Here is a 144179-nt window from a genome sequence, read left to right as displayed (position 1 = left end):
GCGGGAGAAGATGGCTTTTCGCAGGACACATGCTTTATACATGTGAGCCGTCCTAAGACGCAGTGATCAAAACAGAGTGTCTGTATTGTAGTGAATGCCTCCGAACGTTGGGACTAAGAGAATTCGAAAGAAAGATCCTCCGCAAGACAATGTGTCCAAAAATCGTGGATGGCCAGAGAAGCGGAGAATTATACCAGGAAAGCGAAACATTGATTGAGTCAATGAAGAAATGAAGATATAAATTTTGTGACATCTGTTGAAAATGGACGAGAAGAGGCTGACAAACAGATTTTTAAAGCACTTGCCAGTAGATTTAAAGTTTTCTTCGGATGGTTCAGGGAGGTAAGTAAATTCACAGATGCTTACACACTGAACACAGAAAGTCATGACAGTCTATAATGAAGATTTATGTATGTAATATCGTTAATTGATGCAAACATTGTCTTACAGATTAATCCTGAAATAGTATATAAAATGGTATATATTGACAGCAACTTCGGATAGATTCGTGAAAGCCCGACTTTCACTCACGGAATCGATTGAAACCATATGAGACACAAGAAGTGAATTCAGTGCTATCCATCGAAATGTAGGCGAATAAGTCGTGAAAAACAATCGAAAAAATACTCCAAATATTATGCCAGCTAACTAGATCCTCAGCGGAGAAACGAAGGTCCTCCAGAAAGCGTTTGCAGTGTTGAAGTATGCACCTGTGATGTTAAATCACCTCCCAATCATCGTCCGGACTTACCTTCTGAAAATACGGAAATACTTCCTTTCTTTCCTCAACTTCTTTTTCTGGAATTGCTGGACTGACGCAGCCTCGTTTTTGTTTTTACCGGCTGCCCTTCCTGACACCACGAAATATTTGAGGTGAAAATCTCAATCCAGAAAACACTGGGATTCGAACTTCAGACTTTCAGTTCGAGCTACTGAGCTAATCACGTCCCCTTAAGAAAAACCAATGAAACATATGTACTAGTAAAGTGTATTTCATGTCTTGATTAACTTGATAATCTCACAAAACATTGACAACTCTAGTTGAAGCTGGATTTCAACGAGGTCTCCGATCAGCTGCAGTTTTTGTGGACCTTACAGCAGCTTATGACACTGTGTGGAGGGATGGCTTGATGTCGAAGTTTATTAAAATCATCCCATGTCAAAAGCTGGCGTTTCTAGTGAACAACATGCTCTCTGACAAACGCTTTAAGGTGTTTCTGAACGGACAGTCTAGCAGATGGAGGACTCTAAACAATGGCCTACCTCAGGGATCAGTTCTGGCCCCCATTCTGTTTAACTTCTATATTCATGATATGCCAGACACTGACTCATTGAAAATCCAGTATGCAGATGACCTAGCGTTAGTCTTCCAGAGTAAAGGTCTTATGCACTGTGAGAATGTACTGACAAGTGATCTGACGAAATTGAATGACTACTTCCATAAATGGAGACTTCAACCTAACCCAAATAAAACTGAGGTTACTGCATTCCATCTAAATAATAAGGAAGCCCATAGGAAGCTACATGTGACTTTCGACGGAACCGAAGTACCGCATAACTACAATCCCAAATATCTAGGAATCACTCTGGATCGGTCCTTGACATTCAAACAACAGTGCGTCACATTATCTAAGAAACTTGGCTCCAGAGTGAATCTACTCCGCAAGATTGCCGGAAGTAGCTGGGGTATGAAATAAGTCTTCATAAGCAATTTTTGAAAAATTGAAACAATTTTTAACTCCATTTATATTTTTGAAATTATGCCTTCGTATTTTCAGGATTATGTTATATATTTACGTGCATATTTTTAGGATAATATTATATATAACATTCTGGACTATACTTTTTACTTAGTAAAATAAAATTGATTCATTGATTTTCTGTTGTTGGTGATCAGTAGATCCCAAAAGCGATTAACAAGAAAACTCTATCCTGGATAACGGTTATGACATGAGGTCTGCATAAATATAAGGGGTTACGGTCTATTAGAAACCCTAGAATTATTTATGTCACTTTCGGGACATTATACGTCTTGCCTGGAAGTCGTCAGACTGGTCCGAACCAACCCAGCAGTTTTTTTCCTTTTTCCTTGACATTCTTTGCCGGGTTGTATCTCATATAATTTAGAGAACTAATTAAGCATATCAAATTTGTTTAATCTCCATGTTAGTAAACCGGTCAGAACTTTCCAGATAATCCGGTCTTCGTATCCCAGTGCGGTCAAAGTTATCATTAGCTATCATTCATCTTGGTTATTGACGACGAACATTTATATTAGTAACGCTTGAATCCTCTGCTACAAAACTTCATTGACGTCATTCCGGATCTGCACGCTTTCATTCAACTTACTTCATAGAAATAAAAATAATTGTACACTGGTAAGAAGGATTTATTGAATGTTCATTTCGTGATATGTTATACTTCTTATGCGACCTGATTCTGCAAAAAATTATTGGCATCGTTAGTGTATTGTTTGACTCTTTCTCGCACATTCTTCTTCTTTTCTTTCTTGCGAACCGGCCAAACTTAGGACCACGCCAATACCACTTCACTTCCTTCTAATCATCCCTTCTTCCTTCCTCTTTCTCCACAGTGCCTTCATTCTTTCAGAATGTTGCGCTCTTCTCTCTTCAGTCCATCTTCCCCCTCTGCGCTCTTTCTTTTCTTCAACCAGAACTTTTATGTTGGAAATTATTTTCCTGAATTGGTCTCTATCACGACATTCTTCATCTGCACATTCATTAAATAATAATAATAATAATAATAATAATAATAATAATAATAATAATAATAATAATAATAATAATAATAAAAATAATAATAGATATCTACTCGAGTGTGTTGTGTGTTTGAGTCATCAGTCCATAGACTGGTTTGATGCAGCCCTCCATGCCACCCTATCCTGTGCTAACCTTTTCATTTCTACGTAACTATTGCATCCTACATCTGCTCTAATCTGTTTGTCATATTCATACCTTGGTCTACCCCTACCGTTCTTACCACCTACACTTCCTTCAAAAACCAACTGAACAAGTCCTGGGTGTCTTAATATATGTCCTATCATTCTATCTCTTCTTCTCGTCAAATTTAGCCAAATCGATCTCCTCTCACCAATTCGATTCAGTATCTCTTCATTCGTGATTCGATCTATCCATCTCACCTTCAGCATTCTTCTGTAACACCACATTTCAAAAGCTTCTATTCTCTTTCTTTCTGAGCTAGTTATCGTCCATGTTTCACTTCCATACAATGTCACGCTCCACACAAAAGTCTTCAAAAACATCTTTCTAATTCCGATATCAATGTTTGAAGTGAGCAAATTTCTTTTCTTAAGAAAGCTTTTCCTTGCTTGTGCTAGTCTGCATTTTATGTCCTCCTTACTTCTGCCATCGTTAGTTAGTTTACTACCCAAGTAACAATATTCATCTACTTCCTTTAAGACTTCGTTTCCTAATCTAATATTTCCTACATCACCTGCCTTCGTTCGACTGCACTCCATTACTTTTGTTTTGGACTTATTTATTTTCATCTTGTACTACTCGAGTAACGCTTGAAATTCTATCGACATGTGGGTGGAATACATTACTAGAAGAATAATCTATCGTGGAGTTTTCAAAAGTAGTAAGGATCACATGAAGATGGAGTTGTAATTCTAGAGGAAAAATTAGCGGAAATATTCGTTTGTAAGAACGGTAATCAGGGACTGGAATGATTTACCAAAGGTAATATTTTAACTCATTCAAAATAATTTATAAACAAGATAAACAACTGATAGGGAATCTACTACTTGGGCGACAACCATGAATTCAGATCAGTGGCGATTGATTGACTGATTGATTGCTTGGTTGATTGATTGATTGATTGATTGATTAGTTGATTGATTGATTGATTGATTGATTGATTGATTGATTGATTGATTGATTGATTGATTGATTGATTGATTGATTGATTGATTGATTGATTGATTGATTTATAAGATGGATATAACCTACTCACCAAAACATTATTGAATGTAATAAGCTCACATAAAAGTAGGATAATTTGGTTTCAAGAAACAAAGGAAGACGTACATGAAATGGAAACCACGGAAGACATCATAAGAAACTGCGGCGTGTTTGAAACATTTGTAAGTACTAGTCCCTGGAATTTTAGGTAGTAATAATAGGTTGGAATGCAAGCTGATTTTCTTATTAGGAAGTGTCATCGAGCCCGTTCCTCAGTAATGTAGCAAGAGTAAAATAAATTCTCGGGGTTCTGCTGAGCCGTATCCCTAATTTTATGCAAACCTCTTTGCATTACCATTGTGCGGACTAATGTATACTTGTTATTAACTTCAGTAAGCTTGCATTCTACCCTACTGAGTTAATGCCTAAAAATCCAGACTCCAGTAATTGGCCACCAATTTTCGTTGAATCATAAAATGAAATCTGTTAAGAAATAACTGGGAGAATGCAAATAATAACATATCGAATTTATAAAGAAATATGGGGAGGATAAGAAGCTGAAAGCCATCAAGCCATTTAACAAATTTTAATGCTTCCTCTGGTTAGGAAATAACGCATAAATAATAATAAATTATAATACATATGCGCAGAAAAAATGCTTTGATGCGAAAATACATGAAGCTCTTTGGACATCAACAGCTGTCCATTTATATTGACATCCCTGATCTCAATAGCAATCAGCCGTAGTCTAAATATCCGTCAGTCCGTTATGGTCAGATTTTAACAGTCATTTTGAGGCAGGTACCCAGTAAACGTAAGAATGAAGTTTGGACTCCAGTCGTTACCTTTGGTCCTATTTAACTAAATACAGCCCTTTAACTTGTTTTATATGTGTTTAAATGGCGACTTCAAATCCATTTCATTAATAGTTTCAACGTGACTCCGAATATGGGATCGAATTTAAAGACGATCCATCGTTGAAAAATCTGAACGATGAAAGGCATTGTATTCTGTGATGATCCTATATGTATACTTGATACATCTAAATTTGGACATCTTATTTACTGTAATTTATTGTAAATCTCACTTTGGGTACTTTATTTCTTTGATAGCGTCTGATCTGTAATGTCAGTTCAGATTGAATTCCAAAAACGTTAGGTAGCAAGTAAAAGTGTGGTTTACTGAAGAGGCTCCTGTGATGGATGAAGAATGACAAGGTATCTTACTGATAGCCATGACGGAACTCTGCAGTAAGATGAGAAATGTTAGAAGTCTTTGCTGAAGTAACACTGTAAAGAAGGGAAGGTGTGTTGTATTTCCGAAGTTCTTAATCACGATAACTGATAGTAGAAAGGGTAAGACCATAACCTTCTTCCTTTTCGAGGACCTTCCACAGTTACCTGGGGTTGGCACTTTTACAGTCGGATGCTCTTTCGAACCCCAGCCCTATATGAAAGATTGTTTTTACTATTGTGTGTTTCTCATGTAATGACCTGTATCTATTTGAAGACGTGTATTAAGTCGATCACAAACGCTCAGTCCGTGAGACATGGCTGGGAATCAAACTCGGGGCCCTCTGAATCGAAGGCAGTAACGATGAACATGCAGCCGAAACGGAGGACAGGAATAAATTCAACGCAGGAATTATGAGTTTGCTTTTTTGTTGTTACTTTGCTGATATTATTGTGAAGTCAAGCATTAGGGATATTACACTCTGAAGTAATACTTTCTGGTGTTTCCTGATTGAAGGTCCCCTCATCCTTAGAAGAAAAAAGACTCTTTAACATATTTTAGTGAGATTTTATGACCAGTTATTCACTAAGAAAAAAATCCTAAGGTTTTAGGGTCACTGGTTTTATTAATACTTCGTGTATTGGTAACATTAATTACGTGTAAGGGGAATGGTGATGCATAAATGCATAACTCTCTACCATTCACAATAAAATTTCAGTTAAAACTGGCGAAGTAAGTGGTATGAGGCAATTATATTCTTACTACTGGAGCCCGGAGGTTAGGAAAAATTTTATCTTTTTTACTAAAGAGGCTCCTGTGATGTATGTAGAATGACAAGGTATCGTACTGATAGCCTTGACGGGACCCTGCAGTAAGATGAGAGGTGTTAGAAGTCTTTGCTGAGGTAACACTGTAAAGAAGGGAAGGTGTGTTATATATCGAAGCGTCAAATAGCAATAAACTTGTTTTCGTACATTTGAGAATTGTAGGACCAATTACTTCGCATATTTTGTGAATTATTTGAGTCGTTACGGATTTTTCTGCTATTATTCAATGTAGTGACCACACTATGTTGGCCATCTTGATTTCAGATTTTTCACTTTCTGTAAATCCATGCCCTATATGTGTTTGTATCTATCGTGTTTACACTCACTTTATGGTTAGTTTGCGTTGATATTTTAGTATTATTTTGCAGTATATATGAAAATAGTTACTTACGCAACAGCTTCGCAAAGTTATTTTTAAAATTAGAAATGAAATGTTTACGAAATCTCGGAACGAGTAACGTAACGAATCACTTTAGTGGCTCTTGTGTCCAATATTTTAATGTCATACTAGGGTGAATTTAATTTTTTTATTTAATTGAATGTAATTATAAATAATTTTGAATCGTCACCACGCAAAATCGTCCATGTTTGATCCATGCGTTGACGTTTTCTTATTTTGTGTGTTCGCGACTTACTGTGAAAGGTATAAGGTACGGACATGGGGTTATGTTGTAATAAAACATAAATGTTACTTGAAGAAGCAAACTGTCCACTAAGCTACCAGAGTCGTAAACATGTTCCTTTTGTCCTGGATCTAATATGAAATTTATGTTATATGCGATATTTATATGTTGAAAATAGATTAAACTATACATAAGACAATATTGTGATGGTGATAGATTACCGGTACTTGAGGTGGGAATGTAGAGACGCCATTTTTGGTGTAGACGAGTACGGAGCTACGGTGCTGATATCTGGTGGAGAAAGATTTCAACAAGCTTACGTTTGGTGTTCCCTGGTTCATAATCTCTCTGACTATCCGTGTTTACGTTGCTGTGAAGCGGAGTTCAACCAATCACAGACGATCTGTAATAAAACCATGCGGTAAGCAGTGACGGTAAAATGTCATTTTCCATACTCTTTTGAGTATGGAAAGAAGACAATTACTTCATGCCATGAAATAAAATGCCTGGTGTGGAACAGAGAAGTTCCTATGAAATGTAAAGATGTAATGTACAAGAAGTACTATACCCATCAGGGACTTGAACTTTTACAACAATAAATGAGAGTAAAATCCAGGCGTAAACTTGAGGAGAATGGTAGGGAATACAAGGAGAGAGTGAGAAATCATGAGGTCAAAAAAGTTATAGGTGTAGAAAAACTGAGTAATTGAATGGAGAATAATAAATTGAGGTGGCTTGGACGTGTTATGAGGATGGAGAAGGGAAGGATACTAAAACAAGTGTTGGAGGCTAAGATAGAAGGAAAGAGGAGAAGAGGGAGACGCAGACTGACATGGATGGACTCTGTCAAGTACAGTATATGTAAAATAAGACTAGAATTGAAAACATTTTCTGAAGAGGAGAGTAGGAAGGAGACGTAACGGAAGACGAGTACCATCAACACCCCGATCTGGCAGGTAGATGAAAATGATGGAAATATATAAAAATATTGAAGTTTCTTTGATGTTTCGAATCATTTAAGATTATGATAACACTCAGTGCTGTGGAATCCCTGTTTTTTCTATACTTTACTACAGTTATGCTAGTTTCCCATTGTTAATGTTATATCGCATTTCTCTTTCATGTTTGTACTTTCAGTATACATTTTTTGCTTGAATGGATTCCATGTAAACCACCTAAAATTTGAGTTTGGTCTTTGCTGGTGGTGCAGAGTAAATAAATAAATAAATAAACAAATAAATAAATAAATAAATAAATATTTCCATCTTGTAGCCTGGTATGGACGTGAGACGAAGGAAAAATACACACACAAATAATTATTTTTAATAATTTATTTTACATAACATTGTCAACAATATATAAATAAGCTTTTATACGAGGGGTACAGTGAATGATTCGGAGAATGAAGATAATTTGGAGCGTGAAAGTAAGCTCTTAATTTCCAATGCATCAGGCCCTGTATTTTTAGGCACTGACGGGCTCTAATGCAAACTAATTCTCTTATTAGGAAGTGTCACCTAGCCCGTTCGTCTGTAATGTAACGAGAGTAACATACTTTTTAGGGGATACTGATGGGCAGTGCCCCTTATGTTTATGCAACACTCATAACGTAAGCCGTTGTACAGCGGAGTACTTGTTTCTCCCTTCAGTAAGTTTGCATTCTAACCCTAAAAGTCAGTGCTCTGGTGATGAGAAACCATAAGAAATCTCAAGTTTCAAGTAATTGTTGTTCAATAAAACAATTAATTTCTTTCCCCGGATCTACCGTAGATCTCCCAAAACCTTACCCATTTTTCAGTGTTATATGCGATTATTCTCTCAAAAATGGAGGCAAGAAGGGTGAGAAAAATAGTAGGAAATCCCAGAACTTTTCGCCTTTCGCCTTCTTCATTTGAGAGATAACACTGCTCCAACACCTCCCGAAATACTTTTCCAAAACCTCACTCAAAATAATATTGACCTAATTCAAGCTTCCTTCTCATGGTAGTGTGAAGGAGTTCGAACGTTGATAGTTAAACAGTATCGATGCATTGAAAATTAAGACATGAACTGCGATGAGGAGAGATGGGGAATGATTTGATGTATCCTATGTTCGGAATCAGTCGAAGACTTCATCGGCAGGAACGACGTCTAAGACACCGGACAGGATTTCGGAGATAATCTGAGCAATGGCTTCTCCCACTGGAGGTCCCAGTTCCTGGATCACATCCATCCAGTTCTCATTCAGGAACTTGTTGGTATTGTCACCTGCAATAAAAGCGGAAACCTGCTGTTAGAATCATTAAACCAAATATTACCACCATCCTCATTAACCCTTTCGTTCACGATTTATTTCTAATGGGCGGGAAAGTCTAGAATTTTCAGAACTAGTAGGGACTGGGGCAGGATGAGTCTGTTCAACATTTTAAATACGTACTCGTATTTCCCATTGGTCAGGAAATACAGCATGTACTTAACGTCTGCAGTTCAACATTTCCATTAGTTAGATCTTTCTCTCCCTACGTTTGAACTGCCTCTGCATACCCGACTGTGGTGCTATACTCTAGGAAATCTTTGAACTGTATTATGTCCATAAATATCTTCGTAATTGGATGAAATGTTCCTACTGCTGACTTTCTAGTACTGCCTTGTGTTATGTACTGTAACTAACTTATCGAAAATGTTTATGTTTCAAGGTTTGGTAACCTGATCACTCTTCTGTTGTTTATTTGTTATTTTGAAGTTGTCAGCACTGTTCTATGGTTCATTAGCTAATTAGAATCTGCCTTAACACATTTGATTTCACCAATTACAAAACACATTATATCATTGTTCTAGAACTGTTAGCCAGCCTCACTGTAAATACTTTGCATTTTTGAACTAAATTGTCAATCTTCATCCGGACCGTAAAGAGGTCTCACTTGGGAGGTGTTGAGGCTGGGGCTGGAGCAAACGGGTGGCATAAGGTAAAGGAAAAACTGTAATCTAACCATGTGTAATAGAGGGAAGATTCCAGCGTTCCCTTTTAGCATGTAACGGTTAGGTCGACCTGCGTTTACTTCGACTTTATTTTACGTAGGGTTCTCTTGGATTTAAAATGTAGGTCTTTTAGGCGGTATGCGGACTTAAAGTAATCACCCCAATGAGGGATCTTAAAATGTCAGCACGCACGAATGTATACCCTCGTTTCCGTTGTTAACTTCGTTTTTTCTGGTGGCTGAGTTAACAATTTTTAAAATTAAAATCCCTTCTTTTGGCCTAAATTCCGTGTTGGTCACGAAGTAATATGGCTTAACCACTATGTCATCGGGTCTTATAACCTGTTAGGCGTTAACTTTGTCTTGACTTTGGATTTTTTTAGTGTTTTCAGCCTCCATTATTCATATTTTGTTTTCTGGCTTTCTAGTTTACCTTTGACTTTTTCTCAACTTTTTATGGCCGTGTTTTATGGGCTTCGGTCCCTGTAAGATTTTCTGGATCTTTCTATCCTTCCTTCGAATGTGGCTCCCATTTTTTATGTAGTGGTGGTGGCTGTTATAGCTGCGTAAGCTTTAAAAGTGAAAGGTATATGCTGTTTCATATACTAGAGGATTGTAACTAAACATTAATGTAGTTTTCCGGCCCATAAAGGGCATTTGTAAAGAGTTAATTGTAAGTCGTGGTTTAGGGTTCGAGAATCTTTCGTGGTAACCTGATTCTGGAAGCTTCGGCTTTATTTGAATTGCATAAACTTATATTTTTCCTCTGCTAAGTCTAGGATAGCCTTTTTTCGTAAATCTGCAAAATTAGTAAGACTTATTGGTTTGTGTTTCTTTGTATGACTTATACGAAATGGGAGTCCTTTCTCCCCTGATTGCACATTTATTAATCTTATAAGCTTCTCAGTAATTATTGTCAAGGTTTACCTTTTGTCAAATCTTTGTTGTTATTGGTTGGACATGGTACGGAAGGAAATAAAATACATTTTAGTGTATTTTGTTATCAAAACTTTGGTTCATGCCTTGCCCAGATATTCTCCCCTTGCTCTTCTTTCTCTCTCTGGACCACGGAAATAACCGGAAGAGTAATGTTGAACGAGAAAACGTTATTCTTAAAATAAACACTTAATATTAATTAATGTTCTTAAGAAAGACAAGTCCATGTACATGCCATTCGTAGATCTAGAAAAGGCGTTCGATAATGCTGATTGAACCAAGCTATTTGAGAGTCTGAAGGTGATCGGAATCTGATACCGAGAAAGAAGAATTGTCTACAATCTGTACAAAAATATCAGTCTGCTGTGATAAGAATCGAGGGCTTTGAAGGAGTAGCAGGAATCCAAACGGGAGTGAGGAAAGGCTGCAGTTTATCCCCTCTTCTTTTCCGTGATTACATACAACAGACGATAAAGAGGAATTTGGAAAGCGAATCACAATCCAAGGAGAGGAAATCAGAACCTTGAGAGTTGCCGATGATATCGTTATATTATCTGACTCTGAAAAAGATCTGGAGGAATTACTGAATGGTATAGACAGAGTCTTGGCGAAGAAGTACAAGATGAAAATAAATAAGTCCAAAACAGAAATAATGGAGTACAATCGAGCAAAGTCAGGTGATGCAGAGAATATTAGATTAGAAAATGAAGTCTTAAAGGAAGTAGTGAATATTTTTACCTGCGTTACAAAATAACTAACGATGGCAGAAGTAAGGAGGACATAAAATGCAGCTAGCACAAGCAAGAAAAGCCTTTCTTAAGAAAAGAAATTTTGCTCGCCTCCAGCACTGATATACGAATTAGAAAGATGTCTTTGAAGACTTTAGTCTGGAGCGCCGCATTGTATGGGAGTGAAACAGGGACGATAACTAGCTCATAAAGAGAGAGAATAGAACCGTTTGAAATGTGGTGTTACATAATAATGCTGAAGATGAGATTGGTAGATCGAATCACTAATTGAGCGATACTGAATCGAACTAGCCGAACGATTAGGCGAAATGTGACTAGAAGAAAAGATAGAATGATAGGACATAGCCTACCTTAAGATTCGCTTGGTTTTTGAGAGAATTGTAGGCGGTGAGAACGGTAGTGGTAGACCAAGGTATGAATATGACTAGTAGATTATAGCAGATGTGGGGTGTAGTAATTATGTAGAAATGAAAAGATTAGCATAGGATAGGGTGGCATGGAGGTAGGCATCAAACCAGCCTGTGGACTGACGACTCAAACAACAATATTCCTTTTAATTTTTATGGACTTATATTTGGACCAATTTGTCCTCATGAATTGCAACTTTTTATCTTTACAATTTGCTACATTCATCAACACCACTCAGCTTATTCGTCTACTAGTGTTACTCCACGCCATGTCTCAACTGACAGCTTGAAACAGTCCGCTGCGTCAAGTAGCTCGTCTCCTTAATGCCAAGTCTTCTCAGCCCAAAGTTTGCAACGTTTGCGAAACGCTACTCATTTTTTTTTTTGCGAAAATCACACAGAACCTACACATTTTTAGCGGAGATATTTCTCGTAAGAAGAAAATGTATGGTAGAAATTTCTTCGTCATTTCCATGGCATTGAAGTGCCTTCGAGTCAATACGTAATCATGTTAATCAGGGATTGTATAGAAACAGGGTCTCTTCTAAACAAAAAATACAGTACCACAGGAGAGAGTTTTAACAAGGGGGAGAGACAGAAGTAAGCTTTGAAGAGGAAGAAGAAGAAGAATTACTATAGCTTAACTCACTTACCAAGAGCCTTGTCTCCGTTGAACAAGTTGTCGAGATTGATGTAAGACCGAGACGTCTTGAAATCCACCTTGCCATCTTCTGGAGAAAGGTATTCCTTGCCGTCAGCTTTCGTCTTCTTGGGGAGTTTCACCTTATATACAACATCAAGATCAGCTGAAAGAGAGTAATTAATTGGACTTATTTATTACATACTCAGTCTGTTTCCAAGTCATCCTCCTAAAGTGACACCAATTTGTTTTATCTGTTTTATTTGTAAATTAGTCAGAATTTAAACAGAATGACAACTCTGTATCGGTCGTGTCCACGGTAACAAAGAAATCCACTTTTCAATTTTGCGTCATTTCCGACCGTCTGTCTGTCTGTCTGTCTGTCTGTCTGTCTGTCTGTCTGTCTGTCTGTCTGTCTGTCTGTCTGTCTGTGTGTCTGTCTGTATGTCTGTCTGTATGTATGTACGGGCTTCACGAGAAAATGGCTGATAAGAATTTAATGAAGATCGGTAAGTAAAGTCGGGGAACGATTTACTATAATCTAGGCTATACATAATTCACGCCGAGTGAAATGGTAGTTTACGGGAAGGGCTAAACATTATTTCTCTGTTGTGAACGTCAGCGGCGGAACTTAAGAATGTCGTAGTTAGAGCAACGCGCAAATTTCAAGTTCTGACAAAAATTAGGTAAATCCGCTAGTAAAACGTTTGAGATGATAAGTCAAAATCGCCCGGATCACTACGACGGGGAAGATTTTTGAAAAGACTGGTCTAAAGACTATGTGATCCTTGAACTGTTAGCGCCAGTCTACGAACAGACTGAATGTAGTACATCGGTGTACAACCTGTTGCCTACACTGTAGGTGCTACTCCAAGAAAGCATTGACTGTGGTAGGTAGGTGTGCAATGTGTTGCATACACTGTGGGCGCCACTCCAAGAAGTTACTGACTGTAGTACGTAGGTGTGCAATGTGTTGCATACACTGTAGGCGCCACTCCAACAAGTTATTGACTGTAGTACGTAGGTGTGCAATGTGTTGCATACACTGTAGGCGCCAATCCAACAAGTTATTGACTGTAGTACGTAAGTATGCAATGTGTTGCCTACACTGTAGATGAAAGTCCAAGAAGTTTGAGTGTACACCGTTTTTCCTACATTGTAAGCACAAGTCCAAGAAGTTTTTCACTGTAGAAGTATATAGTTTCGGGTTGGGCATTGGTCGCTTGGTAGGCCATGACTCTTCAGGGCTGTAGTGCCATGGGGTTAGTGTTTTAGTAGTATATAGTAATATATTTATATGAGCCTAATTCCTCCGTGTGTGTTAAGAAGATGAATCATCATCATCTTCTCTCCAGAAGTTTACCAAATGTGCTCCAAGTAGGCAAAAATATTTTGAATAATTTTAAATTATTTTGATTAGTTTGACAATGGTAAACAAACTGGCGACTTTATTTTTTGGTAGAAGTGTTTCCTAGTGATGTATGAACTTTAAAGTTTTAGTCAGTAATAGGATAGAATGCAAAGCAAACTGATTTGGCTAGAAGATGTGCCGGCCAGCCCGCTCTTCCATAATGTAGCAAAGGTAACATACATTCTAGAGGTCCTGATAGGCCGTACTTCCTAGTTTTATGCAAATAACATAGCATAATCTTTGTGCAGGTTGGAGTGTATTTGCTTCTCCCTTCACTAAGTTCACATTGTAACCTATTACTGCCCAAACTTTCTGGTCTCTAGTGTGCATTACTGGAAGACTTCGAAATTCAGACTTACTCTGTGTGAGGTTGATGTTTCCATCTCCCTTGATTGGCAGCACCAGGATCTTTCCGTTTATGTCGTACTTTCCGATGATACCAAAGCTGGGAAAGAAAACGTGGAGTTCCGTGTCCAGAGTTTTGCTGTCCATCCTGCAAAGAAAGGTCTAGATGTTACACAGTGTTTGAGAGGTATTCCCTGGCACGTGAGGTTGACATTTTGTATGTCTACTTGTGTGCAGAAAATATGGTCCATATATGAATGGAAAGTTTCATTTATTATGAAGGATATAACAACCCCTGTTCAGCGTTAACATCCTTCCCAATCTTGCATGTTTCTAGTAACACGGTTAAGAAGCTATTTACCTCCCACCCTGCAGAAGATGAGCGTTAGGTAACACTGTAGTGGGTCTCCACTAGCTGAGTTGGCCCCTACTGATAATATATATACCGGGTGTCACACTTAGCGGAAAACGTCATTTACATTCTCACTACAAACCAAAGTGTAATATTATGTGCCCAATTGATAGAGCAGCTTCAAATTAGTCTCTTGCGATGTTCCGTTAAGGGATAATTTAGGTGCTTAGTATCAAAAGCCGCCAAATTCGTTTACCTGCATTATCGGCAAAGTACAAAAAATCTGTCCAGTACAAGATCATTATATAGAGTAACATAGATTTAATGTGAACATCTTAAATTAGCAACTTAGCGCAGGGTTTTAAAATACAGTGGATTCCTTCTAATTCGAACTCCAAGGGGAATCAGAAAAAATCGAATTATCCAATATTCGAATTAACCTACAGTGAAATGAGTATTTTAACGAAAATATTGTACAGTACTGCATAAATGCATAACATGTAATAAATTCATTGTAAGGAATGATTTTTACAGTATTATGCTGGCAAGCTCTCGTGTACTGTAGATGAAAATATATACATGGAAATTTTCTTTATGGGCACTAGTAAAACAATAGCATTAGCACACAATTTAGCACATGTAACAAGTCACTAATTCCTTTGCTCACTTAAAATAGTTAGTGATTTTTATTTGTTTGGGTTTGTATAAGATAGGCAAAATCCTCAGTTTCATTTAAACATTTGACTGAGATTCAACGAAACATCTTACAAAATCACGGGAATAGAACCAGCTTTTAAATAGCTAGTCAGTGTGCGTTTGCAGATTTTCCCTCAGACGTGCCATTTGGGCTCATCACGCCCCTGCAAGACTCTGCTTAGCATTGGCAGACCAACTGCGTGGTTCGGCCGTCTTAGCAAACAGGGATTGCTATTCTGCTAGTGAAGAAGCGAATTCTCAGTTTTCAAAAATATGTACTCCCTATGCAGACGTGAAAGCCATTTTTGGAATCTCTTATACTTCCTAGAATTTTGAAAGCTCCAGGCTCTCCTCTTCATCACTGGATGGATTGGAATTTTGTAGCACTCTCTGCAGAATCCCATGAAGAATTTTTACTGAGAGGTGTTTGTTGACTTTGCTCTTATGTTTGAGGGCTATTATGTCAATTCTTCTTGTGCTACCGTGCGTTAACATGCCGTAAACCTCTTCGTAAATCCTGTATCTCCTTCACTGAAAGGTCTTATTTTATGGTGATGGGAGTTTCCCAGTGTAAAACCATAAGGGTAGTAACCCACTATTTCATTCTCGTTGCCATATCTGCTACAGATTCCTCTGTGATCGAGGAAACATTGATTGTCATTTTCTTTGCCTCGCGCCTTTCCCTACAAGTCAGACCTTGATCGTACTCTACCCAGTTGTTGGTGGAGGTAAATTTTTTGTACATATCAATTCCCAGTCGTTTTTGGAGTAATTTACACCAATTAAAATATTATCTCTCACGGATTTCACTATTTATTTTACTTGTATCAGAATTAAATGTCGATACCCCGTGGCATTTATTTTCTAAACTACAGTACATTCTCCTGAAGAGACACAACATGTAATTGTTTATTCTGAAATCCCTTCACCATGTTGTAAACAGGCTTGCGGCTAGTAATTATATTTAGCCTATAATATATTCCATATGGTCAAGGAATTATTGAAATTCATAAAGTAGCTCTTGTGATTACCCTGCTTGTACAAATTCATAAACTCTTAATAATATTAGATTAGCTGATAAACAAACTTACTTGACTTCCTTAATTTCGACGTCTGGGATGCCGATAATGTCAATATCTTTTAGTGTCAGGGTGAGATCGTTGCCCTGGGCAACTTTGATTTCTGTCACCTTAAGTGGATTGAGATTGGGAATGTTGTACTTCCTGTCACCTGTTGATAAACAATAATGGAAATATTATATTACAGACCAGAAGAAAACGAAGAAGAGGAAGAAGAAGAAGAAGAAGAAGAAGAAGAAGAAGAAGAAAAGGACCGGAAATTTTAGACATAAATAGGTTAGAATGAAAACTTACTTAAGCCAATAGCAAGTATACACTAGCCTGCACAACGGTTATGCTGTGAGATTTGCAGGGACGTTAATGCCACGGGCTATATAACACCTAGAATTTATGTTGCTCTCGCTACACTACGGAAGAACGGGTTGCATGACACTTCCTATAAACCAAATTAGTTTGCATTCTTACCCATTTCTGCCTAAAAATCCTAAGTCTAGTTATTACGAAGTGTCATGCAACCCGATCTTCCACAACGTACCGAGAGTAACATACATTCTAGGCGTTCTGATAGGCCGTACCCCTTATGTTTATTTGAAATTCATACCATGACCTTTGTACAAGCTAGACTGTACTTTTTACTAGCTTCAGATCGTTTACATTCTAATGAGTTTTACTGCTAACAATCCGGACTATAATAATATTAGTAATAATAATATTTACATATAAAATTTAGCATTTTCAAGACTAAATTAATATCAACAGAGACGAAGCGTAAGAGGACTGAATATCATGTCGGAGATACAGAAATGGTGTAGGCAGATCATTTCACGTTCTTGGAGGGACGTTCGTTTACAGCCTGCCTGGGTAAAGAGAAAGGAGTAAGGGCTATGGTTGCCATGGAAACGAAGGGAGACCGACTGTGGTTGCCATGGAGATAAGCCTGGTGGCCGGCTAGTGTTGCTTGTTGCAAGAGCTTTCTTTAGTTAATTATATTTTTCTACATTGTAAATTTTTTAATTGTTTCTCCCGATAATTTACTTTTTGTGATTGTCTTCCTCATGTCAACACCTCAATTGTGACCTAAGAGAAAATTAATTCTTTATAACTAAATATTACTGTTACTTTCTACTCACCTTTCAAGATGTTGGGAACAGTTTCTCTTGCGACCCTCAGGGCGCATTCATTGAAGCTGGGGTCGTTAAGTTTGCATTTCTTGACATAGGATGCTAGGAAAGAAGAAGTGTACATTACTAAAGGTACATTTTCAAATCAATCAATCAATCTATCTATCTATCTATCAATCAATCAATCAATCAATCAATCAATCAATCAATCTATCTATCTATCTATCTATCTATCTATCTATCTATCTATCTATCTATCTATCTATCTATCTATCTATCTATCTATCTATCTATCTATCTATCTATCTATCTATCTATCTATCTATCTATCTATCTATCTATCTATCTATCTATCTATCTATCTATCTATCTATCAAACAATCAATCAGCCCAACACAACCCCACCCCCAACCCAACCAATCAATCACCCCTAATCTGCATTTAGGACAGATTCCGTGTATGTTATTTACCTAGTCGTTTCTTCAATAATTGCAAGGAAATTTGAAATGTATTGAACATCCCCCTTGGTAAATTATTCCAGTCTCTAACTCCCCTTCCTATTAACGAACATTTGCCTCAATTTGACCTCTTGAATTCTAACTTTGTCTTCATGTTGTGATCTTTCCTACTTTTAGATACACCACTCAAACTAATTCTTTTCATTTTAAGCCATCTCTCCACTGACAGCGCGGAACATACCACTTAGTCGAGCACCTCGTCTGCTTTCCCCAAGTCTTCGCAGCGCTGCACCTACAAGTGTCGCAAAAATAATAAAAAATATTGAGCTCTTAATTTTGGACGTAGACGTATTGATACAACCTAAATGAAATCAAAAATAGTCATGAACTTCGTGATGTAATTTTGATGTCAACGCTATTCTTGATTAGGATAATCTATTACTAGAAAATCGATTTGCCGATTTCAAAAACTAGGAAAATGATTTTGGCCTTTTGCAAATCTCTGCACGTCCGCCTTGGAAATGCGAGAGTAGATTTGCAGCCCCAGGTAATATGAGTGCAAAATAATACAGTTAAAAATTTCTTTATCGCAATAAAGTTGATGTAGAATTATAAATGTATTAAAATACTTTTCAGTTGCTCAGTTATTTACAATTATTTGAAAGTAAAATTTTTGGCTGTGTCTGCTCTCACTTTTAGAAATGTTTGTACAAAATTAACTCTTGCTGGGGATGAAAATAAGGCCAACGCAGACTTAAGCGAAATAATTGTGTATGCAAAATAAATATAACTAAAATAAATAATTTATTGTTTGTTTACTGTAGTCTAAAGTACGTGGCAACCATAATCAATATTTCTCTAAAAATAAACATACCGGGCGAGTTGGCCGTGCGCGTAGAGGCGCGCGGCTGTGAGCTTGCATCCGGGAGATAGTAGGTTCGAATCCCACTATCGGCGGCCCTGAAGATGGTTTTCCGTGGTTTCCCATTTTCACACCAGGCAAATGCTGGGGCTGTACCTTAATTAAGGCCACGGCCGCTTCCTTCCAACTCCTAGGCCTTTCCTATCCCATCGTCGCCATAAGACCTATCTGTGTCGGTGCGACGTAAAGCCCCTAGCAAAAAAATAAAAAATAAAAATAAACATCCGTCACAGCATTCATTGTCCGTTTGCAACTCCATCTACTGATACATATTGAACTCAACCGTACGAACTGTTATCCACTGGAGCGGTTCTGTTACTTTGATTTTTGTTTGTAGTCTTCTTCTGAGGCATCTCTCGTCACATTACACCAATAGTCTTGGAGCATAGATGAGTTCAATGGCTCTGGTATCTTCTTTCAGCAGCTGAAATGTCTTGATCGAAACGCTCTACATCCTCGACACTCGAAATGCCGCAATTGCTTTGGAAAGAAGTCAAGATAAGAGCGAAGATGATGCGTCAAATATTACAATCCAACTCTTGGGATGTCCTCAAGCAACCACGGAAATGTTATAGCTAGTGTCTGGTTCCCAGGGTTTATCCTTATTGATTTTACAGTCGAAGTAATGGCAATACGCTGTCATTATTAATAGATTTAATAAGTTACAAGTTTCTGAGATGAAAATCATTTCACCACCTGCATGACGCATTTCATTCACCCTATTTACACACCTACGGACAATTGAAATCTAAAACGTCTGGATTCAGAAACAAATTACAAATTAAAAATTAGCTTCAGGGGACAGAATATAATTCAAATCTGATTTTTTTGCTGAAATTGCTAGCTTATTATCTAAGTAATCTAGCCCCAAAAGGATTTAGTTACCTCCTGTGGGTGGAGGACGCAGGTGAAGAATACACCCACAGTATCCCCTGCCTGTCGTAAGAGACCACTAAAAGGAGGCTTTCAACTTGGGAGCGTGGGTTGGCGACCACGGGGGCCTTAGCTGAGTCGGCATTGCTTCTGCTTGCTTGTGCCAGACTCCTCACTTTCAACAATAGGGAACATGCATGATCCGGGGTTTTAATTAAAAATATGCTAATCTGATTCAAAATTGCATGCAGAATTCAAAAATGTGATCAGAATGTACAAATAATAACTCCAAACATGATAAAAATCTACGAAAATGTCACGTCACGCAAGTACGCGATCTCATTGGCCTGACGTCATCGTACAGGGAAAATATAAGATGGGTAGTAGGACTGTTGACAGGACGCTGCCATCTGAAAAAACACCTACATAGAATTGGAGTAATAAGAGACAACATACAGTATGTAGGAAATGCAATGAAGCAGAGAAATCAGCTGAACACATACTTTTCGAATGTGAGGCGCCGGGTAGAATCAGACTCTCCACTCTAGGACTACCAGGTGAAGAGAGAGAAAAAATCCAAGAAGACCCAATAAGAACAACCTGCAGCTTTGTGAAGGGAGAAGGTATATATAGGTGGGAGTGAAGGAGAAACATGGTAGCAAAAGATCTTAGAGGTCGACGCTAATTAGGAACTAATATTTAGAGGCTCCATCAAGAAGAGAAGAAGAAGTAACAACACAATTTTTATGGAAATAAGTACGATTTTAGAACTTACACCGACAAATATTTTGTTCCCTAAATAAAGGCTGTGGCTTCAACCAATCTGGAGATACGCCGCTGTATGTTTGGTAGATAAAAAATTAATTCTCCTTTATCCTGACAGATTTTTTCTCACGAAAATACCAACGTCATTCTCCAATTTTCACACCAAAATACATGGTAATACACTTCAAAAGTACTTTTCTAAAAATATTCTCAAAACTTGTAAATGTCGCCGAAATAAAACTGGGTGGGATTCTTGAGTTCTGAATTTGGTTGCTCATAACTTCCGAACAGCTCATCTGACTTCAACGTTCATAGTGTCTTCTCGTTATTCGTTCCGACGATATAGAACACTTCGAAATCGGTTAAATTGTATTAAGAAAAGAGCCGAAACCGAGTGAAAGGAAACACAATTTCCTACAGATTTGACCCTTTCTTTTGGACACTTAAATTTTATAGCTGATTTTTAAATATACATATTCTTTGCTTCCTTCGGTCCCCCAAAAATGATCGCTTTGCGTCGTAACGATGCAGAGGAGCAGGGCTAATTCACTGGCCAAATATTGCGACGTAATACCTTTCTTACCAATCTGCTGAAGGGGAAAATCACGGAGAAGAAAGACCGAGGACGATCGAGGAAAAAAAACCCTTCAAGTCTTAACACGGAATTTTCATCATGGTTCCTTCGATGAAACGAAACGAGGATCTGCACACAGAGAAAAGGCATTGCCTTTAACTGATGATGATGATGATGATGATGATGACGTTTTTCTTTTTATAATTTCATCATCTGCCCCCTTTTTTTAGTCTTAGCCAATACATAACAAGAATTGATTCCGTGGTATGGGCCCTGTAGTTGAAAGTTTGCATTCGCAGTAGATAGGTTTTCGATCCCCTCATTTACACTCCAGAAAATTTATGGGGATGTACCTCAATAAAGGCCACGGTCCCTTCCTCCCCAGGCCTAGACCTGTATTGTCCCTTCGTCGCCAAAATCCTGAGCTGCTGCTTCCTTAAACCAGTAGCAAGAGAAATTATAACATTTCCTGAAGATAACTAGAGATAGGATTTTTGGGCAGTAATAGGTTAGGATGCAAATTTTCTGAAGCGAGTAACAAGGGGGTTAGTATACTCTAGCCTGTACAACAGATGTGCTATAATATTTGCATAAACGTTAGGGGTACGGTTTGTCAAAACCCCTAGAATTTATGTTACTCTTCCTACATGATAGAAGAGCGGGCTAGATTTCACAACGGTTATGCTATGAGATTTGCATATACATTAGGGGTACTGCCTATCAGAACCCGTAGAATTTATGTTACTCTTCCAACGTTATGGAAGATTGGGCTGTACAAGACTTCCTACTAACTAAATTAATTTGTATTCTAACATATTATTGTCTAAAAATCCGAGGTCTGATGATATTCTCTATAAAAATGGTGGGAACGTTGGCGTTTCTGCAAAATTTAAACTAACGAGATAAAGCGGATTTGCTAAAAGATTTGCAGAAACTTCACGGGTATTGCCGATCATAACCCCTTCAATTTACGCTACTTTAGCAGCGTTATGGAACAGCGGGTTGGGGAACGCTTTATACTAAACAAATGAATGTTCATTCTAACCTATTTTTGCTTAAATATCTGAGGACTAATGATGACCTCTATAGAAGTGGAAGAAACGTTGACATTTCTTCCAAAATGTTAAACTAACGAGATCCTGTAAAACGGATATGCCATGAGATTTGCATAAATATCAGGGGTTGGCGTATCAAAACCCCTTGAATTTATGCTACTCTAGCAACGTTATGGAAAAGCGGGATGGACGACGCTTCATACTAACGAAATTAATTTGCATTCTAACTTATTAGTACCTAAATATCCGAGATCTGATGATGTCCGCTGTAAAAATGGGAGAAACGTTGACATATCTTGCAAACGCTAAGCTAACGAGATATAAGAGGCTGACATATTACTTACGGAGAGGAAGAGATGTCGCAACTGACAAAACAGCTACTATCACCAAGACACGGAACATTGTTGGCTGTGTCTTCTGTGGAACTTGGACCTTCTCAAACTAAACATTACGACATTCTGGTGTCTTTATATAGATCCCATTGGGTGAGTCTGCGATTACCTCGCTCTCAGGTATAGTGTTGTGGAGGGGAGGGCAACAGGTAGCGATCTGGTTTTAAGGCAAGGTAAGAAAAAATTCATGTTGGTACAAGAAATTCAAGGTTGGACGATATTTCTTTCTGGACGTGCGTTTACCCCTGACCTTGAGAAAGTGTTGTTATTATCACGTGCATGCAATGAAACCTGTTTGGATTGGCAATTCATGTTTGTGTCTGCATAAGTAGTTCATTTAATTTCAAGTAATTTTATTTTTCTGGAACATTCATATGGGTGCCAGATATTCCTGCTTATACTCTTCTCCTTGAATATTATACTTTGCGAAATCCATCACTACCTACCTCCAGACAGACGCAAATCTATGGTTGAGAAAAAATTCCATGACGTCAAGGAAACTAATAGTCAAGATCCAGAAAGTTCAGTACACCCGGTGCATAATAATAATAATAATAATAATAATAATAATAATAATAATAATAATAATAATAATAATAATAATAATAATAATAATAATAATAATATATTGATTGAAGTTTTTCAGACAAGGTGATCACTGTGATTTTGTAAGGGAGGGTGCGATCTGTGGTTGAGAGCAATTTGAATGAGAACCAGTGTGGTTTCAGACCACAGAGGGTCTGTCAGGATCAGATTTTCAGTATGCGCCAGGTCATCGGAAAAATACTACGAGAAGAATAGACAGTTATGTTCATATTTTGTAGATCTAGGGAAGGTATTTGACACATTACTGAGGGAAACGATGTTCGCCGTACTGGAGATTGTGAAATTAAGGGTGGATTATTAAAATCAGTCAAGGGCATTTATATTGACAATTGGGCTGAATTCGGAATTGATGGTAGAATGAGTTCATGGTTCTATGTACTTACAAGATTTAGACAAGGCTGTAATCTGTAACCATTTTTGTTCGTATTGTACATGGATAATCTACTGAAAGGTATTAATTGGCAGGGAGTGATTCACTTAGGTTGGAAATGTAGTGAGCAGTTTGACCTATGCTACGACTTGCTCTTTATAGCAGACTGTGTTTAATATCTTGGAACTTGAAAATATGTGCAGAGAGTACAGTATGAAAATTACCCTTTCCAAAACTAAATTAATGACATTAGGTAAGAAATCCAAGAGAATTGAATGCCAGCTCGTTAATACAAAGCTGGAACACGTGGACAACTTCAGATATTTAGTATGTTAAACTAGTAGTATTCCTTGTGATATTTTCTTTTCATGGAACTGCTTGTTGTACTCTTGTTGTAGTTGTTGGGTAAATATGTTTTAACTTTACTTTATTATCACATTACTGTCAGTGATCATTTCCATTGGGATATTTCCCAAATTCGATGGATTAGTTTATTATAATAATAGTAATAATGTGTTCTCCACCGGGCGAGTTGGCCGTTCGCGTAGAGGCGCGGGGCTGTGAGCTTGCATCCGGGAGATAGTAGGTTCGAATCCCACTATCGGCAGCCCTGAAGATGGTTTTCCGTGGTTTCCCATTTTCACACCAGGCAAATGCTGGGGCTGTACCTTAATTAAGGCCACGGCCGCTTCCTTCCAACTCCTAGGCCTTTCCTATCCCATCGTCGCCATAAGACCTATCTGTGTCGGTGCGACGTAAAGCCCCTAGCAAAAAAATAATGTGTTCTCCCAGGATGGTAGTATAGTAAGTGAGATTCAATCAAGGTGTAGTAAAGCTAATACAGTGAGCTTTCAGTAGCGATCAACAATACTGTATTCTGTAAGAAGGAAGTCAGCTGCTGACCGAACTATCTGTACACGGCCTGTTTTCAGACCAAGTTTGCTTTACGGGAGTGGAAGCTGGGTGGACTCAGGATATCTTATTCATAACTTGGATTTAGCAGACATGAAAGTAGCGATAATTATTGCTGGTGCAAACAGGGGGGTACTCGGTATGAGGAGATAAAAATTAAGTTAGGAATGAACCCGACTGGTGCTATACGCATAAAAATGAGGAAGATAGGTGTAAACTGCGGGTGCGTTATTTTATTGCTTCTGACGGAGCTTGGAGAATTTACGGGCGCAATTTTTCACTCTTGCTAAAAATAGTAGCCGCATTTTCAGCGAGCTGTGACTGCGTCACATCAGCGCTTAATCTTTCTATAAGCATAGAATGTAGTAGTTACGGGCAGAAGTCCTGAGCTCTTCTCTCAAACCAGTGATAACACAGCCACGTTGCTACTTAAACTGAGGCTGCTGTGAAATGAGCGGTAAAGTGCGGGCATGCGGAGGGAAAGAGAGTGTGTTCGAGACGCAGGCTTGTTTGTGTAATTCATGTAAGTATTTAGCATCTCTAATTCATGTGTACGAAATTTACACAATGAATTCATACTGGACGTCATTGCGGAAGACTCGGGTTCTGTAATTAAGAAAACGGATAACAAATACATACCAAATGAACATGATGATTCTGATGCTTCGGACAAATGAGATGCCTAATATCAAACACGGACATGCGCCACCCCTATCAAAATTGAGTTATGAATATAAAATTATAGTATTTTTAATGCTCTCTATGAATTAGTAGCCCATGACTTTCATAAACGAATATTTGTACTTTATTTTTAACAAAGAAATATGCAATTTCTTTCATAATCGAACACCTCCAAACAGAGTTTCTATCAAAAACGGACATGACCGTTTCAGCCTATCAGATTGCTAAGAAGTGACATCAAACTGGCACGGCGACCATTTGTTAACATTTTCTTGTCGGTGCGTGCTTGGAAGTTTTGTGCTCATGCTTTTTCAGTGTTTTACTTATAACAACATAAGTATTTGGGAAAATATTTTCGTTTAATATGGAAGGCAATGTTTCGAAGTGTCCACCTTAAGTGGAATTTCAAGTAAAGGGAGCTTACTTTAGGCATATTTTTTAATACCGGGTTAAATTTCGGGTTTTCCTCTCCATGCACGGATGAGTGCACTACATGCTTGGAACTAGAGCAATGTATTAAGTTTGAAAATAATGAAGAGGAAAGAACAACCTTAATTTTGAAGAGAACTATCCACAAAAAACAAGCAGAGAATTTTTATCGACAACTGAAGAAAAATAAGAGGACTGTCTTTTAATGTTCTATGTTTGCCAAAAGAACCTTGCTTTGCCAAAATTAAGTGATCAGTCGGCTTATTATTCCAGACAACTTTTCTGTTACAAACTGTCTGTTGTAACAGGCACATCTCAAAGCAAGCTGCGCCCTGACAATGTGTCTGTTTATAAGTGGCTGGAGAATGAGATAAAGAAATGAGAACTGATATTTCCAGTTATTGGAAACTCATATTTGCCGTGAGATAGGACTTTTGAACTCATTGAGAAAGATCTGAAGAAGTTGACGACCACAATAAGTTCAGATGAATATCATGTTAGTTGTTAACAAAGTATAAGATTAAACTTATTTCTTTCATATATTCATTACATTTCTTTTAAAGCAGAAGTTTACTATCGTGCCATCCCGCAACTTTGTTTCAAAAGTGGACAATTACATGGATATTTGTATCAAAATCGGACAAAAGTCAATCTTAGTTTAAAAAATGGACATTGTCATATTTGAACATGTTTTACATTGCCTTAGAATGAAATTCTTAAGTGTCGACAATGGTCTTCTTGTTCATAGGGATGGCAATATGGCACACATAAAGTTTCACACTCGTATCAGGAGGTTAACATAGAGAAACAAAAATGTGGCTCTACTGAAAAATTAACAAAATGGCTTTTGTCCATGTTTGATACTAGGCACCTCAAATTAACCTGTTTCCAGTCATCTGACCGGATCGTCAATAATAAAGGAAGCCACCATCTAGCGGCGAGGATAGGAACTGTGCCGGCTGCCGATGTCTGTCGCACTCTTCTGGGGCAATGATTAATGACTGACAAATAAAATAAAATTATATTGGAGAGTGTTGCTGGAATGAAAGATGACAGGAAAAAAAGGGGATTACCCGAAGAAAACCCTGCCCCGCCTCCACTTTGTCCAGCACAGCGGTGAGAAGTGAATCCTCAAAACAAAAAAGTGCATTTTCAACATTATTTTCTATATTGTGTTAGTTTATCTTGTATTTTATTTCGACAATTCCCTTTTTTGACAAGTGTTTAGTTATATTTATCCCTTTAACTTTCGGAACAGTTGAGGAAATTGCTTAGTTTAACATTTTTAGTAGCATGGTCGTCTTTATATTGTCCGCTAAATTTTTTCAATATTAATATTCCAGAATGCATTACCATACTTGCTTTCTGTAGCACGGAAAATACTTCAAAATTCACTAAGAATGCTGCTTTTTCTGGAGGATGGCACATTAACATATGGCCGTCTTCAATGTGCCAGGAAACTCATGGTACACTGTGATAAAGAAAATAAGCGATTACATTTCCACATCAGTTTATTATTCCTGTGTTAACAGAACAGTGTCTGGGTTTATTTTGTTAACAGTATCCTCATGTTTTGGGCTGCTAATCTGTCGTCATGGCATCGTAAGGGATATGCCCCAGTACAGTTGTCAAAATGCTGTTGATTACTTGTTGACACGCCTCAAATACTTGAGGACCCATGGTCTTGATTATTTCATCCATGTTGTCGTTGATCAGCTTGTTACCTGCTTCACCTGAAACAGAAACGAAATTGTCGAGTAGAAATGGAATCAGAGATACTCCTTTTTGCGGATCATGTTAATCTTTAGACTAATAAATAATTTACAAGATTGTGAGCAACTGCAAAAATACCTCAACAATGTTGTGCAATGTACAGTAGGCAATGGCATGATGATAAACGGGGTTACAAGTCAAGTTGTGAGTTTTACGAATAGGAAATGACCTCTTTCTTTTAGTTACTGGGTTGATGGGGTGAACATTTCTTATAGATGCCACTGTAAGAATCGAGGTGTTAATACAAGGAAACTTCCCCATTGGGGTAATCACATAAACGAGATATTACAGCTCTCTGCACATGTTTATGAGGTATTAAGGATGTAAAAAGATGGTATATAAGTCTCTGGTAAGAACCCAACTAGAATATGGTTCCATTGTATGGCACCCTCACCAGGATTCGAGAACTGAAAAAATCAAAACGAAAGCAGCTCGATTTGTTGTGGGTGTTTTCAGACGATGGAGTAGCGTTACGAAAAGGTTTGCAAAGTTCAGGCACGGCAACTTTGGAGTAAGGAGACGAGCTGCTCGACTAAGTGGTATGTTCTGAGCTGTCAGTGGAGAGTTGGAGTGGAATGACATTAGTAGACGAATAAGTTTGAACGGGGTTTTTAAAAATAGGAATGATCACAATATGAAGATAAAATTGGAACTCATCAGAACAAATTGGAGCAAATATTATTTTATAGGCAAGGGAGTGAGGAATTGGAATAAATTACCAAGGGAGATGTTCAATAAATTTCTAAATGATTTTCAATATTTTAAGAAAAGTTTAGGAAGAGAACAGACAGGGAATCTTCCCCCTAATAGACTGCCGTAAATGGAGATCTATGTTGAATGGTTGAGCTTGGAAATACCAATGGGGTACGATGACCCATAAAGGAAGACTTATTCATTTCTAGGCTAAAACAATGCCATTAAATTAATAAACACGTTTTTCCACTATTACCTAAGTCAGTACCCTTCCGTAGAGGTCAATGGACTGACAAGCCAGCTGGAATCGCGCCAACGACAGAGTGACGCTATCGCAACGGCTTGAATTCTATGCTACAGTGGAGAGCGTCCAATGTTGATTTTGGTTTGTTATGTATTTGGGGATTGTTGACAACAATGCAACGGTTATTTTCAATCTTTTGTTTTCAGTATATTTTAGATTTCAAATCAGTTTCAATCCATTCTGTTAAGATGTCGCAATGAAAAGGGAAGTTTATAATATTAAAGAAAAGTCACACATAATATTATGTTGGTTAGAAAATGAGGAAAACCACTTTGAGGATGGGTCAGGAGGGAATCGAAACCTCCTCTGCTCAGTTGACGTCGAGAGGATCAGTGGGCCCCGTTCCAGCCCTCAAACCACTTTTCACATTTCGTGGCAGAGCCGGGAATTGAAAGGGGGTGGGGGGGGGTATGGGCAGCTAATCACAATAATCATTACACCACAGTTCGACGGTATTGTAAGTACATATGTTCATGCAATGATTTTTGTTGTTTCAGCCATCAGTCCATAGACTCGTTTGTTGCAGCTGTCCATGCCACCTTGTCCTCTACTAACCTGTTCATTTCTACGTAACTCCTGTATCCTACATCTGCTCTAATCTGTTTGTCATATTCATACATAGGTCTACCCCTACCGTTCTTACTCCCCACACTTCCCTCGAAAACCAACTGAACAAGACCTGGGTGTCTTAAGACGTCTCCTATCATTGTATATCTCCTTCTCGTCAAATTTTGCCAAATCTATCTCCTCTCACCAATTCGAATCCGCATCCCTTCATTCGTTATTTTCGATCTATCCATCTCACTTTCAGCATTGTTCCACATTTCAAAACCTTCTATTCTTCTTTCTGAACTACGAAGTAAGTATCGTTCTTTTCAATGCCATGCCAGGCTCCAGATGAAGGTCTTCAAAAACAATTTTCTAATTCCTATATAGATGTTCTAAGTGAGCAAATTATTATCAAAGTGATATTGAAGTGGGATAAATCGGCCGTTCTGCCGTATACTCACCTAGAGGCAGGTTATCCAAGTGAGCTTCTACGTGGGGCGTGTTGTGTTTTATATCTGAAGAGTCGATCAAGATGTACTCCAGGCCATCGTCGTGTTTTACAGTATGGAACTTCAAGGTGTACGTCAGATTTACATCGGCTGTAACAAACACAAATAAAATTCATGGCAGCAGGACCTTCTATATTGAAATCAGATGAGATTTACCACTTGAAAGGCGAAAAGTTTAGTATAAGGGGCGATCAAAAGATTTTCGTTCGACAGTACTCTCCACATCGCTGTCCACAGAGTGTGTAGTATTCTGGCGAAATACCCTTTGGTGAAATGTCATTGAGGAAGTTCCCACTAATGATGAATTCAGTTTTGTGAAGTTCTAAGAACTCTAGAATTTGAAATTTGGAAGACAGCACCCGTGTTGAAGTCCTTGCAGATGTATCTGAATCTAACAACTGTATTTCTAACAAAGGTAGATTTTGCACATCTGAATGGATGCAGGCACTGCACCGAGAACGAATAATTTGGATATGTCTTAGGATTCTGTGATAGAGGAACATTACTACGGAATTCACGCCTTCACATGGTGAGGTCTAAAATCGCTAATGCTTTGCAAGAGAATGGGTGGCAAGTGCACGAAAAAATCCCGTGCGTTTCCTTAGATGGGTATGCTAGAATAGATGATATTATCGCATATTGTAACACCTCTAGGCATGGCGTAATAATTGACCTTTCTTCCCCATTCGAGGTTGGTCTTCAGAAAGCTGAGAAAGTGGACAAAAATGTATATATGGACCCACTGTTAATTATTTCAAAGGCAAATGTGAGCATGCATTGATGTAATAGGTCTACTGATAGGAGCACTAGGTGATATACCTAGATTTTTGTTAAGGAATTTTGAAAAAATATTACATTCTAACTTCAGTACGATAGTCCTCAAGAAGAGCTGTCAGATTTTGTATCACCATCACAATCCACACCTATAGATGTTGTTTGAAATGTTGTATCATATTATAATATTTTTAATATTATATTTGAAATGCTTATTAAAAATGATTTGTGTGTAAACTTAATCGTTTGGGGCTACCTCCGTTGGGAGGCTGTTTTGTGAGGTAAAAGAAGTTAGGCTCGTTACATTCACTTGAATGATAGGCGGGTACAGGCAGGAGTTTTAAATAACCGCCTGCATTCTATATATGTAATGTATCGTTGAATATGCAAGCAACACTTTCGTAATTTGGAATTTCTGTATGACTATAAATTAATGAGTTATTAAACTTTATTAAATTGCACCCTGTTACGTAGCGTGTTTAGTCAAATTACTGTTTGTTTCACATCCTAAATACAGCGCATTATAGCACTCCTTTGCAAACCAGTGGTTAGGCAATCCATTCATCATCAGTGCATGCGGGACATCTTAAACGTAGAAAGTACGGAGCTGGCGGGCCAGCTGGCATTAATAGACGAGGGGAGTATAAAACCAATTAAGCTACAGATAAAGTTCGTCACTTACTCAGATTAATGTTGCAGTTTCCTTCCCCAGTTAGAGGAATTTTTGCAATCTCACCATCCATTGAATAATGGCCCACTATACGGCCAAAAGGTATTGTGATCATCACCTCAAGAATGTGTCCATCGAAGTCCAGCCTGTAACAAGAAAGATGTAAAATAAATGCACTTTGTAAATAATCCGATAATTTTTTTATTTAGATGAAGTATATTCTGTTCAGCGTCGACTTACATAAGAAGAGTTGAGACTGAAATGTTATTTTTTTACCCAAAGTAAATATCGAATTTTCAATTTTCACCTAAAAATATCCCCAATTCCTCCTCTTTAAAATCTCGTTATCTTTTTTTTCTATTTGCTTTACGTCACACCGGCACAGATATGTCTTATGGCGACGATGGGATAGGAAAGGCCTAGGAAGTGGAAGGAAGCAGCCGTGGACTTAATTAAGGTACAGCCCCGGCATTTGCCTGGTGTGAAAATGGGAAACCACGGAAAACCATCTTCAGGGCTGCCGACAGTGGGGCTCGAACCCACTATCTCCCGATTACTGGATACTGGCCGCACTTAAGCGACTGCAGCTATCGAGCTGTTCCCTAACGCTGTTTCTGAAGCCGTCATTGCCAGATTTAAAGGGTAGTGTTTCGACGTATATAGAGCTATATCACGCCCCTTCCTCTCAGGCTGTCAGACAAAATTAGCTTAAAAGTTATTTCCGACTACCATTTCAATAATACCACTGGAATATATTTACCTTGTAGTTGTCCAACGCTGTGCGTAAAGACATCTGAGTACGGCAGTTTTAAAGCAAGTATACTTCTTAAAACTTCAATTGCTTCTATCTACTTTAAAATACGTTCAGCTCTTTGCAATGCATAACATGCACCTTACGGCAGAGTTCTTACCGGATTCACCTGAACTTTTCAGAGAATCTTTGAATATGTACATAAATTAAAAATAGTTCTGCATTTGATTATCAGTCTGGATTCTTAGGCAGTAATTGTTTAGAAAGAAAACTTACTGAAGTGAAGTATATGCTACGCTGCACAACGGTTATGCTATGAGCTTTGCATAAAAATTAGGCGTACGGTAGGTGAGAACCCCTAGAATTTATGTTACTCTTGATACATTATTGAAGAGCGTGCTACACGGAAATTCCTGCTAACAAAATTAGTTTACATTCTAACGCAGGGCCTCTCATATTTTTATTCCTGAGATAGCGCGAAACTAGATGTTTGCCTATTGATTGGACAATGAAAAAGTGAAGAAAGTTATATCTCCAATAGTCTTGAACTGACTTCAAAACTAGAAGTTTTCTTTAATACATGGGTATTTTTTACAAGTCTGCAAGGTTATATCCAAGCAAAAAACTGTGTGGCAAGGAGCATTTTCCAGTAAACTTATAAAAAAATATGTTGTAATATCTTTACAACCAATTAACTAATCAGCTCCAAATTTTGTGCGGGGCTATATCAAATTAATGCGTGCTTGTGTTTTAAATTTGGTTTTTGTAAGTGGTAAATTGTAGAAGTCAAAATTTGAGAGATGGCTCCCCTTAAGTTTTAAGGTTCCTAGTCTATCGAATACAAAATACAAAATTATGAAAATACTATAACTAGAGTCTGGGTTTTAGGCAGTAATTGGTTAGAACGCAAACTTACTGAGTTGAAGTATATGCTACGCTGCACAATGGTTATACTATGAGTTTTGCATAAAATTAAGCGTACGATAGGTGAAAACCCCTAAAATTTATCTTACTCTTGATACATTATGGAAGAGCGGGCTGCATGGAAATTCCAGCTGTCAAAATTAGTTTGCTTTCTAACCAAGGGCCTCTGAAAGGCCCAAAATCTCACGCGTGCAAACCTAGGCGCAGAGGTTCTGTGCACCGTGCATCGATCCCACTCGGCTCAAATCCTTATGGATGATGGAGCCCAGCGGAGCAAGTGAGGAAGGGGGAGACAGGTGGAGCGAGCGAGGCAGGCGTAGGAAAAGAGAGGTAGGGCGCTATTGGTGAACATCAAGGAGTGGGGGATTTGCACTCTGGATAACCTAGCGAAGTCGTCTTTTGCACCTTGCGCCGTGCAATGCACCGGTGCATGCACCCTGAGTGTTCCTGTTCTAACCTGTTACTCCCTAAACATCCGATGTCTAACTATAACATATGTGGCAAAACAGTATACTTGAAATGTTATTTAACTGTGGTGGTAAAGTTTGTGTACCATTGCGTGGCACCCTTATTCATGACGTTTCTTAATATAATTGAGCATGCTGATGAACAAAGGTTTTTACAAAAAAATCCTAAATTAGTTTCGACAGACTGAAAAACTAGGAGTTATAGATTACCTGGGTAGAAACTGAAAAAGAAAAAGACTTCCACTCTAAGGGAACCGTGAAAAATGAAACGACAGAAAAATGTAACTTCCAATGTGTTGTTTCATATCTCAGAAACTAAATGAGAAATTTCCTTGAACGTTCTTTTAATATATTTATAATACATTTATTATTATTTGGGTAGAATATGAAGATTCTATGCATAATATTTAGAGTGAGAAAGAACATTATATAAATAATACTTTAAAAAATATTATTAAAGTTTCCCTCAACTGATGTACCTTTTTCTGACAAAATACTCAAAGCAGACCCAAGAACCTTTGCAAGAATAATATTAAAACCTTTTCCGAGCCATTAAAGTAATATGATTGTTCTGTTATTTACAAGAGTTGAGAAATTATTTTTTCAATCCTAGTTGAAAATTGAAATTTTCTTGTAAAATTTTCAGTACTCTTCAAGCTGGCCTACATGAACTAATGAAGATATCTGATTAAACTGATTTCCGCAATCAGATCTATACAGTGTCTAAGAGGCTACTAAGTTTCAAATACATTGATGTGATAGTTCCTGAGTAAAAGGCACACCAAATATTTAAATATATATGACCTACGGAAAGTCCAAAAAGTACGTTTAACTTGTAGCTGGCATATGGAGCATGCAAATTTATGTTTACACCTTATTTTATTGCCTCAAGTATAACTTCAACACAGTAATTGATACAAAAACTTCTTCACGAAAGATTGGAGATTTTTAAAAATGAAAAGCGAAAATTCATGTTTTTCAGCCTATCACACTTCCCGGTCCCCTTAAAAATTATTTGGTTTCTATTCTGTTTTCCTTTCTCTACACTCTCATTATGACTACGCAGGATGAGCGCCTTAACGATTACGGCCACTAGGCGGGTGTGCAATAAATAAATAAATAAATAAATAAATAAATAAATAAATAAATAAATAAATAAATAAATACACTCGTAAAATTTCGACCTGTTGAATTGGTGTTCGCCTCTGTGGTGTTATGGTTAGTGTGATTAGCTGCCACTCCCGGAGGCCTGGGTTCGATTCCCGGCTCTGCCACGAAATTTGAAAAGTGGTACGAGGGCTGGGACGGGGTCCACTCAGCCTCCGGAGGTCAACTGAAGAGAGGTGGGTTCGATTCCCTTCTCAGCCATCCTGGAAGTGGCTTTCCGTGGTTACCCACTTCTCCTCCAAGAAAATGCCGGGATGGTACCTAACTTAAGGCCACGGCCGCTTTCTTCCCTCTTCCTTGTCTATCCCTTCCAATCTTCCCATCCCTCGCAAGGCTCCCTGTTCAGCATAGCAGGTGAGGCGGCCTGGGTGAGGTACTGGTCAGCCTTCCCAGATTTATCCCCGACCCAATGTCTCACGCTCCAGGACACTGCCCTTGAGGCGGTAGAGGTGGGATGCCTCGCTGAGTCCGAGGGAGAAACTGACCCTGGAGGGTAAACAGATAAAGGCCATTAAAGGGATATATTTCTCATCTCTCAGTCAGGCGGACAATGTGGAATGAACGAGAGAAATTTGAATAAGAAGGGTGCTAACTAATTGGTGAGTTGAATTGTGTATCGCTCGTATCTAGACACAGAGATCAAGTGCGAGCTTGAAGTATTGCGAAAGACCCACGTTACCGAGAGACACAGTCTTAAAGTCAAGGACTTGGGACTATCTAGGTCACTTTATTCAATCTATTTATTGCCCACTACTCGACCTACCTGAACTGTGTCGGTTTGCAAGGCGCAGTTCAAGGATTATCAGCTATAAACCAGGGAATCACTATCGGTTTTATTTCACTTTCAAGATCCTTGTTAACGACTGGCAGAGTTGTTCTGTTGCCAATAAAATGTGTCTATAAACCCTGCGTATGTCCATGAGTTTTGAAATTCAAATTGAGCTACCTATAGAAACACAGTCGCCGTGCTTAGTGGCTCAAACGGTAGAGCGCTGGCCTTCTGACCCCAGCTTGGCAGGTTCAATTCAAGTCAATTCAATTCAATTCTGACTTAGCCTCGTGTGAAGATTTACTGGCACGTAAAATAACTCCCGCGGGACAAACTTCCCGCAGCTCACCGCCTCCGAAAACCAAAAGAGTAGTTAGAGGGATGTAAAAATATAATTATTATCACTATTAATAATATTATTAGAAACACAGTCCATATTAGGTAAAGATAAGTATCTTTGTTAGGACAGCTTTTTGGAATTGAAATCCATCAAAAATAACACACGAAGTACGTCTAAAATGTTCGGTGAATCATACACAACACGACGAAGCAGAAATCACCTTCAAAGTAGTCTCCATTTGTCACAATACACTTTTGGAAACTGGTAGCCATATTTTCTTTGTGAATCGATCAAAGCACTAATGTCGTCGCACGCCCTTGGATGTCCAGCATGTCAGCAAAATGTTTGCCTTTGACAGTTCCCTTAAGGCGGGGAATCAGAAAGAAGAAGCCTGCAAGTATCATATCCGGAGAATACGGAGGGTATTCAGCATGTGGTGTCACATCAGGAGTTCCTGACTATCCCGAACGCATTTACACCATTATCGCATGCTTCTGCGTCACCGTTTTAACCCTAGACTTGCATTCCTTGTCAAGTACATGGAATGAAAAATATTAAGACGATTTTAGTGTTTGGGTATAACGCGTATATCGCAGAGGGTATTTAGAATAGTGGCAGCCTACTGCCAATTTGTTCCCAATTAGTAAAAGAAAATGTTTACGCGTTGCTGTATGACACGAGTCTCAACATGCACTACGTTCGACTGGCAGCAGCATAATAATTAGACCTCAGAATTTTGGGCAGTAATCGGTTAGAATGCAAACAAATTTGGTTAATAGGAAGTGTTGTGCAACCCGTTCTTCCATAATGTAGCGAGAGTAACATAAATTCCAGGGGTTGTGATAGTTACTACCCCTTACATGTATAAGAATAAATTGACCTTTCCAATACAATATATCAAATAAATGATATTACATAAATCTTGGCACTAGTTTCAGCAACTTAGTGGTCATCTTCAGCCCAATAAAATTAAAATTTAAAAAAAATCATGTGATAACTAAAATATATGCATACCAGACAAAAACTATGTTGTAGGAATAATTATAATATTATATCCTAAAGGCAAGGCCTTGTCGTTGCAACCGCATTTGTCTCTCCTCTGCTGAGCGTTTCAGGTCAACGTACTTTTTCAAATTCAGGCTGTCCATCACGGAATCCAGATACGTATTCATGGGCTTTCTCTTCCCTTCTTACCTTCCAGCATAGTCGTGAAGAATGTGCTATGTCGAAGTGTGTGGCCAAGCAATTTGGTTTTCCTCTTTTCTACATTGTTGATCAATTCCCTTGTTTCACCTACTTCCTTGAAGACCCTATTGCTTGACTTTTTCTTTGTCCAACTAACTTTCAGCATCCTCCTCCGTATTCACGTTTCACCGGGCGAGATGGCCGTGCAGTTATGGCCGCGCAGTTGTGTGCTTGCATCCGGGAGATAGTGGGTTCGAATCCCACTTCGGCAGCCCTGAAGATGGTTTCGCGTGGTTTCCCATTTTCACCCCAGGCAAATGCTGGGGCTTGTCTTAATTAAGGCCACGGCCGCTTTAATCCCAGTCCTAGCCTTTTCCTTTCCTATCGCCGCCATAAGACATATTTGTATCGCTGCGTCATAAAGCCAAACGTAACAAAAAAAAAAAAGAACTATAATAGCTGTTGACTTTGTACAAATGGCAACTGTTGTACCTAATTCAACCAGAGGCACGGGATGACTTACTTACTACCTTCTCCATACCACACCTCGTGGACCTAAAACAGGTTCCGTCTTGCGCCATTTGTAGAAACGAATCTATTGTACCCGTTGACTTGCTACCTCTCCCATGCCATTGGCATGAACGTTTACAACGTTCTCCATGAAAAAAACTAAATTTCGATTTGAGACAGGAGAAGTGCCATCCGATTTTCGGCAGAATATCGTTATACCTATTCCCAAGAAAGCCAGTGCTGACAAGTGTGAAAACTACCGCACCATTAGTTTAGTATCTCATGCCTGAAAATATTTGACACGTATTATTTACAGAAAAATGGAAAGAAAAGTTGAAACTGAGTTGGGAGAAGATCAGCTTGGATTCAAAAGAAATGCAGGAACACGTGAACAAACCTGACTTTTCGTTTGATCTTACAGGATGGACAATGAGGCCAAGCCCACGTACATAGTGTTCGTAGATCTAGAAAAGGCATTTGATAATGTTGATTGGACCAAGCTATTTGAGATTCTGAAGGTAATCGGGATTAGATACGGAGAACGAAGAATTATCTACAGTCTGTATAAAATTCGGTCTACCGGGTGAGTTGGCCGTGCGGTCAGGGGCATGCGGCTGTGAGCTTGCATCCGGGAGATAGTGGGTTCGAATCGCACTGTCGGCAGCCCTGAATATGTTTTTCCGTGGTTTCCCATTTTCACACAGGCAAATGCTGGGGCTTTAAGGCCACGGCCACTCCCTTCCATCTCCTAGGCCTTTCCTATTCCATCGTCGCCATAAGACCTATCTGTGACGGTGCGACGTAAAACAACTAGCAAAAAAAAAAAAAAAAAAAGGATCAGTCTGCAGTGATAAGAATCGAGGGCTTTGAAAAAGAAGCAGCAATCCAGAAAAGAGTGAGGAAGGTTTGTACTTTGTCCCTCGTTCTTTTTAATGTTTATATAGAAAAGGCAGTAAAGGAAATCAAAGGCGAATGTGGGAAGGGAATCACAATCCAAGGAGAGGAAATCAAAATCCTGAGATTTGCAGAAGATATTGTTATTTTATTCGGGTCTGCAGAATATCTGGCGAAGTTGCGGAATGGTATGGACAGAATCTTGCGTAGGGAGTACATGATGAAAATATATAAGTACAAAAACGAAAGTAATAGAGTGCAGTCGAACGAAGTCAGGTGATGCAGGAAATATTACATTAGGAAATGAAGTCTAAAAGGAAGTAGCTGAATATTGTTACTTGGGTAGTAAAATAACTAGCGATGACAGAAGTAAGGAGGACATAAAATGCATTCTAGCACAAGCAAGGCAGGCCTTTCTTAAGAAAAAAAATTTGTCCACTTCGAACACTGATGTAGGAATTAGAAAGATGTTTGTGAAGACTATCGTCTGGAGCGTGGCATTGTTTGGAAGCGAAACATGGACAATAACTAGCTCAGAAAGAAAGCGAATAGAAGCTATTGAAATGTGGTGTTACAGAAGAATGCTGAAGGCGAGATGGATAGATCGAATCACGAATTAGGAGATACTGAATCCATTTTGTGAGAGGAGATCGATTTGGCTAAATTTTACCAGAAGAACAGGTACAATGATAGGGCACATTTTAAGATACCCAGGACTTGTGCAATTGGTTTCTGAAGGAGGTGTAGGCGGTAAGAACGGTAGGGGTAGATTAGAAGAGATGTAGGATATAGTGGTTACGTAGAAATGTAAACGTTAGCACAGGGTAAGGTGGCATGGAGAGCTGCATCAAACCAGTCTAAGGACTGCTGTCTCAAACAAAAACAAGTAACCTTTCCCATGCCAACGCCCCAACTACTTTTAAAATTATTTCCATACATTTTTCACCGAAGTCCCAGTCTCATCCATGGCTGTGACAATATGGAAGCTGCTGGGGTATGGGTGGTGCTGAGTAATGGCATTCAGAGCACGACTAGTGCATCTGAGTGTTATGAAAGGTGTTGCTCATAGGGTCAGTCATGCTGCAATAGCACTTTCTGACCCAGTGAGGAAAGCAATGGCAAACTACCTCACTCCTCGTCTTGCCTAGTACGCCTCATTTTGGTGCTGCCATTGGTTTTTGCGGTTTCCTTATAACCGCATAACCTTTGGTGGTGCTATTTGAGGATCCAACCAGCCTCTGGGCTGATGACCTAACAGACAGACAGACATTTTTCACTTCCATTAAAATTATGAATATTATTGTAAAAGTGTTCTGCACCTGCGGCGTATTGATTGTGTTGAACGTCCTTGAAATGTTCTGAATATCGTTGATCTAATATCCGACCAGCCCTTCCTGATCCATCATATCTCAATTTCATTACAATCTCTGCGTGTGTGCGTGGAGGATAGGGTGGCTTGAAGAGCTGCATCAAACATGTTTATCGACTGATGAATCAATCGCCAACAGCATATTAGTGATAATTTGATTTTCCCCAAAATGATTTTTTTTTCCTTACAGATCTTCAATTCTTGCAATTTGTGTCAAAGTGTAGAATCAAGAGAAAAAAAAAAGATCAATTCTGAATAAATATTTTCATCTGAACCAATATACATTTGTAAGTCCTTGATTATTGAGTTCGCCTGAATGAAATAATTTCGATTTATTTTTCCTCAAAACGTAGTCTATATTTCTTGAGTTCTTTGTTAGTACTCCCAAAGTCTCATTTATGCTGCCAGTTTTGGAGGAGAGGGTTCGATTCCTGGTACAGTCACAAATTTAATATTGGCAGGAGAGCTGCTTTGTGGTTAAAATGGTGCATGCTGGTCACCTATGTTCGCGGTGTCCCTGTAAAGGGTTGCACTACCTCCGTATGAGGGCAAGATTTCACGATTACATAAGTGTTCAGATTCGTAGAATAGTTGATGAATCCTTAAACTTACCAGTTGGTCAAATACGGAGAGAATCAGAAACTTCTGCGACAATTTTGAGGACCTCTGCGTTGAGCCTGACATACTCTGCGGCGCAATATTGTGCACCAGTATGGTTGAACAGTGCCCATGTACACCAATGCACATAAATGGTGTCCCGACGTAAACAATCAACACTGCCCCACTCCAGTACTGAAACGGAGGGGAGGGAGTAAAGGAGTAGTGTTGAAGCCACTTCTGTACAGAGAGGAGGGGAAGGGAGTGAACGGGTAGTGCTGAAGGCGCAGTGTGTGTATTGTTATACATCCGCCACTGTACCTATTTCAATCACACCAGTCTTGTAGCGGGCTGTCTACCTGCAGAACTGCGTTAAGCGAGGAGGTGGGGGAGGCCATGTTTTGTTTATATCGGGACACCATTTCTGTGCATGCGTGTACACACAATTGTCGTCCAATTGCGTACTATTTCAGGAACAATCAGGTCTACACCCGCCATCTGGCTGCGTGTCCTAAGTCACATAAACCCAAACCCCATGGCGCAACAGCCCTGAAGGGCCATGGCCTACCAAGCGACCGCTGCTCATCCCGAAGGCCTGCAGATTACGAGGTGTCGTTTGGTCAGCACGACGGATCCTCTCGGGTGTTATACATGGATTTCTAGACCGGGGCTGCCATCTCACTGTCAGATAGCTCCTTAAATGTAATCACGTGGCTGAGACCTAAAGTCACTTACCACTCCCATATAATTGAAGAGAAAAGCATTGATTAGGGAATATAATAAGATCTTAGAATACTTACAACAAAAAGTGCTTATCAAGGAAACTTAAAATAAAGCACTACAACACAGTAGTGAAACCAGAATGCCTTTATGCCAGCGAATGTCTAGCACTGAACTACAAGCTTGATAAATTAGAAATATTAGAAAGAAGAATTATAAGGAAAATATTAGGTCCTCCAAGAATTGCAGAATTTTGGAAATTAAGAAGTAACAATGAAATTTACCAGAACGTAGAAAACATATCAGAAACAATAAGAAAAAGGAGATTGCTATTTCTTGGACACATTTACAGAATGGATGACAATAGACTAACTAAACGAATCTTCAAGTACCTTTGGGAAAAGAAATCAACTACCACCTGGATTCAAGAAGTCAAGAAAGACCTGGAAAGGAACAACATACGAGAAGAAGAATTATTGGAAAGAAAGATTTTTAGTAAGAAAGTCTTACAAATGGAAGGATTCCAAGGGAGGAAGGAAAAGAAAACAGGCACAAAGTGGACTGAAGACAGGAAAAAGAAACACAGTGAAACAATGAAAGAATACTGGAAGAAAAGGAAAGAACAACTAAGGAGGAACAATTGAAATTGTAACGTGGTCCTTAGAAGGCCGGAACGCAAGAAGAAGAAGAAGAAGATCTTAGCAAACCCTGCACTACCACAGCATTCTGATATTCCTGACCTCCTTTCACACTTGGAAATAATACCACTAGAAGACTGATTCCTGGAGGAGAGAATGGCTTCACAATGTTCCAGAAACATTTCGGCTGGGCTTGATCCTCCACGCAAGGTATGGACAACACTCAAGCGGTAGAGAACAGGGCATGGAAGATGTGAAGACTCACTCTTCAAGTGGTGAGTGCAATCCTCACCCTGGCGCACCACGGCAGTCCATTCAGTAATAGAGCTTACGGAGGAGAGTATGAGGAATTCCTAGTGGCAACCTCGAATACCATACATCCAAGAACTAGATGTTTGTTTGTAATATAGTGATGAATGTAATTATGTTTCTCAGAATGTATCCAAAAAGGCATGTGTGAGCTTGCGTCCGAACCCCACTGTCGGCAGCCCTGAAGATGGTTTTTCGTGGTTTCCCGTTTTCACACCAGGAAAGTGGTGGGGCTGTACCTTAAATAAGGCCACGGTCATTTCCTTCCCACTCCAAGCCCTTTCCTATCCCATCGTCGCCATAAGACCTATCTGTGTCGGTGCGACGTAAAGCAAATTGTCATCGCTTATTATTATTATTATTAGCGTATGGTAACGTACACAAAACAATACAAAGATTAAATATAAATGAACAGTAATCACAAACCATTATATACATAATTATAAGATATACACATAACATTGAAAAACAATCATGCAAGCAAAAGGGTTCAAATATTTAGATCCAAATTCTCTAGCCATTGTATGGCCTCAGCAGAAGCCACCACAAAGTCCTGGCTAGATCCAGCGAATGCCCTTCCAATGCATTCGGTGACGATATGGTCGATAGTCTGTTTAACTGCACCACAGTCACAGGCTGGGGAAGATCTCATACCCCATTTAAACATCATTGAACCACATCTCCCGTGGTTAGTACGGACTCTGTTGAGGGCTACCCATGTCTTGCTGGAAGATTCTTATAATTGAACAATGCCCGCCATTGAGTCGGAGCTACGCTGTTCCACGCTTGTTGCCAATCTGCTTTTGGATTGAAATCCCTTCTAACAAGTTCCTGTGCTGTTTGAATAGGAGGAGATCTTGATTTGAGGCGGCTGAATCTGACGTTAACATCTTCATGGATGGGGAGATCAGGATTGGTTAATATCTTGCTGTATTCTCTAAACAAGTTGTTCAATCTTCTAATTCGCTTTGGATATACAAGGCGTGATCAAAAAGTTTCCGTTTGAGAGCGTTGTTGTAGCGGACATGTAGGCAAACGGGGTTCGAAATCAAAATCTCCCGAATGCAAGCTTACAGCTGCCCGACCCTAACCGCACGGTCAACTGGCTCGGTCACTTTGTCACCCCTTAGTTGACTGAGGAGTTTTTGTTTTGATTTTGTTTCGGTATTTGGTCAACTATAAACGGCATAGGACGTAAGGCTTCTTGTCCATTCAGTTCTTCCCGAAATCTCTTCATTATTTCGCTTCTCATCTTTCACTCCTCTTCCGAAATGATGCATTCGGCGCTCTGTTTTTGTGGTTCCTCTTCAAATGATTTTAGACTGCCGACTCTTCTTCTGAACTCTCTTACATTGTGGATCATCTCTAGTGTAATTCAGGCTTCTCATGCATCCCTGTTGACCTCTTCTACCCACTTGGAAGTGGTGGAATAGCCTGTCTTCACAATGCTAAATTATGCCTAACACAAGGATTATTTTCTCATAAACCACTGCAGCCCCAGACCTAAATTTTTGACATTTCATGTAAACATTTATGTTGTCTGTACAAAAACAATACTTTTCTTTATTAGTGCTATCCCTTTACTGGCGGGACGTAGTGTTTACAGTGCACTAAGTCTTCTGGTTTGGGCTAGAGCAATTTTGTTACTTTCATTGATCTGTCTCTGTCTTATCCTTGGCTTTGACAATATGAAAGTGACTGAGGTATGAGTGATGCTAGTAATGCCATTCCTTACGCAGCCAGTCCCTGCTATGAATGGTGTGAAAATATTGCTCATAGGGTCGGTTGGTGCATGCATTTCAGTGGGCTTGGCAGACTGATATGTAATAGCAACTTCTGGCTCGGTGAGGAAAGCAACGGGAAACTACCTCACTCCTCATTTCCGTAGTACGCCTTTTCAGTGATGCCTAGACCATCTATGACAGCTGATGGCGGAACTGTTGAGGATCCAACCAGCCTTCGGGCTGATGACAAAACATACATACATACATACATCCCTGGGTGAGATATTAATTTGTTTGCAGACATGAATTTTCAACACTTTTTTAAAACATTGTCCTTCTAAAACTCTCATTATTGAACATGTTCTGATATTTTCAGAACAATAGAGTAAGTAGAATCTGAGAAAATATTCCCTGAATATGAAAATTGTAAATTTACGGAAAACTGAGCTCACAGTTAAAACATCTCTGTTGCATAATCGCCCGCCTCTGTGGTGTAGTAGTTAGTGTGATTAGCTGCCATTCCGGAGGCCGACGTTCGATTCCCGGCTCTGCCACGAAATTTGAAATGTGCTGCAAGGGCTGGAGCGGGGTCCACTCAGCCTCGGGAGGTCAACTGAGTAGAGGTGGGTTAGATTCCCTCCTCAGCCATCCTGGAAGTGGTTTTCCGTGGTTTCCCACTTCTCCTCCAGGCAAATGCCGAGATGGTACCTAACTGAAGGCTACGGCCGATTCCTTCCCTCTTCCTTGTCTATCCCTTCCAGTATAACAGATGAGACCGCCTGGGCGAGATACTGGTCATTCTCCCCAGTTGTACACCCCGACCCAGAGTCTGAAGCTCCAGGACACTGCCCTTGAGGCGGTAGAGGTGGGATCCCTCGCTGAGTCCGAGGGAAAAACCGACCCTGGAGGGTAAACATAAGAAGAAGAAGTTGCATAACCTCCACTGACAAATTTATTGATTCTTTGCAGTCTATTTTGCGTTGCACTGACACGGAGAGGTTTTATGGCACAAGTCAAACGAACCTTCGATTCCTTTGCAAGAGAACTCACACACTTCAGTGGATAATTCTCAATACTATTAATTCTTATTGCCCCTGTCAACCCGAAACTGCGCTTTGTGAATTCTTCAGTCACGTTTACCGATATTATCCGCAAATATGTGCGAAAAAAGCGCATTAAAGCTGATTCATAGTAATATGTCAGAGAATTGCAAAAGTAGAAGACATATTAGCAGCGCATATGAAATTACACCGAGAGCCGTATGTGTGAAAACCCTGGCTTATTACACATTCTGTCGAATTCCTAAACCTAAATCATCGCCGTTCTTCTCTCAATCCTGCCGTTTTTCACTTCCTTGTAGTCTTAATATCCCATCAGGTTTCTCTTCGACTCGTTGGCTTAATGGTCAGCGCACTGGCCTTGGTTTCAGATGGTCCCGGGTTCCATTATCGGCCGGGTCAGGGAATTTAACCTTAATTGGTTAATCCCAATGGCACGAGGGGTGGCGTATTCAGCATTAGAAATCATCCTTGGTACTTTAAGGTAATTAATTTACAATAAACCTGTCTAATAAATTTAACTGGTTTGACGCGGGATTTTCTATATTAGGCGTTTTATTGCTTAGATTATAGCTATCATTAAGTTGCCGAGTGCGATGAAGTGAAGAGTATTTCAAATTCTTGTAAAGTATTATAGCATATAATTTGATTAAATTTATAACTGATAATAATCCTAAATTATAATTTTTCACCGCGATAAGATGTACGGAGTGTTTCCTATTATTCTGGTTCACCTTGAGTTGTCCCGCCATGTTACCGCGCACTTCTGGAAGAAGTTGCATGTTCATAAAAACTAATTCTGCAGTGCGTAATTTGCTCGTTCTTTCATACATCATTATGCTCTTTCAAATTCTTCACGATTACTTCATTTTGCTGCGTGTAATTATCTGTTGGCTGTATAAAAGTAGTACTGGTTAATTCCACACGATATAAACACCTGTGATTTTCATTAATCACTGATGTATATTTACAACATAATGCTGAAACGAAGGATGATATTGTATAGTGAACTGACACTAGGGACACGACGAAGACTCAACGCGGTGAATTTGGTCAAAACTAGCAAAGACTGCCAGAAACCGGCCCTCTTACACAGATAACACACACATATAGACTCAAAGAAATAAAAATAGAACAGGCATAAGAGCTAAAACATAAATCTATTATGAAGAGAAAATCAAAAAGGTCGCATAGGCGAAACAAGGGGGCCAACACTCAAATAGATAATATTAATCATACGTGGCCCATAATCATAATACACAAGATTCACTGTTTATCGCAATTTCACACTCGTTTACTTTAATCAAAAGACGTGATGAAAAGTTAGGTACGAGGGCTTGGCATCTACCATCATTAAATTAAGAACTTAAATTCAGGTGGGTACAAAGTATTTCTTTTATGCACATCAGGTCTAAACAACCATAAGTTTACGGAGAAACAGCACCTTATCAGAACATTCTCCCTTGCCTTTCATAAGGTAAGACGTAACGCTCTCAACAATAAAAAACCTACGTCCCCGAGAATACAAGATCATTGAGTAAAAAGCTTAAAACAGGAGAAGAGGGAAGGGTGCACCGAGCTCATAAAATTAAAGCGAAGAGAAAAGGGGAGGTTACCATGGTTTCACGCCAAGCAACTAAGATACAATAGAAAAGCGCCCCGTAAAGAATAAAACAAATTAAGCGAGAAAACAGGTAAAGAAAGCCAATCACGGCAATATGAAACGAACAATAAATAAGTAAATTAGACACAAAAGGTATCACGGATCCAAGGTTCAGAACCACACACGCTAACACAGAGACCATAGAGGTGAGGTTGCCGAATAAAGGGACGTATAAGAACGTCAACACACAGCACATAACAAAATAATCAACCGCTATCGAGCTCAAACAGACAATACGAACCAGAAAGTGGTCCGTCTTAGAGAGACGGAGTGTCTCCAACACCAAATCACACAGAAACCAGCCAATCGCCCTGTTAGCTTGTATACATACCACGCAAATGTGGTGGAAATGAAATATACAGAACAAGTGATAAAATAATACAACACGAGTTCAAGCGGTATGTTAAAGAAACGACATGAGTGAAAGGTCTCGGACGACACACAGCAAACAATCCCATACACACACACACGAATCCGTGTGACATAGCGGATCGGTATAGGAAAATACCGAAAGAAGCGTGTAAAAGCAAAGTTAACGCACAAATAAATTACAAACACATGTAATGAGAGAAACCTTTCTAACCCAACCATCGAAGCAACAATAAAACTAAGAGAAGATAGAAAAATAAATACCTCAGATACAGAGGAAATTAACATTCTAGAAAGGCCGAGAATCGTACAAAGACATCTTGTATCTGTTAAAATATCTTTTATACGCCACAAAAGAGACTTGGAAATCGAATGCTTCCATCTTCTCAAGCCAAAACTCCCCACACGACCAACCAGAAAGATAACCCAACAAGACGGGGCAGAAAATAAATGCTTTGACCTATGCTAACGCATGAGATACCATCTACCGGAATAAGGAAAGATTACGTAGTGGTAACAATACAGGACAGGGAAGAGTATCAGTTCACAATAAATACAATAGTTCGTTAGGAACGTGAATTCATCAGAACATGCAAACGTACCATAAAATTGTACGGTGCGGTTGAATGGACACCTAGTAAGAACGGATTACAAACGCCTGACTAAGATCTTCAAATATATGATTGCGTTAAGAAGGAATGGAATCCGATTTCGGGTGAAAAATTCAAATTTCGTTTTTTATCTTAATTGTTCTCTAAACATTCCTCTTTGAAAAGATACCTTGAACATGACTCTAGAGTAATTGTAACTGTTCATTTTTCCATTTAACGGAAATGGGGGCATGACATTATGGCCGATCCCATAGTTGTCAAATTTCATTCGTGACTTTAAACCTCCTACATTTCAATGGGATGTTATTATGTTGTGAAAGAAAGGTTGATTTTAACAGTTGGTACCGGGCATTTGATGTTATTCTTTTTTATCTATTTATATTCCTTGGATATATTTATGCTTGGTGTGAATGTTCTGTGTGATACATTGAAGCATTACACAGTTAATATCAATAGTAAGAAAACGAAAATTTCAGTTGTGAGCAAAGACGGCAGGAAAGTTAATACGAGCAACAGAATAGGAAATTCCAAGATGGAACAAGTGGAACATTTCTGTTGCTTAAGAAGCAGCATAACTGAAGTCAATATATGCAACAAGGATATCAAAAGAAGAATTATTCTTGCGAAACAGGCCTTTCCGAACAAAAGAAGTCTTTTAAGAAATACCCATATAAGTTTAGAAACAATAAAGGCTTTTGTAAAATCCTTTGTCTGGAGCGTACTACTTCACGGTTGTGAGAGCTGGACTACTGAAAAGAAGGAAAGAGGTTCATTGGAAGCAACTAAAATGTGGATCTGGAGGGAAATGATGAGGACCTGCTGGCCTAAAAAAAAGGACGAATCGAGATGTTCTGAAGGGAATAAATGAACAAGGGAGAATGATAAACGATATGAAAGGAAGGAAGGAAGATGAAATTCGTGGGTCATATCCTGAGACATAATGACTTCATAGCAAACGTCTTTGAAGGAGAAATACTGAGGAAAGTTAGGAAGAGGAAAATCAAGGAAGACATACATCGAGGAAGTGAGAAACTTGATGCATGTAAAAACTGCAAGGAAGTGAACGCCAGGATTGAGAGGAGAATTGTTACAGTGACAGGAAGAAGGAACTGACATATTGTGTAATAAGCCAGGGTTTTCAAACACACGGCTCTCGGTGTAATTTCATATGCGCTGCTAATAATTCTTCTTCTTTTGCAATTCTCTGACACATTACTATGAATCAGCTTTAATGCGCGTGTTTTCCAAATATTTACGGATAATGTCGCTAAACGTGACGAAAGAATTCACAAAGCGCAGTTTCGCTTTGACAGGAGCAATAATAATTAATAGTATTGAGAATTATCCATTGAAGAGTGTGAGTTCTCTTGCAAAGGAATCGAAGGTTCGTTTGACTTGTGCCATAAAACCTCTCCTTGTCGGTGTGACTTAAAATAAACAACAAACAATCAATAAATTTGTCAGTCAATCAGTAGTTAAGCAAAGCTAGGAATCCTATGGTTTTATATAGGTTATTACTTTCATAGTAGTTTTATGTGTTATTAGTAGACTAGGGCCGATGACCTAGATGTTGGTACCCTTTATACAACAAGCATCATCATCATCATCATTATTTGTAGACTTCGTATTTTTAGGCAGTAGTAGGTTAGAATGCAAACTAGGAATAATGTCGTCCAGCCCGTTCCTCCGTAATGTAGCAAGAGTAACATAAATTCTAGGGGTTTATGCATACGGTTTATGCATAATTCATAACATACCCGTCGTGTAGGCTAGACTATTCTACATCAATAAGCTTGCATTTTAACCTCTTACCGCCTAAAACCCTAACTCCAGGTATTAGAGAAGTCTTACTGATGAACAGTTGAGAGTTTCTTCTGAAAACGCGGGACAAAGTTTTCGGCGAAACGTAAAGAATTTCACCTTATTTTCTTAACACGGCTTAGTCCAAAAGCTTATTATCATGTCTGTACTTCAATACAAATTACCATAACTCAACCTTACAAAATATTGATAAATATTGACTTTTCCAGACTTCAAATGGCTGTAAAAATAGAAATAACCTTTACTTAATAAATGTATGACCACTTCTCCCATTGCTGAAATAGGAAATGATTTGGAGTCATTTCATATCATTGCTTTACCATTCCTGTGACTATTTCTTATGTCGTACTGATTCAGCGCTAATGCTTATACCGTTAATAATATTACGATGCCTTAATTTTCCTTGCCACTTCTATGGATGATAACATTCAATCTTGCACTTATAATAAATTGCATGCTATTTTGAATGAAGGCTATCTACCTTCATTTGAAATTCCGTGCACCGTCGAATAAGACATCATTTAGGAATGAAATCACAGATCAAGGTGATCTGGCTTCTTATCTGAATGATTAGTGTATTGACCTTTCGATCACAAGGTCTACGTTCGATTCCGGGATGTTAAATGCGTGTGGGCTTATGGTTCAACATCTGGTAAAATCTATTATTTATTTATTTATTTATTTATTTATTTATTTATTTATTTATTTATTTATTTATTTATTTATTTATTTATTTATTTATTTATTTATTTATTTATTGTTGTGGACATTACAGCTTTCTCCAAGTACACTTTTCACTACTTTTTTAAATATTACCAGCAACTTATGCAGTAAATGAGTGATTTCAACTAAATAACACAACTTAATTACAAAAGAGTCTTCCTCTGTGTGGTGTAGTGCATAGTGTGATTAGCTGCCAACCTCGGAGGCCGGGGTTCGATTCCCCACTCTGTCACGAAATTTGAGAAGTGGTACGAGGGCTGGAATGGGGTCCACTCAGTTTCTGGAGGTCAACAGAGTAAAGGGGGATTTTATTCCTTCCTCAGCCATCCTCGAAGTGGTTGTCCATGGTTTCCCACTTCTCGTCAAGGCAAATGCCCGGATAATACCTAACCTGAGACCACGGCGTCTTCCTACCCTCTTCCTTGTCTATCCCTTCAGATCTTCCCATCCCCGCCACAAGGCCCCTGTTGGTCCTCCTCCCAGTTGTATCCCCAGAACCAATATATCACGCTGCAGGACACTGCTCTTGTGGCGGTAGATGCGGAATCCCTTTTCGAGTCCGGGAGAAAAACCGAACCTGGAGGGTAAACGGATTAAGAAAGAAAGAATTAAAAAGAACGAGAGGAGAGCAAGGAGGAATTACACTAATATAGGATACATTCAAGTTGCCATTTATCTTACAAAGACTGTAGCACTCTATCAAAGGATGCAGCAAATTTTCCGACATGCTAAAGATGTCTATATCCACATGCTGTATTACATTATACTGGGACATCATTCTGTATAAAGGGGAGTTCATGTGTGAGTCTGTGTAAGTTTTGGGTTAGAAGAATATACCGCAGAATTTACTGGGAGTTCCACTTGGAACATATAGGTCAGTTCTTTTTTATTTTATTTTACTATCGTCAATTATGTTATTATATGGTGTAGAGGCTTGAATATTGAATGTTAGCTCCGAGGAACAACTGGAAGTTTTGGATGATGATGATGATGCTTTTTGTTTAGAGGGGCCTAACAACTAGGTCATCGGCCCCTATGGTACGAAATGCGATTACAATTTAAAAATAATAAAAAAAATCATCCACTGACCAGAATTCAAAACGTGATGATGAGGCATGAACTGATGAATATGAATTTAAAACAATCAGTGGATAAGACCCGCAATGCCTCACATTCCCAGAAACAATATTACTGGCCAAGGGTCTGCTTCCAAAACCCAATCCTGAATCTATGATGCTTGTCTAAATGGGGCAATATATATGTCAGCGATCCCGCATAATGGAACTTATTGCTAGTAAAGGAGAACCATGGTATTTCTCAAGTTGCGGTACTAATCAAAGGTAGCGTAAACTCACGGCGTTCCAAACATTATGGTACTACTTACAAGTATTGTACATCGTACAGGTAACGTAGACCTATGGTGTTTCTCACACAATGGCGCCACTCACCTAGGTGTACTAATCACGGGCTCCGGTATTCCCGTGGTGTTCCAATCACAGGCAACGCCCATACCCGTGGTGTTGCTCACATGGGTACGACTCACGGGTACTGGAAACCCACAGTCCACACACACACACGCTGCTGCTACTAATCACAAACCTATTGTGTACCTAATGTAGTGGCACTACTTGCAAGTAAAGGTGACCCATGGTGTTCCCCGCGTGATGGTACGAATCAAAAGTAGTTTCATGTTTCTAATTCAATCATCCCTTGGTCGCCCCCTTTAGTCGCCTCTCACGACAGGCAGGGGATACCGTGGGTGTATTATTCGTCTGCGTCCCCCACCCACAAGGGGATAAAGAGAGAGAAAAAGAAGAAGAGATCCGTCACTTCGAAAGATGAAGTGAAAAGTCCTCACTTAGTGTTGAGAATATCGTTCTGCAAGTGTTTTAATTTGGTAGGTTATTTGTGTGATGGTGTACCCGTAGTGTAAAATGAAATGAATTAGTGCATTCAGCGTTTTTATTATCAACCGCGATGTGTATATAATTGAATTAAGGTTATCAGTGAGAGAAATCACCATGCTAAGAGTTGCTGTGTGCCTGGCTGCAAAGAAAATGATAAAGGAGGAGAGTACACTCCAGTATTTGTGTTTCCTTCTAATAAAGAAAGAGTTAGGTTATGGAAGAAGGCTATTCCTAGGGAGAAATTAAGAGTTAATCACCACACAGTTGTGTGTATCAACCAATTTACTGAAGACTAAATCCTGAGGGAAAAAACAGTTCTTAACCATCGATCTGCCGCATATAACAACTCATTTTCTATGTTTGCTCACGAGAATGCAACCGTTTACCGGACGACATCGGAGGAATACCACAGCGTAATTTAAAAGAATGTTAAGAGGTACAGCAGGATACAAGTGAACTGTGCATTTCTGGTCTTCCATTTATGTGCTATTATAATTATTGTTGTAAGTATGTATTTGTAACTGGGGTGGAATATTATTTCTGTTATAAAATATTTGATTGCGTTTAACTGTGCGTTATATAATATTAATTACGATAGCGTTCGACATTATTCTAACGCACAATAATTGGTTTAGTGTAAGAGAAGGCCCAACGCCCGTTAACTACGCCAATAAAGACATCTATCTATCTATCTATCTATCTATCTATCTATCTATCTATCTATCTATCTATCTATCTATCTATCTATCTATCTATCCATCTATCTATCTATATATATATTTGTATTATTACACTATTACACTAATATTATTTGCCATTATTTGTGTTCCAAGTGCATGTACAAATTTCTCTTCTGTTATGTACAAACGTAAGACATACTTGCAAATTATATTCGATTCTGTCATTTCCAACTTATACATTACTTTTAAAACCATAAGTAATAGCAATCAAATAGTATTTTTAATACATTAACTACTCCTCTGTACACTTGCATATAGAATTGGTTCAAGTACTGTATAACATAAAATAAACCCAAAAAATAAAGTTCCTCTCTCCTGAAAAATTACTGATTTGTTGGCTACACCGTTATTCCTGTGAGGTCTTCAAATAAGCTTCTCATTTAAGGGCTTAGAACAGTGTGATCGCGTTCATCATGCTGAGTTTGTCAACACATGGCCATGTCTAGAACGCTTATCCCCTCCACCACCAGGCACTTGAATGCTGGACTTCCTAACAGAACACGTGTCTCAGCATAATAATGGCCTTTCTACACAGTAGCTCTGTTTTTTCTACCAGTGAAAACATGCTTGTTCCGTTCCGCGAGTGTTGTTGAGCTGTGCTTGTTATTATTTAGAAACAAGAGGTCCAAGTACTGAGCCTTGAGGGACTCCTCTGTTCACGTGCCGCCACTAGGGAAGGATTCCATTATTGATTTTTACACATTGTTGACGTCTGTGAACATAGGAATGCATCCAAGTAATCGTACTCTGAGAAAATTGTAGAGCCTTCAGTAATATAAATATGTTTAAATTAATATGAAAACAACGTCAAGAAAATATTTCCCAATACATACATGTGATTCCGTATATGGCTTTTATATAAATGATCTATTACACCTGGTAGCAACACAAACACTGTCCATCCTCACACCACGGAGGACAAAGTTCTGCTGGCTGTAAAACAGCTCGAAGTTCAAATGTAAGACAAAAGATGACACCACAGCATAGAGGCGTCATGATACACCCTGTCTCCGCTGAAATCTCACTTTTCAAAAATGTTCCGCTGAGCTCTTCAATTCCAAATGTACAAAATCCAAAAATATAAAAAGTGAGATGATGATGGAAAATATACTTAGGTTGGAAGCGCAAGAAATCGTCAAAACGTCCTCAATGTATGCCAAAATAAAAGGCGCTGAAAATCACCTTTGTTTTCAATAAGTTCGAAATACCACGGCGAGAAATGGGCAAAAGATTACGTTTCCATGCAGCCAATGAGGAGCCATTTACCGGACACGTGAACACATTGTTTAATTTATGCTATTATTATTATTATTTTGATTCTTTAATTCCAAGTAAGAAGCGCGTTTGAAATTATTAGCACTTTTTTGTTTTGTCTTCTTTCTCAGTATGTCTTCATCCTCTAACTGTCTTCCTTTTTACGATGGTGAACAATTTTAGTTCATAGAAGCAAATACAAATCAGAAGCAGTCAGTGAAATCTCTGTTATTTCAATGTGGAAAAAGACAGGTCAATGATACTTATATTAAGAGAAAGGAAGAAGCTGGAGAAATATATTAAAATTAAACTTATACAGTAATACAGTACTTAGGTGATACTTCAAAGCAAATTTTCAAATTCTATTTCTTGATACATGGATTTTAATAGGGACACGGTAAGCTTAAAATATCGGTTAACCTTGCATAAAACGGAAAACACATTCTAGTCGCTAGCAATTCCGGTTGAGAACAATTTTCTTCCATAGCTCTTTGCAACAAGACTACCAACAGAGACACAATGGTCGATGCAAAATAGAGCTTATGTTCACAGAGCAAATGTTGTTATGGATTTCCTGCATGAACATTTCGGGCCCCGTGTGATGTCTCACCCATTTCGGGAACCTTTTCGGTGCTGCTCTATCTGGCCACCACATAGCCCCGATCTTAATCCTTACAACTTCGTCCTGTGGGGATATTTGAATGAGATAATCTACCGCCAGTAACCAGGAAATGTACTGCAATATCAAGTGCACATTCTAATATTATTTCCTACGGTTGAGTGAGGTCATGTGTCGTACAGTGGTCACAAATATGCAGGTTCGTCTCGAAGCTGTTTTACACCGAGAAAGTGGCCTTATTGAACATCCTGCATGTTGCACGTTTCGATGAGTTTTGTAATGAAATTTGTTCTATATTAAATATTCTACAAATAATTTCCACTGTATGACATCCTGTATATTGATGTACCGGATGAGATGGCTGTAAATATTGTCTACAAGAGCAAATTGTAAGACGCCACCTTAATTTAACAAGTAATCCTTGCCCATAAAATCTATACGAAGGACGGGTAATTTAGTCAATACTAATTAATACCGTATTTACGCGAATAATACCCGCCACCGAATAATCCCGCACCCAGGCTGATTTTGAAAAAATAATGCCAACATTGACGCAAATAAAACCCGTACTGCAATTTCGTGCCCCATTTTTTTTAATGTGCGGGTATTACTCGCGTAAATACGGTATATTGAATCACTTTGCCTGTGAATCAGTCCGCCCTAATAGCAGGGGCACTTTGTCAAAGATAGTTTGACATGTGGACGCTGTACAATAGGTCACTCGTTCCGCCGGTTTCGCTGCAAAAGACCATGAAGCGAACATCATTGAACGAGAATTATCCCTGACTTTATAAAGAACAAATATGGATGCTTGGATGTTATCCAGTCCTTGGAGTTGTCATATGAACTGAAGGCCAGTTACGTACGAACTGGTTGATAACTTGCAGGGATTATGTTTGTTTACTTTTTTCTTCCTCTGTCATATCGAATTTATAATGTGTATTTCAATGTTGGAACTACACAACTGAATAGAAGCAGTTCTCAGAAATACAGTGCGTAGTTGACCAGCAACAGGCTGTCTTTGAATGCTTCAATCATTAGAGAAAAAAGGCTTTTGACAATGTTAAACATGATATCCATACCTCCAATAGTAACTTAGAATACAAGCAAATTTGGTTAGTAAGAAGTGTCGTCTAGACCAGTGGTATTCGAACGTTTTGGTCGGCCTATCCCCAAAATCCAACTGCTCCACCTTCGTACCCCGGAAGTACGAGTATTCTGTAATTATGCCAGAAATAACAAATGATTGTTGCCGGATGCCAAGTAATATTAATCATCATCCACGGCGTATCCCGCTTGCTCAGTGTCCTACACCCACTGAGGGTTATGTGAACGAAACGTATCCATGAAATGTCAATGTAAGTTTTGTCCCAAATGGAGGAAAATAATTGCTTTCACGCAAAACAACAGGAAAAGTAGTGGTAAATTGATAAATACCATTATTACAAGAGAAATCTGTCTGTTAGGTCATCAGCCCAGAGGCTGGTTGGATCCTCAAATAGCACCACCAAAGGTTATGCGGTTATGAGAAAACCCCAAAAAACCAATGGCAGCACTAAAATGAGACGTACTAGGCAAGATGAGGAGTGAGGTAGTTTGCCATTGCTTTCCTCACTGGGTCAGAAAGTACTATTGCAGCACAACTGACCCTATGAGCAGCACCTTTCATAACACTCAGATGTACTAGTCATGCTCTGAATGTCATTACTCAGCACCACCCATACCCCAGCAACTTCCATATTGTCACAGCCATGGATGTTGACTGGGACTTCGGTGGAAGCTACACTTTACTTTAGATATGTTAATACTGGGCGAGTTGGCCGTGCGCGTAGAGGCGCGCGGCTGTGAGCTTGCATCCGGGAGATAGTAGGTTCGAATCCTACTATCGGCAGCCCTGAAAATGGTTTTCCGTGGTTTCCCATTTTCACACCAGGCAAATGCTGGGGCTGTACCTTAATTAAGGCCACGGCCGCTTCCTTCCAAATCCTAGGCCTTTCCTATCCCATCGTCGCCGTAAGACCTATCCGTGTCGGTGCGACGTAAAGCCCTTAGCAAAAAAAGAAAAAAGATATGTAAATACGGGGACTATTTCGCTGTAGACACGACTCTCTTCTGTGGCATTCCGCTTCATCGTGCCGTCTCTTGTTTTCCATCCTGAGGTCGAGGAACTGCTATGTCTGTGAATTTCCAATATCTTTGTACAGCGCGGGCGGTTCAGGCGGGGTAATGGAGGTAAAATTTTTATCGTAACTCGAAAATGATTTTTGTTGAAAGTAAATTAGCATGATCCCTGGACCAATAATTATATTAATTAATGAGTTAAATGAGCAGAACTCAACAAGTCGCCCCACTAAGTAACATCAAGCAAGGTCACTGCCTTCGTGATATACAGGCCGTACTGTAGCTCTGATGACGTCACGCTTTGGGTGGGACTTGGAGGCGATACGCACCCGCTCCGCTTGAATAACACACTCGTTTAAATTACTTAAGAAACTGTTATCCACTTATAAAACCAAAAACTATTCATAAATATTTGTTAGTGCTGGCATACAATGCATATCCTTCCCCGTAACGTTCTATTCCTCGTGTATATCCGTGACCACTATTTGATGATAATAATAAATAAAGTCATGAATAAAAGTATATAAATAAAATTACTCAAAAACTTAATAAAATTAATAAGCATAATTAACCGAAATGTCCGTAGTATGGACGCCAGAGTTCACCAGAATGGATCCCTCGAATTTAGATAAGAGCATGATAAACTGTATATCCCAGGGCGTGTACATAATGCTGCGTACTGGTACATCTGCTGCAGGCCTTACCTAACCTCCTGGAAACGACTAATTAGGTAGGAACTGCGCCTAGGTTCATCAATAACACTGATTCTAAAATAGCTAACTATATTCCTAACAAATTCCGTGCATGAGCACCTCATCAACATACAACATTATACATATATTACACACATAAAATATTGCTGGAAGACTCCATATTTACAACAACAACAATAATAATGAAAATCGTGGGAAAACGAAAGCGAGAACTAAGCTACCATTTGTAGATAGTCCGATGAACAATGTACATGTATGAAGATAAATACCCTTCACTGTCTCTGTATCAGTTCGACTTACCGATTCTCATAATCGGCAGTTATCACATCACACAGATACTGTACCTTGTACTACTGTGTTCACATATTTTAACACTTGTTGTAAAGATATATACACACGTCTGTCGATCCTCAACATAAATTATGGAAAGTCTGAGATAGCTTTCACCAACATATAATGCTAGGCCGCCACAAGTGCTACAATACTTAATGCGCAAGCACTCTCCACAATCAGCCACTTTCCACGAACATAACAAGACTACGCTCCACGAACGTTTGAAGTCCAGTCCATTGCAGCCGTGTCACTCCAGTACCGTGTATCAGCACCACTTCCTTCCCGTACAGTGCGTCAGTTGTAGTTCTCTTAGGCAGTGCCACTGGTTGTAGTTATCTTCCTTCTCGTTCCTTTACAATCACTTTTCCATGTCCCTTATTGCCGCCGTATGATCAACCTTTATAGACATCAACATCCCCCTCCTCTCAGATGATACTTCTGGATTGGTGCTTGCCAGCCAATCATGAGTGATCTCTAGTCAAGACCTTGCTCCCAAGAGATAAACAAACTCTGGGGTATATTCCATGAGTCACCAAACTTTCCTAATACAACAACAAGCTCATCTCATCAGGCTGGGATATATGCATGACTAATGGAATTTCCTGACACAAGTACATCACAACAAACACTGGGGTAGCCAGATGACTCATCCAAATTACCAGAGTTATTAAAGCAATGTTTTCCCACTCGTGCAAAACAAATTACTCATACCTACAAATGTGGATATCTTTCAGCTTATAAATATAAATAGCAAAATATACAAATGAAATACTGATAATAATAATGATAATAATAAATCGAATACTGACAATAATATCTCTAACTTCTACATATAATTCGGGGGTGTGATATATGTACTATCAGAACACTGCGAGGTGTTCATCTATGTAAAAATTCGCAATTTGAACAACATTTCTTGATAATTATTGATTTCACACGTCTTACTGATTATCCAAAGTGTTTTTAATATAAATATGTCTTACAGCTGAGGGATCATCAGAAAATCGTGCAAGCTGTGATGTGAAGTATGGATGGATGGTCAGGCAATGTTACCTAGCAACCGTGCAGGCTGTGATGTAAAGTATGCATGGATGGTCAGACAATGTTACCTAACAACCGTGCAGGCTGTGATGAAAAGTATGGATGGATGGTCAGGCAATGTTACCTAGCAACCGTGCAGGCTGTGATGTAAAGTATGCATGGATGGTCAGAAAATGTTACCTAACAACCGTGCAGGCTGTGATGTAAAGTATGGATGGATGGTCAGGCAATGTTACCTAGCAACCGTGCAGGCTGTGACGTAAGGTATGGATGGATGGTCAGACAATGTTACCTAGCAACTGTGCAGGCTGTGATGTGATGTATGGATGGATGGTCAGGCAATGTTACCTAGCAACCGTGCAGGCTGTGATGTAAAGTATGGATGGATGGTCCGACAATGTTACCTAGTAACCGTGCAGGCTGTGATGTGAAGTATGGATGGATGGTCAGACAATGTTACCTAGCAACCGTGCAGGCTGTGATGTAAAGTATGGATGGATGGTCAGACAATGTTACCTAGCAACCGTGCAGGCTGTGATGTTATGTATGGATGGATGGTCAGGCAATGTTACCTAGCAACCGTGCAGGCTGTGATGTAAAGTATGGATGGATGGTCAGGCAATGTTACCTAGCAACCGTGCAGGCTGTGATGTGAAGTATGGATGGATGGTCAGACAATGTTACCTAGCAACCGTGCAGGCTGTGATGTGAAGTACGGATGGATGGTCAGAATGTTACCTAGCAACCGTGCAGGCTGTGATGTGAAGTATGGATGGATGGTCAGAATGTTACCTAGCAACCGTGCAGGCTGTGATGTAAAGTACGGATGGATGGTCAGAATGTTACCTAGCAACCGTACAGGCTGTCTTATGGCTGGTGATCAACTGATATTAGCAGCCGTTGGATGCCCACGACCGAGTGGTATGTTCATGATCATTTGATTCTCGCAAAGAGAAGAGTGGTTTCCTCTTAACATTACATATCTGTCTCTCGGTTTATATTCCTAAAACTGTAATATGGCTGGACACTTGTCAACCAAACTCCGTATCATGAATCCACCAATTCAGGGCTCACAACGGGACTTTAATTCCAAGTTCAACTTCATATCTTCCCTACTTTTAAAAACTCCTTTATTTTTATTGCTGTTGTTTGGGTGAAGCCTGGTTCGATGCAGCACTCCATGCCACCCTATCTTGTGCTAACCTCTTATTTTTTGCGTAACTACTACATCCTACATCTGCTCTAATCTCTTTTTGATACTATACCTTGGTCTACCATTACCGTTCTTACCGGCTCCACTTTTCTCAAAATCTAATTGAACAAATCCTGGGTGTCTTTAGGGTATTTCCTATCATTCTAGCTCTTCTTTTCGTTAAATTCAACCAAATGGGCCTCCTCTGAACAATTCGATTCAGTACCTCTTCATTCGATTCGTTCTACTGTAACCATATTCACCTCCAGCATTCTTCTTTAAGACCACATTTCGAAATATTCGTTTCTGAGCTGGTTATTGTCTGTGTTTTACTGTCATACAATGCTGAGCTCCAGGAAAAAGTCTTCAAAAACGTATTTCTAATTCTTATATGAACGTTCGAAGTGAGCATTAAAAATGCCCTCCTTGCTTGAGCTAGTCTACATTTGATATCCTCCTTTCTTCTGCCACAGTTAGTTATTCTACTGCACAAGTAACAATATTCATCTAATCTAATATTTCCTTCATCACCTGACTTGTTCCACTGCACTTCGTTACTTTTTTTTGTTGTTGTTGTATATTTTCGTCTTCTACTCCTTCACCAAGACTGTGTCCATACCATCCGCTCAACCGTATCCATACACTACTGTTATTTCACGCCATATTTCAACTGACAGCTTAAAACATACTGCGTAGTTGAGCAGTTCGTCTCCTTACTCCCAAGTGCTCCCAGTTAAAACTTTGCAACACAACACTACTCTTTTGTCGGAAATTACCGAGAACAAATTGTGCTGCTTTGCTTTGGATTTTTCCTATTTCCCCAACCAGGTAATCCTGGTGAGGTACTCATTCATACTCTAATCGTACATCACCTGTCGTACTGCAGGCATTTTTAAAGATGATTCCTTTTGGGCTGCCTGCGTATCAATTTCGATGTTCTTTTATATACCACCAGATTGTAGAGAGACCAGCGAGACGACCTACGGCTGAGATTAAAGGGGACCTACACCTTTGTGTAAGAAAGCCTTTGAGGAGAAGAAGGAGCTCTTAACTAATAAATCCTTAGATACTGAACAAAAGAAATTGTTTATCAGAACGTTCATTTGGAGTGTGCTGCTATATGGCTGTGAAGGATGGACTCTCTTGAAGGAGGACGTGGAGCGACTAGAGGCAGTGGAAATGTGGCTATGGAGGAAGATGACAAGAACTAGCTGGATTGAGAAGAAAAGTAATGAAGCAGTGCTTAGAGAAATAAACACCCAGAGACATTTAATAACAACGAAAAAAAGGAGAAAAGCGTCAGTTTTTCGTCACATTCTCGGGCATAATGACTTCGTAAAGAACGTGTTTGAAGGCAAGGTGATGGGAAAGAAAGGCAGAAGGAAACCACGGAAGAAGAGGTAGTTGACATGATGGGATGCCAAGGTTATGGAGACATGAAAAGGATCGTAGAGAGAAGAGATCAATGGTTTTAGCGACAAGGCAAAGCCTTTACATAATGATGATGATGATGACACATTTGTCCGACCAAAAATATGACTTTTCAATTTATTTTTTAATTTAAAATGGGCCGGGCTGAGTGGCTCAGACGGTTAAGGCGCTGGCCTTCTACCCCAACTTGGCAGGTTCGATCCTGGCTCAGTCCGGTGGTATTTGAAGGTGCTCAAATACGACAGCCTCGTGTCGGTAGATTTACTGGCACGTAAAAGAACTCCTGCGGGACTAAATTCCGGCACCTCGGCGTCTCCGAAGACCGTAAAAGTAGTTAGTGGGACGTAAAGCAAATAACATTATTATTATTAATTTAAAATGGAACTCTCCTCTTTACAACAGTGCAACATTTTTGTTAATATCTCCAGTACTTTCGGAGTTATAACCTATATCATGAAGTCCTGTCACCCTAGCAAGCCCTTTATCGGCAAGTTTATTGCTCGTTTCCCTGATAACTCTGGAAGTGTTAAATATATTGAGATTAAATTTTGCATACATGTGTATTTCATAGAGAAGAAGAAGAAGATGTACTGCAATTACTGAGCTATCTTCCTTGGTTAAGTTTAAACAAATATATTTTCAAATGAAAATTAAAGAAAAGTTAACTACTTGAAAATACCTTCATAAAAAATAGTTATCACGATGGACTTCAATCACTCTAGTACATGTTGTAGCTATAACATTACTAATCATAATAAAAAGGAATCATAGAAAAATATCTATGTGTTTGGAAATTATCAGGGAAACAGCGAAATAGTTGTCATGATACACCATCATTTTTAATAATTAATTATATATAATGGCATGGGTTTATATGTTTTCTAACTCTATAGTCATATTATTAAGGAAACATGTGTTTTTCATCCTAAGTTTCCATTTAATACTCATTTCGATTGCTGCGCAAAAGAAGTTTAATGCACCCCATTTTTCTATGTTCAAAGTTGTAGGTCCCTCCTTAATTTAATTCTTTATCGGGTAAACACGGAGTGTGACCCTAGAAATCTTTTACATGCCGACACTCTACCACGGATTCATATAAGGAGCTGTTGTACTTAGATTTATTTTTAAATGGAAATAAAAACGTGAGATACTCACCCAGCCTTAATTTCTGTCAATTAAGAAAACTGAGTGTTACATCATGTTTGCATAAATGTCTTCTATTACACAAATTGCTTTGAGAAGCATCTTGATAAAACATTACCTCGAGGTTGAAACAGAGGCGTATAAAAACTGATTCTGCACGGGGAATCATACCGTTGACTCGCGTGACTCGTTCCAACACATTAATTTACGAAGGAAGGATACGCGGTAGGAATAATTAATGAAATGAACTCCGCTACAATTTATCTTTCTCTGCCTCTCCTCCGATTTGACCCCGGAGCGACAAGCTCTTTTCCGTTCCATGAGCAGGGGTGGGGTATTCTTCATACACTGCAACTCTGATATTAATTTACAAGGCCCATCCAGAAATTAACTTTCCCTATTATCCCTTCAACTCTCGCGTGGAGTTTTGTCACGCCAGTGCTCTCGCAGGGTAAAGTATTACTCCATTGTTTCGTCATGAAAAAACAGAGTCTGGTATAGGAGCGCACCAGCTTAAAATACAGCAATCGAACAAGGCTGTGTGGAGGTGACGTAGTCATTACGGGTTTGAAATTTGTCTTTTATTCCTCAGAAATTCTTCTATTTTTAAAACGTTTGTTATGTCTTTCTAAATATTCATTTGTTAATTGTTAGTGTTCTGAGAAAAGAAACAGGAAAGGAAGACCAAATATACGTTAATTTTTTTCCTTTTGCGAGAAAGCTAGTGATAAGGTATGTGATAGAGAATTCCCAACGGAGGATAAGCTGAAGAACGTAAAAGACACGTCCATAACATTCTGAGGAGAAGCTATGGCAGAACGAAATGTGCAGGTGTACGCTTTCACCAAGAAGGTCTCTCAACCCTCCCTGGGGAAAAACTATACAAATGTCAATAATGTAACAATATGTTTTCGCGTATTGTTGATCTCAAAAGACACAATTGCATCCACTCGGAGATGAGACTACACATGTGTACAATATGCATGAATACGCTCTCACGAAACAAACCAGGAAATAAACTATATAACAATGCTCTTCAGGACCTCCTCACCTGATGAGTAAAACTGAGCGGTGTCCCTGACTTGCAGGAGGCCATAGCCCTTAGGGGATTCACAAGGCTATTTATTTATTTATTTATTTATCTATCTATCTATCTATCTATCTATCTATCTATCTATCTATCTATCTATCTATCTATCTATCTATTTATCTATTTATCTATTTATCTATCTATCTATTTATTTATTTATTTATTTATTTATTTATTGATTTATTTATTTATTTGTGTGTGCATATGTCTGTATTTATTTATTTATTTATTTATTTATTTATTTATTTATTTATTTATTTATTTATTTATTTGTGTGTGTATATTTATTTATTTATTTATTTGTGTGTGTGTATATATGTATGTATGTATTATTTATTTATTTATTTGTTTGTTTGTGTGTGTGTATTTATTTATTTATTTATTTATTTATTTATTTATTTATCTATCTATTTATTTATTTATTTAATGATCATGAATATGTCTTACTAAATGAAACTCAGATATTGATAACTAACGATTTATTTGTATCATTTTACAGAGATGGGTACAGGAGTTGTTGTTTACACAGATCACAGCTCCTGCACCTCTCAAGGTCACTGTTGCTAAGTAACGTCACCCCCGTTACCCAATTTGTCACGTCACATCACCCACAGCCATTAGATGTATTCATGTCAAAAATGAAATGAAGAGTACATTATGAATTTATTACATATTATGTTGTGTCAACTATAGCTCTGTGTCGTCTCAGAAATACACAGTTGGTGCTAAAGATTAACATTGTTTTAATGTTGAATACATTTCTTATCAGACAAAGTGGGGTTTCCCATACTGGGAAAAACGTAAAATTAAGCAATTTCCTCAATATTTCCGAAAGTTGAAGCACTAAAGGGCCCGGAAAGGTCCAAAATTATGAATCTTGGATAGTTATATCAAACTTTAAAAAATCCGAAAACTACTTCTGGCCTAAATGTAGCCTAAAGTCGCTCGTTTCGTTACTTGTTTTCTCCTTGATTCAAATCCTAGCCAAATTAATTTATTGACATAAATCTTTCTGTAATATTTTTTAATTTTTGAAAAATATCTACACCCAATGTGGTTATAAGAGCTTAAGTGAAACTCTGCATTGACTCACATTAGCGCTCGCGGTGGTGCCTAAGTGAACCTCTGCATCGACTCACATTAGCACTCGTAATGGTGCTTAAGTGAAGCAATGCATCGACTCACATTAGCACTCGTAGTGGTGCTTAAGTGAAACTCTCAATTGACTCACATTAGCACTCGTAGTGGTGCTTAAGTGAAACTCTGCATTGACTCACCTTAGCACTCGTAGTGGTGCTTAAGTGAAACTCTCAATTGACTCACATTAGCACTCGTAGTGGTGCTTAAGTGAAACTCTGCATTGACTCACATTAGCACTCGTAGTGGTGCTTAAGTGAAACTCTGCATTGACTCACATTAGCACTCGTAGTGGTGCTTAAGTGAAACTCTGCATTGACTCACATTAGCACTCGTAGTGGTGCTTAAGTGAAACACTGCATTGACTCACATTAGCGCTCGCAGTGGTGCTTAAGTGAAACTCTGCATTGACTCACATTAGCGCTCGCAGTGGTGCTTAAGTGAAACTCTGCATTGATTCACATTAGCACTCGTAGTGGTGCTTAAGTGAAACTCTGCATTGACTCACATTAGCACTCGTAGTGGTGCTTAAGTGAAACTCTGCATTGACTCACATTAGCGCTCGCAGTGGTGCTTAAGTGAAACTCTGCATTGACTCACATTAGCACTCGTAGTGGTGCTTAAGTGAAACTCTGCATTGACTCACATTAGAACTCGTAGTGGTGCTTAAGTGGAACTCTCAATTGACTCACATTAGCACTCGTAGTGGTGCTTAAGTGAACTTCTGCATTGACTCACATTAGCACTCGTAGTGGTGCTTAAGTGAACTTCTGCATTGACTCACATTAGCACTCGTAGTGGTGCTTAAGTGAACCTCTGCATTGACTCACATTAGCACTCGTAGTGGCGCTTAAGTGAACCTCTGCATTGACTCACATTAGAACTCGTAGTGGTGCTTAAGTGAAACTCTGCATTGACTCACATTAGCGCTCGTAGTGGTGCTTAAGTGAACCTCTGCATTGACTCACATTAGCGCTCGTAGTGGTGCTTAAGTGAACCTCTGCATTGACTCACATTAGCACTCGTAGTGGCGCTTAAGTGAACCTCTGCATTGACTCACATTAGCACTCGTAGTGGTGCTTAAGTGAACCTCTGCATTGACTCACATTAGCACTCGTAGTGGTGCTTAAGTGAACCTCTGCATTGACTCACATTAGCGCTCGCAGTGGTGCTTAAGTGAAACTCTGCATTGACTCACATTAGCACTCGTAATGGTGCTTAAGTGAAGCAATGCATCAACTCACATTAGCACTCGTAGTGGTGCTTAAGTGAAACTCTCAATTGACTCACATTAGCACTCGTAGTGGTGCTTAAGTGAAACTCTGCATTGACTCACTTTAGCGCTCGCAGTGGTGCTTAAGTGAAACTCTCAATTGACTCACATTAGCACTCGTAGTGTTGCCTAAGTGAAACTCGACATTGACTCACATTAGCGCTCGCAGTGGTGCTTAAGTGAAACTCTGCATCGACTCACATTAGCACTCGTAATGGTGCTTAAGTGAAGCAATGCATCGACTCACATTAGCACTCGTAGTGGTGCTTAAGTGAAGCAATGCATCGACTCACATTAGCACTCGTAGTGGTGCTTAAGTGAAACTCTGCATTGACTCACATTAGAACTCGTAGTGGTGCTTAAGTGGAACTCTCAATTGACTCACATTAGCACTCGTAGTGGTGCTTAAGTGAACTTCTGCATTGACTCACATTAGCACTCGTAGTGGTGCTTAAGTGAACTTCTGCATTGACTCACATTAGCACTCGTAGTGGTGCTTAAGTGAACCTCTGCATTGACTCACATTAGCACTCGTAGTGGCGCTTAAGTGAACCTCTGCATTGACTCACATTAGAACTCGTAGTGGTGCTTAAGTGAAACTCTGCATTGACTCACATTAGCGCTCGTAGTGGTGCTTAAGTGAACCTCTGCATTGACTCACATTAGCGCTCGTAGTGGTGCTTAAGTGAACCTCTGCATTGACTCACATTAGCACTCGTAGTGGCGCTTAAGTGAACCTCTGCATTGACTCACATTAGCACTCGTAGTGGTGCTTAAGTGAACCTCTGCATTGACTCACATTAGCACTCGTAGTGGTGCTTAAGTGAACCTCTGCATTGACTCACATTAGCGCTCGCAGTGGTGCTTAAGTGAAACTCTGCATTGACTCACATTAGCACTCGTAATGGTGCTTAAGTGAAGCAATGCATCGACTCACATTAGCACTCGTAGTGGTGCTTAAGTGAAACTCTCAATTGACTCACATTAGCACTCGTAGTGGTGCTTAAGTGAAACTCTGCATTGACTCACTTTAACACTTGTAGTGTTGCCTAAGTGAAACTCGACATTGACTCACATTAGCGCTCGCAGTGGTGCTTAAGTGAAACTCTGCATCGACTCACATTAGCACTCGTAATGGTGCTTAAGTGAAGCAATGCATCGACTCACATTAGCACTCGTAGTGGTGCTTAAGTGAAGCAATGCATCGACTCACATTAGCACTCGTAGTGGTGCTTAAGTGAAACTCTCAATTGACTCACATTAGCACTCGTAGTGGTGCTTAACTGAACCTCTGCATTGACTCACTTTAACACTTGTAGTGTTGCCTAAGTGAAACTCGACATTGACTCACATTAGCGCTCGCAGTGGTGCTTAAGTGAAACTCTGCATTGACTCACATTAGCGCTCGCAGTGGTGCTTAAGTGAAACTCTGCATTGATTCACATTAGCACTCGTAGTGGTGCTTAAGTGAAACTCTGCATTGACTCACATTAGCACTCGTAGTGGTGCTTAAGTGAAACTCTGCATTGACTCACATTAGAACTCGTAGTGGTGCTTAAGTGGAACTCTCAATTGACTCACATTAGCACTCGTAGTGGTGCTTAAGTGAACTTCTGCATTGACTCACATTAGCACTCGTAGTGGTGCTTAAGTGAACTTCTGCATTGACTCACATTAGCACTCGTAGTGGTGCTTAAGTGAACCTCTGCATTGACTCACATTAGCACTCGTAGTGGCGCTTAAGTGAACCTCTGCATTGACTCACATTAGAACTCGTAGTGGTGCTTAAGTGAAACTCTGCATTGACTCACATTAGCGCTCGTAGTGGTGCTTAAGTGAACCTCTGCATTGACTCACATTAGCGCTCGTAGTGGTGCTTAAGTGAACCTCTGCATTGACTCACATTAGCACTCGTAGTGGCGCTTAAGTGAACCTCTGCATTGACTCACATTAGCACTCGTAGTGGTGCTTAAGTGAAACTCTGCATTGACTCACATTAGCACTCGTAGTGGTGCTTAAGTGAAACTCTGCATTGACTCACATTAGAACTCGTAGTGGTGCTTAAGTGGAACTCTCAATTGACTCACATTAGCACTCGTAGTGGTGCTTAAGTGAACTTCTGCATTGACTCACATTAGCGCTCGTAGTGGTGCTTAAGTGAACCTCTGCATTGACTCACATTAGCGCTCGCGGTGGTGCCTAAGTGAAACTCTGCATTGACTCACATTAGCACTCGTAGTGGTGCTTAAGTGATACTCTGCATTGACTCACATTAGCACTCGTAGTGGTGCTTAAGTGATACTCTGCATCGACTCACATTGGCGCTCGTAGTCGTAGAAAAAGACGAACTGCTAATCTAATCGACCGAATAACGATGATTAAGAAAAGTATTGTAATCTTTAGCAATAAATAAAGAATATATTCTCATACTTTATTATATTATATTTACCTAAAATTCGTAGCTCATATCCCTAGGATGTGTTGAATTGCTTGCCTGAAGGGCTACAACTGTGGATTTTTAAATACTTATTTTCATATTTACAAGTATGAAATAAAAGTCTCTAACCGCATTACACACACACACACACACAACTAAAATGGATAAAATCGAACATTTTAGAAACTGTAGAAATTTGTAGACATCAATTACTAGGTCCTGAAACATACTCAAGACCTTGAGTTCAAAATCATTTTCCCCCACTGGGGGCAGTAAGTGTGCGTGAATTTGATACGGCCCCTAAAAGCCTTTTGATGGTCAAAATTGGTGATTTTGGACATTTTAGAATTCTGAGAAGCAACTCCATTCTCTCAAATGCATTTTTGATCATTTTGAAGTCATATATTATCGACTAGTGACCTGTACTATCAGAAGCTGCTTGTCTCTGCATATGCAACGATTCAATTAAAACAAAATAAATATGCATAGAATCACAATCACAGGAGACGAAATCAAACCCCGAGATTAGCCGATGATTTTGTTATTTCATCTGAGATTGCGGAAGGTCTGGGAAATTTACTAAATGGTATGGACAGAGTCCCGGGAAACGACTACAAGATGAAAATAAATACGCCCAAGACAAAAATAATGGAGTGGAGTCGAACGAAGTCAGATGATGCAGGAAATATTAGATTAGGAAACGAAGTCTTATAGGAAGTAGATGAATGTTGTTACTTGAGAAGTAAAATAACTAATGTATGATAGCATAAGCAAGGAAGGACCTTTCTTAAGAAAAGAAATTTGCTCATTGATATAGAAATAAGAAACTTGATTTTGAAGACTTTCCTCTGAAGCCGTGGCATTTTAATTGAAACAAGGACGATAACTAAATCAGAAAGAAAGAGAATAGAAGCTTTTGAAATGTGGTGTTACGGAAGAATGCTGAAGGTAAGATGGGTAAAGTGAATCACGATTGATGTGTTACTGAGTCGAATTGGTGAAAGGAGATCGATTTGGCTGGATTTGACGGGGAAAAGAAATAGACTGATAGGACACGTCTTAAGACACCCAGGATTTGTTCAGTTGGTTTTGGGGGGGGGTCCGCCTCTGTGGTGTAGTGGTTAGCGTGATTAGCTGCCACCCCCGGAGGCCCGGGTTCGATTCCCGGCTCTGCCACGAAATTTGAAAAGTGGTATGAGGGCTGGAACGGGGTCCACTCAGCCTCGAGAGGTCAACTGAGTAGAGGTGGGTTCGATTCCCACTTCAGCCATCCTGGAAGTGGTTTTCCGTGGTTTCCCACTTCTCCTCCAGGCGAATGCCGGGACGGTACCTAACATAAGGCCACGGCCGCCTCCTTCCCTCTTCCTTGCCTATCCCTTCCAAACTTCCCATCCCTCCACAAGGCCCCTGTTCAGCATAGCAGGTGAGGCCGCCTGGGCGAGGTACTGGTCATTCTCCCCAGTTGTATCCCCGACCAAGAGTCTGAAGCTCCGGGACACTGCCCTTGAGGCGGTAGAGGTGGGATCCCTCGCTGTGTCCGAGGGAAAAAGAGCCGACCCTGGAGGGTAAACAGATGATGATGATGATGATGATGATGGTTTTGGGGGGAAGTGTGGGCGGTAATAATGGCAGGGCTTTTCCGTTATAGGAATTTGGCAAGCAGGTTAGAGCAGATGTAGGATGTAGCAGTTTCTAGGAACGAAAATGTTAACACTGTATAGAGTGGCAGGGGGAGTTGCATCAAACCAGTCTATGGACTTATGACCTAAACCAGTAAGATGTCTTTAGTGTATGCAGTTTAAAGGTCTTTTAGGAACACTTGTCAGCACTTAATTGGTAAGATAGATGCCCCTTTTTCTTGAAAGTCTCTCCTTGGGATTTCTTTATTGTCGATGCAAATACCAGTCTTGTAATGGATAAACTAATTTATTTCTTGGCATGAAAACCGTGTCTCCCTTCCCAGCACCGACAATTTTTTTAAGTTTTATTGACTGTTCGAGTAAGTCATGTGTCACCGTGCAATCTCCATTAACTAAGCTGGCTTAAGCCGAAGTTCATATTTCTCAACAACATGTCCGGCTCCATGGCTAAATGGTTAACGTGCTGACCTTTGGTTACTGGGATCACGGGTTCGATTCCCGGCAGGGTCGGGAATTTTAACCATCATTGGCTAATTTCACTTGCACGGGAGCTGGGTGTATGTGTCGTCTTCATCATCATTTCATCCCCATCACGACGCGCAGGTCGCCTACGGGAGTCAAACCATTTTTTTTATTTTTATTTTTTTTGCTACGGGGTTTACGTCGCACCGACACAGATAGGTCTTATGGCGAAAGGCCTAAGAGTTGGAAGGAAGCGGCCGTGGCCTTAATTAAGGTACAGCCCCAGCATTTGCCTGGTGTGAAAATGGGAAACCACGGAAAACCATCTTCAGGGCTGCCGATAGTGGGATGCGAACCTACTATCTCCCGGATGCAAGCTCACAGCCGCGCGCATCTACACGCACGGCCAACTCGCCCGGTGTCAAATCAAAAGACCTGCACCTGGCGAGCCGAACTTGTCCTCGGACACTCCCGCACAAAAAGCCATACGCCATTTCAACAATATAACAATTGCATCGACTTTGAAGGTCCGGCTCCATGGCTAAATGGTTAGCGTGCAGAAAGACAGACAGACAGACACTTACTTTTATTATTATAGATTTCAACATTGTAAGTCAGGTGACTTTGGAGGAATTAATACTTTAATATGGATATGTTTTTGGGCAAGATGTGTCTATCTGAAATTAGCGTGCACAGTTTTCGTGGCTAAAACCCGAAACCGTAACCAGGTAACCACTGTACGTCATATGATGGAAGAGTGACGCAGATGATGATGTTGATAAACTTATAAAGAGAGGCTTTAAACAAAACAATGGCGAATAATTTTAAGGGGAAAATATTAACATTAAAATTTTGAACAATGCGGAGAGAAGAGAAATTTATTTATTTATTTATTTATTTATTTATTTATTTATTTATTTATTTATTTATTTATTTATTTATTTATTTATTCTCTTTCTTTCGAATGGGCCACCAGAGGACCACGTGCCAATTTCAATTCCTTCTTCTCTGTTCTTTCCTTTTCTTCCAGTACGCTTTCATCTGTTCACTATGTTTCTTCTTTCTGTCTTCAAACCACTTTGAACCAGTCTTTTTTACTTTCCTACCTTGGAATCCTTCTATTTTCAATACTTTTTTCCGAAAGCCTTCACTATTATTTATTTCTTCTGTTGTTATATTGTATTTTTTTTTCTAAATCCTTTCTTACTTCATTGACCCAGCTTGTCGTTGATTTCTTATCCCACAAATATCTGAAAATCTTACTGGTTAATCTACTATCTTGCATTCGATATAAATGTCCAAAAAACATAAGTCTCCTTTTCCTCATTACATCTGATATATTTTCTATTTTTTGATATATTTCAGCATTACTTCGTAATTTCCAACCTTCTGCTGTGTTTTGTGGGCCTAATACTTTCCTCATGATTCGCCTTTCTAGTATTTCTAGTTTATCTAAATTTATTTATTTATTTATTTATTTATTATTCTTTTAGGCCTACGATGGACCACGTGGTTCTTAACTCTGGTGAGCTCTTTTCTTCCTCTTAGCCCAGTATTCCTTCATTCTAGCGCTATGGATGTCTTTTCATTCTTGAGTCCATTTCACTCCTGTTCCTGGACGCAGTGATTTAGTTGATAGTGACTGGAGAGTGTCAGATGTCTTGACTAACTTTCTGAACTTATCTCGGTTGTAAATGTCAATGTGATCAATGTTAAGGTATTGTAGATCTCTCCGCACTAAATTCGTCCATTTGGCATTGGTTGCTTTCCCTCTAGATACAGTGTTGAAGATCCTTGAAGTGAGTCTCTGGCTGTCCATCCTGACTACGTGACCATAGAACATTAGTCTTCTCTTCCTCATAGCTGTTATAATGCTCTCTATTTTACTGTACAGTTCCTTGTTGTGCCCGATTCTGTAACCTTCTCCTTCTTTAATGGAACCCATAATCCTTCTGAGGATCTTTCGCTCTTTCAGTTCCAGTTTTCTGAGTTGTCCTTTCCGGGTCATGTTTAGGCATTCTGAGGCGTACAGTACAGATGGTCTTACTACGGTGTTGTAGTGTCTAAGTTTAAGATTCAAGGAGAGGGATTTAGACTTGTATATGTTCTTAGAAAGACGATAGGCTCTTTCTAATTTAGTGCATCTACTCTTCATTGCAAGATCCTCATTAACATTTGGGGGTTATCCATTCTCCAAGATATTTGAATGAGTTGGCCTTGTGTATTATTTTGTTCTCCAAAGAAATGAAGTTGGGTGCTTCTCTGATGTTGGTCAGAAATTCTGTTTTATTTATTTATTTATTTATTTATTATTTTATTTATTTATTTATTTATTTATTTATTTATTTATTTATTTATTTATTTATTTATTTATTTATTTATTTATTTTGCGGAGAGGTGTGTGTAACTCTTGAGTCCCACGCCTGCCCTATCTTTACACCACTGTGTTCATACGATACAATTCATTATTTCTCGATGCTTTCCGTGCTTCAACTACACATTGAATATTATCGAGAGATCGAAAGGAATGAAATCTTACCTCCATTTTCGACTGTAATCTTGTAACTCTAATGGAAAGTTAATTTTCTGGCCTTTATTCGAGTTTTATTTGAATATTAAAATAGGAGGCCGTGACACACATTGCCTCAATGACAAGGACGAGGTGAACGACTCGTCAGGAACACTGCAGCCTTTGTTTACAGATCTTTGAACGTGTAAAGTTAGTATTACCTTACTTTACAGGAAATAGCCTTCCCGCACACAGTGCACTTCATCTGCTCTCCAAGGTGAGTTGGCGTCACGTTTAGCCGGCTATTTTCTGTGACAACTGCGGACAAGCAGTTGAGCCCAAGGTCCCGTGAACTATTCCAGGACAGGTCAAGGATTTTTGTGCGGATGGGAGGATAGCATGTGTCTGGCTCATTGCCTGAATGGTCAGCGTTGAGGCCTTCGGTTCAGAGGGTCCCGGGTTCGATTTCCGGCAGGGTCGAGGATTTTATCGTTTCTGATTAATTCTTCTGGCCCGGGGACTGGGTGTTTGTGTTTGTCCCAACACTTTCCTCTTCATATTCAGACAACTCACTACACTACCAACCACCACAGAAACACGCAGTAGTAATTTCATCCCTCCATATAGGGTTGGGGTCAGGAAGGGAATCCGGCCGTAAAACAGAGCCAAATCCACATGTGCGACACAGTTCGCACCCGCGGCCCCACAGGTGTGTGGTAGTACACACAATAGTCTTGAAGACTGAGCGGGTTGGCCGTGCAGTTAGAGGCGCGCAGCTGTGAGCTTGCATTCGGGAGATAGTGGGTTTGAGTCCCATTATCGGCACCCCGGAAAATGGCGTTCTGTGGTTTCCCTTTTTGGCTCTAGGCAAATGCTGGAGCTGTACCTTAATTAAGGTCATGGCCGCTTCCTTCCTACTGTTAATCCTCGCCCTTTCCTATCCCATACCAACCTCGGGAGGTCAACTGAGTAGAGGGGGTTTAGTATCCTCCTCAGACATCCTCGAAGTGGTTTTCCGTGGTTCCTGTTGGCAAATGCCGGGATGGTACCAAACTTAAGGCCACGGCTGCTTCCTTCTCTCTTTCTTGTATATCGCTTCCGATCTTCCCATCCCCCACAAGGCCCCTGTTCGGCATAGCAGGTAAGAACTATCTGTTTTGGTAAAATAAATAAAAAAGAAAATCTTGGCAAAAAATATTTTCCTCAGTAACAAATATCTTGTGCCTGCCTCTGCGGTGTAGTGGTTAGCGTGATAAGCTGCCACCTCCGGAGACCCCGGTTCGATTCCCGGCTCTGCCACGAAATTTGAAAAGTGGTACGAAGGCTGGAGCAAGGTCCACTTAGCCTCGGGAGGTCACGTGAGTAGAGGGGGGTTCGATTCCCACCTCAGCCTTCCTCGATGTGGTTTTCCAAGGTTTCTTTCTCACTTCTCCTCCATACACATGCCGGCATGGTACCTAACTTACGGCCCCGGCCGCCTCCGTCCCTCTTCCTTCCCTATCCCTCCCAATCATCCCATCTCCCCCACAAAGCCTCTGTTGAGCCTGCTGAGGCCAACTGGGCGAGGAACTGGTCCTCCTCCCCTGTTGTCTCACGCTCCAACACACTGCACTTGAGATGTCAGGCGTGGGGTCCCCCGCTGAGTCCGGGGGAAAATCCACAGTTCTAGCCTTTCAGCCAAGCAAGCCAATGTTGAAAATATCCTAGGGATATGAGCTACGAATTTTAGGTAAATAAAATATTAAAATGTATGAGAATATATTCTTAATGTATTACTAAAAATTAAAATCCCCTTCTTAATCGTTATCCGGTCGATTAAATTAGCAGTTTGCCTTTTTCTACCGCTACGAGCGCTAATGTGACTTAATGCAGAGTTTCACTTATGCCTTTATAACCACATTCGGCGTGGATATTTTTCAAAAATCAGAAAACGCCTGAAGGTATTGAACAAAGGAACTCATTACAGAAATGATTATGTAAATAAGTTCATTTGGCTAGGATTCAAATAAAAAAGAAAACGAGTAAGGAAGCTAGCGGTTTTTCCGGAACTGCATTTAGGCCAGGAGTGATTTTTGAAATTTGGTTCTCTTTTAGTTGATAGATCTATTCAAGACTCACAATTTGAAGTAATTCCGGGCCCTTTATGCTTTCAACTTCCGGCACAAATGAGGAAATTGCTTAATTTCACGTTTTCAACACTGGAAACAAACACTGGAGGGTAAACTGACTAAATAATAATAATAATAATAATAATAATAATAATAATAATAATAATAATAATAATTTGGCAAAATTGTTCAAGTGAACCAATTTAAATATTTGGGAGAAATTATTCAGCCCTCTGGTTTAAACCGCGAACCAAATAAAGAATTTCCAAATTACAGAAAGGATACAGGATCACTTGGAACAGGTATACTAAAAAATCAATATCTCGGAATGCAAAACTTAGACATTATAATACAGTGATCAAACCTGAAGCGTTATATGCCTCAGAAACTTTAATCATTGGTGGTGGATCTTTAACCAAAAACATTGAGAAACAAGAAAGGAAAATTTTACGAAAATTTTTTGGCCCAGTTTGTATAGATGGAATATGGAGAAATAAATCATCCCAGGAAATATATTGTCATTCTGAAAAAAAATCTCACACTTTTCGGAAAAGACGATTAAAATTTTATGGACACATTATCAGAATGAACACTAACAGGCTAACTAAAAGAATTTTCAACCTGGCCCTTTCGTCTAAAACCAAGAATAGCTGGCTTCGTGAAATTGAAACAGATCTCGAGGAAATCAACATCTCAGAAGACATTGTACAGGACAGATGTAAATTCAGAACCAAAATCGACAATCACCACTTTGAAGACAAACCCAACACCAGAGCGACTATAACTTGGACAGAAGAACGAAGATGGAAAGCTCAGCGAGAGGATGAAGAGATTTTGGGAGGAAAAGAAGGCCAATACATCAGCTAAGCAAGTTCAACCGTGCTCCTGAGTAGGGCATAACGATGTAGAATAATAATAATAATAATAATAATAATAATAATAATAATAATAATAATAATAAGGATGAAAATTCTGTAGAATTCAATAAATTAAGTTAAAATTATTTAATGTAATCATTGGCGCCAGATGAAAAAATATTGTATCCATCAACAACATAGCAACTGGCATTGTTTACGATGCACAGCCTGCTATATTCTGAGAACTGCCACACGTGATGTATGATTAGGATCATGTTTTCATGGCCTCTATGTTATACAGTGCCAAGCACTTCAGATTCCAAACGAGTTTAGAATGCCTGTGGGCTTTTTGCGTACTTCATACTTGACTGCAAAAACCGGGAATACAAAATCCTTCTAAAGGAAGGTTATAGAACGTGCAATTCATTCTAATGACGAGTTCAGAACCGGTTTTTTTAAATGGTTTCCTTTTCACTCATTCATACAAATGTTCAAATTAGCCTCTAAAGAAAACAAAAATATTTCACGGTTAACGTTAAGGTCGCCAAACTAGACCTTGAGAGTTTACAACACTTTCTACAATTTTTTGCTATTTGCTTTACGTCGCACCGACACAGATATGTCTTATGGTGACGATGGGATCGGAAAAGCCTGGGAATGGGAAGGAACTGGCCGCGGCCCTATTTAAGGTACAGCCCCAGCATTTGCCTGGTGTGAAAGTGGGAAACCACGGAAAACCATCTTCAGGGCTGCCGACAGTGGGGTTCGAACCCATTATCTCCCGATTACTGGATACTGGCCCCACTTAAGCATCTATCGAGCTCGGTTACAACACTTTCTCAAAAGGTCAGTATTGTGATTCATATTCCATACAATAACGAAGTTTAACTGGTGTCCTGAACAGCCGGGCCTAGTAGCTAAGAGCGCTGGCCTTTTGTGTCCAAGTTAGTGGGTTCCCTTTTTTTTCTATTTGCTTTACGTCGCACTGACACAGATGGGTATTATGGCGACGATGGGATAGGAAAGGCCTAGGAGTTGGAAGGAAGCGGCCGTGGCCTTAATTATGGTACAGCCCCGGCATTTGCCTGGTGTGAAAATGGGAAACCACGGAAAACCATCTTCAAGGCTGCCGACAGTGGGACTCGAGCCCACTATCTCCCGATTACTGGATACTGGCCGCACTTAAGCGACTGCAGCTATCGAGCTCGAGTTAGTGGGTTCGGTCCCCCTTCACACCCCTAGTTTTCAAGGTGCTTCTTAATCTGTTTACTCTCTAGGGTTGATTTTTCCCTCGGACTGAGTGAGTGATCCCACCTCTACCGCCTCAAGGGCAGTGTCCTGGAGCGTGAGGCATTGGGCCGTGGATACAACTGGGGAGGAGGACAAATACCTCCCCCAGGCAGCCTCACCTTTTAAGCTGGACAGGGGCCTTGTGTGCGGGTGGCGGGGGGGGGGGGGGTGTTTGGAAGGGATAGGTAAGGAAGAAGGAAGGATGCCGCCATGGCCTTATGTTAGGTACCATCCCGGTATTTGCGTGGAGAAGAAGAGGGAAACCACTTCGAGGATGGCTGAGTTGGGAATCGAACCCTCCTCTACTCAGTTGACCTCCCGAGGCTGACTGGACCCCATTCCAGTCCTCGTACGACTTTACAAATTTCGTGGTGGTGCCGGAAATTGAACTAGAGCGTCCGGGGGTTGCAGCTAATCACACCAAGCACTACAACATAGATGCAGACTGCTTTTTAAATTTTTCGATTGTTCATGCGGTTAAAATGTACCTTTTAGTTCAGAAGGTACAGTCAGTTGTTGGGTAGAGAAACTCCTGACAGTTGTAACTTGCTGGCCGCTGCTAGCGCTGGCGTCGTTCTGCCTGTCAACAGGATATCATTTCCTCACTCAGGAACTTCGCGACTTCGTATGTTAGACTGTGGTGATGAAGTAGAAACATTTGTATTGTATTTAACGTCTCTTCTTCTTCAAGTACTACATCCGGTCTCCCAGAGGTGAGCGATCAGCCTGGAGAAAGCACTCCTTCTTTAGCTGTCTAAAGAGTTCTTCAGTGTTGTTGATGGAAGTCCGGTCTTTGATGTTTTGGTGGTCTACCAACTCCTCACTTGTAATATGAGATGTAGAAGGCCGTACCTTCTACCTCGTAGAACACGGCCTAAATAAGCTGTTTTCCTAGCTGTTATGATGTTTGCCAGCCCTCACTCAGCTCTAGTTCACATTAACACTTCCTTACTGGTTACAAAATCTGTCCAGGCTATTTTGAACATTTTCCTGTGTAACCACATTTCAAAGGCTTCTTATCTGTTCATGGAGGAAGCTTTGAGAGTCCAGCTGTCTACTCCACAAAGCAGTGTTGACCAGGCTTAACATCTCAACAGCTTTTGCCTGAGTTTGAGGTTTAGATGAACATCACAAAAGAATGACCTCATCTTTTGGAAAAATGATCTAAAAACTCAATACGGCGTCTGATCTCTTTTTCAGGGTCCAGATAGTCTGTTATGGTGCTCACAAGGTATGAGAACTGACTTACTCGTAAAAAGTTTTGATTATTTAATGAAATTGAGGCACCTTTGTCATGGTTCCTTGTGTTATATACAATGAACTTGGTTTTTGTGATATTGATGTTCATATCTTAATCCACTCACGCTACAGGACATTGCCGTTGGGGCGGCGGAGATGGGATCCGTCGCTCAGTCAGAGTGAAAAGCCAACCCTGGACGGTAAACGCATTAACACAAGAACTTCTGAGTCATTTTCTTAGTTTTAGAGATGGGCACTATCGACTGATAACTATCGAACTAGTCGATACTTTAAACTATCGTAATAGTCGACTACTTTAAAAAACAAGTCGACTGAATTCAGTCGCATTCCCGCCACGCATCTCTCCACGTTTCACTGTCCAGTCAGCACAAAACAAGTCGACTGAATTCAGTCGCACTCAAGTCACAGCGACATGGAAGCGAATAGAACTATCGGTTTATGATCACTTCGGATATGTAATATATAATTATGTTAACTTCATATGTACGTACCTACTATATATGGCGATTTTCTCTTGTCGTTTATATGCTCTTTATTTCGTTGCATATTTGTTTATGTTAATCACGTTAAGCCCTATTCATACATAAGGCATAACTATAATAATAATAATAATAATAATAATAATAATAATAATAATAATAATAATAATCTGAATAACTATAATAATAATCTAGAAAATACGGTATTTTGTGTTTGGCTGTTCTCATTTATAGAGTATATCTTGATTGTGTACTACAGCAACGCGTTTTACATATTATTATTGTTAGCATTGTTCGGGAATAGAGCCTCATTGTCGTCTTTCTACGTTTCACTGTCCATTTAGCACCAAGAAAGGCCATTCGTATGATGTTGGTTCGTATTAAGGGCATCTCTCTATCTATTAGCCCCGTGTACTAACGAGTGCGTAAATCGGATTTTAATGGGTGTCTATAGAAGTGATTTCTAATTATTGGTAAATTACGTTAAAATGAGTCGAATTCGTAAAAGTACGACTCTCCACTTTTGATACGGAGATTTTCGACTGGAAACATTCGAATGTTTTTCATGGACTGACTACTTGCCTTATATGAATACTTTCATTCGACTGTTCAGTCTTCTCGACAGGAAGTAATGAGTACTTTTGTTCGACTGAAAACATTCGACTATTAAGTCGATAGTTCGAAGGGACTATCGCCCGACTAATCGATAGCGGTTTTCAGGCGATAGTGCCCATCTCTACTTAGTTTGCTGTAGCCCTTGATTTTCCGCATTCAAAAAATCCTTTCAGTTACTCTTCAACATTTAATGGGAGGATAACAACAACACCTTGTATATTCATTTTAATTAAGAACTACTCTTCTAGCAGTCCTTGAAGACCATCTCAAACAATGTCGAATATCTAATACTGTTTTAACATACCGGTTATACAAAAATCTTAAATACATCTACAAGAAAGGAATGATGTATAAACCTATGTATTATTGAATGTATTTTAGCCCTTTAATTTGAAGAATACAATTAAGCAGGTACACCTCTATATTAATATGTATTATGTAACGCGATATATTCTAAATACTGATAGCAGATGTGAAGACTTGAGTTTGTGCTACCTTTTGAAAGTCTATCTTTGATGTTATTCGTTGGTTTCTCCATCTTCTGACGAGTTACAGAACTATAAACGGTAAAGAGCCAACTAGCACCTTGCACCATCTGACAGGAAGAACAATAACTTAACGTTGCTGGACGTGTTGTTTAGTATCCCTTCGAGAACTATGTTACCTACAATTATCATAACTTCTGAGGGAAACTGAATTTTATTTTCAACCTTTTTTTAAGGAGCAGTGTCGGTTCGTGGGATTCTAAAGATATAGGGCACTGTGTTTTAGATCTTGTAAGAAAATAGTGTGTTAGTTAATTGAGAGATTGCCCCGACATGTAGGGGTAGCGTGCCTGCCTCTCACCCAGAAGCCAGGGGTTCGATTCCAGGCCAGGTCAGGGATTTTTACCTGGATCTGAGGGCTGGTCTGAGGTCCACTCAGCCTATGTGATTACAATTGAGGAGCTATCTGAAGTTGAGATAGCGACCCCGGTCTAGAAAGGCAAGAATAACGGCGGAGATGATTCGTCGTGCTCACCGCACGACACATCGTAATTTGCAGGCCTTCGGCTTGAGCAGCGGTCACTTGGTAGGCCAAGGCGCTTCAGGGCTGTAGTGCCATGGGGTTACGCGGTTAGTTAGTTAATTGAGAACTACACATAAATTCGCCGGGCTGAGTGGCTCAGACGGTTGAGGCGCAGGCCATCTGGCCCTAACATGGCAGGTTCGATCCTTGCTCAGTCCGGTGGTATTTAAAAGTGTTCAAATACGTCAGCCTCGTGTTGGTAGATTTACTGGCATGTAAAAGAACTCCTGCGGGACTAAATTTCGGCACCTCGGCGTCTCTGAAAACCGTAAACGTAGTCAGTGGGACGTTAAGCCAATAACCTTATTATTATTAAACATAAAATTCCATTTTCGCACAGAATTTTCTTTCTTCCTTTCTTAATCTGTTTACTCTCCAGGGTTGGTTTTTCCTCGGACTCAGCGAGGGATCCCTCCTCTACCGCCTCAAGGGCAGTGTCCTGGAGCTTCAGACTCTGGGTCAGGGTATACAACTGGGGAGGATGACCAGTACCTCGCCCAGGCAGCCTCACCTTCTATGCTGAACAAGGGCCTTGCGGGGGGATGGGAAGATTGGCAGGGATAGACAAGGAAGAGGGAAGGAAGTGGCCGTGGCCTTAAGTTAAGTGCCATCCCGGCATTTGCCTGGAGGAGAAGTGGGAAACAACGGAAAACCAGTTCCAGGATTGCTGAGGTGGGAATCGAACCCGGACCTGCGGGGGTGCAGCTAATCACACTAACCACTACATCACAGAGGCGGACACATACAACAGTCTGTTGTATGTGTCCGCCTCTGTGATGTAGTGGTTAGTATGACTAGCTGCTTCCCCCGGAAATCTCGCTTCGATTCCCGGCTCTGCCACAAAATTTGAAAAGTGGTACGAGGGCTGAAACGGTTTCCACTCAGCTTCGGGAGGTCAACTATGTAGAGACTGGTTCGATTCCCACCTCAGCCATCCTCGAAGGGGTTTTCCGTGGTTTCCGACCTCGTCTCCAGACAAATGCCCGGATGGTATCTAACTCAAGGCCACAGCCACTTCCTTTCCTCTTCCTTGTCTATGCCTTCCTATCCTCCATCTCTCACAAAGCCAATGTTCAGCGTAGCAGGTGAGACCGCCCAGTTCTGCCTAGTTGTATCTCCGAGCCGAAGTCTCACGCTACAGGTCATTGCCGTTGGGGCAGCGGAGGTGCGATCCCTCGCTCAGTCAGAGTAAATAGCCAACCCTCGACGGTAAATGTATTAACACAAGAACTTCTGAGTCATTTTCTTAGTTTGCTGTAGCCCTTAATTTTCCGCATTCAAAAAATATTTTCGGTTACTCTTCAGCATTTGTATATTTCCTTTAATTAAGAACTACTCTTCTAAGCTTCGAATTTACCTTAGAGGACCAATGGAGTCATTTTGACTCCTAGAGAAATATGCGTACAAATCATACCCTTTCTCATGTTACTTACAATAGTAGGCAATCAGGATGTAGAACCTAACCCTGCATTGGCTTAGTTCATTATTGCTCAACAAAAATCTACAAGAATGATGATATGACCCATACTGAGGATGAATGTGGTGCTTCTTAGCACAGTCCACCCAGACGAGGACGTCTCTCACAATGAGAAGAAAACACTCCCCAGTGACATGTTACTACGAGGCAAAGTCTGGTGTCGATGTAGTGGACCAGATGGCCCGCAAATACTCAACCACAAGAGGAACAAGGCTGGTGGCCAGTTCACACTTTTCAGAACACGTTACATCCGACTGCAGTAAATGCTTGGATTCCATACGAAGAAAAACATGAGGGAAAATAGCAAAATCACAGTTTCTGCAAAAACTAGCTGAAAAGTTGGCAAATGCTTACATGAACAGCAGTACAGCTATCCGTATGAAGTGAACAGTCCAAAGTACTCTCAAGTCTAGGAAAGTAGGAAAATGTACCACATGCAGCAAATCCTTACTACAAACCCTAAAGAAGTGGAATCAGAGGTAAGGCTTTTTGCAGATGATGTTATCCTGTACAGAGTAATAAATAAGTAACAAGATTGTGAGCAACTGCAAAATGACCTCGATAGTGTTGTGAGATGGACAGCAGGCAATGGTATGATAATAAACGGGGTTAAAAGTCAGGTTGTGAGTTTCAAAAATAGGAAAAGTCCTCTCAGTTTTAATTACTGCGTTGATGGGTAAATTTTAAGAAAGTAATGTAGCGACATTCACCGTAATCACACATTAGTTTAAAGAGTAACCATGTGTTCGCTTATTCATCATCATCATCATCTGTTTACCCTCCAGGGTCGGCTTTTCCCTCAGACACAGCGAGGTATCCCACCTCTACCGCCTCAAGGGCAGTGTCCTGGAGCTTCAGACTCTTGGTCGGGGATACAACTGGGGAGAATGACCAGTACCTCGCCCAGGCGGCCTCACCTGCTATGCTGAACAGGGGCCTTGTGGAGGGATGGGAAGATTGGAAGGGATAGGTAAGGAAGAGGGAAGGAAGCGGCCGTGGCCTTAAGTTAGGTACCATCCCGGCATTCGCCTGGAGGAGAAGTGGGAAACCACGGAAAACCACTTCCAGGATGGCTGAGGTGGGAATCGAACCCACCTCTACTCAGTTGACCTCCCGAGGCTGAGTGGACCCCGTTCCAGCCCTCATACCACTTTTCAAATTACGTGGCAGAGCCGGGAATCGAACCCGGACCTCCGGGGGTGGCAGCTAATCACGCTAACCACTACACCACAGAGGCGACCTGTGTTCGCTTATTACTAATTAATAATCTTGACCATAATGGCCAGTATTATATTATATTATATTATATTATATTATATTATATTATATTATATTATATTATATTATATTATCTATATATTTTTAAAAAAGTTATGAAAACTAAAGTCCGTCAGTCTGGCCATTCTATTGTCGATTTCGTTCATTTTTTAAACTGAAAGGTATTCATGCACAGATTTGTCATCAGGTACTATAAATCACTTAACTTCCGCCTTCCTCAAATTACTTGATTTTTCAATTTTTGTCTCTTTGAAGCAATCATATTTTTGGTTATAATTGAGGTACGGAGTTCATTTTGGCCTAAGAACACTCAGTGTTCAAGTTCTTTCATTTCAGCTCTTAACTATTCAAATTGGTTGATTTTGAGGAAAGTTATGAGTGCACATTCAATTTGACGTCTCATTTCTTCAACATTTTTTCTCATTGAAGCAATCATATCTTTCGTTCTAATTGAGGTACGCAGTTCATTTTGGTCTAAAAACACTCAGTGGATATAGCCCTTTATTTCGAGGTAATAAGTACTTAAATTGGTAGATTATGAGAAAAGTTATGAGTACATTTGTCTCCATGACGAAGATCTTTGAAGGACTTTTTAACAGTTCGGCGCGTAGTGTTGTTCCAAGGAACGTTTAATTCAATTTCTTTGTGTGATGTATTTTCAAGTGTTTTGTTGACATAAGATTACATTCTATTACCACAGCAGTTCATGTGCTTTATTTCATTAACTGAAAATGTTTTGTACATTGCGGGCGGAGCCAGCGAGAAACTGCTAGTATTATATTATATTATATTATATTATATTATATTATATTATATTATATTATATTATATTATATTATATTATATTATATTATGTATTGTATAGCATGTCATGTTATTTATTTTAAGTTAACTCTCTAGATTTATATTTTATTCCAGCTCGTAATGTTCGTATTTAGTTAATTCCCGAGAATATTGATCCATTTAAGGTCCTAATGTATATTTGATATTAAATTTATGGATTTATATTACATTCTAGCTTGTTATGTACTTTTTCTTGTGCTCTTTCCCTAGATTAATGATGCTTTTCATCTCGTGTCTGTTTTGGTACCGCGAGTCCAATGGCTGAGGTATCTTTCTAGCTTATTAATTTAGTCACTCTTGTCACTTGGTAGGCAAAGTCCCATATGGCTGCAGTCCCATGCGGTATTATGTTAATTTATTGGATCAATCATCCAATTTAGCTCTAAATATATATTTTAGCTTCAATCTCTAGAATAATGATTAATTTAAGCTATTTATGTATATTTCATGTTGACTGCCTACAGTCAGGTTTTTTCTAGCTCATAATTAGAGCCCGGATTTTTATGCATTAATAGGTTAGAATGCAAACTTACTGAAGCGAGTAGCAAGTATAGTCTACCTTCACAACGACTATGCTATGGGGTTTGCATAAATATTAGGGGTACGACCCCATCAGAACCCCTATAATTTATGTTACTCTTGCTACATTATGGAAGAGCGGGTGGCCGACACTTCCTACTAAACCAAATTAGTTTGCAGTCTAAGCTGTTACTGCATAAAAATCCGGGCTTTACTCATAATATACCTATTCTTATGGATTTTTGTTGATCGTTGCTACGTTTAGCTCCGAATGTATCTTTTTCAGCATTAAGTTCCTACACTTATGGTCCCTTCTAGCTTTCAATGTTTTTGTACTTTAGACTGTTATTCCTTTTCACATCTCGTTCCATTTGTACTTATTTTCATAAATATACTCAACTTTGGAAAGTTTATTATTTTAATATGATCCAGTTTGATTTCGATAAGAGAGTATTGGATTAAGGACACATTGTGTCATCAGGTCCTAATCTATTATATGAATTTTAACCTATAATGCTGAAGAAGAGAATTAACATAATTCTCGAAACATTTACTATATATTCTGAAGTGTGAAATGTAAATAAAATGTTAATACATAGTATTGACTAGGCGGATTATACATCTCTCTATTTAATGTGTTTACTTCTCTGCTATCACTTGGGTTTGGTTCAGCCTGGCCAACACAACTGCATGGAAAACAGACAAGCACGGAATGCTGGGATGGTACCGAACTTACGGTCATGACCGCTTCCTTCCTCTTACTTGTCTTCCCCTTCCAGACTTCCCACCCCACCCCCACAAGGCCACTGTTCACCTGAGCAGGTGAGGCCGCATGGGCAAGGTACTAGTCCTCCTCCCCAGTTTCATCCCCAACCAAATGTGTCACGTTCCAGGACACCGTCCTTGAGCGGTAGAGTTAGGAAAACCCACCCTGGATGGTGAACGGATTAAGAAAGAAAGAAATGAGTTTTAAAAGGAGAATATTTCTAAGCCACTTGAATAACTTGAAAACCACTAAATTCCTAGATGAATATACATTTTTTTAAATCCACTCTGCTAAAAACGTCCCGAATTCGCTAGGTCAGAGGACAAATTGCTACATTATCACCGCTAGTTTTGTTCGCTGTAAAATGGTGAAAGCTAATGTATTTACTATTTATTTACTATTATTTACTAGCTCATGTACCCGTGCTTCGCTACGCAATTCTGCACCGTACTGTAGGAACGTATTTTCCATAACATATTATTTTACCCACTCCTAGAGTATGACGTATTTGAGATTCCTCGCTGAGTCCTGGAGGGTGAATGGATTAAATCTATTTATATAAGAGTTTTGTCTGTACATTGCTCATTCCCCGACTTTACATACCGGTTTTCATTAAATTCTCTTCAGCCATTTTCAATACATACACGCAGACAGACATGGCAGAAAATTAAAAACTGCATTTCCTCGTACTGTGGACATGACCGATACAGAAATACCATTATGTTTAAATTCTGATCATAGGAAAATGAACGCAATAGTTCTGATACACTTGCATATCAATAAGTGGTCGTGAGACGTGACCACTCTTAGAGGAAATAATGGACACGTTCACGGTTTTGGCACATTAGCGATAATGTGCAATGATAAATAAGAGGGTTTGAATAATATTAAATTTACTACTGTAAATCAGGGTCCTTTGAAGTCATTACGTAAGACTGCAATGGAGTGATCCCTTTAGAGCATTAAAATTCGTAGAAGAAAGGCATTGTCCAGATGGAATTCCTCGCAGAACTTCGTGAAGGAGCCTAGGAATGTAGCTCTCGCACCGACCATCAAACCAATGACCCGAATATTGTCTTTCGGTGCTTTGACTCGTAAAAAGGAAGGAGTATTTATCGGTGTGCATATTATATAAATATCAAGATTAATATCTGAAATATGTGGAACTTACTTGCAACTCTCCACCTTCGTGTCCTTCAAGCCATGAACTTCGGCGTTTGTCAACACGAGATTTAGCCCCGGTATAGTGATGTCAATTTTCGGCACTGTCAGTGGATTCAGAGGCGGCAGACCTATCTCCTTTATACCTGTGGAAAAAATAATAAAGTATATGTTAATGCTACATTTTTTCACTATATAGCATTAACCAGAAAGTTACTCCAGTGCAGTGAAGAGGAAATTTAGCGATGACATGGTGGTTGCATCTCTCCGAATACAAGATGGTGAAAAACAAAAAATTGTATCACTCAAAGTTAAAACAGGCGTACTTCAGGGTTCTGTTGTGGGACCTGTTGTTCTTGGTTTTTAATGAAAGGGCAAGGTTGAGAGTTCGTTTAGTCACTGTATCTTCACTCATTCTGAGAATATGCCTATAGAATTTCAATCGCATTTTTCTGAAGATGTGTAAGAATTTTCAATGTTGAAAATATATCTTAGCAGACGATGTAGGGGTCCGCATACTACGGAAGACGAAAATCACTTCCGGTGTAAATTCAGTTGCGGAAAAATAGGCTAAATCGCTTGTACCTTAACTCCTTTCCTTCTTGATTCAAATCCTAGTCAACTTATTTACATAATTCTTTCTATAATGTGTTCCTTCGTTCAATACCGTCAGAGGTTTTCGTGTTTTTTTCTTAAAACGGTCCACACAAAATGTAGTAATAAGGGCTTGAGTGAAACTCTGCATTGACTCGCATTAGCGCTCGTAGTAGTGCTTAAGTGAAACAATGCATTGACTCATATTAACCCTCGTAGCGGTAGGAAAACACAAACTGCAAATCTAATCGATCGGATAACGATAATTAAAGAAAGGATTGTAATTTTTAGGAATAAATAAAGAATGTATTCTCATACTTTATTATATTATATTTACCTAAATTTCGTAGCTCATGTCCCTAGGATGTTTTCAACATTGAGTTGCTTGGCTGAAAGGCTAGAATTGTGGATTTTGTTCGCATACCTAGGGATTTCATTGACATGATTTGAGCAGAAAAGATCAGTTTACAGCAATTACGTGTTGTGTCTCTCTTATAAATTTGCCAAAACTTACTTATTTGGTTGCAACATTCATTGATTCATAGTCTGAACTATGTAGGATGTTCCCTTACCTTCGACCATTTTTGGCAAGAATTTGTTGGCTTCCTCTTTTGCACACTCGTTGAAATCTGGACTACTTCTGGAACATGGTGTCAGACCTTGTGCTGTAAAAATAAATTACAATAAGTATTTATGATAAGCACACACATTTTAAATCAAAGAGTTCTTTAAGAAAATATATTTTAAATGTTTATTTCAGAACTGATGACGGATTTCCCCTAGGACGAAAATATATTTAAAGACTGTAATTCATATCTCTGTTGAAAAAAGCTTCAAGCATTATCACCCACTGTAGTTAGGTTGTTTATGTTGTTGTTGTTGTTATGTTGTTTGAGTCATCGGTCCATAGACTGATTTGATGCAGTCCCATCCCACCCTATCCTGTGCTAACCCTTTTAATTTTTACGTAACTACTACATCCTACATCTACTTTAATTTGCTTGTCATATTCGTACTTTGGTCTACCCCTACCGTTCTTACCGCCTACACTTCCTTCAAAAACCAACTGAACAAGTTCTGGGTGTCTTAAGATGTGTCCTGTCATTCTATCTCTTCTTCTCGTCAAATTTATCCAAATCGATCTCCTCTCACCAATTCGATTAATTATCTCTCCATTCGTGATTCGATCTATCCATCTTACCTTCAGCATTCTTCTGTAACACCACATTTCAAAAGCGTCTATTCTCTTTCTTTCCGAGCTAGTTATCGTCCATGTTTCACTTCTATACAATGCCACACTCCAGATGAACGTCTTCAGAAACATCTAATCCTATATCAATGTTGGAAGTGGGCAGATTTCTTTTCTTAAGAAAGCTCTTCCTTGCTTGTGCTAGCCTGCGTTTTATGACCTCCTTACTTCTGCCATCGTTAGTTATTGTGCCACCCAAGTAACACGATTCATCTACTTCCTTTAAGACTTCATTTCCTAAAGTAATATTTCCTGCGTCACCTGCCTTCGTTCGACTGCACTCCATTACTTTTGTTTTGGAATTATTTATTTTCATCTTATACACCTTACACAAGACTTCATCCATGCCATTCAGCAACTTCTCGAGATCTTCTGCAGTCTCAGATAAAACAACAATATCATCGGCAAATCTTACGGTTTTTATTTCCTTGATAATATGCTTCTCATTCATGACCATCCATCAAGCCTCCACGGTTGCTAGGTAACATCGCATCACACATTTTTATCATTATTATTGCATACTAATGTACATAGATGAAGTAAAAGGAAAATTCGCACCTATATAGTTACTCTTTGCTATAGTCCACGATCGATCTTTCTCGTTTAGGACACATGGTTATATGGTATCTGTCACAGTGGTTATTACACAATGCACATACACATTCATTGTTTGGTTCGTGAAACTTTTTGTTTTTACATATTTTATGGTGAAAACCATGAACTGCCAATCTTGTAATTACATTTCTAAGTTCTTGATTTTCTTTTACCCATCTCCTGTCGATCATTGCATCTGTGCTATAGAAGTCCAGAGGGATTTCTTCGCGCTTCTTCTCTCTTGTCTGGATCAGTTTTGTCGCTTGCTCAGTAGATGGCAGGGATAGTTTGTAACGTAAGTCCTCGATGTAGAAGGTTTCTCTTGCCAATTCGTAAACAAGCCTAGAAGGTGTTGTTCTTGCCACTCCAAGTGCTCTTTTCAGATATCGGGCTTTTACTTTCTCCATTGAGTTTAGGTCTGAAAAAGATAGGTTTTCCCATATCAATTCTAATCCGTAGGTCAGCATTGGCGATATTTTGGCATTAAATAAGATCATAGCCGTCTGGAGGGATAGATTGGTTATGTTCTTTATGTCATATATTCCTCTTATAGCAGCTGTTATTCTTTCCTTTACGTGTATCCTGAATGAATTGCGTGTTGTTTGTAGGGTGATTCCTAGATATTTATAGTAGTTTACTGTCTGCAGTTCTTTCTCTCCTAAAGTAATTTTATCCTCTGTTGCTAATCTTCCACCTTTCCGGAACACCATGTATTTTGTTTTGTTACTATTGATACTGAAGTCATTTTCTTCTGCCCAGTTATGTAAGTCATTTAGTGCTTCTTGTAATTCAAGTCTGTTTGAGGAACCTATGACCATGTCGTCTGCGTACATATATAAAGATAATGAATTCGATTTTTCTAAGATATTCACGACATCTGCGGTGGCGATGTTGAATAGGGTGGGGCTGATGGGATCCCCCTGTAGAACCCCATTTGTCTGCAGGATCTCTCTTGAAGTTGTTATTCCGTCCTTTATTTCTATTCTGTTGTAGGTCAGTATATTTCTTATGGCTGTTGTAACTTCATTTCCTCCGTTTGTCATGGATTCCATTTTTGCTACGAGTTTTGTCCTATTCAACAAATCAAAGGCTTTTGTGTAGTCGATGAAGACGGTTCTGAATTTGCCTTTTGGATGTCTCAGCGCTTGGTCAATGTCATTAAGAAGATTACGTACGGCCTGTAAGGTGGACCTTCCTTCTCTAAAGCCAAATTGTTGGTCTGGAATCAATGGATCTATTGTCTCCGTGAGACGTTTGTTGAGTAACTTTGTATAGATTTTAAATATGTTATTTTCAAGTGCTATACCACGGTAAGAATTCGGATTATTTGTATCCCCTGATCCCTTGTATAGGACTTTGATTGTCGACTTTCTCCAGTTATCTGGAATTTCTCCTGAGCTGAGGCATTTATTGAATAACTCTGTCCATATTTCAATTAACACTCCTGTTGATTCCTTTAACATCTCATTATAAATACCGTCTGGTCCTGCTGCCTTTTTGTTTTTTGTGTTTTTGATTATTGTTTCAACCTCTTCTGTTGTTATTTGGGAGGCCTTTTCCTCCTCATTCGGTGTCCTACTATCATGTGATTTGTTTGTCTGTCTTTTATTTAAAATTCGAGAGAAGTGGCATTCCCAACTTTCCATTTGGATTTCATCTGATGTTCTGGTGACCTTTCTTCTAAGTGCTATGTAGGGGTCCTTGCGTGCTTCATCTGCTTCTCTTAGTGCTTCTTTTTCTATAAATTGTGATTTCTTGCTTTTCAAGAGTATCTTGTATTCCTTTCTCTTCCTAGCATATTCCTCTAGGTCATCTTTTAAATTTTTGAGTCTTGCTTTGTGTAGGGCATCTAACGTTTTTCTTCGGTGTTGGTAGCACTCAGTGTCAAACCATGGTTTCGATTTCCTTATTTTGGCTGGTACCGTTGCTGCAATTATAGCATCTTGAATGGTAGTCATGGTGAGATTGATATCATTGTCTCTTAGGTGTTGCTTCGCGCTTTCTATAGCCTGTGTATTGTTTTGTAGCATTTCTAAGTTTATTTTCCTTGTTGTTTTATGTGGGTCAGGAAGTGTCTTTTCATCTATGTTTCTTACTAGTAGAAATCTGGTATGTATGGGGATATGTTTAGTGAGCAGTGTGTTTAAGGTATTCCATTTCCTTTTTTGGTTTTTAACTATGATCTTCTTTCCTCTATAAAAAACTAAGTCTATTGTGCTTGTTCCATTGTACGCTATATAGGTTATATCTTCGGCCTTATTGATGAGTTTAAAACCTTCCTCCTGTAGAATATTCAGTATAGTTGTTGTTTTGTTATTTGGTTTGTCAATTCTGCAGTTGAAATCTCCTGCAATAATTACGTTTTCTTCTGTTCTCACTTGTGATATAGCCCCTAATACCTGCTCCGCTGTATCTTCTATTGACGTGCCATATGTAATATACATCCCCACTACTGTAATGTCCGTGGATTTTACGATTGTCATGTTTTCTTCCTTTACTATCTCTTTAATTTTTCCTATGGTGTGTTTGAACATAAGGGATACACCTCCCTCCGGTCTGCCTAAAGCTTTAGGTTTAGCAAAAGAGTGTGCTGTGTAGTAACCTGTGATGCCAAAAGGCTCCGTCAAAAAAGTTTCTGTAGCTATTATTACATCTTGTCCTATCCAAATATCATCTGGTGCTGTATTAACAATACTCTTTAACCCTTCCACATTCCAGAGTAGTATATCCAATGTCTTGCCTGTCGTCTTCTGGAATTCTCTTGGAGTCTCGTCTTTATTGCTTACGAAATCGATAAGTGCGGTAGGTTACTCCATTTGGCCAGAATTCTGGGTCAAAGACTATTTCCCGTTCTTCCATAGGTATGCCTATTTTAAACGCTTTGTTTGATCCTCGAGTGGGTAATTGTTCGCATTCAATTACTTTAGTGATACCGTTGTTTGAGAGATGTTCTTTCAGATCTTCTTCTGTGATGTCATCCTTCAGTCTTCCCACGTACACCCATGCTGTCCTGGGTGCTGCTCTTAGTTTTCCTTTTTCTTTGCCTCCTGTGCCTTGTTGGGGGAGTCTTCTTGGTGATTCATATTGTCTTGTATCTCTTCTAGGAGAGGATAACCTGTGTTGGGCTGTTGTTGTAGGGTTTCCGAACTCAATCATACTCCTAGCAATTTCCCTGTTGTTGTTGGTATTCTTATGTTTTGTCCATTCTTCCTCCTTGTTGGTAATAGATTTTCTTTGCTTTAATCCCTCTGGGTCCTGTACTGGTTTATTCGAGACTTTTCCTAGTCCTGAAGCTAATATTTCAGCTTGTTGAAGTTGTGTTTCCAAGATAAGTGTCATTTTTTTCATCAACTCTTCACTCACTACTTCTAGTTTCTTTTTGATGTCGTCACATGTTTGTTTGTTTTCGAGTGTGGCTTGCCTGGCTTCATCGTTCTCTTGTATAGCAGAATTGAGCCCGTAGTTTTTTAGACGATGCCTACACGACCCGCACATCCACATGAGGGATCCATTATTTGATGATAGGGCCTTGAATTCCGTTACATTGACTGACGTGCATTTTCTGTGAAACCAGAGATTACATACTCCGTCGCAGCCAATAACACTATCTTCATTTGAGAATGCTGTATCGCATTTTGCACATTTGTTTTCTCTTTGATTGTCTCCCATTGTCTGCTTGATCTTTACAAACTCAAGAGGGCTGCGTCTTTGAAGCCTAACCCAATATAAGGAGCGCACCCTGTTCGCGTCACAAAATAAGATGGCTTCCCTTTCAAAACTGAACTGTGTGATGTTAATATTCAACTAATATTTACTATACCACACTTTTATTCTTGTGAATAACACTTCCTCGAATTAAAATTCACTCTAGGAATTGAACTGGACACTAATAGCTTCACCAAAACACTACAGCACTGCGTTTATAAGGTTTCAACACGCACCAATTGACAACCACCGCCGTCTCTACCATAGATTTCCAGCTGCTTTTTTCATCACACATTTTTGTATCGCTGATTTTAAGCTGGTGAAAGGGAGGCGATCAAACTGATATATTTGGACTAAATCTGCCAAAAAATCCCACCGAAAATTAAAATTTGGCATTAGAAGACACTCCAAGCTTTCGAGGTTACGGTGATACCGTCTCTTTTATTTTTCCATGTGGGACCCCATATAAAAGTCCTTTGGTAATGACTGAAACATGTCTGCACGCCCCTTTATCTAGGCATGCTCACTTCAGGTCTGTTTCTTCCTCAAAGTAACCATTTATATATAGAATTCAAAATAATTCAGACCAGCCAGTTTTAACCTGATTAGCTTCAAAATTTGCACAAACATGCTTCTGTATATATTTTTAATAATTTAGTGTAGGTATTCATTTTTAAAATCGTTTAAAATTTTATAAAATAAACTTAGTCAACACATGGAAAAGACAAGTGATTTTAAAATGCGATGCCACATGTTCTTAAGTCATTCTGCCATTATTAACTGTTAGTTTTTTTTAATTTTCCTTATTATTTTGTCACTTTTAGCAATTTGTTATATTCATTGTTGAGCTTTTTTCTAAACACCAGTTAAGTCATTTTTAATACTTCTTGATTTTTGCTAAAATTCTTGTTAGTAGAATGGTTTGCTTGCGCGTTTTCAAGTGTAAATTGGGCGTGACATATGTTTATTTGCACGGTTTTATACTGGAACAGAAACACAAAAAAGGGGAAAAATTATACAAATGACTTATTTACCTATTTATTTATTTATTTATTTATTTATTTATTTATTTATTTATTTATTTATTTATTTATTTATTTATTTATTAAATATTGATTTGAACCTTAGAGGTTTTCCTAATTGCACTGTTCACTACTTTTTTTAATATTACCAGCAAGTAATACAGCAAATTAATGGTTTGAGGTAATAAGAGAAGTTAATTACAAAGGAAAGTGATAGAGGAAGAGGAAAAATATGAATATTGGTACATTTAGTTACATCAATACAGTACTTCATTTATCGTACAAAGACTGTAGCACTCTATCACAGGGTGTAGCAAACTGGATTTCCTACATGCTAAAGATGTCTATATCAAGATGGTGCACTAGTTTATACTGAGTCATATTCTGTATAAAAGGGAGTTCTTGTGTGAATCTCTGTTAGTTTTAGTTTTCGCTACAGAGAATTTATTCCGGAATCTACTGGGAACTATTTTGGAACATGTATGTCAATTATTTCTCTGATTTTACTATCATCAATTTTGTTATTTATTTGTTTATGAATTAAATACATGACCTGACAATATCTTCTGTGAGATAGTTTCCTAGCATCAGGAGCTTTGAGTATTGTCATTTTTCTTCCAACTTTCTCAATGGATGTACAGGCACAGTGAAATGGGAGGTCAGCAAGAGGGAGGAGATAGAGGAACAGAAACTACATTCGGACAGTAAGAAGTGGCGAGCGCATGTATATCACACCCGGGAAAATGGAGCTAGAAATTGATGAAGATTATGATATACATTTTCCTTCATAATGTTTCATCATTTACTTGCTCACTATAAGGTATTTTTCGGGATTTATTATGTCATCAATATGGCCCGGATTTCTATCAGTGTAATATGTAATTAAATATGTAATAGTAATGAAATATGCAATAGTATTAATGCACTAAATTTACAGAAATGTTGGTATATTCCTTTTATTATGACTTATGGTTATGATATGAGACAAAATATTGTTTTTAATACCTCCTATGACAAAAACATCGTTCTTGCTGCCGATAATGTATGTAGTTTACCGCTTTCCAATTTAGACAGTATTGAATTAAAGGAATAATCAAAATGCTTCAAATTTTGGAATTCCGGGCGAGTTGGCCGTGCGCGTAAAGGCGCGCGGCTGTGAGCTTGCATTCGGGAGATAGTAGGTTCGAATCCCACTATCGGCAGCCCTGAAAATGGTTTTCCGTGGTTTCCCATTTTCACACCTGGCAAATGCTGGGGCTGTACCTTAATTAAGGCCACGGCCGCTTCCTTCCAACTCCTAGGCCTTTCCTATCCCATCGTCGCCATAAGACCTATCTGTGTCGGTGCGACGTAAAGCCCATAGCAAAAAAAAATTGAAATATGATGTTATACACTGTAAATTCCGGAGTATATTACACAATGCGCTGTCATTATACAAAGCAGAATGTCTGTCTGTCTGTCTGTCTGTCTGTCTGTCTGTCTGTCTGTCTGTCTGTCTGTCTGTCTGTCTGTCTGTCCGTTCTTTATGCAAATCCATACCGTTCCACCAATATGAACCAAATTTTGTATACTTACCTTTTAGCCCTTTCAGACCTGAAAGAAAACTGGAGGTGTGAATTTTTGTTTGTACGTCAAGAACTGACTAAAATGCTCCTCAATACACATATTAATAGTTTATTTTACAAAATAAAAACTAACATCCGAAAAACAGGACCCACACAATTGTGCGTATCAAAATTCAAAACCTCGTTGTATCACGTACGATGGTCTAGCTTCAAAATTTACGTTCACTAACCAATGTACACACTTCATTGAATATATTCCGGTATTCAGTAAAGCTTCTAGATTAATATAAACGCAGTAAATAAATACTTACTTTCGGCACTACTGCTTCCTGCCATCTCGCCGATCAACTGTGCTTTTTAAACTCTTCTTCCTTCGCCCTGGCGGTCAAGCGCATACTAAAATCAATTGAAATACACGCCACGTGTCCTGCACAATCACTGCAGTCCGGTGTAGCGCCGAAAAAACATCAAATACGGTCAGGGATAACTAAAATACGAACCCGCACAATTGTGCGTACTCGGTCTGAAAGGGTTAGGATCCTGCGAGTAACCCCATCTAGAAGAAATGTTTACATCCCTCTTCATTCCCTAGATTTCGGCCCTTTGGCTCATTAACATAGGCTAATACAGGCTAAATATAGAATTTTTCGTACAAGGATGAGACAAAGCTCATTTTAAACCTCTGTAAGGTTTAAACTTAGTAAGGCCTTACGGTCCAGGAAACCATGTTTTAAGGACCAAAAACCAACCGTTATAGAGAAATTGGCATCACACTGTCCCACTGTAGCAATCGGATGAAGAAATGACCAGCCGTATCCATGACAACGTCAGCTCAAGGATTCTACAATAGAATACAGGCATGGTGTTCGAAGTAGGCAAGTGCGTAAATGCAGGCTTGGCCAAGGAGAGATTCTGCTACACATATGACTGTCTGGAAGAAACACTGTGGAGGTAAGCCATCTCTAGGGGTGGAAGTGGGGAGAGCGAGACATATAAAAATAATCAAAAATAGTGTAGAATCCATAGGTTTTTTGGTCGCTGAGATAAACAGTGGCACTCCAGATGTCGTTTACGTCCCAGTTAAGCTGCATCGACACGGGATGAGAAAGGGTGGAAAAGAAAATATACAAAATAACCGATAATACTAATAATGTTATTGGCTTTATGAGTATTGAATATATGGTCGTAAAAATTCAATATTCATTGACTTGGCCCTCAACGGGCAACTTGAACGCACTCTACAGTGTGATGGTAGTAGTACCAGACCTGTAGCTTAGATCCTTTCCAACAGAACAAAGATGGCCTAGGCCACCATAGCTCAATTGGTAGAGCAACCGACGCGAAATCGGGAGGTTGTGGGTTCGGATCCCACTGGTGTCTGGTTGGCCATTTTTGTTCTGTACTTAACATCTCTTCATCACGTAATAAATGTACGTAACACGACCTAATAGGTTGAAAGTCGCTTTCGATTATTGGCTTTACGTCCCACTAACTACTTTTACGGTTTTCGGAGACGCCAAGATGTCGGAATTTTGTCCCGCAGGTGTTCTTTTACTTTCCAGTAAATCTATCGACACGAGGCTGACGTATTTGACACAGTTTAAAAAAAATTTGAATAATTACCTAAATATGTATAGATATATTGCATTCTTCACACGATATATAATATTACTAAAAATATGTAAATATATGTGATTTATAAAGAATCTCTCGTATCAGTCCTCGAGGAAATGTGTTTGGATAAGAAAACAAGTAATATCTTAAAAAGCGACTATGACAAATATGTTTTCGAAAGTTAAATTCATAGGTGAACTACCAGAGACCTTCGAAATAAGAACGGAAGTACGACACGGGCGGGGATGGGCTCACACCGTTGTTGTTCAACTGTGAGTTTGACAAAGTAGTTATAGAATGGAACAAAAATGTAAAGAGTGGAATTAGACTGGGTTGCAAAAAGAAGAAGCAAAGGGACACTGGGACTGAAATTTCCAAATTCTATATAAACTGAGGTACAGCTTTGAAATTTTGTATTCTTATGAATAGTCATAACATAAACCACTGTGGTAAATGTGAGCATTGCAAGTTGATTAGTTCTTGAGATATTAATTATTTTATACATTTTCATGTGCAAATTATTCAATATTTATAAAGGTCTGCCGCATTAAACCAATCAAGATAGTGTAACTTTTAGGTAATATTCTATTGCATTAATACAATTGGAAGAAACCTACGGATTCTTCTTTGAATTGCATTAATGAGTATGAAGAAATAAATTTTTTCATATCCAAGTTTTTAATCTACAAAAAATCTTAAATTTTTTAAGTTTGAAATTGTTTTGCAGCCAGACCAAAAGTGCAATCCAAAAATCGATCCGCAGGTTTATATTCAATGCAATGAAGATAATACATGCAAATTTTGAAAGCAATATCATAAGATTTATGATGCGTGTAACATTTTGAATGCCTAAAAAAGTGAAACAGAGAAAAAAGCAATTTTTTAAAATAATGGACAATGCTCATAACCTGTATTGCCAGCTGAGAATCTCAAAGAAATTTCTTGTTTTCTCCTACTTTTGGATTTTGGCTTACACCACCGAGAACTTATTGTATGCATTTCACCACAGAACAACACCAAACAATAGTAGAAAATACTCGCATACTTCAACACAATCAAACTGGAAAACAACTTGTTTGTAAACAAACAGGATTTGCACATGGTATGTACGGAAATAGTCATAAATAATGTTGAAACTAATAAATATTTCTTTAATAAGTAATCACTGTCTTTGAAAATAGGCATAAAAATTTACTCAATATATGTATTATGCAAGCCACACCACCACCTGTAATTTTCATTCAGATTTTTGAAACTTTTGTAGTTCTTATATAGTTTACGTAGTAAAAGTGCCTACTTCCTCCACTAGAAAGCAGCAAAATGCAGACCGACAGATGTAGGAGGCCTTTTTGAATTATTCTTATGAAATGAAATCGTGAAATCTGCTTGAATACACCACTAATGTGTGCTGATCGTGAGTCAAACGATAGTGGGCGTTTAAAGGACTGCACGCCAGGCATTTAAAAGCTACGCTAGAGCTTTAAAAATGGAGGAATTTGGATGAAAACACTGCTATCTGATCCGCGGGGGTTAGGGGTGTATTAATATGGAAAAAGCCGAAAATCAATATTTTACATATATTTCGCCAAAATTTCAGTCCCAATTGTATTGGTTTGGCAGATGACATGGCCTTGTTTGCTGGAGCAATGGAAGAAGCAAAGAAACAGGTCTTCAATCTCCTTCGGAAAAGAACGAAATCACGACAAACAACAAACACATCAAAGTCCAAGATCAAAAGATTGAAACAGTAAAAATGTCAAATATATCGGAGAATGGATTAGTTGGAATTCTGTGAAATGCAAAGCAATGGAATCCAGGCTAAACAGACTTGAACTGGCCTTCCAACTAACAAAAGATACACAAAACAAGAAATCCATTCCAATGGAGTTCAAGATTAAACATTATAAGACAGTGATTAAACCAGAATCACTATGTGCAGCAGAAAATCTAAACATGAATTTTAAAGGCCAGATGGAGAAACTTGAGATAAAATAAAGGACAATTTTCAGAAAGATCGTAGGACCAAAATTTCAGGATAATAAGATAATATACGTCAAGAATGAAACACTCTACAAGAAAATTGAAAAACTCTCAGATACATGCAAAAAAGAAGGATAAATGTTAACGGTCATCTTCTCAGAATGAGCTCTAATAGATTAATCAAACAAATCTTTGACTTCTCTCGTAACCGCTAAAGAAACCCCAACTGGTTTAAAGAAAGTGAAAAGACCCCGTAGAATTATAGAAAATTCACTATTCGATCGAACAGCTAAAATAATAAATAAAGACGAAAATATAAGGTTCTAAGACAAATCTATATCACCTATTATCGCGGAAGACAAGAGGAAATGAAGATCAGAAAGAATGAAGAAATAATGGGCACTAAGAAAAGAACAACACGCAGAGAAATGATCGATTCAGCGTTCCCCGAAGAGGGAGAAACGAAAGAACAAGAAAAAGAAGAAGCACAGGTATAACCATATCAGAACCACAATTCGCTGAGATTTTCGTTTGTCTACAAGTAAATAAATGCAATATGCAATTAGATAAGAAGACGGACCCTAGTCAACAACATTGAGAGCGGACAGGGTACAAGAAAAAGAATTGTTTAATTCAAACGAAGTTTTGATTTTTTTTAAATTTAGGCTATGCTCTCTGTCTCAGAAAATTTATCCTAAACTAGCTGACACCCGCTCTCGTGAATTTCGTAATCGTGATCATCGTTTTCTCGTAAGTTCATTTGGAACATGGAAAAAATAAAATATTATGACATTAAAACAATACGGCAATGTATCACAAGTTAATTAGCCCATTTGAGAAGTTTCATCGCGATAATTGATTCAAGGTGTGAGAAACAGTCCTTTCTCAAGTCGAAAAGAAATACGTGTTTATTTTTAAAGTCGGTTCCAAACACATATTTCCACGTCTCTAATATTTTCAGGTTTTTAAGATATAACTATTCTCATAAAAAGAATTCATCTCCTTCTTCACTTGTTTTCAACATCCCCCCCGTAAGTGAACTTTCCGAAAGCAAAAGAAATGCATGTTTTTTTAATTTTTAGCAGCGATTCCAAATACCAATTTTTACGTCTGGAACACGTTAAGTATGTGTATGTTCAGTCTTCAGCCCTAAGGCTGGTTGGATCCTCGACAGCTCCGCCATCAGTTGTCATAGATGGTCTAGGCATCACTGAAGAGGCGTACTAGGGAAATGAGGAGTGAGGTTGTTTCCCGTTGCTTTCCTCACTGAGCCAGAAGTTGCTATTACATATCAGTCTGCCAAGCCCATGCATGCAACAACCGACCCTATGAGCAACATTTTCACACCATTCATAGCAGGGATTGGTTGCATAAGGAATGGCATTACTAGCATCGCTCATACCTCAGTCACTTTTATATTGTCAAAGCCAAGGTTAAGGCAGATACAGATCAGTGAAAGTAACAAAATTGTTCTAGCCCACACCAGAAGATATAGTACACTGTAAACACTAGGTCCTGCCAGCAAAGGCAAGTTTTTGAGATATACTCATTTTAAAACTCACCCTCTTTTCACTTCTTTTCACTTTCCCTTAAGAGAATTTTCCGAAAACAAAAAATCGTGTTTCTTTATTTTTAAAGGAGATTCTGTGTACCGATTTTTACGTCTGTAACATCTTCATTTTTTGAGATGTAAGTATCCTCATAAAAAAGACTCAAGTCCTTTTTCACTTATTTTACACCCCCCTCCCCGTAAGTTGATTTTCCGAAACAGAAACAAAAATGCGTTTCTTTATTTTGAAAGGCTATTCCAAATACCAATTTTTACGTCTTCAAAGTGTTTAGTTTTTGAGATATAGATATACTCATTTTAAAATGCATTGCCCTTTTCACCCTCTTAGAGACGGAGTATTCAAAAATACTTCCTTAGTGGGCACCTACGTTGTAAGATAAATGTCCGGTAGTTTTGGCTCGGCGATGTGTCAGTCAGTCAGTCAGTCAGCCAGTCAAGATATGTCTTTTTTTTTTTTGTATATAGAGATCAGGCTAAAACAAGCTAAAACAGAAAATTCCCTATAAGAGCATTCCTTGTGTACAAATAAACGAACCAAACACTTACGTAATTTGTGTTGTGCTCCAAATACGGACACAACTAGCACTACTAAGTACAGAAAAATCTTCCTAAACTCTTCCATGATAATCCAGATTCTCCACTGAATATTATGATGAAGGGATAGAAACACGCCTGTACTTATAGCTGCATAGAAAGTCATTAAAATCAAGTTACTCCACCTCTATGAGGTATACAATAATTCATTTTATGCTAATCTGTTTAGCAATAGTGATGAGTATAATAACTAACTATTTAATTGGATATAACACGTATTTTTCTTAATGTGTGACGTCGGCTGATGGTTAGCACGTGATACTGAAACAATGGTAAGTGATTGTTGCAGTTTCGCCATCTTGCTGTAAGTGGGAGTCATAATTTAGGATTAACGATTTATTGTGACACATTATGTTGCTTTTTAATGTCTCATAACCACATTGTTGTTACTGCTGTTGAGAAACACCAAAGAAATTCATGGAAGAATGAGATAATATCCTTCTTCCCTTTAAATAGTCAGGAGCAGCGCCAACTCTTCAGGGCCCAAATCTCATCCCCCGCCCACTCAGTCCCTGCTGAAAGATATTTGAGAGGTGCCTGGCCCCCAAAGAACTAAGAAATTAAGTGAATTTTTTTTTCCAAAATTGTTAAAATATTTTCGACTCCTGCGAACGATCGTTACCATATTACGACGACCACATTAGAGTGTGACAAGATTGAAAAAGGACTGAATATTTTGTTTTTAATTTTTTGCAGTGATAAAGAGAGCCTGCTGGCCTTTGCAAAAACCTTTTGTATGGAGCGTGTTTCTGTACGGTTGCGAAAGCTGGGCATTAGGAATGCAAGAAAAGAAAAGAGTAGAAGTAATTGAGATGTGGATCTGGAGAAGAACGTAATCTGACAAATGAAATTGAAAAAAAAAAAAAGGCCAGAAGCTGGGGAAGGTCAGAGAATTCAAGAGTATCTAGCAGAGAATAGTATTCTTTTATCTTCAGACGAAGTGTATACTCTCTGGCTTGACAGTTAGTATTCTTATTCTTCTTCTGGAAATTTATGGACTCTTGGCTTGCCGCTCAGTCACACAAAAAAAATTTAAAACAATAGACACATTATATTCGGTCCACTTGGTCTAAAAACATTGAAGTACCGATATTCACACACAGACTTCTCGAGGGCAGTAACATGTCCACATCACTGAGTCAGATAACCGGAAGTGTTAATGTTAGTCTCTTAGAACCTGCTAAGTGTAGAATCTATTGCTGGTTAGGGTAAACCTTCGCCTGCAGTTATTGGAGTAAGCTAATGATCTGAACTTGTAACTAAATATATTTCCGTCGACTTTTCAAGAAATGCAACAATTTTTTGTTTTCTGTACTGTTGAGAAGATTTGGAATATGTTGGCAAAAACCGCAACTTTTAACTCCTCTCGTTCAAGAGCTTGAGTGCTGTGAAACGTACACATTAGTGTTTTGTATAGATAGATAGTTAATAAAGTCACCGAGCTCGATAGCTGCGGTCACCCTCAGAGATGGTTTTCCGTGGTTTCCCATTTTCACACCAGGCAAATGTTGGGTATGTACCTTAATAAGGCCGCAGCCGCTTCCTTCCCACTCCTAGCCCTTTCCTGTCCCGTTGTTGTTTGAGTCAGCAGTCCATAGACTGTTTTGATACAGCTCCCCATGCCACCCTATCCTGTGCTAGCCTTTTCTTTTCTATATAACTACTACATCCTATATCTGCTCTGATCTGATTCTCATATTCATACGTTGGTCCACTCCTACCATTCTTACCACTACACTTCTCTTAACAACCAACTGTACAAGCTCTGGGTGTCTTAATATGTGCCCTATCTTTTCTTCTGGTCAAATTTAGCCAAATCGATCTCCTCTCACCAATTCGATTCAGAATCTCTTCATTCGTGATTCGATCTATCCATCTCACCTTTAGCATGCTTCTGTAACACCACATTTCAAAAGCTTCTATTCTCTTTCCTTCCTAGCTAGTTATCGTCCATGTTTCACTTCCGTACAATGCCACGCTCCAGACGAAAGTCTTCAAAAACATCTTTCTAATTCCTATATCAATGTTTGAGGTGAACAAATTTATTTTCTTAAGAAAGTCCCTGTCCCATCTTTGCTATAAGACCTATATGTGTCGGTATATCGAAAAGCAACTAGTAATAATAATAATAATAATAATAATAATAATAATAATAGTAATAATAATAATAATAATAATAATAATAATAATAAAGACGACTCCGCCACTAGGAATGACTCGGATTTCCTAGTGCCGGTCCCAAGCCCGGGTGAAGGAGGAGGGTCAATGGCTGGTTGTTGAGCCTTGGGGGTTGCACTGATGTCGAGTAAGTGCTGCCATTAAAACTCAAGAAATGCTTTAGTTGACAGTCCATCTGTTAATATAACCAGCAAATCCTAACCCGCATGGGGATGGGTGAGGGCGAGTACCTGGCACCTTAAAACTGGGTGTACCGAGCTCGATAGCTACAGTCGCTTAAGTGCGGTCAGTGTCCAGTATTCGGGAGATAGTAGGTTCGAACCCCACTATCGGCAGCCCTGAAAATGGTTTTCCGTGGTTTCCCATTTTCACACCAGGCAAATGCTGGGGCTGTACCTTAATTAAGGCCACGGCCGCTTCCTTCCAACTCCTAGGCCTTTCCTATCCCATCGTCGCCATAAGACCTATCTGTGTCGGTGCGACGTAAAACAACTAGCAAAAAAAACTGGGTGTCTCACCTGAGGTATGGTAACCCCGACAGAAGAATCCCTGGTCCTACAGGTTGGGACTTGTGCGAAAGGCTGGTAACTCTTCCACTTAAAACACTTACCTCACTCATAAATCTCAGATGAATAATCGGACGGATTCTTTGATGACGACAAAAGCAAAATCAAAGGACAAACGATTTGGAATAAGAGATACATTAAAGTTGGGAACTTGGAACGTGAAAGACATAAAAGGCAAAGAAGGAGAACTGGATAGAAAGCTGCCTAGGAAAGAAATCAATGTTGCTGTAATTACTGAGATAAAAATAAATTACAAGGGACAACATAAATTGATAAATACACTATGCTTTATACCGGAGTTACACAGAATAAAAGAGCTGCAGCAGGAGTCGCTGGAAGTGGAAAAACAAAAGAAAGGATTTTAGTGCTGAGTTGGAAGGTGGAGAGAGAGAGGAGGGAAATTAACCTTGGTAGCCGTGTATACTCCTGAAGAGAACAAAAAGGAAGAATCTAAACAGTTTGTGAAGTTCTTCAATCAGTGTTAGATAACATATATAAAAGTGACTTTGTTATTCTGGCTGGTGATCTCAGTGCTCGAGTAGGGAACAAACCAATTGCATAAATAGTAGGAAATAAAGTTGAACGAACTTTAAATGAAAATGGTAAATTATTTATAGAATTATCATCCTATAACCAATTAAAAATTACTAACACATTCTTCGAGAAGAAAGTAATACATACATTTACATTGACTATATAATGGTCAATAAAAAGTTAGGCCCAGATGTAACACATGTCAGAGTAGATAAAGGCAGCGGTTTATACACAAATCATTATCTGGTCATTGAAAAGATCAGAATTCTTGCCAAATGGAGGAAAAGGCTGAATAGAAATATACAGAGAAACCAAGAAATCTATAAGACATATTTGCTACAAGATGATGGAATAAAATACTTATATCAAAATCGGCTGCAGCGGTATTCAGTTCAAATTCCGACAAGTACTGATATTAAAAAAGAATGGGAAATCATAATCTGAGCAATTCAGAGGGCAGCAGATGAAGCCATTGGAAGGAAGAAGAAATTTAGGAGAAAAACTGTATTTAAAATATGGAATAAAGAAATGTTAGAAGCTGTCAAGCAAAAACAAATATTATACTTGAAAATGATACAGCATCTCACCCCATAAAATAAGAGAGAATAATAATAATAAAAACAACAGGAACAAAGTCAAGTCACTAACGAGAAAACTCAAGCAAGGATCGTGGGATAGGTTAATAAACTCAATAGAAGATGATACCCATGGTAGGCAAGAGATGGCGTATAAGTTAATGAAGCACTTGAACAGTGATGAAAGAGAAACTGCCATCGGAACTGTAATAGAAAAAGAATCATGGATACAACATTACAAATAATTTTGGCATAACGGTGAGTATGGAGAGAGTCAGGAAGGTCAAGATGTAAATAACGACGTTGAAGGAATTGACTTAATAGATATAGAAGAACTTAATACTGTTCCGAAATCCTTCAAAAATAGAAAAGCACCAGGGTTAGACAATATAAATATGGAGTTGTTCAAATATGGTGGGATCATTCTTAAATTTAGATTGTTACACTTAATTAATGTTTGTTAGGAAAGAAGAAATATACGAGAAGAATGGAGGAAAGCTAATATAACATCACTTTACAAGAAAGGAAATAGAAGTTCTTGCAGTAACTATCGAGGAATAAGTTTATTCAAATAATAAACAATAGACTTAAATTATTGCACACAGTCTCTTACTGGAAGAACAATGTGGATTTAGAAAAGGTAGATCCTGTACAGATAATATATTTAGTCCCAAATAGATACTGGAGAAGAGAAGAGAATTTAACATGATTACTTGTGTCACTTTTGTTGACGATGAAACGGCCTTTGATAGGGTAGGTAGAGAACAGTTATGCAATATTACGGTAAAAAATGGATTCTTAAACATATTATTCAAGTTATCCAAAGTCTGTACAAAAGGACGAGAATTGTGCTGGATCTAGGATACAAACTAACGGAAAAAATATTACTTAACAAAGTGTACGTCAGGGATGCAGCCTCTCTCCAGCACTATTCAATATATACATATATATAGATGAAATAATCAGAACCTGGAAATGAACTGTGCACTCCGGAATAAAATTGAATACATACATAAATACTATGCTCTTTGCAGATGATCAGTTTATCGTGCAGGATGATGAAGATAAACTCCAGAAATCAATACATCAGTTAAACACCATTTGTAAGAGTTATATTCTTCGGCTATCCAGAACGAAAACCAAAGTTAAGGCATGGCGAGGGAAGTATCCTATGAGAGCGAAGATAGTAATTGACAATCAACCAGTAGAACAAGTCTCAAATTTTAAGTACCTTGGTTGTGATATATACTTTAATGATGATGACGAGGTGAAGAAGAAGCTTCATCGATTTCAATATATGTGTGGGACAATTCGCCGAACACTGAAAGGAAAAGTAAGTGAAGATACTCGACTTAAATTCTATAAGACTATGGCTGTACCAACTTTGTTGTATGGAAGTGAAACATGGCAGCCCTGAAGAATGCTGTAATATTGAGGGGTGCCTTTGGAAGGCCGTATTTGTAACATTTGGAGCAAGGTGCTCTTGTTTTGGGAGATTTCTTCTTGTAAGGTTGGAAATTAGGGGCTTGAAGCCCAAATCGGTTAAATTCCCTATTCTTGGGTTTTCCCATTCTTGTATCAAGATTGTTATTGTAACTGATCTTTCTTTTCTTCACCTAGTGAAGAAGCTTGTTAAGTTTGAAGCTTGAAAAGAAATATAACCTTCATTTTTAAAGTTTTATCTTTGATATAGTAGATAGACCCATACCACCCAGCACCTTCTTTCACCTCTTTCTGCTAGTAATAATTAATTAATTAATTCATTCATTAATTAATAATAATAATAATAATAATAATAATAATAATAATAATAATAATATTCATTAAAATGATAAACACAGTAGAATGGCCTAATTGCCTAGCATACTAGCTACTTTGGAATTATGTTTTGACTATCATTTTAACGCTGTAAATAAATCCAACTATTATTTAAACCTCCCTGTAAGATGAGGATCGTAAATGCAAATGGGAATTATTTTCAAATGAGGTGAGAATGAGAGTCCACGAATGCGTATGATTCTTTCAGTAAACCATGTCTGTACGACAAGCCCGCGGCTCCCCGCCAATGTCCAGTGTTCCGTTAATGAACCGTGTGTGTGATGTGTCTCACTGATCCGTGAGTGAGCCACTCTGCACTGTCTGCTGCGAGTCAGCTGAATCGTGTGCCGTGAGCTCGCCATTACTCGGACAGTTGAATGAATCGATACACTGCTTCGAACCATACACTCAGTAGCCATCACTAATGTGTATCTTTGCTGTCAGTATTCGTAATTAAGCCTATGTCTGGGAACGACGCAGGTTCTTATTTATCTCAACTGTGTTTACTCCGACCGTTAAGTTCCATCACACCAGTCTTAAATTCGTGATAGAGTCGGAAACCGAACGTGGACCAGGCAAGTGGAAAGCCATTATTTTAACAACAGCACCACTGGCTGATAGACTTGACCCTGGCACAGGTTCACACATGTTTGCGAAGGAAGCGTACACAAAGCTCTCGCTTTACCTGTGGGGCGTGCGGCATAAGATCTGCTGTCAAGACAAGACTTCCTCATTCAGATGTCTCATAAAATCTGTATATAAAAGGATGTTCTTCTTCTTATTATTATTATTATTATTAGGCAAATTTAATCTTTTTAAAACACCAATCAAACTTATTCGCCTACTAATATCATTCCACGCCATCTCTCCACTGACAGCTTGGAACATACCGCTTAGTCGAGCAGCTCGTCTCCTTACTTCCAAGTCTTCCCTTGCCAAACTTCGCAACATCTAAGTAACGTTACTCTTTTGTGGGAAATAGCCGCTTTCTCTTCTTTTCCAGTTCTCTAACCAAATAATCCTGGCGAGGGTCCCATGCACTGGAACCATACTCTAATTGTGGACATACCAGAGACTTATATGCCTTTACATCCTTACTACAGCACATAAATACCCTCATACCATATGAATAGTTCCATAGCTTGGCCGTTATTTATAATTCCGTTTATGTGATTACCCCATCGAAGATCTTTCCGAGTACCATCTCCCTCATCCTGCGAGACGACGAGCAGTCAGTAGACCTCGTCATCCGTTTTATGAGGGAGAGTCGCTTGTTTTATCGTGTATAAAAGTATATTTCCTACTAGTATTTTTCTTGTGAACTACGCTTTTATTCTACTGACTCTATTTTAGTTTGTGTTTGTGTATTTTAATGTGTTATTTTAACTTCTAACTTGAATGATCTATACCAGAAAATAAGGCAGTGCGAATTGGATCCACTGACTGTTTTAATTTCGTATCCACTTTTCGTCATCATTTGTTTTAAATTCTAGTCAGTGAATATATTTCAACGTTTCAATTGCCAGGTCTTTTCGTTCCATCTCGTAACATTGGGGGCCGATGACCTAGATGTTAGGCCCCTTTAAACAACAAGCATCATCATCATCATCATCATCATCATCATCATCATCATCATCATCATCATCATCATCAAGATCTTTCCTTATATTAACACCAAAGTACTTACAGTGATCCCCATGAGGAACATTCGCCCCATCAACGCAGTAATTAAAGCTGAGTGGACTTATGCTCTTTTTGAAACTCATAAGCTTACTTTCTACCCCGTTTACCATCGTAGCATTGTCTGCGGTCCATCGCACTACATTGTCGAGGTCTCGTATTGTAACGTGTTTATTACTCTATACAGATTAGCATCTCCGTCATTCCCGTTCTTTATTCAGATCGTTTCTAGACAGTTTGCAAGAAAACATAAAGATCCAATAATACTGCCTTCAGAAATACCCCTCTTAATGATTACAAGATCAGATAACACTTCACCTTCCCCGGGGCCAAATGTATTTTTTAAGTGATTTGTATTATTTTGCTCATATGGATTGCTACTTTGAATTTTCTTATCATCTGCAACCGTTATATGGTCTTATTTTCATGATTTTCACTGTCATGCACATATGAATGACGTGGCCCTGTGTTAATTTGGAGGCATTCTTTTACATATGGTGGCCATGTTATTCATATATGAATAACACTTTTTAATGTTCTTTTCTTTATTTGATTAATGTTTTTTTTAAATGTGAGTAAGAGACGTCGCACAGAAAGACTATCTGAGGTAGGATTGAGGCAAAGAAAACATGCAAAGAAGGTTTTCACCTATTGCAAGACATGTCCTAAACTGTGTACAGACTGTTTCAGTTCTGTGGACAAGTTATTTATGTTCTGCAAACTTTTTATTCAGGTTGTTTTCGATAACTAGACCTTGTTATTTTTGAGCAAGGCACAGGTCAAATTCAAATACTACAAACATGAAAATAAACCATTACCAGAGACGGTTCTAGCTCACCCTGCGTGCCCGCAGTGTGAATAATAATTTTAAAATTGTAGAGTTTGTAAGTCTAGAGTCGCCACTGGTCATTACTGGTATCATTACATATCATAGGATATTTAGATTACGTTTAAAATACAATAATTTAGAACAAGTGCGTTTGATAAAATATTTCGTTTGTTTTCAACTAGAATAAATAACAAATTTATTCGTGCATATAATGTTTACATTCGGCATGGTATACCCAAATCCATTACAGATACGGCCAAACCAAGCACACCAAAAAGAAACCCGTGGGCCACACTTTAAGGCAGGGCCTCTCAGGGTGCATGCGCGTGGTGCATGCACTGTGCACGGTGCAAAAGACGACTTGGCTTGGTTGACCAGAGTGCAGACCCCCCACTCCTCGATTTGAAGCAATAGCGCTTACTCTCTCTTTCCTCACGCCTGTCTCCCTCTGCCCCACTTGCGCCGTAGCGCTCCAAATCCGGGCTGACTTGAGCCGAGTATAGGCGAGTTGAGCCGAGCTTAGCCGAGTAGCCCAGAGACGAAGCGTTGATCCGAGCCATGCCGAGCGGCAGCGATGCACAGTGCACGGAGCTCTTGCGCCTCTATCTGCACGCGTGAGATTTTGGGCGTTTGAGAGGCCCTGCTTTAAGGCTACCATTTGATTTTACCGTAACATCGTTCGTATGCGAATGACGAAACCTGATACAGCTCATCTGCACGGGAAGTTAAGTGCCATTCATATATGAATGACGTGGCATTCAATGTGTTAATGATTACAAGATCAGATAACACTTCGCCTTCCCTATTTCTCTGAGTTCTATATTCTAGAAATATAGCCACCCATTCAGTCGCTTTTTTTGTCTAATCAAACTTCATTGATTTTTGTCAGCAGCCTCTCATGATCTGCCCTGTCAAATGCCTTAGATAGCTCAATCTCCACAAGTCCATTTGACCTTCTGAATCTGAAATATCTGCTATAATACTAGAAATTAAGTTTCAGAGAAATAACTTTTCCTAAACCCAAACTGTCTTCTAAGGAGAACTACACTATTCAGAAATGTACTCTTTCATCTAATTAAAACTATTTATTTCAAACAAAATCTATATTCTATCGTACAGTACACTTATGAAACTTAAGTAAAGGTGTTTTCGGGTGTACATTAGTATTCTTTCTCAAGTTGACTGGGACGCATATCACCTTCGGGAATAACTGCAGACGATGATGACATTTCCTCCTTGCCCGTAAATGATCACTCTGCTGCTCCATAGTTACTGAAAAGAAATGTATCGTCTCAAGATTATTGTTATTTAAGACAGTAAAGTATACCTCACATGAAGCTGTATTGTGAGCACACATCACAACATTACACAACAAGCAAATTATGGGATGATTACGAAGGGTCATACACTAAGTGAGAATTGTACCGCTTTGGAAATGAAAGAACAGATGAAATAAATGTTTCTTTAGGGTCAAAATGTGTATTTTTTTTAAAATAATGGGGAGGCTTCAACCCACCGCCTCTTCGTGGCGATCATCCAGTAACATATGTTGCCTCTGTGTTCAAAAATCTTACTAGTCCTTGATCCAAAGTTAAATTTTATTTATGCTGGGGAGGCCCCAACTCCGCCTCCCCCCCGTGGCGAGCACCCAATAGCATCTGTCTCTTCCGTTTTTAAAACTCTTTTTAGTTCTTCGTCTAAAGTTATTGTTTTTATGCTGGGGAGGCCCACCCGCCTCCCCACCGGGGGAGGCCCCAGCCTCGCCTCCCTCCTGTGGCGATCATCCAGTAACATCTATCGCCTCCGTTTTTAAAATTCGTATTAGTCCTTCGTCTAAAGTTAATTTTGTTTTTATGCTGGGGAGGCCCACCCGCCTCCCCACCGGGGGAGGCCCCAGCCTCGCCTCCCACCCGTGGCGATCATCCAGTAACATCTGTCGCCTCCGTTTTTAAAATTCGTATTAGTCCTTCGTCTAAAGTTAATTTTGTTTTTTATGCTGGGGAGGCCCACCCGCCTCCCCACCGGGGGAGGCCCCAGCCTCGCCTCCCACCCGTGGCGATCATCCAGTAACATCTATCGCCTCCGTTTTAAAAATTCTTATCAACCATAGCATAGCATTCTCATTTCAATTATAGCTCTGCTTTTCTCAAGTCTTCGCAATCCATAAATACAGTATTGGTAGTGTAGTCGGTAATCGAAGACACTGTTGAATGTTAATAGAAGATCCGTGTCCTTGAAATCCAAGAAGGTCGTCCGCCCAGTAGAACAGTATCGACCGGAATGTTGGCCTACAACAAAACAGAATTAACAGGTGTTCACATAATAAAAATGCAGGTACTTCGTTGGTGTCTGAGAGTCACTCGATTGAACCATGAAGACAAGAAGACATCCAGAACACCACCAAAGTCGTCCGCTGTGAAGGAATGGGCATGTGAGAGCAGATACGGAGTCCATCCTGCAGGTCTTGGTTTGTTGTAAACCATAGAGCTAGTCACAATTCTTCCTAGATACAATCAGCACATTAAGTTATATTAGTGAATATAAGTTAACAATTTACAATTTATTTCGTAGGTGTGAAAATTAGTCTGTTCCTATTAAAGATTTAGCAGTAAATGCACTGTAGAGTTCAGAAATATTCCGAAGACAATACAGTACATTACAATACAGTATGAAGCAGTGTCTATGCACACATTGACACATGCGTCAGAAAGTAATTAATAATAACAGATACAGATATCAATTAAAAGAATATCACAGTATTTGAGCACAGTTTCACAAGCACAGAATGATGTATCTACAGGACTGACTCTGCTCCAGTCCGGTGGTATTTCAGATGCAAGCATCCACCAGCCTCCAGTCGATAGTTGCACCACAACATAAAAACTTCATTTAAAGTTAAAAACTTCATTATTGTTCCGTATTGAATAGAGAAATAAGATGTACAATATTATAGGTTAGGATCCACCTTTCAATACTCCGTAATAAGATGGTAAAAAGTAGTTACAACCTGTTTAATGGGACCGGTTTCAACACATTTTAAGTGTCATCATCAGCCAATTTGCGAAGATCTTAAAACAACTAGCACATTGAATACAGGCAAAAAATTAACATTGTATCATAACGTAGCAATTCAGTAAATGTTCAAAACACAATAATCACAGTCAATGATACAATGTTAATTTTTTGCCTGTATTCAATGTGCTAGTTGTTTTAAGATCTTCGCAAATTGGCTGATGATGACACTTAAAATGTGTTGAAACCGGTCCCATTAAACAGGTTGTAACTACTTTTTACCATCTTATTACGGAGTATTGAAAGGTGGATCCTAACCTATAATATTGTACATCTTATAAAAACTTCTTGACAAAATTCCAGCAGTTTGACGACTCCAAATTCATACAAATTTCTAGTGAGATGTAAAAACCATTAATATTATTATATCTATCTATATAAAAACATGAACCTCAGATTTACAAAATATTTTCCTACCTATTTACTTCCAGAATCTTCTGCTTCTTTTTCTTCTACTGGTCGCGTCGCGGGTACGAACTGTGTCTCACTTGTGGATCTCGTCCGGTTTTTACGGCCGGATGCCCTTCCCAGCGCCAACCCTCTGTACAGGGGTTCATTGACTGTTGCGTATTTGGTTGGTATTGTGTTGTGTTGAGAGAAACACAAGACACCCAGTCCCCAAATCGTAGGAATTAACCATACAAGTTAAAATCTCCGGCTGGGCTAGGAATCGAACCCGGGGCTCTCTGAACAGAAGGAAACTACACTGACCAATCAGATAAGGTGCCTGGCAAGGTATACATGTTACAATAAACTGGGCCAAACCTTGAGGACACATTCCTCGCACGTAGAAGAAGAAAATATGTTATATTAACTTGGGTCCGGAAACGCTTTATTTTCATGTTAGCACTCATTTTTACAACATGTTAAAATTGTTCCCCCCTTAGTATTGATACATGTATTAACTCGACGTCGCTTTGAATCCTGGACATGATGGTTTATGTCGTATGCTGGTACGTTGTGTTCCCCTGTGTTTGTCGTGTTTAATGTACTACGTAGAGTTGTAGAAAATGAGTTGTTACATGGAAATAAAGATCCATTTCCAGATAACATAATTTCCTTTTCAATGTGTGAGGAATGTGTCTTGAAAGTTTGACCCACTTTATTGTAACACCCTGTATATACCTTGCTCGGCTCCTTAGCTGAATGGTCTTCTGTCCAGAGAGCCCCGGGTTCGATTCCTAGCCGAGCCGGAGATTTTAACGTGTACGGTTAATTCCTACGGTTTGGGAACTGGGTGTCTGTGTTTCTTTCAACGCAACAAATATCAACCAAACACGCACCAGTGAATAAATTCCTCTACAGAGGGTTGGCATCAGGAAGGCATCTGGCCGTAAAACCGGGCCAGATCCACAAGTTTAAAGGCTGTCATGTCGATTCTCCTGGTACGATATAGGTTATTTGGTAGTGAGTGTGATTTTAACTTTCATGTATTCCTAATTCGTGATACAGTGATCGGAAGTAATTGTTCATTTACTGTATACAACGAACTACCGAAGAGATTATTTACAATAACTATGTCTACGTGCCCGAGTGTCACTCAGAGAGTATTCCCTGCGCCACTGGAATGCCTGTTCGCCACCGCGTTGTTTTAGGACGTCCTCGTCCTCTCGTGGGTTTGTCGATGGCAAGAGCTATGTGTTGTACCAGCGCAACTGCCGCTCCTCCAGTGTCTCACTGATAGGGGCTCATTGCACAATCGGTCAGACAGAGAGTCGCCCGATGGCCACCCTAGCATCCGCATCTCCATGACGTGCTTTTGCTGATCGTGCGCCTTCTCCCTCGCCCAACATTCAGAGCCATAAATGAGGGCAAGTCTGATGACATTCTGATATATCTTGCCTTTCAGCCTGTCACACAAGGCACCTGTCAGCAGACGTCATTTCGTCCATCCAACACTGATGCGGTGCTTCACGTCATCATCCATCGTGGCCTCTGTGGCAATAACAGAGCTCTGGCACTTGAATTTGTCCGTCATTACCAGTGGTTCACCCGCTAGGCAGACTGGATTAGGTACTGTAAATAGTTATTCGGTAGTCCGTTGTATACATACATTACATCCTTGCTTTCGATCCCTGTATCAGGAGCTACGGACATTCACGAAACTTAAAATTACACTCACTACCGTGGAACCATTATCGTTTTAAGCTGAAAGTTTTTCGTCGACAGCTCCGCAACAATTAACACCGTCCTCTTAGAATAATAATGATGATAATGATGATGATAATCTTGTCGGCATGATGCTTCTTGTGTTGTCGTGTAGTGTGAGGTGGCAATCCACTGCGGATAGGCCCGCAGGCTCCTTGAACATAAAAAAAATATTGGGACAAAAATAATAGGCCGGGAGGGATTTGAGAGAGAGAACGATGCTTCTTGCAGGGGTGGAGCACTGAGGTTCAATGTGGAGGAGCTTAGAGAGATGTTCAAGGAATTGTCACCCAGCATCACCCCACCACACCAGCCCGTGTGATGCCAAGAATTGTCACCTCGCATCACCCCACCACACCAGCCCGTGTGATGCCAAGATGAGGTGACAGCTCGAAGTGTTGAAGGATTGCCACCTCGCATCACCCCACTCCTCACCAGCCCGTGTGATGCCAAGAATTGTCACCTCGCATCACCCCACCTCACCAGCCCGTGTGATGCGAACATAAGCTGACAGTTCACGCTACGTATTTTATACACTTTCTTGATGTCACTTTCACACATACCTTGTTGATCCTGGAACATGCAGTCCTCTTGAGAAGTAGCACAGAAACATACCTTGCTGATCCTGGAACATGCAATCCTCTTCACAATTCACACAAAATTAAACTCACTTCCCGCACAAACAGCGTTGTTGATCCTGGAACATGCAATCCTCTTGAGAAGTAGCACAGAAAAATACCTTGCTGATCCTGGAACATGCAATACTCTTCACAATTAACACAAAACAAATCGACTCACTTCCCGCACAAACAATTCATTATTACACACTGAGCGTTCTCTTCTTTTGGTATTGAACTTATAGATTCTGTGCGGACCACACAGCAAACGTGGAGCCACCCAACAATACTTCGTGAAAATTTTCGCATTTTTCTGTTTATATTCTGACATAATATGAAAGAAGAATATACGATATTCATATTTATACACTTTCTTGATGCCATCTTCATAAATACCGGTGGAAAAGTACCCTGTTAACTACTTATATGCCATCTTAAGTGCAGTCCATTGTTGCTTCAGTCGTCAATTCATGAACGCATCTCCTAACAATAACAGAATTTCACTTTACATGTACTTTGTATTATTTCATCATGTTGTGCGTGTATTTATGTTTAAAGGAACTTGCTCATTTTGGTCAAGTTAATGATTTGTATCTGATAGAAAAATTCTGACCGGTGGCATAAGTAACAAAATGTGACCGTATCCTCGGATACGAAGTAACATTGTTGATCAGTGAAGGAAAATAAGTGATGCAGTCGATTCATTCCGTAATATCTCTAGGTGCTTGTAATCAATCAATCAGTCAGTCAGTCAGTCAATCATCAATGATGTGTATGTCGTCCAGATTCCCTATCAAATGTTTACGTAGCTTTCTCTTAAATTTTGTCGAAGGACTTGGGAATTTATATCGGATATTTCCCTTGATAATTTATTCCAATCCCCAACTCCTCGTCCTATAAATAAATATTCGTCAGAATTTTTCCTCTTGAATTTCAACTTTATCTGCATATTATGATCTTTCCTACTTTTAAAAGCTGAGGTCAAGCTTATTCGTCTACTAGTGTCATTCCACGTTAAGAAAACAGCATTGCTCTTACGGACCTACAAGGAGTGAACACACCCTCCTCTAGGGCACCCATAATTCCTCCTGATTAAGATATATTATACTGTACTTTGTAATGTATTATGATAGACAAGCATTATGCCCATGAGTTATTAAAATAACTGCATAACATTTTACTTTTTATAAATATATTCGTAGGCAAGAAGCACAATGGTAGGAGCAGCCATCGCCTCGTTGCCTTCCTTCTGTGTTGCTCTGGTACAAGCCTCACTTCTGTAGTGAAGTCATATACAGTATTTATTTGTTGCGTGTGTGTTTTTTTGGATTTAAATCAGTGCGTACTTGCGCTGTGTTGAGTGAGAGTTGCAGAGTATTTGTGTTTATTCTATTACTTTCGTCATCATCATCATCATCTGTTTACCCTCCAGGGTCGGCTCGGACACAGCAAGGGATCCCACCTCTACCGCCTCAAGGGCAGTGTCCTGGAGCTTCAGACTCTTGGTCGGGGATACAACTGGGGAGAATGACCAGTACCTCGCCCAGGCGGCCTCACCTGCTATGCTGAACAGGGGCCTTGTGGAGGGATGGGAAGATTGGAAGGGATAGGCAAGGAAGAGGGAAGGGAGCGGCCGTGGCCTTATGTTAGGTACCATCCCGGCATTCGCCTGGAGGAGAAGTGGGGAAACCACGGAAAACCACTTCCAGGATGGCTGAGGTGGGAATCGAACCCACCTCTACTCAGTTGACCTCCCGAGGCTGAGTGGACCCCGTTCCAGCCATCATACCACTTTTCAAATTTCGTGGCAGAGCCGGGAATCGAACCCGGGCCTCCGGGGGTGGCAGCTAATCACGCTAACCACTACACCACAGAGGCGGACCCTATTACTTTCGTACTGCACAAAAGTTGTTACTGAAGATTTTGGTGTTGTAGTGTGCAGCGATACGTCATGGCATAACTTGTACTGATAAAAAAAAAATGCCGTGTGTTTTATTTATGCTTGTTTTTTTTTGTTATTTAGCTGTTATTTCTTAATCGCATTTTAATTCTACCACTTTTATTTACGGCCGCATTTAATATTTTATATTCTTTTTATGCACTACGACAGCACTGTAGTACCCCGAATTGTCGGGGAAATTTATAAAATGCATCCCTCAACCCTCGAGCCCATAAAAAATATTATTTTTCTAATGTAGCCATTGATGCTTTCAGGGTTCGTACTTATAGACATGATATAGGCATTTGGGATTATGCCGTGTCAAGAAAATCAGGTGAAATTCTTTACGTTTCGCAGAGAACTATGGTCTACGTCATCAGAAGAAAATTCCGACGGTCTTCGACAAAGGCTTTTAGAACAATGAGCTATGAATTTCGATTCGTTTCTATTTTCTGCCCCAGTTCGCCGTGCACTTCAATGCTGAGGTTCTTTTATATGTCGTAGTGTAATGTACCTCTGATTCCGTACAAGCTAAAACATAGCTCCTTCCGCATTTTATCTTGAACTTAAATACTGAGTTTCACAAATTTATATGTCGCCGTTTTACCGTTCGATATAGCAACTCTGTTCTCATAAGAGCAATACTTTTTTTCTTAACTTGGAATGGACTATAATGTCATTCCACGCCATCTCTGAACTGGCAGTTCTAAACATACCACACAGTTGACCATCTCGCCTCTTTATTCCCAAGTCTTCCCAGTCAACAGTTTGCAACATTTTCGTGACGGTACTCTTTTATTGGAAATCACCCAGAATAAATCGTGCTGATTTCCTTTGGGCCTTTTCCAATTCTCTAATTAAGTGTTCCTGGTGTGGATTCCATACACTGGGAAAATATTCTAATTGGTGTCTTAGCAGGGACTTACACACCCTTTTATATTCTTACTAAAACTCTAAATACTCTCATATCAAGGACTGGGAAGTTGGGGAAAATCCTCCTTTTCCTCCAGTGTCGGAAGACAGGTCCAGCATTCTGGGTCATTGCAGGCCAGAAAATGGTAGGTTTTAGTTGTCATTTTTCGGCGTTTTCTTTTGTTTGGCTTATTGTTCCTTTCCAAGCCCCTTTTCAGGTCTTGACGGCTTTATTTTACAAGCTTACCTTCATTCGACTCTATTTTTACTGCCCATTCTCAATTAGATTCGTCGTTAGTTCATCCATCACCTCTTAAACATTCCTCTAGTAAATACCGTACAATCATCTGTAAGGAGATTCCTAAGATCAGTGAAAGGATACTCCCTAAAACATAATATATGAAATGAAGAGATAAGACAACAAATAAGTATATTCTCGGTTGATGAAAGAATATTCCAAAGCAGGATGAATTGGAAAAACCACGTTGTGAGGATGGAAAAGAAGAGAATCCTAAAACTTGCTATGGATTACCATCCTACGGGAAGAAGAGATATTGGTCTTCCTATGAAGAGATGGAATGAAATCTGAGGTCGGAACAGGCAATTAGCTTAATACATGAATAGGAAGTAAGTGTTGTAAGACTGAATGAGTTAACGGCTTCAAATATCTCGGTGAGATTGTGCAGATGGAATCTAATGAAAGAGAAGCTAACACAGTAGGCGAGGTAGGAAGGCCGCAGCTTATTGCGGTACACGAGCTGTACGTAAAAAAAGGCTGTTTCAATGCAAACTAAACTCAGACATTACAACATGGTGATTAAACGTGAATATCTCTATGGAAGTGAATGCTTCCGAGTTACTGGAAAGGCTGGTCTGAGAGAAGTTGAGATGTGTGAGAGGAAGATCATTCGAAAGATAATGGGCAATACAGGTTGCGAAGACGACAGGAACTATATCAGAAAACCGACCGACTGATAGAATCCATCTACAAGCGACGACTCAAGTTCTATGGCCACGTATTTAAAGGTTGACTAACAACATATTTACCATACTCGATAGTAGACGTAACACATGTGGTAAGTGGTACAGGGAGGTTACGAAAGATGTGAAAAAAATTGGACTAAGTCGTGAAAACATTGTGACCGGGCGAGTTGGCCGTTCGGTTAGGGGCGCGCAGCTGTGAGCTCGCATCCGGGAGAGAGTGGGTTGGAACGCCACTGTCGAAAGCCCTGAAGAAGGTTTCCTGTGGTTTCCCATGTTCACACCAGGCAAATGCAGGGGCTGTTCCGTAATTAAGACCACGGCCGCTTCCTTCCCATTCCTACACCTTTCCTGTCCCATCGTCGCGATAAAAGCTATCTGTGTCAGAAGACAAGTACCGACACCAGATCAATAAATTCAAGGGCTTTCGTGAAGAAGAACAGCAGAAATGAAATGGCGTACGGCTTTCAGTGCCGGGAGTGTCCGAGGACAAGTTCGGCTCGCCAGATGCAGGTCTTTTGATTTGACTCCCGCAGGCGACCTGCGCGTCGTGATGTGGATGAAATGATGATGAAGACGACACATACACCCAGCCCCCGTGTCAGCGAAATTAACCAATTAAGGTAAAAATTTCCCGACCCCGCCGGAAATTGAACCCGGGACTCCTGTGACCGAAGGCCAGCACGCTAACCATTTAGCCATGGACCCGGACAGAACAGCAGAAAGGAGACCGGCTGCCAGAGAAAGGATGCAACGGTTCTTGGCTGCGAAGAAGGCTTCTAAAAATGTGTAACAGTTCTTTACTGTGGTCTCTAATGGCCGTAAACGTCTAAAAAATAAGAATTATAATAATAATATTTAATGTTTTACGTTTCAACAGCTACTAGTGTGGTTTTATCGAGACACAGATATCCCGGAATTTTGTCTCCGAGGAGTTCTCATATTCTTTCTTAATCTGTTCACCCTCCAGGGTCGGTTTTTCCCTCGGACTCAGCGAGGGATCCCACCTCTACCGCCTCAAGAGCAGTGTCCTGGAGCTTCAGACTTTGGGTCTGGGATGAAACTGAGGAGGAGGACCAGTACCTCACCCAGACGGCCTTACCTGCTATGCTGAACAGAGCCCTTAGTGGGGGATGGGAAGATTGGAAGGGATAGACAAGGAAGAGGGAAGGAAGCGGCCGTGGCCCTAAGTTAGGTACCATCCCGGCATTTAGCTGGAGGAGAAGTGGTAAACCACGGAAAACCACTTCCAGGATGGCTGAGGTGAGAATAGAACCCACCTCTACTCAGTTGCCTCCCGAAGCTGAGTGGACCCCTCGTACCACTTTTCTAATTTCGTGGCAGATCCGGGAATCGAACCCGGGCCTCCGCAGGTGGCAGCTAATCACACTAACCACTACTCCACAGAAGCGGACGGATTTCTCTTATATGTCAGTAAATCTACCGAGACGAAGTTGTCGTACTTTAGTACCGTCCAATTTCAGCGAACTGAGCCGTGTTTGTACCGATACCGCTCGACTAAACTGTATGTTCCGAGATAACAGTAGAGAAATGGCGTGGAATGACATTAGTAGACGAATTCTAATGGACTCCGCCATAGCCGGTCCCAAGCCCGGATTGAGAAAGGAGGAGGGTTCTGGGTGCCATACAATCACGCACTATCTCAGTACTTTTGTTTTTGTTTGCTGCTGGCTTTTCGTCGCACCGACACAGATAGGTCTTAAGGGTGACGATAGGGTAGGAAAGCCCTTGGAGTTGGAAGGAAGCGGCCGTGGATTTAATTAAGGTACAGTACCAGCATTTGCCTGGTTTGAAAATGGGAAACCACGGAAAACCACCTTCAGGGCTGCTGACAGTAGGATTCGAACCCACTATCATCCGGATGCAAGCTCACAGTCGCGCGCCTCTAACCGCACGGCCAACTCGCCCGGTTCTCAGGAAGTAAATGCGAATTACAACCAAGTAGTGAACTATCCAGATGGCAAGTCTGGAGACCATGAGGGAGCAGCCCTTCCACCAGACTTAGGAAGCTGCAGTCCAGTTCGCTGCTATTCCAAAACCCCATTACTAAAAGCACACACAGAGGTACAATCGGACTGCTAAAGAAGACGAAGACGACGAACTGGTGAGGATTACGTACCATGGTTACAGGATCATTTTGGGGAGTTAGTTTTGATTCGAAAATTTCGAAAGCATTCACTATTCAATTGTTTAATTCATTCGATTACAGTTCCGAATGAATAATCGAAAGGATAACCGAATGGAAAAATTCACTATTCGATTGTTTCATTCATTCGATTGTAGTTCCGAATGAATAATCGAAAAGATAACCGAATGGAAAAATTCACTATTCGATTGTTTTTCATTCGATTGCAGTTCCGAATGAATAATCGAAAAAATAATCCAATGCAAAAATTCACTATTTGACTGCCTCATTCATTCGAATGGATTTTCGAATGAATAATCGAAAAAATAATCGAATGGAAAAATTCACTATTCGATTGTTTCATTCATTCGAGTGCAGTTCCGAATGAATAATCGAAAAGATAATCGAATGGAAAAAATCACTATTCGATTGTTTCTTTCATTCGATTGCAGTTTCGAATGGATAATCGAAAAATAATCGAATTGAAAAATTCACTATTCGATTGTTTCATTCATTCGATTGCACTTCCGAATGAATAATCGAAGAAATAATCGAATGGAAAAATTCAGTATTCGATTGCAGTTCCGAATAAATAATCGAAAAAATAATCGAATGGAAAAATTCACTATTTGTTTGTTTCATTCATTCGATTGCAGTTCAGAATGAATAATCGAAGAAATAATCGAATGGATATATTCACTATTCGATTGCTTCATTCATTCGAATGGATTTTCGAATGATTAATCGAAAAATAATCGAACGGAAAAATTCACGATTCGATTGTTTCATTTATTCAATTGCAGTTCCGAATTGATAAACGAAGAAATAATCGAATGGAAAAATTCGCTATTCGATTGCCTCATTCATTCGAATGCAGTTCCGAATGAACAATCGAATGGAAAATGGACTATTCGATTATTACATTCATTCGATTGCAGTTCCGAATGAATAATCGAAAAACTCGATTAGAACTATTCCCTATTCTATTGTTTCATTCATTCGATTGCAGTTCCGAATGAATAATCGAAAAAATAATCGAATGGAATAATGCACTATTCGATTGTTACATTCATTCGGTTGCAGTTCAGAATGTATAATCTAAAAAAAAAAAAAATCGAATGGAAAAATTCACTATTCGATTGTTTCTTTCATTCGATTGCAATTCAGAATGAATAATCGAAAAAATATCGAATAGAAAAATTCACTATTCGATTGTTTCATTCATTCGATTGCAGTTCAGAATGAATAATCGAAAATATAATCGAATGGATAAATGCACTTTTCGATTGCCTCATTCATTCGAATGGATATTCGAATGAATTTTTGAAAAAAACTATCGGGTGAAAAGTATTCACTATTCGATTGCCTCACTTATTCGAATGAATAATCGAATTGGAAATATAAATGAATAACCCAATAACATGAAATAATCCAATAAGCAGTTATTTTGTATTCGATTATCCCATCACTAATTACGAGACGCTGGTTACACAGTACACGAGGGAGTCCATGGATTGTCGGAGAACGGCAGTACCCGTAGGATTGATATGATAGCCTTTAAAAATAACAACATTGGATATATTATTGATCCTTCACTTCGGTTTGAATCGCACGCCAATCAGCCCAGCGAAGTACACGAGGGAAAGGAAACCATTTACGAACCAACTATCCCCTTCTACCGACGTGAATACGGACTGGATAACATCGAGGTGATAACCCTCATGATCGGAGCAAGAGGAATAATTTCTAGGTTCTTCGAAAAATTCCGCTCAGGATTCAAACTACCAGAGTCGTTGATGAAAACTGTGGTCTTCAAAGAAATAATTTATACGGTCATAAATGCATTCAGTATAGTTTGTCCTCATGCGGAAAGATAACATGTAGTCCAACCTAGAAAGCAAAGGTATCCGGTGGAGGGAAGGTAAAGAGATGATACAAGATATGAAAGCCTGGCAGACTTTCTGCCAAACCTCGACACGGCAAGATACAATAGGAACGACTACGTAAGTAAAAAGCATGTGGGAAGATCTCAGAATCAGTGAAGATCATAGGATGAAGATAAACCTGGAATTCAACAGGACAAATTTGGGAAAATATACATTTATTTGAGGAGGAGTAGCCTATGTGATTGGAATAATTTATCAAGGGATGGGTTCGTTAAATTTCCAAGTTCTTCGAAAATATTTAAGAAATGGCTAGGAAAACAATTGATATGGAATCTGCTACCTGTTCGATAGCACTAAATTCGTTCATTCATTCGCTGATGGTACCCGCCAATTTGAGCACAGTAGGCCAGCGTTCGAAAGTCTAGCTACTTATCTTTACACACAAATCATTTTGCGAACCTTAACTTTCGTCGTAAGGAGTCCAACACATTGGATATAGACAGCATGCCTAATGACATCATTTCTAGGGCAGATTTATTAAGTAAATTTTCTTTTTTCTTTCTGAATCCTCCAGGGTTGGATTTTCCCTCGGACTCAGCAGGGGATCCCACCTCTACCGCCAGAACGCCGGTGTCCTGGAGCGTGAGGGGATGGGAAGAGGAAAGGACGCGGTCGTGGCCGTAAGTTAGATACGATCCCGGTATTTACCTTGAGCAGAAGAGGAAAACCATGGAAAAACATTTCGAGGATGGTTGAGGAGGGAATTCAACCTTCCTCTACTCACTTGACCTCCCGAGGCTGAGTGGAGCACGTTGCAGCCCTCATACCACTTTTCAAATTTCGTGACAGAGCCGACAATCAAACCCAGGCCTCCGGGGGTGGCAGCTAATCACACTAACCACAACATCACAGAGGCGGACTAAGTAAACATTCACTAAACAAAAATGTATTAAATTTCCCCTTTGGGAAAAATAAAATGATCATTAACATGTCCTTCATTGTAACGTGCGACGCGATGTTACCTAGCAACCGTGCAGGCTGTGATGTGAAGTATTGATGGATGGCCATGACATATAGATCTATGGCCTGTGCAGCTCTCAAGGTACTGTTGCTATTTATTTATTTATTTATTTATTTATTTATTTATTTATTTATTTATTTATTTATTTATTTATTTATTTATTTATTTATTTATTTATTTATTTATTTATTTATTTGGGAAACCAGAAATAGCAAGAAGCTGAATTACAGAGATCCTCAATAAAAAGTATGTACAACGGAGTAGCACATGCAACCGATTACAGACCCTTGGGGTACTCCTGAATAACGACTCAGTGAACAGCTACAACACATGTCTCAGATGATATACGATATATGGACCACTTAATGACGCCCCACTCCTTTCAGTCACTTTACACGTCAATCTATGGCCGTAATTACTCCAGATCTACGTAGGTCATGGCAGTCATGTCACTTTTTTTCCTTGCTGTAGATGAGGCCATAAAGATAATTTAAATTGTGAACGTGGTTCAGAGTTACACACTAATTAGCATAGTGCTTAGCTAGTACTAATGGGTTTTGAGCATCATGAGTTTGTTTTTTTTCATCTGAAAACGGAGATCGTTGTTGTTATATAAACATTCGTTGAAGTTCGTCCATTTTCTACATAGTTTTACGATCTCTCATGAAGAAAAATTCCAGACGCTAGCAGTGTGTCTCAAGTTTTGTAATACGTGATGAAACGACACAAAAATAATCACACCGGGCGAGTTGGCCGCGCGGTTAGGGGCGCCCAGCTGTGACCTTGCATCCAGGAGATAGTGGGTTCGATCCCCACTGTCGGCAGCCCTGAAGATGCTTTTCCGTGGTTTCCCACTTCTAGCCCTTTCCTATCCCATCGTCGCCATAAGACCTATCTGCGTCGTTGCGACGTAAAACCAATAGAAAATGACAATCACAAATTTTGTTGTTGTCGGTTGGGTCATCAGGCCATAGTCTGATTTTATGCAGCTTTCCATGCACCCCTACCCTGTGCTAACGTTTTCATCTCTACGTAACTACATCTGCTCTAATCTGCTTGTCATATTCATACCTTGGTCCACCCGTATCGTTTTTACCACCTTCACTTCCCTCAAAACCCAACTGAACAAGTCCTGGGTGTCTTAAGATGTGCCCTGTCATTCTATCTTTTCTTCTGGTCCAATTTTGCAAAAGTCGTTCTCTTCTCAACAATTCGATTCAGTATCATTTCATTGGTGACTTGATCTACCCATCTCACCCTCAGCATCCTTCTGTAACACCACATTTCAATATATTCTGTTCCCTTCTTTCTGAGCTAGTTATCGTCTATGTTTCAATTCCATACTCCAGGTAATGTCTTTCTAATTCCTATATCAATGTTCGAAGTGAGGAAGAGAAAGACCTGGACTGCAGTACTCCAGACAGATCAGAGAAGATGTAGGAGCAAGCTCATATGAGGAAATATGGAGATTAATAGATTACAGTAAGGAGTGGAGGAGAACTGCTAAAACCAATCTTCTGATTGAGAATTAATAGGTAGACAAAGAAGAAATAAGAACGACGTGTAGACCACAGAAAGCCTGTTTAAGGTATTTTGTGTTGACTCCTGTAAGCGACCTGTGCATCTGTGAGGATGAAGCTGTAGGTGGGATGAATTATAATGCTGAAAACAACACACACACACACACACAGCCATCGGAATTAACCGAACCCGGAATCCTTTAGACCCAGTCACGCTAATCATTTAGCCATGGAGCCGGTGAAATGTGGTAAGAATTGAACTCGTATCCTCGTCCAGAGGTGGTGCAGCTTTCCTTCAGGGACACCCTAACAATGGAGGTGAGTTTCAAGTACCATTTTAACCCCCATGCCAGCCCTCCTGCCGTTCTTAAATCTCTGTCAGTATGCGGAATGAACCCAGACAATTGAGGCGGCAGCTACACTACGAAAGCGGATACACTTATACATAGGACATCCAGAAATTAAGATTCCTTATTTTTTTTTCCTTGTAAAGTAAACGTATTTAGCCGGAAAATATGAGCATGCGTGACAGATCTATGACGTAGCAATGATCTATCGGTCGGACAACTCCCGCCTGGTGTCAGTAGCGCAGCAGCAGTGGCAGCTCGTATTCTTTCTCCTGCCGCCTGCGAGGTTCAGTCTGTGATAAACTTTCTACGGAAATTACGATGGGCCGTTCAAAACAAGAGGCGTGGAATTCTCAGTCCAGGTGTTGTGATGATCCATGGCAATGGTCGGTGCACAGCAACACTTATGCAGGAGTTCAGCCTGAAGGTGTTCGAACATCCACCGTACAATCCTGATCTAACTCCCTCTGATTTTCATATTTTCTTGCACCTGAAGAAATTCCTGTCCTCCTGTTAGCATTTACACACGGATGAAGAGCTAAAGATGAATGTCCCACGCGGTAGACTTCTATGACACCGGCATACAAAAGTCATGATATGACAAGTGTTTCCATTCTGGTGGTGATTATGTCGAAAAATAGCTCCTATATTTCTGAATCGGGTACCAATAAGATGTTTCATGTAATTATGTTTTTCTTTTTTTTTTCTACAAAATAGCCAAACTTAATCTCTGGTTGGCCCTCGTACTTATTCATACCGTGGGAGAGAGGGTTTTTGGGAGAGCGAAAGGTTTGCTGACAGCTAGAAGCACACCAATCAAACTTAGGAAGAGGTTTGCCAAATGTTTTGTGTGGAGTGTGGTGTCTTATAGTTCTGAAACGTGGACAGTCAGACAGAAAGAACAAAAATATTTAGAACGTTTTGAAATGTGGTTAGGGAGAAGAATGGAGAAAGTGAAATGGACCGATAGAGTGAGAAACGAGAATGTGTTGAGGAGGGTAGGAGAGGAGAGGAACTTCATGATAAAATGAAATGTCGTATGGCTTTTAGTGCCGGGATATCCCAGGACGGGTTCGGCTCGTCAGGTGCAGGTCTTTCTATTTGACACCCGTAGGCGACCTGCGCGTCGTGATGAGGATGAAATGATTATGAAGACAACACATACACCCAGCCCCCGTGCCTTTGGAATTAACCAATTAAGGTTAAAATCCCCGACCCGGCCGGGAATCGAACCCGGGACCCTCTGAACCGAAGGCCAGTACGCTGACCGTTCAGCCAACGAGTCGGACACTTCATGGTGATGATACAGAAGAGGAAAACGTTTCGGATTGGTCACATATTACGTAGAAATTGTCTGCTACAGAGAATCATGGAGGGAAAAGTTGAAGGTAAAAGAGGGAGAGAAAGAAGAAAGTTTGGAATGCCGACAGATGTGAAGAGAGGAAGAAGTTGCAAGCAAATGAAGGAAAATGCTCAGGACAGAGAGAAATGAAGGACATCTAGTTGATACCTGTCTAAGGATAGATTTACTGAAAGAAGAAGATTTTTTATTATTTATTGATTTATTATTTACAAAACTGGCTCCCCTGCAGGTAGTCCCAAAGGACTCAGTATACCGACATAACAATATTAATCAGTATTACTGTACCGAGAGGTACACCTCTACGCCGCACATTTAACTCTTACGCCTAAAAGAACTCCTCTTCTGGAGAAATCTTCAACTGGAAACTACACCTACTTAAACCGTTACTCAGAAGATGTCACTACAGAAATCTAATGAAATTTTGTTATTTTGAAGTTTCATGTACTGTATGAAATTCTACGTGTTTGGTTTACCATTTATCAAGAAGTTGGGACTCTCTTCAACAGAGGTCACTGCTAAAAAAAAAAAAACTATGATCATCCACCTTGGTGCGAAGTGAAAGAACTTTGAGTTAAAGAAATTTGGTATTTATAAGTTTTTTTTTCCAATTGATGTTCCTTTATTTGTGGGTTGGCAATATTTACCTTTTCTTTCCGCCAGTTTTGAATCGAGCCAATCCTAAAATTCTATAAGTAATTTTCCGCCTATCACTGCCTTCTTCTTCGATTTGGGGTCTAACCTTTCAAACTGACCAATAAAGTGAGAGGGTGTGGCTGGTTTATTCATGAAAGGTCTCGAACTTTCCCCGAGGGTATATAAACTGCGGATTTTCACGTCTCTTGGCCGTTTGATCGTCATCTAAGTGTGTGTGTCAAGCAGGAGGCGGGAGGCGCCTCTTTCACCAGGCAGCAGTACAACGACAAGGTAATGGCCAATTAACATCTTTATTTCTTGCTAGCTCTGCAGTTTTTTTTTTTTTTTTTGCTAGTTGCTTTACGTCGCACCGACACAGATAGGTCTTATGGCGACGAAGGGATAGGAAAGGCCTAGGAGCTGGAAGGAAGCGGCCGTGGCCTTCATTAAGGTACAGCCCCAGCATTTGCCTAGTGTGAAAATGGGATGCCGATAGTGGGATTCGAACCTACTATCTCCCGGATGCAAGCTCACAGCCACGCGCCTCTACGCGCACGGCCAACTCGCCCGGTGCTCTGCAGTTTAATCCGAGGGGAGGTCCGAGACTTCAACTATGTAACATACTTTTCTGTAAATGTAACTTCTGCCGGCTTATGTAATAACTTCATAAATCTTTAACTGTGAATCGGGGATAGAGAGTCACTACTCGAGCTCCCCTTCATATTGGTGACTACGTTTTGTAACTGGTTTTCTTCCTTTCCGTAATGTCTTAAAATTCTTCTAATACGAGTCACCTCTATAGTTTGGGAATAGCCCCTGTTTCATCGGCCTAGTGCCCCTTTGGTTTTTAAAATGCATATTTAGGAGTGCAAGTACACGCCTCTATTCAATTTGTGTTTCGGGCCATTTACTTAACCTGTTCTTTTCCGCTACGGCCCAATAGGTTGGGTACTAGATACCGCTGTTGTCAAATCTTGTAGGTGGTGCCTTGATGGCGAGTGATAGTAATTTTCTGATATCGCGTAAAACAGGCTTGGAAAACTGAGAGCACGTCAGCTCTTTTCTTGTGTTGTAAAAGTGCCTCTGGGAGGCTTGATGTTATGTAGTGGGAGCAAGCGCTCCATGTACACTGACTGACAGAGCAAATGCAACACCAAGAAGGAGTGGTTCGAAAGGGATGAAAGTTGGGGAAAAAACAGAGACGGCACGGACGAATAATTGATGTTTATTTCAAACCGATATGCAGGTTACACAATGCGCACGGCATCGACTCAGTAGGATGTAGGACCACCGCGAGCGGCGATGCACGCAGAAACACGTCGAGGTACAGAGTCAATAAGAGTGCGGATGGTGTCCTGAGGGATGGTTCTCCATTCTCTGTCAACCATTTGCCACAGTTGGTCGTCCGTACGAGGCTGGGGCAGAGTTTGCAAACGGCGTCCAATGAGATCCCACACGTGTTCGATTGGTGAGAGATCCGGAGAGTACGCTGGTCACGGAAGCACCTATACACCTCGTAGAGCCTGTTGGGAGATGCGAGCAGTGTGTGGGCGGGCATTATCCTGCTGAAACAGAGCATTGGGCAGCCCCTGAAGGTACGGGAGTGCCACCGGCCGCAACACATACTGCACATAGCGGTGGGCATTTAACGTGCCTTGAATACGCACTAGAGGTGACGTGGAATCATACGCAATAGCGCCCCAAACCATGATGCCGCGTTGTCTAGTGGTAGGGCGCTCCACAGTTACTGCCGGATTTGACCTTTCTCCACGCCGACGCCACACTCGTCTGCGGTGACTATCACTGACAGAACAGAAGCGTGACTCATCGGAGAACACGACGTTCCGCCATTCCCTCATCCAAGTCGCTCTAGCCCGGCACCATGCCAGGCGTGCACGTCTATCCTGTGGAGTCAATGGTAGTCTTCTGAGCGGACGCCGGGAGTGCAGGCCTCCTTCAACCAATCGACGGGAAATTGTTCTGGTCGATATTGGAACAGCCAGGGTGTCTTGCACATGCTGAAGAATGGCGGTTGACGTGGCGTGCGGGGCTGCCACCGCTTGGCGGCGGATGCGCCGATCCTCGCGTGCTGACGTCACTCGGGCTGCGCCTGGACCCCTCGCACGTGCCACATGTCCCTGCGCCAACCATCTTCGCCACAGGCGCTGCACCGTGGACACATCCCTATGGGTATCGGCTGCGATTTGACGAAGCGACCAACCTGCCCTTCTCAGCCCGATCACCATACCCCTCGTAAAGTCGTCTGTCTGCTGGAAATGCCTCCGTTGACGGCGGCCTGGCATTCTTAGCTATACACGTGTCCTGTGGCACACGACAACACGTTCTACAATGAAATGTCGGCTGAGAAATCACGGTACGAAGTGGGCCATTCGGCAACGCCGTGTCCCATTTATCGTTCGCTACGTGCGCAGCACAGCGGCGCATTTCACATCATGAGCATACCTCAGTGACGTCAGTCTACCCTGCAATTGGCATAAAGTTCTGACCACTCCTTCTTGGTGTTGCATTTGCTCTGTCAGTCAGTGTATTAGGGGAGTTCTGCCCTTGCATAATCATTGTGCTCCTTGTAAAGTTGAGCTGAGAGCTCAGGAAATGTAAAGCCCAGGACTTGTGGAATTCACTGTATTGTATTTTACTTGGCTTGTTCCAAATTTGCTAATTGTAACTGTTATTTGTTGATTTTTTGAAAATTCAAAATAATATAACCTTTGTTAAAGTTTTAAATTAGCTTTGATATTGTAGTTAGACCCATTCACCCTGGCACCTTCTTTCACCTCTGCTGGTCCACGGGTAAAACCGTAACAATTACAATTATAATTACAATATTAAAATATGATAATATGATGAAAATTTCAAACAACAACTAGAGATGTGGATTGAGATGGCGATTCAGAATTTGGCAACTCTTCTTTAGGATTGTGGTGACTAACTCATCTCGTACGGAAGTTGGAATGTGATATTTTTTTGGAAATATCTATTAAAAAATTAGGTATAACACCTCGTGCTCCTATTAGTAGACCTATTACATCATTGCATTTGAGCTTATACCTGTCTTTGAAATAATTAACTGTAGATTCATAGATAGCATTCTTTTCTTTATCCACCTCCTCAGCTTGTTGAAGATCAACCTCGAATCGGACAGAAGGGTCAATTGTTATGCTATGCCTAGAGGTGTTATAATATGCAATAATATCAACTCTTCTATTAGATCCATCTGAGGAAACGTATGGAATTTCTTCGTGCACTTGCCACTCTTTTTGTCGCAGAGCAGTAAGGATCTTAGACCTCACCATGTGATGGCGTAAATCACGTAGCAACGTTCCTCTATCACAAATTATTGATTTTGAAAACAATAATTTCTACTACTTCCTTATCTGTTTGTGGTTATGATGCTCACTGTTTCAGATGGGAAGTACCCGGTTCTTTAATTGATTTTCTTATGTAGGCTGATGACACACGGAGCGGTTTTTGCCGACTGTGACGAAACCACTGCCTGCTCGAACTACATCTAAAATGACTGCTTATAAGCAGTCATCGGGTGCGTATCGAGCAGGCAGTGGACAAAACACATTAGTGAGCGTGACGTTAGGTGAGGAAGCTAGCTAAAATTACCGAAAAATAAAGGATTGTTCTTATTCTTATTCCAAAAGTCTACTTACTCTATATGTCCTTTTACGTGTATATTATTGAATTTCAAAGATACTTCATGATATCTAATACAAGAATACTTACCAATGATGCAATCGCCGCGTAAATTCAGCCACGCCCGACTAGAGCGAAGCATCAAGTCGGCCGTGATTCAGCTGAATGTATTAAATCTATGGCGCTAGAGCGCGCACAAAGTCTTCAAACCGCTCGCTGCACCAGCGCCTCCTAGAGAACAAGGCCTGGCAATACGAATGAGAGTAGCTGATGACGTATGTTGAAGTTGGCCCATGCCAGTAACTCAGTTAGCTTGTTGCTGCTTGGTGTATGAGGACGCGTTTCCCTATTATGTGTGTTTTTCATCGATTATATTAATGTTAATCGAGTCTTGTGTGTTAACACTCGCTTAATATTCCTATTAGTGTAAGTTCAGTTAAAGGTGATAGTACTTATAAATTGTAAATATTGATAAATTGTGTTTAAAGTGCCGGCATGGCCACCACGTGAGGTTAGAACTGAGTTTATTTTTAATGGTGTGTTGTGAATTGCGATCACTGTTTTTCAAATTATGAATAACGATGCCTCAAAAATGCAGTGTTCCAAAACTATAAGGGCAATTATCGCACTGGCCCTAAAGTGAGTGTTTTCTCGTTTCCAACTGACGACTCGGAGAGAGCTAAGTGGTTACGAGCTATTCGCCGGGATGATTTCGTTCCTTCCAAAACTGCAGAGGTAAGTCTTAGTTATTAGTGTATTATATATGATTCCAATCATTCAATCACTTAAGTTGTGGAATGGTCCTTGAAATGGAGTCCTGTGTTGTAGGTGTGCGAGCTCCATTTCAAAACTGAGGTTGAAAAGACGACCAGCATGTATGATGAGAGAAATGGGAAATTATTGACTGCACCTTTATCTCATCCAAGGCTTGTGAAAGGTTTGTGGATAGGTCTCTTATATCTTTGCTATTGATGAATGAAATAGTAGATTTTTTAGGGTGATTTATATCTTACTGACTACTGTTGGACTACTGTTGTGGGTATAGTGATATTCTGGGAAAACTTATAGGGACTAAATTATGAAGGTATGTAAGGTATTGGCTTTCAAGTATTCCTTCTGTGCTGGACCCCGTAACTGCAAGTGAGCCAGTTCTTTTTATTATATCGCATGAGGGAAAATACCACTTAGTGTGGGTTAATATTTTTAGTTCAAGCTAGACAGCAATGTTATTGTGTTTATTGCAACTATGTTAGGTTCTGTATAATTATTATAAGTTCAATGATTTTTCTATGTCTCCTTGTGTGCTATTCATTTTATATTAAAATCAACCAGATATATCTAAGACATGACATGGTCCTGTGAAGTAAGTGGTGCCATAAATTAATAGACGAGCGCATTTATATCTAGGCGAATGCATTCTAACTTGGTCTAAACGTTTCAGGAGCTGTTCCTTCTCAGTTTCCAAACTGCCCTGAGTACTTGTCTGATACCACATTTGCCCACCGAGAAGCTCCAGACGATAGGCGTTGTCGAGTAGACAATGAAAGTTTGGCCAAAGCTCTTGCTCAAAGTTTAGAGACCTATGAAGCTCATGTCAGTACTGTTTCTTTCAAGAACTTCCAGGAATTTGAAGAAAAATTAAGTTCAATATCTGTAAAATAAGACTGGAACTGCTCTGAAAAGGAACAAATTTAGTAGCTCTATTTTCCATAGTAGTTTCTTTAGAAGAGAATACAGTAATAACACAAGAGCACTTTTATTTTATCATATTTATTGCCAGGTGTTACGTTTTCAGGGAGTGATATTACATTTGAGAGGGCACCTTTTATGTTAAACAGGTATTTTGTCATTTAACAAATACGGTTCATTACCTTGGTGGCACATATCCTACAAAATCATTAACCATCCTTTCCTTTTGTCTGTGGTAAGCTGAGGCTTTCTAATTTTTTTTTAGTACATTACTATTATTAATCACTGAGTTGATGAACCTCTATGAATTCTATTCAAAGGGAATGTGTAAACTCTGAATTCAGGGCTAATCACTGTAAGTTTCTTCAGTAGTAAACATTCCTGTTTGAGTAATTGTGAATTCAATTATGAATTTCCTCTTCCAGCATTATAGCCTATTCACACTCTGGTTATGAATTTCCTCTTGGAGAGAGTACTCCTTCCAGCTTTTGTTATGTAATGAATCTAACATGCATCTGTGAAAAATTGGGGATTAATTACTTAATTGATCTCATGTGTGTCATATCTATATAGTGCAGCTGGTTCATAAAGCATGAAATAAGTAGTTCAGTGTGTGTTCTGCTACTTTTTTATTAATGTAATGGCAGGGATGCAAGTTCTTAATATGGTTTCTTAGGATTTTAACAATTACTGTTATATTTTCTTATATAATGTTCACCTCATGTCCATTTCAATTTTAAGCAACCTGGTGAAGTTAAATTGAAAACAATTTCAGAAAATGTCTGGCTGAAGGTCAGTTCAAATGTAATAAGAATTGGCATGCTACTTTTCAAATTTAAGAATTTCAATTTTTTTCCTGTTCTGGTTATTTGAATCAGGGTCCAAAATCATATAAGTACATTTATTTACACTAGGGAATGCGAATATAATTTTGATGACTTGATGAACAAACTATTGTTGGCATGTACTATAATCATTCTCTTTGCATAACAGCCAAATTGTGTGGGCTCTTCACGCCCTTAATTTATGTGAGGCTTCTATTGTAAAAAAAATGTTTACCTGTTTTCATGACCGACAACACTGAGCATTACAGCTTGCATGTTCCTGGACTGCTACTAATATACTGTAAGTAAGGTAGTTTATACGTTATTATTTTTATTTAGTAGCTTTTTCTGTACTTACATGTTGTTTTTTACCTTTCATCAGCAAGTTCAGTTCTGTAAAAGCTTGCTTTTTCTTTTTTTTGCGTCGCACCGACAGAGAGAGGTCTTATGGCGAGTTTTGTAAAAGGAACTGATCATTTTTGACTCTTAAATATACGTAAGAAAGTGTCATATAAACATATTATTAAAGTTGTTCAGTATTAAGACTCTTAAAAAATTCTTCTTTGCATTTTTAATTGTTCTTTCTAATTATTACGGTATATTACTCATTTCGCTTCCGATATGCGCGTCTACGAGAAAGAATATTCGTAGAATGCACTTTAACCAGCGTATTTTTCAATTTTCGTAAGGAATTAGCTTCATCTACTATCCACTCGCACTGAGCCGTGGTGGTCACGGCTGAGCCCAGTCGCGTGACGTCACGAATCGTATTGCCAGGCCTTGTTCTCTAGGAGGCGCTGGCTGCACCGCCAGCTACACGACAGACCGAGTCTGCAAATCTGCCGCCTGTCGGCGAGCACCGCTCTGTCTGTTTCATCCCATCTGATACAATAGAAACATGCGCCGACTCGGCGAAAACCGCTCCGTGTGTCATCAGCCTTATTGATTCTTCGCGTTATTCCTATACCAAAGTTAGCATTATTATATGTAAATGTTACAGTCCATTTATCGTTATCCTTGTTAACCCATATACAACCAGCTGCCATGCTCACTGACATTCATACGAATCCGGCAACTTTCTAGTGCAAAGCGTTAGTGTTACAGACTGGAGTCAAAATGCCTTCAGCAGGACTGTTCCGAAATGGCACGAACAAATCTGAAATTACCTTATCTGCAACGAATAAGATATTACAATAATAAGATGAAAAAGACGCGAAGAAGAAAATGAATAAGCCATATCGATCAAGTTAGCCCACAACAACTCTTCCTTTATCTTTCTCTCTCCACTTATTTTCCTAAAGAAGAAATAAGGAAAAGAAAAACAAGGAGCCATATTTGATCGAGTAAGCCATCAGCAACTGTTTTTTTAATTTTATTTTCTCCACTGCTTTTTCTAAAGGAGAATGAAAGAAGAAAAAGAATGAGCGATATTTCATCAAGTAAGCCCTCAACAATTGCTCTGATTCTTTACTTATACACTTTCTTCCTAAAGCAGGAGAAGAAGCAAAGAAGAGGAGTAGGAACAAGATGAAGAAAAAGGTAAATAAGGGCCATATTAGATGGAGTAAGGCTTCAGCCAGTGTTATTTTCTCCGTTTCTCCATGGCTTTTCCAGTACTTTAATGCGGTTACAGGAGGGGACCAGTATGTTTATAGATATTTACCCGCTTACGGGTGCATTAGGGTTTTCCTATCCTCCTGTTATTAAAGTTCATTCCGCAGTCGTCAACCTCAAACTGGTCTTAGCGCCGTCATATTTAATGCTAATAATTTCCCTCGAGAACCTCTCCACATGATTCAAGTAAACGCAATGTAAGTAGAGTATTACACCAGAACTACGTTATCGTATTTTGTTTTATTACATCTTAATGAACAGGAAAAATATTCCATTGATAATAATCTTGTTGCATACATACACACTTAATGGTAATGGAGTAAAATAACTAGTTCTAATTGGATGATTCAAAACAGCATTCCACAGTTTTATCCTTGGAGCAACCAGTTCTTTTTTGCACAACTTTATGCACGTGCAACAGAAAAAAGAAAAAAAGAAACACTTCTTCGTGCACTTTTAATTATACCAATACCGAGCTATTACAAATTCTGAAAGTATTGAGGATCACCGGGCGAGTTGGCCGTGCGCGTAGAGGCGTGCGGCTGTGAGCTTGCATCCGGGAGATAGTAGGTTCGAATCCCACTATCGGCAGCCCTGAAGATGGTTTTCCGTGGTTTCCCATTTTCACACCAGGCAATGCTGGGGCTGTACCTTAATTAAGGCCACGGCCGATTCCTTCCAACTCCTAGGCCTTTCCTATCCCATCGTCGCCATAAGACCTATCTGTGTCGGTGCGACGTAAAGCCCCTAGCAAAAAAAAAAGTATTGAGGATCAGATACCGAGAACAAAGAACTATCTAAAATCTGTACAAAAGACAGTCCGTAGCGATAAGAATCAAAGCAGCAGCAATACAGAACGGAGTGAGGCAAGTCTGCAGTTTGCCTCCCCCACTCCTTTTCAATATTTATATAGAACAGGCAGTAAAGGAAATCGAAAAGAAATTTAGAAAGGGAATCACAATCCAAGGAAAGGAAATCAAAACCCTGAGATTTTCCAATGATATTGTTATTTTATTTGAGACTGCAGAAGATCTGGAGAAATTGCTTAATGGTATGAACAGAGTTTTCGGGAAAGAGTACAAGATGAAAGTAAATAAGTCCAAAACAAGAATAATGTAGTGCAGTCGAACGAAATCAGGTGCTGCAGGAAATATTAGATTAGGATATGAAGTTTTAGAAGAAGTAGATAAAATTTGTTTCATGGGTAGTAAAATAACGAACGATCAGTGTTGCCAACTTATATTTTCAAGATACGCTAAATACTACTAAAACTCCGCTAAAATTCCGCCAAGAAATCCGATCTCAAATAATGGGCAATAATAATAATAATAATAATAATAATAATAATAATAATAATAATAATAATAATAATAATAATAATAATAATAATCTCAGTAAAATTCTCGGCCCCCGAAAAACAGAAGATGGATATAGACTGAGGTCACGCAAAGTGACAGAAGATCTTTCCAACATTGCAGCAGACATCCGAAAAAGACGTCTGAAATTTTATGGGCACGTCCGCAGACTGCCGGCAAGTAGACTGACACACACGATTCTCACCTACATAGAACATCTAAAAAATATTCCATGGGTACTAGAAGTGAAGAAGGAGCTGGAAATAGCCCAGATGAACTCAAATGACACCGCGGACAGAAACCTCTATAGGAAAAGAATTAATGGATGGAAAGTGCAACCAGAGAACGAAGTGAAAAAGAAGACTGGAGCAAAGTGGACAGAAGAACGAAAAAGGATCTACGGAGAAAGGATGAGAGCTGTTTGGCAACTCAGAAAACAAAATCATTAGAGCTTTGCATGACCCATTGGGTCCATACGCACATAATAATAATTGTAGGCGTTTTAGTGCTGGGTGCAAACTAGGTGAATCCCCTACCTCGAGGGCCACACGCAGAAAAGGCCAGTTCATTAAACGGTCTTCCTTTATAGCATAAATATAAATGCTACTTTCTCACAGTTTCAATATCTATCGTCATTTGTTAACTAAGAGATAAGTACCTTTCCCCACGCATTACAAATTTATGATGCCATGATCTCATAACATCAAATCCAAATAATGTTTTCTTCATGTGACTGCTAGCTCTGGACAAGAAATACGGAATAGCTCAGGGACAGACTGGAGTACACATTAAAAAAAAATCTAATATAGATACAACGCTAAATTCCGCTATAATAAATCTAGAATTCCGCCAAAATATCCGCTGTCCGCTAAATGATATATTTCTCCGCCGACAGTGTTCTAATTCCGCCAAATCTAGCGGAAAATCCGCTAAGTTGGCAACACTGCGAACGATGGCAGAAGTAAGGAGAACATTAAATGCATACTAGCACAAACAAGGAAGAACTTTCTTAAGAAAAGAAATTTTCTCACTTCGAACATTGATGTAGAAATTAGAACTATGTTTCCTGGAGTGTGGTATTGTATGGAAGTGAAACATGGACGAAAACTAGCTTAGGAAGAAAGTGAATAGAAGCTATTGAAATGTGGTGTTACAGAAGAATGCTGAAAGTGAAGTGGGTAGAACGAATCACGAATGAAGAGATACTGATTCGAATTGTTGAGAGGAGATCGATCTGGCTAAATTTGACGAGAGACGAGATAGAATAATACGATTCACCTTAAGAAACCCAGAACTAGTTCAGTTGATTTTTGAGGGATGTGTAGGCGGTAAGAACGGTACGGGTAGACCAAGGTATAAATATGACAAGCAGTTTAGAGCAGACGTACTGTAGGATGTAGTAGTTACGTAGAAATTTAAAGATTAGCATAGGATACGGTGGCATGCAGTGCTGCATCAAACCTGTCTATGTATTGGTGACTCAAACAACAACAACAACAACAACAACACATATTAAATTTCGTCCAAGGAAATTTCTTGATATCCCCTGACAGCGAGTTCCACAGCTTTGCGAAACACCAATGGAAACCTCCTCTCTGAACTGAGCGGTAAAGAAGCAAGACCTTGGAAGGGATGAATTTCTATTGAGGAAGACAGGGATTTCCCGTGTAAGTTTGGCCTTTGTCTCAGTGGAAGGTAATCTTATTGGATGGGAGGGGGAGCGGCTGTGAATTACCCTTCGGGCGCGGCGCTTTACTGTGGTCGGGGTAAACGGTCCGAGGGAATAAACATGGCTGTCGCGCAGGCGCCTGTCTCAAGTCTTAAGGCTTGACAATAAACACCTGTTCCGTCCGCGATGTCTCTTGCGAATTGAGGTGCTGTTATAAAGTTTAACGGTGCATTAGTTTCACCTTTAATATAAGTACTGCATAAAGAACAGTTTGGTAACGAATATGTGTTGGATCAGAGAGTTCGCATTGGTCTGTCGTGGCTGATGTTTGTGATTCGTGTTACTCGTGTCATGTCTGTAGCTTGCACATGTTCTCAGTACAGGCGGAACAATGCAGAGGTAAGCTGACATTATTAGCTGCCTCTGTGGATCAGTGGTAGAGTGTCGGCCTCTGGATCCCAAGATAGCGGGTTCAAACCCGGCAGAGGTGTAGGATTTTTGAAGGGCCGAAAAATTCCATATCGTACGATGTCGGCATGTAAAAGATCTCTGGCGACTCATTTGGTGTTTACCCGACAAAATTCAATAAATCTCAGCCGCAGACGCCTAAGAGAGTTTCCATTAACCGTGTCTGACATCTAGTAGACCTAGAGTAAAACGGAACGTCGAAATTGACGAGCAGACAGCCAGATGGCGTCAAATCGAAATGTCTGCACACGGTACCTTAGGCCATACAATTATTACTATTATTAGCTGATCTTATTGTTCGTATACTGAACCCTCCTAATTTCCTATGTAGGCACCCCAAGATTTTTATTTCCTTTGATTTCATTCAGGACGCTTTCTTTTATTTCTTTTCATCTAGCTAATCCTCAGAATTCGTCTCCAGCTCCACATTTCAAAAGCTTCTATGCGTTTCCTGTCTTGATATCTTAATCTCCGTCGCTGAATATTATGCGTCAGCTTGGCTCAACAGGTGCCATGTTAAGAAGACTGACGTGCAGTTAACACTAGATTGTGCGTGATTGCAGAATACTCTGGTTCATATTTTCCGGTTTCCCCCCGTATTTTTCGCAAAATAGTTAAAAGGAATCTAATCACAAGTGATGAGATAGTTAATGAAAGTGGCAGTCCTTTAGTAACAGTGAAGCTTTCTTTGGCAGCGGTAGTGAATCCTACAGTGCATATGCACTCGGCGCTGCCTGGACTGACATGAGTAATTTTTACCTGACCCTTCAACTAGGATTCCAAAATATAATATACAGCGGGGGACTATATTAACATCATATTTTGATCAAGACACTATTCCACTGGAGCTTTTTTTTATATTTTCTTTGATGATGAGATTTTGAGATAATTATGAATGAAACGTGTATTTAGGGAAACACAAATATTAAGAAAGTAACATCCCGGACTGAAAGGGTCATGGATTCCCCCAGGTTTTCAGACCTGGAAGCATTTATTGGTGTGGTGATTAGGATTCTTCTTCTTCCTTTCTTTCTTACTGTGCTGTCTCTTTCGTGTGGTATTCATTCCCCCCCAAAACCCCATGGCACTACAGCCCATGAAGGGCCTTGGCCTACCAAGCGACCGCTGCTCAGCTCGAAGGCCTGCAGATTACGAGGTGTCGTGTGGTAAGCACGACGAATCCTCTCGGCCGTTATTCTTGGCTTTCTAGACCGGGGCCAATATCTCACCGTCAGATAGCTCCTCAATTCTAATCATGTAGGCTGAGCGGACTCCGAACCAGCCCTGAGGTCCAAGTAAAAATCCCTGATCTGGCCGGGAATCGAACCCGGGTCCTCCGGGTAAGAGGCAGCCACGCTACCGCTACACCACGGGGCCAATGTGGTATTCTTTCAGTGAATAATTATTATTACAGTAATAACAGTATTCAGAGATGTACATAGTTTATTTTTAGGATTATTATTATTCGTCTGTTTTGTTGTACTTTTTCAGTGAATTGTGATTACAGTAATAGAATTAGAACAAACATTTTACAAATTACGTTATACTGGTAAAATTAGTGACACTTGTGCCGGTTTTGCGGTGACAAATTCTCGTAAAATATTAAAAATACGTTCCTGAAGCACATCAGTGCTGAAATTCAGTGAAACCAGAAATATATGTTGTTCTTACACATTAATGCATAATTTAGGATACCTTTAGCAGTATTTACATAAAATTACTTTTTTTAAACGAAATTACTCTTCGCCCAGAGCCGCAAAATATCGCCGCCCGTGAAGTGTTAAGTTAATTTTTTTTCTCTTTGTATGCATCCCATTGATTTGTGCTTCATGTAAGTCATACGCTAAATAAATACATGTCTAGGATTCACAACCCGGTCTAGAAACCCAAGAATAACGGCCGAGAGGATTCGTCGTGCTGACCACACGACACCTCGTAATCTGCAGACCTTCGGGCTGAGCAGTGGTCGCTTGGTAGGCCAAGGCACTTCATGGGCTGTAGTGCCATGGGGAAGGGGGAAGGATACACAACCGTAGGTATAACAGCACGCTAAGACAAGGGATTTTGCAAAGCTTTTATTTGACTTGGTTATCCACTAAAGTGCTTGCGAAAAGAGAAGACTGAAGTATGATGGAGCACCATCTTGCATGAAATATACTTGGAGACAAACATAATGGCCTCTACTCTCCAGCGGCAGGCCGGTGTCTATTAGCGACTGATAGGATTTACTAAGTGTGCTGTAGGCGGACTTGCCTAATCGTCTACTGTAGTCGATACGAAGAAAAGGTAAAGACTGAAGAGAGTGTGGAAGAAAGTGGTTTGGCAACCACTCCACATCAAACAAGGATCAGTTAGAACTCGTTAATTCAGCAGGGTACAGGGTGTGTTTTGACAGCTGGCTTCCAGCTCACTTCCAGGAACTAAGGCCGTCATGTTTCGTCCCGAAGTATACATCTGTAATCAGGCAATGTAGTACACAAGAAATCAGTGTAGTTCTGTCCAGTAAGGCTGTCCTTAAGAAGACAGATTCCTAGCATGCAATCGCCAAGAACTGGAGAGGGGAGGATATCATGTGCAGGACTCAAGAGGAAGGTCACGCCCACATGAAATGTATTCGCAAAGTGATAACTTGTGTAACAATTCAGGTTTTTCGCTGTTTATTCTGTAATTATGACATGTTGGCGTGCGCTCAGTAATTACACGCTCGGACAACTCTGTAATTATTCATTTTCAGACTCTCTTTGCCATACACTTTTGTCTTCTCTCTACAGTACATGGGGAGCGAGGGAGTTGGCCATGCGGTTGGAGACGTGAAGCTGTGAACTTGCATTCGAGAGATAGTGAGTTCGAACCCCACTGTCGATTTCCGTGGTTTTACATTTTTACACCAGACTATACTTTAAATAAGGCCACCGTTGCTTACTTCACACTCCTAGCCATTTCCTATCCCATCGTCGCCGTAAGACTTATCTCTATTGGTGTGATGAAAGCAACTTGTAAAAATAAAAATCCACAGTTCTGGCTCTTTGAGGCAAGCAACTCAGTGTTGATAACATCCTAGGGATATGAGTTACGAATTTTACTTAAATATAATAAAATATGATAATATATGTCCGCCTCCGTGGTGTAGTGGTTAGTGTGATTAGCTGCCACCCCCTGAAGCCCGGGTTCGAATCTCGGCTCTGCCACGAAATTTGAAAAGTGGTACGAGGGCTGGAACGGGGTCCACTAAACCCCGAGAGGTCAACTGAGTATAGGTGGGTTCGATTCCCACCTCAGCCATCGTGGAAGTGGTTTTCGGTGGTTTCCCACTTCTCCTCCAGGCAAATGCCGGGATGGTACCTAACTTAAGGCCACGGCCGTTCCCTTCCCTCTTCCTTGTCTATCCCTTGCAATCTTCCCATCCCTCACCAAGGCTCCTGTTCAGCATAGCAGGTGAGGCCGCCTGGGAGAGGTACTGGTCCTTCTCCCCAGTTATATCCCCGACCCAATGTCACACGCTCCAGGACACTGCCCACGAGGCGGTAGAGGTGGGATCCTTCACTGAGTCCGAAGGAAAAATCAACCCTGGAGGGTAAGCAGATTGTTGTTGTTTGAGTCATTAGTCCATACACTGGTTTGATACAGCTCTCCATGCCACCCTGTCCTGTGCTAACTTTTTCATTTCTACGCAACTATTGCATCCTACATCTGCTCTAATCTGCTTGTCATATTCATACCTTGGTCTACCCCTACCGTTCTTACCACCTATACTTCCTTCAAAAACCAACTGAACAAGTCCTGGGTGTCTTAAGATGTGTCCTATCATTCTATCTCTTCTTCTCGTCAAATTTAGCCAAATCGATCTCCTCTCCCCAACTCGATTCAGTATCTCTTCATTCGTTTTATCCATCTCACCTTCAACATTCTTCTGTAACACCACATTTTAAAAGCTTCTATTCTCTTTCTTTCTGAGCTAGTTATCGCCCATGTTTCACTTCCATACAATGCCACGCTCCACACGAAAGTCTTCAAAAACATCCTTCTAATTCCGATATCAGTGTTTGAAGTGAGCAAATTTCTTGTCTTAAGAAAGCTCTTCCTTGCTTGTGCTAGTCTACATTTTATGTCCTCCTTACTTCTGCCATCGTTAGTTATTTTACTACCCAAGTAACAATATTCATCTACTTCCTTTAAGATTTCATTTCCTAATCTAATATTTCCTGCATCACCTGCCTTCGTTCGACTGCACTCCATTACTTTTGTTTTGGACTTATTTATTTTCATCTTGTACTCCTTACCCAAGACTTCGTCCATACCATTCAGCAGATTCTTAAGATCTTCTGCAGTCTCAGATAAAATAACAATATCATCGGCAAATCTCAAGGTTTTGATTTCCTCTCCTTGGATTGTGATTTCCTTTCCAAATTCCTCTTTGGTTTCCTTTACTGCCTGTTCTATGTAAACATTGAAAAGGAGGGGGGACAAATTGCAGCCTTGCCTCACTCCTTTCTGGATTGCTGCTTCTTTTTCAAAGCCCTCGATTCTTATCACTGCAGACTGATTTTTATACAGATTGTAGATAATTCTTCGTTCTCGGTATCAGATCCCAATCATCTTCAGAATCATAAATAGCTTGGTCCAATCAACATTATCGAATGCTTTTTCTAGATCTACGAATGCCATGTACGTGGGCTTGTCCTTTTTGATTCGATCCTCTAAGATCAGACGTAAAGTCAGGATTGCTTCACGTGTTCCTACATTTCTTCTGAAGCCAAACTGATCTTCTCCCAACTCAGCTTCAACGTGTTTTTCCGTTCTTCTGTAAATAATACGCGTTAAAATTTTGCAGGCATGAGATACTAAACTAATGGTGCGGTAGTTTTCACACTTGTCAGCACCAGCTTTCTTGGGAATAGGTATATCAATATTCTGCCGAAAATCGGATGGGACTTCTCCTGTCTCATACATCTTACACACTAAATGAAATAACCTTACCATGCTGGTTTCTCCTAAGGCAGTCAGTAATTCAGAGGGAATATCATCAATTCCAGGTGCCTTGTTCCTATTTAGGTCACTCACCGCTCTGTCAAACTCTGACCTCAAAATTGGGTCTCCCATTTCATCAGCATCAACAGCCTCTTCATGTTCCAGAACCAAATTATCTACATCTTTACCTTGATACAACTGTTGGATATGCTCCTGCCATCTTTCTGCTTTGTCTTCTTTCCCTAGAAGTGGCTTTCCATCTGAGCTCTTAATTTTCATACACCTAGATTTCCTTTCTCCAAAGGTTTCCTTGATTTTCCTGTATGCAGCATCTACCTTTCCCAGAACCATACAACCTTCGACATTCTTGCACTTCTCCTTCAGCCATTCCTCCTTAGCTACCTTGCACTTTCTGTCCAGTTGATTCTTTAATCGCCTGTATTCTTTTCTGCCCTCTTCATTTCTAGCATTCTTGTATTTTCGTCGTTCATCACTCAGGTCTAGTATCTCCTGAGTTATCCACTGATTCTTTGCGGATCTTTTCTTCCTTCCTAACATTTCTTCAGCAGCTCTACTGACTTCATTTTTCATGATTATCCACTCTTCCTCTATTGCGTTTCCTTCGGCCTTTTCATTTAGCCCTTGTGCAACATGTTCCTTGAAAGAATCCCTCACA

The 144179-nt window shown here is 39.7% G+C and overlaps 2 protein-coding genes across 2 annotated transcripts; both read right to left on the bottom strand.

Moving 5' to 3' along the window:
* Nucleotides 1-8086: 8086 nt before the first annotated feature.
* Nucleotides 8087-22480, bottom strand: LOC136885596 (protein takeout). Its single transcript, XM_068230434.1, has 6 exons — nt 22312-22480; nt 17330-17422; nt 16212-16350; nt 14087-14220; nt 12330-12482; nt 8087-8874 (listed from the first exon to the last, which is right to left on the bottom strand). The coding sequence occupies exons 1-6, from the start codon at nt 22367-22369 to the stop codon at nt 8726-8728; spliced, it is 726 nt and encodes a 241-aa protein (XP_068086535.1). The 5' UTR covers nt 22370-22480; the 3' UTR covers nt 8087-8725.
* Nucleotides 22481-26850: 4370 nt separating this feature from the next.
* On the bottom strand, nt 26851-100529 carry LOC137503012 (circadian clock-controlled protein daywake-like). Its single transcript, XM_068230361.1, has 6 exons — nt 100441-100529; nt 87168-87260; nt 86012-86147; nt 30642-30775; nt 29138-29275; nt 26851-27090 (listed from the first exon to the last, which is right to left on the bottom strand). The coding sequence occupies exons 1-6, from the start codon at nt 100514-100516 to the stop codon at nt 26939-26941; spliced, it is 729 nt and encodes a 242-aa protein (XP_068086462.1). The 5' UTR covers nt 100517-100529; the 3' UTR covers nt 26851-26938.
* Nucleotides 100530-144179: the final 43650 nt, after the last annotated feature.

This window comes from Anabrus simplex, chromosome 14, assembly GCF_040414725.1.
Source record: "Anabrus simplex isolate iqAnaSimp1 chromosome 14, ASM4041472v1, whole genome shotgun sequence".
Lineage (NCBI taxonomy): Eukaryota > Metazoa > Arthropoda > Insecta > Orthoptera > Tettigoniidae > Anabrus > Anabrus simplex.
This window is presented reverse-complemented; position numbering and strand designations above follow the sequence as displayed.

Bases quoted from the DNA above. Each gene is read 5' to 3' on its own strand.
- LOC136885596 (XM_068230434.1), bottom strand. From the start codon at position 22,369: ATGTTCCGTGTCTTGGTGATAGTAGCTGTTTTGTCAGTTGCGACATCT. The intron at 14,221-16,211 runs GTAAGTTTGTTT...CTTTCTTTGCAG, and splicing joins GTCGAAATTAAGGAAGTCAA to GATGGACAGCAAAACTCTGG. The intron at 8,875-12,329 runs GTAAGTGAGTTA...CTTTTATTGCAG, and splicing joins CAACGGAGACAAGGCTCTTG to GTGACAATACCAACAAGTTC.
- LOC137503012 (XM_068230361.1), bottom strand. From the start codon at position 100,516: ATGGAAGAGTTTAGGAAGATTTTTCTGTACTTAGTAGTGCTAGTTGTG. The intron at 86,148-87,167 runs GTAAGGGAACAT...TTTTTTCCACAG, and splicing joins CTTGCCAAAAATGGTCGAAG to GTATAAAGGAGATAGGTCTG. The intron at 30,776-86,011 runs GTAAGTTCCACA...TTCTTGTTACAG, and splicing joins ACGAAGGTGGAGAGTTGCAA to GCTGGACTTCGATGGACACA.